General features: G+C 38.3%; 1 protein-coding gene across 4 annotated transcripts; it reads left to right on the top strand.

The window, feature by feature from the left end:
- Window positions 1–205: 205 nt before the first annotated feature.
- SIM1 (SIM bHLH transcription factor 1) lies at window positions 206–90,829 on the top strand. Of its 4 annotated transcripts, none has more exons than XM_081295843.1 (12): window positions 206–329; window positions 20,270–20,881; window positions 30,419–30,501; window positions 33,872–33,965; window positions 34,490–34,594; window positions 34,729–34,814; window positions 35,465–35,664; window positions 35,878–35,984; window positions 36,730–36,877; window positions 62,131–62,299; window positions 84,164–84,563; window positions 86,917–90,829. In XM_081295843.1, exons 2-12 carry the CDS (start codon window positions 20,707–20,709, stop codon window positions 87,645–87,647), a joined length of 2,298 nt encoding a protein of 765 aa, XP_081151969.1. In that variant the 5' UTR covers window positions 206–329; window positions 20,270–20,706; the 3' UTR covers window positions 87,648–90,829. The 4 variants fall into 4 exon arrangements, with proteins under 4 accessions (XP_081151969.1, XP_081151967.1, XP_081151968.1 ...); XM_081295841.1 differs by lacking the exon at window positions 206–329 and adding an exon at window positions 19,253–19,570; XM_081295842.1 differs by lacking the exon at window positions 206–329 and adding an exon at window positions 19,605–19,682.
- Window positions 90,830–121,896: the final 31,067 nt, after the last annotated feature.

The following is a 121,896-nucleotide window of genomic DNA, read 5'->3' as shown; positions in this document are numbered from 1 at the left end:
GTTTGGGAACACACTGGAGTTACCCAGGCTACCGGGGATGCCTGTTGTAGAGTGGTCAGCTGTCATGAGCCCATCTGAAATTGGCATCAGGCTAAAACTGGGTGTGTGTTCCCTTGGGCCATATCACAGAGGAGGAGCCTGAGGCATCTAAGACAACTCTAAGTCAGGAGGCACAAGTGACCTGTCTGCACAGAACCTTTGGGATGGCAGATACTAAGGCTGGGTGGTCTGTCCCCTGACCTAAGCCTAATATTTAGGGCTGAGGGTCAAGATTTTCCACCCTCTGACAAGAAGGAGGATCAAGGGCTCCACACTGGCCTACTGTTGATGTGAGTTTTTACCTTTGTTACTGATGCTTACCTGGGGATTTTTATTTGGTTCCTATAACTTTTCTTTTTAAGGTCATTTATAAGTTGAGCTCAGATGTTTATGTTCTTTTACTTAAATAATCAAAGCTTTGTGTCTCCAAATAAGAAAAAAAAGCTGTCATATTTATCCCTTTTCAGTGGTTATTTGAGATTATTAAATGCCTAGGATGGCTTACCAAAATGGAAAACAAAGTATTCTAAATAGTCTAAAATGGATCACTCACTCAGAAAGTTGAAGAATCTAACATTAGATTCATAATTGAAGCCCTAAGTTCTCAATAATATTACTATGTGACCCATGCTACTGTTAAACTTGCTGCAACTTTGAAACCCAACAGAATCTGCTTTGGAAAATGGATTTTGCCTAGAAGCAACATTTTCCTGTAGGGTCATAAGACCTGCCTCTGGTGGTTGCTGCCTAACAGAGACATTGAAAGGGAAAGTACCAAAGAAAACTAAGGGTAAACTGCAAAGCTTATACCCTATGGTCTTTCCCTCTAATATTCCCTTGTTGCTTTATTATTCTATCCTTACCTGAGAATCTGATGATAACTTCAATATACATTGTTTTTATATATAACTCCAATAATGTGTCACACTAGTGTAAGCATGGAGACAGTTGTACTGAGATGAATCTGCTTGCAAATACCTCTCTTCTTCCAGATATTGATTCAGATATTGAAATATCCTCTGTTTTTTACATGTATAAATGTGTCTTTAATAAGGGATAAAATATAGACTCAGTGTTGCCATACCTTTCCCTTTCCTTTGTTTCCTCGGCCCCTACCTTCTCTCTGTTCACTTTTATTTTATTTTTTCTGTTCACTTTTTATTTTTGAGTTTTCTGATTCATTGGGGAGGTGAAAGGGTGGATAGGTCTTGTGTGGTGATAGTAGGGATGAAAATCTGTAACTCTCAAGAGACACAGGTCAAATTTCTCTGCCTGCTGGCAAAGAAACACACTGTCACTGCCAAAACCACAGAGTAAAGTCTTCTAAAAACCCTCTCAGACGGCAATGTTTTAGAGTTAAGCCTTTTCATTTATATTTGGACAACCACCTGTTGACTTCTCCTGGCACTTGTCAAGGGCAGATAGATGGCAAGAACCTGGAGCAGAATTAGCCCATTCAAAGGGCTTGGTATTCCCCTTTGAAGAGGTTGCCATTGTTTTTAATTGAGCCTAGTCGAGGCTCATAAGATCAAAACATGAAAAACAAAAAGGAAAGAGTTTATTTGGGACAGGGTCTCACTCTCCTTTTGAGATTATCACAGCATTGTCTGACCATCTTTTAATCCAGGAATCGATTAGAGCAGTCTTACAATGCATTTCCTAGTTTTGAAATATAGAGAGTGAAAGCCAGGGAAGAAGACAAGAGAGAAAAATCTGTTGCACGTGGAAAACACAAAGGTAGGCACCACCCAGTCACCCAGTAGCTCCTGCTGTGCCCACATATTTCCCAGGCAGGTTCTGCTTCTGCCAGAAAGGAAGAGGGTGGGTAGGATGGATGCATATAAAGCCAGAAGAAAAAGAACAGAGTGCAAAGTATGCTTCAGCTAGGAAAGTCTCATTTAAATCAAATCTCAAATTTGTTATGGTGAAGGTGACCATGATAGGGTGGCACTCTGATGAGATGCAGACAGTCCTGAGCACTGACCAAGTTACCCACTTCTCCAACCTACCTAGATTAAATTGTTCCACCTACTTCTTGATACATAAGCTCCCTTATCTCTCTAAACTTGACAACAAGCTGGGCTTCCCCCAGGGCTTAGGTAAAGTAAGAATATGGTGGCCTGGGGCCTGGGAGGAGCCTGGGAGGTGAGAGGGAACAATGCCTAACCCAAATGTTTCGTCCCTGCCCTCATAGTCCTCGAAGTCTTAAATTGATGTATCTGTGAAATACTTTGGAAATATGGAGGTTAAGTTTTTGTTTGATCCTGGTGGAAGAGAAACAAAGGCTTTTAGGGTCCTTATTAAATACAGCATCAACTACACCTAGACCTGAGACAGGACTAGAACAGCCAAAACAAGATTAAGTTTTCATTGGAACAATGGGAGCCTATCAGATGTTCCATTTCTTGGATTTATCTTTCAGTCACCTAAAACTGACATTTGGCATTTGAAATATGCAGTGAACAGTTGTGTCCTCTAGACAACGTAGCTGGGAGCAGAAGTAGGCCTGCTGCACAGCAAAGAGTACATTTGCACCTGCCCTTCTTCTCCTCCCTCACTTCACTGCCTGCTGCTTCTAGCCCAGTCCCTCACCAGAGCTCTCTCCAGATAGATTTCATCCCTGTGAGCCATCCTGTGGGCCACCATCAGATGATCCTTTCCAAAAGGACATTTGTACATCATTCTAGCCCAATTCTAACCCAAACTGATGAGCATGTGCACAAAGTTTATCTGATATGAGTTTAATGGAGGAACTATGTGCAGAAATGGGACCGGGTTCTGGGCACCACCAAAGAGTAACTAACACTGTGTACCAGCAACAGTAGGGTCTTGCCCTGGGCCTGATGAGGCAAGAAAAGAGAAGGGATTCCCTAAACTGGTGAGTGCTGCAGCCATAGATAGGGGCTGCTCATCAGAGTTGTTCCAGAAAAGAATGTGACCATTGTCAAGTTCATGGAAAGAAGTGGTCAAACCATGTCAGTAAACAGTCAAAACTTTCCCTCCTCCATTCTTCATTGGATGCCCACTGATTAAACCAAACTAGAAGCTAGAGGAAGTCCAGTTTTCCTTTTGGGACTCTGTATATATTCAGCATCTGAGGCACAGAGCTGCAGAGTAGAAAGGGTACAAAATGGATATGTAGGAGGTCCTTGGAGAAGAGCTCTTAGCTACCATGAGATTGTTCAGAAACCTTCAATCTAATAAACACTCTCTGAGTATTGAAAATGACAATTATCATAATATCACTTCAAGTTTCTGTTACATATAGCTCATTTAATTCTGTGGGTAAGAAAGTAAGGTAGGCATTTTGCTCATTTAATAGATGGTGAAAATGTGGCTTAATCAGATTGGCCAAGGCCTCACAACTAATAATGACATTCAGGATCCAAACTCAAATCTTTTCAACCCCAAAGTCTGTGTGCTTTAACCATGGAAGATGCATCTGTGATACGCTTTGGTGATTGGTGGTGTCTGTGAAAGGAAGAAGGGATGAGGATCTGACAATGTCCTTCAGCAGTTGATCCTGTTGTCCTCCATTATGTTAGGACCATGAACAAATGAGAAACCCACTCAGCACATGCTGAATCTGAGTGTCCTAAAGCAAACAACCAGTAGGCACATGTGTGTGGCATATTAATACAGGTCTGGGTTATGTGAAGGGCTCTATGCTATAAGAAAATGTGAACAGCCATGAAATGGGGTGATGGGGTAGTCCCTTAAGCATCAAGGACATTATCTAAGAGCTCAGTGAGAAAAGATAAGTGAAGATCCAAGCAGGCCACCCAAGACCCCTGCTTAGAGAAGTTTCTCATTCCCAAGGGAATTCTGTACTACCTGGCCTGGTGCACAAGACTTCCATGTTCTTTCTCACTGATTCCAGAGACAAACCCTCCTCTCTGGTTAAACATACCTACTGCACTTCCCCAACTCTTCACTTTTCTCACATGCCACACTCTCTCTGCTGTGCTCCACTCCTCCTTCATGAGCACTTTGCCTGGGAGGTAGCTCCTTTCTTGACCCTCAAGAGTTCCCACAGCTCCCCCACCCAGCACATGCTGTCTTGCAGACCCATGTCTTTTGTCTCTTTCTATATAGATCATTAGGAGCTTGATATATGTGGGATGTAGATAGATCAAAAAACAGTAGTTGGGGCTGAGTTCAATCCCTAGCATAGCTTTAGAAAGAAAGAAAGAGTGAGAGAAAGAGAACATCAGTTGGCTAAGACGCTTGCTTACTTTGGCATCATCCAAACACAAATAAAGCCAACTTTCTTGTTTGATTCAAATTAGCTCACTAGTTTGAACTACTCTATTACTCTAAACAGTACTCCAAGAGTAGCAGTGACAGCATTATTGGAATACATGGGTAGACATCCACAGGATATATGAAAGTGGATAACACTTAGCAGGATACACATTACAGTGACTCAAGGCTCAGTGGGCTCAGTAGTCAGATTGTCTGTTCAAATTCTGGCCCTAGCATGCATTTCCTTGTAAGTTGGGGAAGACTCCATATTTCTCTGTTTTCTTACTTGTGATAGTGGCACCTACTTCAGTTTTGTCAAACAGATCAAATAAGATGGTGCTTAGCTCAGGGCCTGGTAGATATAAAAGGACTAATCAATGTGAGTTATTATGATTTAATTATATTTAGACCATAGAGCCTAGCTTATTATAGCTAGAAAGGACAGCACAGCAGATGAGGAAATGTATATTCAGGAACTAGGCCATGATTAAGCTCAGAGGTAAAACAAGGCCTGGGTTCTTTCCTCCATTGGCTAATATCAGTAGAGCATGTGAATGATATTGATAACTCAAAGGTCCATGCTTCACCACCTGTACTATAAGAAGCAAGGCAGGGTGATAGGCATGTTCTTTTGTTTTTTAAAGAAATAGATCATTTGAACCAGGCACAGTGTCAGGGGAAAGGGGAGGGAAGAAATAGTATTATAAAATCCTAACAGGAAAAGATAAAACATTTAGATGAATTTTCATATAACAAAAGTTGTACGGATTTGTAGTCAGAGAAATCATTGCTAGTGACCCTAATTAATATAAATTCTTATGGGATAATGAAAACAAAATGGGATAATGAAAACAGAAATGTGGAGAGTAAGGTTGATGTTGAGTTCGTGGAGGAGTGTTGAGCATGACCTTTTTTGTTTGTTTGTTCATTTGCAGTTAGTTTTTGTTTGCTTCTTTAGTCCACTATCTGAGCCACAGGGAAACTCTTGTAATGAAAATGTCCACCTATAGGTGGCAAACTTGGACTGCTGGCATTCTGTCCTTGAGTACCCTTGCAAACCAGTGCCACTGGGGATGGAGATGAAAGTGAAGTTCGAAGAAAGAAAAGAAGAAACCTAAATGGATCCAGAAAGACCATTTTCACAAAAACTTACCTTGGGAAAAAAATCCACAAAATACTTAGATTAGCCTGAAAAAATACCTCCTAGAATTGCAGCAAATGCATTTATTTACATATTTATAGAGGTCCTACAACATAGCACCCCCTGGCTGGAGTGAGAAAGACACTCCTACTTTGACAGCCCTAGCAGCCTGAGATCTCAGCCCCCTCCACCAACACCACCACTGCAAAGCCGTTCTAGCACCATCTCTCCTGGGACCATGGCTCTTATCCCTTATTTCACAGATGAGGAAACAGATGATCAGGAGCCTCAGGGGAGAGGTAGTCTGGAGCCTAGTTCTTTGCATTCCAAGTCTTATCTCTATCTGCCACAAAACACAGAAAGTGCCAAAGTGGTCCAGGATTCCAGGGTAGGCTCACAACTTATTTGAGGGTATATCTTCAGTTCCTCCAGAGCCTTTTTGAATAGAATGTCCTTGGCCATCAGAGACCCCAGCCAACCCACATTCAATCCCTAACCAGGGAAGGGATGCTCCTCAGAGTGAGGCCAGGACCTCCTTGGACCTCTAAGGAAGGTAGTGAATAATTTAGTTGATTAACTAGGAAAAAAAAAACTTCCACTTTAAAAAAATGGATATAATAATCTCATTCAATGTGTTTCATTGAAACAGCATTCAATAAAGGTTTAAACATATTAAGAAAATAAAAATAGATGTTTTCTCTCATCATTCCTTGTTCTATGAAGAGTTTCCTCTGTGTCACTCCAGACCTGTGCCTAGGTGTTTACATATATGTGAAGAAGCAACTGTGTATGTAATTTTTTCAACTGGTTCATATATTACTCCACTACTTGCTTTCTTTTCATTTAACAATGTACCTTGGAGAGCATTGTGTAGATATATGTCACTTAGTTTCATGGGACATGGTGGTTTATAGTTTGGTGGTTTATAGTTTATATAATGTAAAAAACTTTCCCCGAATGCTCTATGTTGAGGTTGTTTCTGCTTCTCACTATTACAAACAGCTCTATAGCAAGTCCTTTTACATATAAATGTGCACATGGGCAAGTATCTCTGAAGGACAGATTTCTCTAAACAATAGTTGAACCAAAGTATATTTTAATTTTAAATTTTAAATAATACTGATAAATTGCCCCATACAAAGACTGAGCTGCCTTTTCATTGGCTCCATTTCTCTTTTCCTCCCTCCCTTTCCTTCTCATTAACTTTGAATTTTTTTATTTTGTTTTACCTTTAATCTTGGAGTCTTTCTTCTTCCTCTTTCTTTCATACCAAATCCAGTTCATCAGAAAATACTGGTGTATTTACTTTCAAATATGTGCAAAAATCCAGCCACTTGTCACCACCTCTACCACTATCCCCTTGCTAAAGTTTTGGCTTGGATCCCCATAGCAGTCCCACTGCTTCCCTTCCGACCCCTTTCAAACACAGCCAGAGTTACTCTATTAAAACCAAGTCATATATTTTTAGCCCTCTGCCCAAGACCTTGCCACATGTCCTTATTTTGCTCAAAGTAAAATCCACACGAAGTGTGACCTCTTCTCTCAAATTCCCCCATCTCCACTCTGATCCATCTATCCTATGAACACTCCAAGCCCACCCTAACCTCAGGGTCTGTGCTCCTGCAGTTCCCTGCATCTTGAAAGTCACTTGACCAACTCCTCCTCCTTCAGGTTGGCTTAAATGGCATCTTTTTACTGGAACACTCTTGCTTAATACTGCTAACTTTCTCCACCAACACCATGTACCCCTTACTCTTTCTTTCTACCTGCAGCACTTAGAACCCTCTGACTTGTTATGTAGTTTACTTTTTTATTATGTTTTTACTATGTTCCTTTTGGGTTTAGTTGGCTCTTGAATAGGCTTTGCTGCTTTGCTTACTGAAAAATTCCAAGGGCCCAGAACAGTAGTACTTAGTACATGGTAGACGCTCAATAAATGTCAGTTGAATTGGGATTCCATTCCTTTTCCTATTGCAATTATGGAAACAGCCTCATGGGGCTGTGGTTTTATGCTGGTGTATGACCTTTGTGGGTGATGTTGTCCTAAGACTTTTAAAAAGTCAATTTCAAAAATGAAAAATTGGATATCATGCAACACTTTAAACTTTTGCTGCATGAAAAACAGTGTAAAGGAAATGAAAAGATGAACTATATACAGAGAGAATATATTTGCAAATTACAAATTTCAAAAAGGACTTGTATGTATATATATAAAAATCTCAAAACTCAACAGCAAAATCAAAAAGACAAATGATCCAATTAGAGCATGCACAAAAACATGAGCTGACATTTTACCAAAAGGGACATACATGTGGCAAATAAGTACTTAAGAAGATATTCAATATTACTAGTCATTAGGGAGGTGCAAAGTAATGCCACAATATCAGACACATCAGAATGGCTAAAATAAAACAGCAGTGGCCCAAATTCTGGTGGAGATGTAGAGAAGATGGGTCACTCAAACATGTTGGTAGGGTTGAAAAATGGTGATAGCAATTGTTTGGCCATTTCTTTTAAAATCCAAAACAAGGGACTTCCCATATGATCCAGCAGTTGCTCTCTTGGGCATCTGTCCCAGAAAAATGAGAACTGACATTCATGCAGAAACTTGTACAACAATGCTCCTAGCGGCTTTACGAATTATAAAACTGGAAAACACCCAAATGCCTTCAGTGGGTAAATGATTAAACAAACTGTGGAACATCCATACCTTTGAATATCACTCAGCAACAAAAAGGAAGAAATATGGAAACACATAACAACATGGGTGACTCTCTGGGGGTATGCCTAGTGAAAACTTCAGTCTCAAACAGTGACCTAGGATTCCATTTTTCTATATTCCATTCTTGAAATAATAAAACTAAAGAAATGAAGAAAGATTTATGGTTACCAGAGATTAGAGATGGGGACAGAGGGAAAGGTACAGGTGTGGCTGTAAAGAGGTAGTATAAGGGAGCCTTGTGCTGATGGTACACCAAGCTGCACATGTCACAAAGCCACATAAAACCACACACACACACACACACACACACACACACATACACACACACGAGTGCAAATATAACCAGAGAAAACCAATAAGCCCTGTGTATTATACCAATGTCAGTTTTCTGTTATTTATATGCAATATAGTTATACAAGATGTTAACAATGGAGCAGGCTGGGTTAAAGGTGTACTGGACTTCTCTGTGTATTTATTTGAAACTTTCTGTAAGTCTGTCATTATTTCAAAATAAGAAGTTTAAAAAGCTTCAAGAAATCCATGCCAAACCAGGAGAAGTGGCACACTCCTGAAATCCCAGCAATTCAGGAGGTTGAGACAGGAGGTTTGCAAGTTTGAGGTCAGCCTCAACAACTTAGCAAAACCTTATGTTATATGTTTGGCTGTGAGGGGTCCCCCAAAACTCATATGTAAACAATGTAAAAAGGTTTAAAGGAGAAATTATTGGGTTATGGGACTCTTAATTAAACCAATCAGTGAATTAATAAGATTAGCTGAGATTAACTGAGTGGTAACTGAAGATGGATAGGATGTGGCTGCAGGAGGTGGATCATTGGGGACATGACTGTAGGGTATCTGGAAAGTGGAATATCTCTCTCTCTCTCTCTCTCTCTCTCCTTTCTGATCATCACATGAGCTTCTTCCCTGCACCATACTCTTCTGCCAGGATGTTCAGCCTCACCTCAAAATCTCAAGGAATGGAGCTGGCTGTCTGTGGACTGAGACCTCTGAAACCATGAGCCCTCAAATAAACTCTTCCTCCTCTACCTGTGTTCTGGTTGGGTCTTTCAGTCACAGCAGTGAAAAAGCTGACTAAAATAGAAACAAAAACAAAAAGAAAAAAGAAAAGAAATCAATGCTAACTATTAAGCACCTTTCAGAAAGAGATGTTTCTGCTTCCTTAATTTCTATTGGGATGCTATTCTCTCCCAACCTTGGTTACTCTAATTTCAATATATCTAATTTCTTTTTACTTGGTCTTTTTTACTTTTCAGAGAATCCTTAACTGAGTGAAGATTATTCCATTATGGTTCTAAAAAAGGTTCACAGCTCTCTGTTCTTCAGCCTTCCCTTTTGCCAACTTAGGAAGATGTCATCTGTTCTTTTATTCACAGGAATGTAGTAGATTACAAATTCACAGAAGCTTTAATGAACTCCTTCCATGCAGAAATCACAGGACAACTGGGAACTGGGGTAAGCACTTTCTCCTAATGTGAGCACCTACCACATTCAGGTTACTTCATAGACACTGAAGAACTGGTCTCACTGGTCAGGTTTCAGCTCATTCTAAAAAAAATGGGAAGGTTCTGTATAAACCACAGCATTGCTGACCATTGAAGAATGGATAGCTTATATCATTATTAAATATTATGAGTCTACACTAGGTTCATACATCTCTTTATATTTTCAGTTAGTCAAAGCAGAGTGATTTTTAAAGTTATTTTTTAAATGCACAATCTGATTGTATAATATTTCAAAATAAATATATCCAGCTATTTTAAAGCATTTTCCTCTAAACTTGATCAATTGAGTTTTAAACCATTTTGTACATGTTGATGAGAAGATTTTTGTAAAACTGTTTTCAATGCTTCCCACCTCTACATGTTCATCTCTTTCTCCCTCAAAGAAACATTCCTTTTTAATTCTTCCACTTTCTCTGGAATATGCCCTCACTAAGCAAATTTGCTATATACCTTCTGTTCTTTCAATCCCATGGTGGGGTAAAAATGTTATTTGCTTGTTATCCATCAGCCACTACATAGTTATTTCCAATGTACTATGGTAAATTCTCCTTGGCATTTTTCACACAAACTTAAAAAAAAATCATCAAAGGTAGCATCAGCTGGGCTGGTGCTAGATTGTACAGTGCTTTTGTACAAACAGGAAAATGTCATACTCTGTGCATGGGACACGGGACTGATCCAGGGCTGAATTCCAGTCTTTTTCTTTATAGTTGAGGCCCATGCTCCCTGAGTGGACCCAGAAACTATGGAAAGAGCTCAGGAATGCAAACTCAGCTCAGCCTTACCTTTGTACCATACTCCATCATTGACTTGCAGTGTTTCCAAGAGCAATCACTTGACTCACTAGTGACAATTTATTTCTGGGTCACAGTGAAGAATTATAAAATAGTTAGACGTGAGGTTTTACAAATCTGTCCTGGTACAAATTTCTTTTGACTTCTGACAGTGGTGCCAATATGTCTTGGGAGGCCAGCAGATCATTCTTCTTTAGGACAAAATCAAATAGTTTTGGATGATTTTTGTCCTTATTTAGTTTTCATCTTCCAGTTCAGTGGTCTGTGACTAGAAGCCCAACATTCACAACCTGCCATCAAGGGCCTTATCCATGCATGGTCTGGAGAGGAATGAGAACATTTGACTCTCCCTGTCAATTTGCAGTGGAACACACCTCCCAGATTTCTACACTATGTGGTACCAGCTCTGGACATTTCTCATTCAGTGTTCATCTCTATCAGCTAGTCTGAAAATTGGAACCAGAAATACTTGACAAATCACTAGCTACATCATGCTTACAGGTGGTGACATATCTCTGCTGCTGCTGCTTATTCATGAAACTGGAGGTTAAGACTTCGTTTCTGAGATGTAAACTAGGGAAAACCCCACATAAAGCACCAGCGTTGGACAGAATATCAGACAGACAATTTTCAACTGAAATGCTGGTTATTAGAAGTCATGTGGAGTCAGGAGTTGCCATGGAATCCATTTGTTTCTAAACCAGCTCCTCCTGCTGGAATAGTTTCTCATTATCATGTCTTTCTGATGGGAGGAGGGCGGGAGTTGGGAGAAAGAGAAAGAGAGGGGATGCTATCTGATATCGAACTGTGTTATAATTCCAATGCACTCAGGCTCTTAAATAAATTAGGTATTTAAAAAATTAAGAAGAGTTAATATATAATTATAAGTGATTTGGAGTAAAACACTCATATTGTCATCAAGATTTCTTTTTTGTGACTTTTGATTATTCAGAGAGAATACATGATGGCTTATGGTATGACATTTATCATTGAAAACAGGTTATTGGGTCTCCAGGAGTGAAAATAAATATCAGAGCAGATCTAAACTGCCATAGGCTGCACATTTGCAGTACACTTGTTTTCCTCTGTTTTCTCCTATGCATCATTTTTATTTAGATCCTTAACCAAAACATTATGGCTTTCTCTCCTGTGAAACTGATGCTAAGCTGAATCTATCCCCTTGTTTCCTCCAAGTTATTTGTTCAAATCATGAAAAGTGATTGGCCAGCATATGTCACTACTTGAGCTGTTGTGGTAAAATTCCTGTGTGTTTGTAGGTAAAAATACAGAAAAAGGTTGATCAAATGTCAATTTGGGGTGACTGAATTTCAAAGCAATCAGAATCCAGAAATTAACCACAATTTTAAAATATGTATGCATAATATAATTTATTATAATTAGTGGGGAAGTCTGTTGGATGAAGACACACGCTGGAACTATATTTGCATATTTTTATTCTATGTTTTGCATTAGAGAGTGCTAAATATTTTATATGAAAAAAAATGTTGGTAGATGACTCCTGAACTTTGAACCTGTGTTCCTGATTATCTCCACTTGTCAGGTTGATTAGTGAGCTCTGCTCCCAGGGCTTCAAGAAACCCTCATCTCTTTTTTAAAACCAGATTCTACCTCTTCTTCCTATTCAGGGGACTTTAACCAATTAAGAGCCAGAGAAAGCCCCACCTTCAATGTTTTTGCATTGACAGTTCACAAGTGAGAAATTCAAATGGCTTTTAGGCTGAATCTCCCTAATAAAAGAAAAACAAATTAAAATAAACTGATGACTTTCACCCATCAAAGTAGGGGGTGGGGAGTGATAAGGTGCTTCAGTACTAGGGCAAACAGTTGTCCTTACACATTGCTGGTGGGAATGTCAATTGGCACAATTCTCATGAAGGACAATTTAGCAATGTATATTAGAAGTACAAATCCATGTAAACTTTGACCCAGCAACTCCACTTTTGAGAACTCTTCTGTGGGTACATTCGTACACAGATGAATATCGTGTATACAGTGTTATTCATTGCAGATAACAATTGTGATAACAATAACAGAAAACAAACCTGATGCCTTCAGTTGTAAATTGTATCACTATATCCTTAAAAGGGAATGCTATATGGATGTTTAGGAAAGAAAGGATAAAGAAGATCCCTGCATATTGTCATGAGAAGTAAAAAAATAAAAACAAAAAAAATAGGTTCAGAAGAGGGTATAAAATATTAATCACAGTGTTTGCTTTAAAGAAATTCTAGAAAGATATTAGGAACTTAAGTCATTGTATAGCAGCAGACAAGAATAGTCTAAATATGCATTTGCTTGGTTTATATCAATTGGATTTCACGGAATAATTTGGATTTTCAGGTAAAGAAAATAAGTTAGAAAGGCCAGCTGTTAAGATAAGATGATGCTGGTAACCTAATTGTCTGGATTTTTCTACCCAGTTTTTGGGTGGACAGACTTTTTAGTAGGTGTGCTAAGGGGCCAACCAGTTTCATTCCAGATGTGGAACTTGACTCAGGGATAAATATCCTCATCCCAAACCCCTCTCTAGATTTCCTAGAGAGGCTTAAAAAAAGTCACAGCTGGAAAGAGGCATGACCTGCTTCCTTATCCTTTCAGGAGCAATGCTGACTTACCGGTACATTTTTCACATTAGCCACATTTCTTGATCCCATATAATTTTATGGGTTATGAGAATGTTTTAACTTTAATTTCTTTTATAACCAGAATAAAAATAAACATAATAATAAGTATATGATAACAAATCCAGCCTGAATTGCATCCATCTTTATACCAATAGTTATAAAATATAATTTAAAATGTCTTCTTATGGAGGAAGGAGCGCATAAAAACATGACAGAAATTCCTAATTGCCAACAAAGTTATAATGTTGAGATGTGATCTGAAGAGGAGGGAGCAGGCCTAGACCTCACCAGCCCAATGTCAGGGCCTCTTTCTCTATGGACTATTCCCCTGCACCAATACCACACATACCGTGAACCCTTTATCCATACATATTCTTTTAAAATTAGGAAAACAAACTGGGACCAACAGAAGAACCAGTGCCTAGTTTTGTCCTGAATTCTCTGGACTTCTTCCTTGCAAGAGCTGAAAACCTGGAACCCTGGAACATTCTAATGATGGCAAGCACTTCTCTATTTTTCTGAGGCCAAACTCCCCATAGAAGTGTGGTCTGGCTGGAGTCATGGCCTCCTCTCCCTTATCTTGAGGCCATGCTCTTTCCTTAGAAAACAGGAATGAGCCACTTTCAGAGATCCCATCACTTTTCTAGAGGAGATTTTCACTCCTGGGCCTCAACCTGTCAGCCATATCATCCCATGTCATATGCCCTAGATACTACAATATCTTTTCCCTCCTTATCAAAGACAGACTGAGATCATGTACAACCACAAGAATGGGATCCTAATTAGAATAAGTTATACTCCATGTATATATAATATGTCAAAATACACTCTACTGTTATGTATATCTAAAAAGAACAAATAAAAAAAATAAAATAAGATAAATAGACTGAGAAAAAGCAGACTAAAACAATGGTTCTCTAAGTGTGGTTGCCTTACTTACAGCAGCAGCAGCACCTGAAAAGTCGATCACTGGGTCCCCCTCTAGTTCTACTGATCTTGAACTCTGTAATGGGATCCAGAAATCTGTATTTTAACCAACACTACAGGAGATTTCTGTGCATGCTCAAGTTTCAAATACACCACGCTAAGCACCCAGCATTTCAAGGGCAGATAAAGGGTATCCTTGGCCCAGAGATAAAGATGGACCTAGGGATGTGCTACCTAGACTTAAGGCACTTGATCTCTGGCCCAGGGTCCTGGGGCAACACCGCAAGAGCAACTGCAGGCAGCAGCTACTTTGGGCTCTGGGCCAGGAGATTCAAAGACCTCAGTCCTGCAGTGTGGTAGTCTGGCTAAGCTGCTACCGATCCCTGCCCCCATGCCTCTGGCTCAGTGGACCCTTACTCCCGCTCCCACCCGCGTTGGTGGCTGCCTGGTGATCAGATTCGCCTTGCCTCTCATCTTACAGAATGCCGATTTGGGAGTTCAATAGGAATTTCTGATTCCTAAATCATATAGGCCCCCCACAGCCCATATTTAAAAGCTGCCTTCCTTTCCCATCTCTGTCATAGGTAACCCTGAGGATCAGCCAGGTCTGGAAGTAGATAATCTGTTTATGGATTAAAAGGATTCACCTCACCAGAATCCCTTACTCACTCTGCCTCAAGAGTGCAGGGCTAGGTGTTTGTGACATAATTTGGGGGTGCACTGCCACCTGGGTCCTGAGAAGGGGACTCAGAGGTGGAAATTCTCTAGAAACCTAGTCCAAAAGGTCTCAAAGTCAAAAGGTTATGAAGAGTTCATGTTAGAGACCTGAAGTTACATAGGCACCTGCCCTCTGAATCCAGCCCATTCTCAGGGACCTCAGCCTTTCCCAGGCCAATGACATTACCCAGTCCCTCTTGGCTGTTAGCAGGGTCCCCCCATCGGCAGTTTTACCAAGATGGTAGTTTCCTCTGAAATCCAGAAACAATTTAGGAATCAAAGTATCTTTCAACCTGAAGTTGTTAGTCAATGTTCATCACCAGGTTTGAATATCTCTGTTGTGTTCCTATGTCCACCATTGCTGACTTATGTGCATGCACCATTCTTAGTTGATTTCTGGAAGGGAGGAAAAAAAAAGTGCAAATGGCCCTCTCTGGGAACAGAAGGCATCCCACCTGACTCCCTCTTCAGAATAACAGATTCAGACTTTCCTTTGCAGCTACTGCAACTCCTAATAAATGTTTTAAAGCACTCATTTTTTTTTCAGTAACCAATTAAAGGTTATGTTTTAGAATATGGTTTGAAAATCTGGATGGATAATATTATCCAGAATATTTAGAGAAACTGCAGAATCCTTTCTTGTATTCATCACTCTTATCTTTCAAGTTGCTTTATTTTCTGTGTGTGTGTGTGTGTGTGTGTGTGTGTGTGGTTCCTTTCTTTCTTTGGCAGAAAATATACTTTTCAAAACTTCCTGATCAAAGAAGTAATATTTCCTGTAATTTTAAGGCATTAAGAATGACCCCTCCCCCTTTATTTTGTTTCCTCTTATCCTTTCTTTTCTGGTAGGCTTATCCCAGCGGATAAAGTTGCAGAATCCTTCTTTCTGCTTCAACATCACAACTTCACAGAGTTGTCAACATCTAAATATGGTAATAAAATGGGTCAAGGACAAGATTAACATTAATTTGTTGAGTCCCATCCCCAGTACCACAAAAACCAAACCAAACTCAAAGCAAACCAAAAAACCCACCTTGTATACATGGAAGAAAAATGTGAGTATTTATTTCTTAAGACCTTAACGTTTTCTAGATAAAATTTCCTTTTTCCGTGGTAAAGAGTGAACATTTGGATATAACATACCGAGATGTTTAAGTGGACGCCTTTGGATTTTTCATCTTAATTATAAATATATCCCTCATTCTGACCTTGATCATTGAGTAAAATCCATGTCTGTGTTTTTTTGTGCATCTGTGCACACGTGATATGAGAAGATGTAATTGTGTGTGTCTTTCTGGCAGTTTTAAAAAGAAAAGGGTCTGAAATCACTCTTATTTTGATTAAAATGTTCAGATAGCTGGGAATAGAGAGGAATTACAGGAAGACAGGACGGAGGTCTATACTGGCGCAGGATCGGAACCTCAATGCGCCCAGGTCTGTGCCGCAGCGCTAAAATCCAGTTTGGCAGTTTGTTTTGGGATTCCCTTTGGCGTTGACCTGTTCTTTTATAATACAAGGTACAGCATCTCTAGTCTGGAGTTGGCCTGATGTCGAAAAGTTCAGGCGGTCCTTGGAGGCCCCCTCTTTTTCTTTCTGAGTGCGTGCAGCGCGCGGGACTTCGCATGCACAGGCATGATTCCGAATCCGCCACAGCGAGCTCGCAGTATTCACCCCACTAGAGCCCTGGGCTTATGCATGTACAGGTGTCTGGGCCACAGCTGCTGGCAGGTTCCATGAAGGCAGCATTCCAGGGAGCCCCAAAGGTGGAAGGGGCTCTCAGGAAACAATGTCACGCCTTTAGTCTGTTTGCCCTTCTTGGTTGGGGGAGATGTTTATATAGATCAGGATCAGTTTCCTCACTTAATCGGGTCCCCTCCTGGGGCAATGTAGACCACGCCTCTGAACCACAGGGCTAAGTTTTAATACAAAGGAGGCGATGGCCTAGATTCTGTACAGATCCTTGTTTGGTGTGGGTGGCTCGCTGTGCCCATCTCATTGCTTTCCTCTTATATTGGAAAAGAGGTTGGTAGGATTAGTCTCAAGAAACTTATTTAAAATTTCCCATGCTGGAGGCAAACGCAAACTCACAGAACACGTGGGAGGCACCTGAAGTTCCGGTTCACAGTTCACATCCCAGGCTGGCAAGCCGCGCGTGCGGGGCTGGTGGGCGGGGTCGCCAGGAGGGTGCGAAGTCGGGTCCTTGTGTTGGGTGGGGGAGTGAAAGAGTCCTTGCTCCAACCTGAGTTCAGAGATTAGAAAAACAGGTGTTACGTTGCTGTGCTACTTCACTTTCTCGGTAAACGCGGCTCAGACAGTTGTATGCAAAGGATTTAGTGAGGGGCTGCCACCTCAGGGCCGTATGTTCACTTTGTTTATTAAAGGACATTTACTGGGTTCATTGACAAAAGAGATACCTTGGGACCTTGGAGTAACCCGCCAGGCACCCCACAACATCAGCCTTTGGTGTAAAGACTTCGATACTGATTTTACCCTTTTTGCTTCTGAGGAAAAAATACTACATTTCTTCCGTTTAAAACGCGCCCTGCATGAAAAGGTGGGAACTGCCAGACTCTCCACGCGCCCCCGCCCCAGTACAGGTTTCAGACTCCAGAAAAGAACTTCCACGCCTGCATGCTATTTGCAAAAGAGATAGGGTTTAGAGCAGCTGCAGACTTCACTGAAATCCTGTCTAGAACAATAGAAAACTGCTTCTTAACCCTAAAGTACCATTGCTTAGCCTGGCGGCTCCATCTTATCCTGATATCTGTCCACACTGGCAGAAAGAGGAGAGCTAGGAATGGTTCTTTCACGCCCTCCGAATCCCTCCCACCCCATTCCCCTCGCTACTGTAGTAGCTAACTTGACCTTATCTGATCTTTCTGGAATTTCATGTAAAAGCGACCACATCGCATCTCAATCTTCCTAACCACCTCTTGCTACAGTATACCATTCGGTGATCAGTAGCGCCCAGAGTAGGTCTCTAAGTGGCTACACCCACTGGGGAAATGACTCCTCCTTCTAGATTAGAGCCCATTAGCTGGTTCCAGTTTTGAAACACCCACAAAATCTGTTTAGTTCTTTCCCCCTTTTCTGTCTATCCCAAACTTTGACCTCCTCTTGCCAGGTGTTGCCCAGATGTGTAAATAACCCCAGAAAGCTGCCATCAACTTAGAGCTTATGCCATTGGGCAGCAAGGAGATAGCAGATGTCTGTATTTTTAAACAAACACTCTTAAAGGTGTTCTGAATATCAGTAGAATGGCACACACCCCTCTTTAGAGTATTTATTTTTTTCAGCAGCAATTAGCACCATAAACGGGAGGATAAATGCACCATTATTGGGTTCTGACTTTTATGACAGAACCGCCTCTAAACACATCTCTAGGCGCAGAACCATGATCAGCAGCAGCACCAAAACCAAGCCAGGAATCACATCGGTAGGGAGTGATTTGTGAGCCGCAATATTGTCTTGGGCAACTTAACTTTTTTCTTGTTGCTATCTGTTGTCTTTTCTCAGATGACAGAAAGAAAGGGCAATCCAAATTAGAGGATCTCTAAACCATAATTTGTCAGCAACATACTTGGGAGCGTTCGTTTAAAAAGCTCCTAGTGGGGAATTGTAGACATTTTAAGTTCAATTTTGCAGACTGTATCCTTTCTGTAAAGAATATTCACGTCGGGCTTTTATTTCTTGAAACAAAACCCAACAAAAGAGTCGGCTGATATTAAAGATAATGGATTATTGTGAGATATCTATCAATCACTTCTAACTCTATTTTGACCTGAAATATAACCTCCTTTCTCCTAGTGTCCATTCGCTATTGCCATACGAAAAAACTCCCCCAACAGAGATTTCCACAGTGAGCAAATCAGCCACAAATCCAACGCATTTCGAAAAAGACGCTCTTCTTTGGGAGTAAAGACAGGCATTGTATTTATTTCCTCTGGTGATGAATTCGGTGTCATTCTGGTTTCAGAGAAACGTGAGAGAAAATAAAGCCAAACATCGGCGCACGGTCGGGTCAGCGTTTGGGCAAACTGCTCAGTCTGGGTTACTACGGTCTTGCCTGCCGGCAACCCCAGCCTACCCGCCCGACCTCTGCTGCCTGGGGGTTGCAGCACACAGCCTCCAAGCGCTCCCAGCACCATTACGCGGGGTGCGTCAAGCTGAGTGCTCAGACACCCGACCCCAGGGAACAGGGATAGCACGGGTCGTGCACAACACCCAGCAGGCCCCAGAGGCCCGGAACTACGGTGGCAGCTTGGCAACTCCGACCCCTGCTCCTGGGTCTCATTAGGTTCGCGGTGGCCACGCGGGTGGTAGGACTGGGAGCCCAGACCTGGGGCGCGTGGGGGCGGTGCGGGGCGTCCTCTCGTCACTCAGCTAGATTGGCCAATGAACGCCGCGCCGCGGGGCGCATCCGGCCAATAGGAGGCGGAAAGACTTGTGAGTGGCATTGAGAGAGGGTGGGAGAAAGGGAGCCCGGGAGTGAAGTTGAAGCTAAGCCCCGTAAGCTGTAAAGAAGTTACTGGGGGGGGTGCTTTCGGCTTCCAATTAGGAATAATACTGGCTTTGTAGCAACTACCGAGGAGGAGGATTCTTAAACCACCTCTTCCGTCCCAAAGCCGGCATCCTCCTACTTCTGTCACGTACCCCTCCCCCAATTCATGATCAAGTGAAAGGAGCCAGGGAATGCTCTGCACCTCTCTGCTAGTGGGAAGCGGAGAGGCCGGCAGAGTTGTTTAGTTGGACCGTAGGCATGAGTACAATTAAGAGGTGGGCGTCTTCGCACCCTTTGCAGCCCTCAAGGACTGAAGGTAGGTAAAGCAGAAGACACCCTACGCCCACCCAGCGGCGTCACAGCTCTGCGGCTGGGGAGGCTAGGCTGGGACGCCTCCCTCCCCGCCAGCGCCTGCGAAGGGGCTGTCGGTGAGTGTGCCACCTGTTAACCTGGCGCTCCGGTACCCCGAGTGTTACCGCCCCTGCTGGGCAGGGAGAGTCCTGGGTCTCTTCCCTTCTGGAGCCCCGAGGGGCTTGATGAGTAAGTGCCACTTTTTGAGAAACCCTCAGACTTGAGACCCACGTTAGAGAGGTAACCGAGCTCCAAATTTGCCAAGGTCGGGCCTGAAAGGCGTTCGTCCGTAGAGCTGTGGAGGAATTCTGATTTGCGGAAACCTGCTTTCCTGGGATGTGTGCCTGGCCTGGGCGCCAGTGCAGAGACCCAAGGCTGAAGATCTTCTGAGGGTCTTCAAAAATATGTATTTTGTTTTTTGGGCAGGTTCCCAGTGGGCTGGAGAACGTGGCTGACATGGGTGAGGGAACGCGAGCGTTATTTGCTGGGTGCTCAGTCTCGCTGCTCCTTTCTTTGTATCTTAAAAAACAAACAAAAATTACTGATCCTGGCTAGGAAAGCTGAGGCGCGCCGAGGCCCTTTCACAGCGGTTTTTCGGAATCGGGGCAAGGGTGTGATGGTGGAGCCACAGATCTCTTACGCTCTGATGCTGTTGTCTTCGCAGTGGTCTGAAAGAGTTACCTGGGATTCGTGTTCTGCATAAAGGGACTCAGTGTCGCCTCGGATGCGATAGGACTGAAGAGCAAACGTCGGGATTATTATGCCGATTTTCCAAGGAAAGGGGTTCGCAGCGCTGAATAGAAGAAAAGGCTGGTACCTCGGTTGTCCGGACAGCATTTGAGACCTAGAAACCTCAGGATTGCCCAAATTGCCGTGGATCAGCAACTTTCCTATCGTACACTTTTTCAAAGAAAATATTTTCTGTTCTCTGCGCTGTCCTTTTACTACCAGCACTACACTCCCTGGTGTAGACTTCAGCCTCTTCATTTAAAGTATGTCTTATGTTTTTGCCAAGTATGATATCTAATTGAAAGTTAATTTTTGGTTTTTGGATGAATCTGTGGAGCTCACGTTGTAAGAAGAAAGGGGGAACGAGACACAATGAAAGAGAAGTCCAAAAATGCTGCCCGGACTAGGAGGGAGAAGGAAAACAGTGAGTTTTATGAACTGGCTAAATTACTGCCTTTGCCCTCAGCTATCACCTCGCAGCTGGACAAAGCATCCATAATCAGACTCACGACCAGCTATCTCAAAATGAGAGTGGTGTTCCCAGAAGGTAAGTGACTTTGCTAGAAGGAATTTCAAAGCAAAGTGGGTAGGAACTTGCCAGACAATGAGCCTACCCCAGTGAGGGAGGTACACCCATATTTACTACATTTGTATTCTATGCAAAGGGAATTTTAGCCTAACTACTTGATTCAGCTCCTCAATAAACTCAAGGTTGCTTTTCCTTTTCCTAGTTCCCTCTACTTCCCCATTAATACTTTCTGTTCAGTCCATCAGATGTGTTTGGTTGGGAAGCAGCCCAACAGTGCTTTTGTCAACACTTCAGATACTGGGCTCAATTGAAAGTACTACTAATCCAAACATGACTTTCTTTTTTATTCCACTTGTTTGAATTGTATCCAGTAGAAAGCAGGAACACTGCTAGATTCTGCATATTTGCTAGATATGGATAGATCTACTTACATGTAACTAAATCAGATAATAATTCCTCTATATGTCTATGGTCCTTCAAGTGAGGAGGTATATTCATACAAATACATCCTGAATTTACCCAGTCTCTTGGCTGCCTATAGTAAATTTATTCTGCATTTTCAAGATATTCTCAAATTAGGAAACTAATTCCGGGACTTGGTGATTTGCAACTCTGGCCTTTACATTATCTGTAAGATACTAATCTAGTTTGAAAATATATCAGATTGGACTAAGATGGCTAGCCCACTTAGAAAATATCTTCTGGGTGGCAGGTTGGCAAATGGATCCTGGGAAAATTGTTTTATAAGGCTGGGAAATTAGAATAGTTGAGTTGTTGACATGATTTAAAACTTATATTTAGTTCATCAACATTCACTGTGTGAGGCAGAGCAGCCTTCATATAACACTGTGCTGTAAAAAACTGTTTATACTCACTAGGGAAAGGACACTTCTCTCTTCCATTTACCCATTTACTCAATCAAATTAAAACAGGTTTACAAAATATTTTAAATATGTTTTTACTAGAAGAGGAAGATTTGAAAATGTAAAGGAGAGATTACTAGTCAAGCAAACAAAAATCTAGCAGAAAAAAAACCCTGTTAATTTACAAACAAAACTTCTTATTTGACCTCTGAAAGTTTATGTTGAATCATTATTTTGAATGTTTGGCATTTGTTGTTTTAAAGAAATAGTGGTGGGCAAGGAAATAGTCATTATTGGGTTTAGAGTTTCACTTTGCTTGATCTTGATGCAAAAGCTTGCAAAAATATGTGTCAAATTAGTCAGGGACCCTACAGGAAAACTTCCAAATTATAGTTCAATTCTACCCTCAAACTACATGGTCCGTTCCTCTTAACGTGGTTCCTTGAACAGTTCTCCTCATTTGACCCTGGAAACCACAGGAGGAGGGGAATCAAAGCTTTAAGTAACTGTAAAGTTTTTTAAAAGAAAAAAAATTAAAAAGAGGGAGGAATTTTATGCTAAAAACCACATTTCCCATTCAAACTGTGCTGACAATTGCTGATGGGAAACTTATCCTTATACCATACTGTCTTCTGTTTAAAAAAAGAGATCTTGTTGTCTTTTATACTGTCAGCGCCTACTTTATAAAAATAAAGCTATTGCGAACTCCGCTAGCCGCGCAGTTCCTAACAGGATTATTAGCAGTGATTTGTCAGCCTCTGCGGTCTCAGTGGGTTCCCTTTCTGCGTGATTTCTAGCCGGTCTCGTCAATTATCGATGCCAATGTCGCTCGCTGTTTGATCAGAAGCAGCATATGGTGCTGCTTGTGGGGCTGCGAGTAATCGCAGGAGGAGAAGAATAGCGGGTCGGCGTTCCCGGGCAGGCATCACGCGGGCACTGAGAGCCCAGGGAATCGCCTGGGCCAGGGACGCTAGCCTGCTTGGTACAGACCCTGGGCAGGGGCAAGCTCCGCCAGAAGGAGCTCGGGGCTGTTTTTGGTGACTGTTTTTGTTTTGTAAGAGAGCAAGCTTTCTTGTTTAATTAAGTCCTACCTCCACAAATTATAAATCACGTTATAAGTAAATAGGAGGGACAAAAAGTAAATTCTCATAGGCAACTTCTCGTTATTTATTTTATTTTTATTTTTATTTTTTAAGAGGACACGGGCGACGTCTCCCGCTGGAATACCCTTGGTGGCAAGGCCAGTCCCCTCTGGCTACTTTAAAGGGCAATTGTGCTTTCTGCAGCCAACCCCCCTCACTTCCTCCAGAGTCCCGGGCCGGCCCCTCCCACCTCGCCCTTCTATGGGTGAGTGTGAGTTTATGGGGAGGAGGGGATGGACGATGTGTGAACTCTGGGCACATCATTTATTTCTCCAGCTACTGTTGAGATCATAACTCACCCACAGCCTCCACCCGATGAGTTAAGACAGGGTCATAGGAACAGCTGGCTCCTAGGGATGAGGTTTTAATTCTGAGAGTGCATGAGCCTCAAAAACTCAAATATGGCACTTCAAAATATTAAAAAAGAAAAACAACAATAAATAACAACAACAACATATCAGCTTTCAAGGGAATGAAATAGTGAAAAGCCTTAGAATTTGGCACAACCTGCAGGGGGTGCCCAATTTGGGTTCTCCCTTGCCTCAGAGAATCTGGGAGGACAAGACTGAGGTCCAAGGCAGTGAAGGAAACCTTTTCCTTTTCATCTTTATATGGTTGTAGCCTTTTTTTTTTTTTTTTTTGTACTGGTGACTGAACTTAGTGGTAGGTTTACCACTGACCTATACCCCAGTCCCCATCCTGGAACTTGTGATCCTCCTTCCTCAGCCTCTCAGTCCCTGGGATCACTGACTTGCATCTCCATACCCAGATGGTTGTAGTCTTCTTTAGTGAGACTAAATGGAATTTGAAGATTAAATTCATCCTTCTTATATCAGTCTTGAAGCCATTCTAGCACATAGTAGACCCTCAATAAATTTTGTTTAAGGGATAGTTATTTTATCATGGTAAATATTCCATTACACATGGATTTTTGTAAGACACTCTCAAATAATTATAAATCTGGTGACATAGCTATAGGCATAATGATATTGTAAAATTTGGGTTTTTTGTTCATATCACAATTCATCTATATTACCCTACAATGCAAAAAGCTATAAATTAAATGAACAAATAAAATTCCCCCATACTTATTTTTTAAAGGAGAAAAATAATTAAAATATAGGTAATTTCCTTTCCAATCTTCCCTGCTAAGTGTAGTTTTTCACTCAAGAGTATTAGCTTTTATCTGGTGGCATGTTTCAGCTTTTAAACTTATTTTACCTGAGTAGAGAATAATGAACTAATGAGGGGGAAATGATAGAGAAAAGAGGATGGGATATGGATATTCCAAATAATTAAGAATAAGCATTAGATTCCCATGTTGAATTTGAGGTTTAATAGTAAAAAAAAAAAAAAAAGTAAAGTAGAAAAGAAATTCTGATAACATTATTGTGAAATCATTAAAAGAACATATCTTCTGACTGATAATAATCTTTTCTAAATAGTCTAGAAAAGGAAAGATTGAGGCATGTAGAAATATATAAATCTTAGGTGCTATCGAAGCTGGAAAGATAGGATAAAAAAAGAAATGTCTTGACCTTGTTTGTGTGCTAAATAGGACAAATTCAACTAAAAAGAAATACATATTAATTATCCATCTATAATGCAATTTTACTGGGCATAGTGGTATGTGGAATGAACTTTGAAGGAATCAGATATGTTTTCAAGTCTATAGCTGTTCAGTCTTGGTAATATCGTCCTGCCATTTCGTTGTCAAAACCTCTTTAGAAAATAAAAATAATCACAATTGAAATTAGTGAGTGTTCAGGAAAGAGAGGATGAATAAGCAAACCTCCACAGACCCTTTCTATAATATTCATCTCTAGATTGAAATCTCTAATTGTATTATATTTTTTGAAGCAGAGAACTGAAGAAAAGAAAGAGGCTCCCATTTCCCACGTGCATTGGTGATTTAAGACTGTTTTTCTTGCTGCTCAAGGAAATGATTGAGCATTAAGTTTCCATGTTTATTTTCTTACAGAAGTTTTTCTCATTTAAAAGCCTTTAAGCACAGTTTATGCTCTACACTGATTTTCTCCGTTTGATTCTAGTTTTGATGTTGACTTAAAATGTGGAGTGAAGAACTAAATTTTGCGCAGAGCATTTGCAAGGCAGATTTATTTGCTAGAAATTGTATGTCTAGCCACTGGGGTGGGGGGAACACCTTTTTTCTTAAGGAGACAGATCACTACCAAAAAATAATAACATGAAAAAAATATAAAGAACAGGTATCAAAAGCTATAGTGATGATTTCAAATAAGGTATGATCACGTACTTGAAGCTAAAACAATATTAAACTTACAGAGTAAAAAACCTGATTTCTACAAGAGTTGTTTTTCAGTTCTAGGGAATCCCAGCAGCTTGAAACTTTTCCTGACAAATGGTGACACAGAATACAAAGCCACGGATTCTTGCTGCATTTCTCTATAGGTCCAGGAATTTCTCAAAAAAAAAAAAAAAAAAGAGGTTCAGACTCTTATAATATTAATGATTTTAGTGGGTTATTCATTGCCAGTCTTTGATCCACGAAAATTTAAATTCTATGTGAGGAAGAGGAACCCCAATTATTTAGGAATGGTCCTGCTCTTCTGTGAATACTAAAACAATGTCCACAATGAAACACACTTTCCTCCTTAGGTACCCCCACACAGTGGCGACTTCTGTGTCTTTGTGGCTCAGCTAGGGACAGCTACCATATCAAGGTCTCAAGTTCATTTCGCCTGTGTCAAGGTCTGAAGGCCCAAGGCCAATTAAGTTGGCATAGTGAGTCCCATTCTCTCTGCAGTGGCCCAGCGCTGGGACTCTAAACAGTCGCCCCATTTTCCCTGTGCCGGGTCAGGTGTACGGAAAGCCCGGAACGTCTCCGCCGGGTGTCTGGAGCAGAGGCCCTGCGGAGCTCTCGGAGTGCTCCAGTGTGCCCGCCACCCTTTCTTGCTACCTGGGCACAGCCCCAATGACTGGCGGTTGTCTAGATCTGAAGTAGAAATTATGTCCAATCTGTCTGTTTCTGGGAGGGAAGATTCCGTGCGCTTGTAGAGGATCTCAGCCAAGTAGAACCGAAGCGGAATTCGTCTGTCCTTTGCGGCTCTCCCTTGCTGGAGCGGGCCTCTAGGGAAGTCCGGCCGCTCTCAAAGGCCCAAAGATTTGGGCGACTCCGCTTGACATTTTTCAGCCACCGTGCAGGACACTCCCCAGGTATTTATACCCAGTTTTAGTCTGAATCTTGTCGAACCCTCCCCTCCCTTAGTTTTTTGCAGTTTTTTGTTCATTAGGAGCCGGCTCAGACGGGTGGCTGGCAGGCTCAGTTCCGAAAGGAAAGCCTAAACTCGGAGGCGGAACGAAGCATGACAAGGGCGCAGAAAGGGTCAGCTCTGTGACCATCCGGCTTCATCCCACATTTACAGTAACATTAGTGGCTTCTCAGGCGCAGCCGCAGAGCGTCTCTGGCCCCTGAGCGGCAGACAGAGGAAGGCAGGGCACACGCCTTGCAGACAGAGGGTAGTCGCACATTGTGGGGTCCCCGGGAACTGGTGCAGGACAAGGCCTGGTAGGGCACGGTCATCGACGCCCTAGGGAGCACTGCCACACTGGCCGGGTGGCTTGGAAGACCCCCTGCGCTAGAGGAGGGAGAGGGTGCACGTCCGTTCCCAAATCGACCTTCTGCCCAAGGACTGATCCAGGAGTTTTGTCTGGATTGGAAGTGACCATTCTCCGTCTCTCTTCCCCAGAGAGTCCAGCCGCAGAGGCGCGGGGAACCCCAACACCAAGGTCGCTTGATATCTCTAGCGGAGGAATGCTAGGGTTTGCTTTCAGTAATGGTGCACAGGCTCTGCAGGATACATAGGCTTTGGGATTTCCTCCCTGGTCCAACCTTCTCCCCCTCACCCTCCGCCGTGGTTGACCCAGGTAGCTTGGACAAATGACTTGGGACTAAAAATTAGGAGTTGTGCCTTCCAGGGCCTTTCCAGCCCCAGTCTCTAGGTTGTGGTCAAATGGAGGGACAGCGTCTCTAGTTTATGCATTTATCCCCTCATTGCCTAAAAGGCATATCTTGATCCATGGAGTAGATAGTGGTACCGGGAACAACTACAAGGAGGATGCATTTCTGTGGCAGTATAGTATGTACAGAATAAAAGAAGGAACAAGCTCTTTTCTTCCACCTCTTCCTGTCAGAGTGAAGGCGGCAATGATGCAGGGTCTGTAATCTGTATTTTGTCAAGGGTATGAAATTCATTCGGAAGGAAAACTTCGATCAATTTATTTTTGCTGCTTGCAATAACACAGCTGGATGATGCTTTGGGCTCAGCTAGACTGAGGCTCATCATTCATTCGCCAAGAACGGGCCTAAATGGTGCCTGTGGGATTAGGTCAATTTTAGTGGATCTACTTCGCCTCATTTGGTTACTAATTGGTTTCTTGTTTTATAAATCGAAATCTCATTTTCAGGAAATTACAAAACCCATGCAGTCAGTCCATTGAGGTAATCCTTGGGTCAGGGGGTATTTAAATGGAAATGGCTCAACCGCGCACCAAGGGTAAAGCAACAGTGAAACTTACCGGGGTTTTCACATGAAATGTGAGCTAGCCCTTTAGATCCATAATAGATACATCCCTTCTAATGCTACTTATGTAAATATGATAAACCAGACTTTAAGGAAAGAGGGGGGCCTGGGAGAAGCAAAATTTATCTGCTAAGGTTAATGTGGCATATCTTGGAAATCTTCCAAAATAGATTATGTTTTCCTTTGTCTTCGGCCACTTTAGCTGGGGAAAATCCTTTTGTCTAAAACCCGATTTAGTTATCGCCTCCCTCACAGAGCTCCTTTTCTCCTTTGCAAAACCCTGTTCCCTCGGCCTCACCGAATTACAAGAGAATCTTTAGATCTTGTTCCCACTGTAATCCCGCCGCAAAGGGAGCTGGTTTCCTCCTCATTTTAAACAGACAATCAAAGGATTTGCGAATTTTCTGCGGTAGGTCAAGTGCAGAAACGAAATCTCAGCTTACCCCCTCGCCAACTGAAATTGGGTGCCGGAACGCGTCACTGAAGGCAAGAGGCGAGGGGGTCCAGGGAGAGGGGTCTCCGGCCCACTTCGAGACTTTTGGAAAGGAGGACCCTTGATGCGGGCTTGGGGAAGTGTCCTCTGCACCCCAAAGGGCGAGTTCAGTCCTGGTATTACGTCAGGGAAGACCGACAGGTAGACGAGGGTAGCCAGTTCCTTATAAAACATTAACCCAGACTCAACCGTGTGACGGAGATTTCGACGGGAAACAAAAAGAGAAGGCAATGCTCCGTGAAAGCAAAAGGTTCCTTAAAAAGGTGGTGGGGGTGGATGCAAGAGTGGATAAGGGAGGGGGAGGGAGGCCTCTGTTAACCCGCACCCGGATGGGCTGTTTATTAACCTTTGGGAAGTCTTATTTTTCCTCGTAGGAGCATAATAATAAGGCCGTAACCCGACACAAGAAACAGTCGAGGCTGGCGCCGCGAGTCCTAAACCAGTATTCCCCCACCCCCACCCCCAACAGCCCAGCCCGGGAAATCTTCAGATCTTTTGGGTAGGGTAGGCGCTCCTGGAGACCAACAAAATTTTACATTGAAGACGTTTGTTGGCCCCACGCACAGGTTTCCAACACTTCTGGGGGCTTCGAGTCGGTCTCCCCACACAAGGAAGACTCAGCCCACTCCAAAAGTGCAGGATTGTCCGCCCTCCACTCGCGCAAGGGGTTTCAGGACTTCTCAGGTCCAAAGGCGCTCACGGGCGGCGACACCTGCGTCCCGGGCACTCTCTGCAGGGTCCTTTTCCTTTACCCCGTTAGCCTCCGCAGTTAACTGGATCTGACTCTTCTTCTGGGTAGGAATGTCTGAACAGAGAATGTCGCCAGATATCTAGGAGAATAGATTGGTTGAATCCTGAGGAGCGAAGGGGAAGGAGACAACACGAAGGGGTGTTTACAGGTGACTGTGACAGGGACCTCCTGGAATGGTCCAGAAGAAGGAAGGAAACCAGGGCAGTGGAGTCACTCTGGGGAGGGAAGTTGGGGCGGGCTAAAAAGTCAGGAGGGGTCAATCTGCACGAGGGAGAGAGAGAGGAGTCCAGTCGCAGGCGGGGAACATCAGTGTTTACAGAGCGGTGGGGAAATCGTTAGATTTATTTAGATGTGCAAACACCCAGAAAGACCCTATTTGTGCTTAAGGGGCGTTCAGTGTTACTCGTTGCCAGGATTTTGATCGCTTGCTTAGGAAGCAGCTCCTGGCCAACACCTTAAAAACAAAACAAAACAAAACAAAACAAAAAAAACCTAACTCTTTGTTTTATTGTGAAAGATTCTTCCCAGGGCCACATTTAGAATGTTTTTGTCATTGTGTGTTTTACGTATGTGCCCCTAATGAAGAAGGTCATCTTAAAAAACAACAACAACAACAAAACCATGTCATGTTAAACCTTGTACAATGATGTAAGAATGAAAGGACTTCACTATCTAGTTGATATAATTTCACAAGCACATTTAACATAGCTTTGCCCAAGTTTCTTCTGCCTTTTTATTTCTTTCTGTACACAGGTAATATGATAGACTATTAATTTTTAAAAAATCAACCATGAGAGTCTTCAATGTTTGCTGTTTTAGGCATCACCATAAAAACTGGCAAAGCCTCAAAAGATCTTAACGTGGTAACATAGAGGAGATGAATGGACTGTCTTTGTTAATAGGAGATGGTACCTGACAAGTAGAGAACGAAATTACTTTCTATATCAAGAATGCAACGAAAATATTGCTAAGAAATTGTTAGAGCCTCAAAGTAACCGACTTCAGGAAAGTCCCCCCACCCCCTTTTGGAGGCGGAGCGGGACAGGACTAGGGTGTGTAAAGCTGGGGCTCCGAGGGAAAAGGAAGATGAAGGATTGCAAAGGGATGCTGGTAAGCGTCAACCGCAAGCTAAAGGATTTTTTTCGAAGGGGATTAAAGTCAGATCCAGGGAAGGAGAATGTCTAGAAAATCCCGCAGCCAATCAGAAAGGACGCCAGGGACCAGATGAACCTGGCCAGTTGTTTCGGGCCACTTTGGGGGCAGAGGTTCGCTATGTGGGGGGACATCCTCCGCCTCTTGATAAGGACGATGATGAAAACTTTGGGCGAGAAATGAGTGTCCCTCATCTCCTTAAACAAACTAGTGAACCTACGCAAAAGTTATCGCTAGTGTGTGATGGGCGGGGGGCTTCTCTAGTGCAGAGGCCCCTTGAGGTCCTGCCAGGAGAGCACTCCAGGAGAGCATGTCCTAGCTGAGAAACCCGGTTCCCTCAGGCCAGAGGTGCACTTCTGCTCGGAACCCAGGGAGGAGCCAAAATTTATACTCTGGCATAAACTCTTCCCAACTGTGCAGGTTGGGTGGGGTTGACTGGGAAATAATATCAGGGGGTTCTTCCTCTTGCGCTAATGTGTAACAAACCACACACAGACACACACACACACACACACACACAAATGCGAACTAGTCCCAAACTGACACTTGGGCTGGGATTCTGATATTAAAGTTTGTTTCTATGTCTTCCCAGGGCTCGGTGAGGCGTGGGGCCACTCAAGTCGGACCAGCCCCCTGGACAACGTTGGCCGCGAACTGGGTTCGCATCTACTCCAGGTACGGACACACGTCTCCCAGTGGCTCACATCCTTCGAGATTCCGGTTACCTGGATGGGCCTCTGCTTTCTTAAAAACGAACTAAAAAAATAAAATTTAAAAATCCTTTCTGGACGTGGCTCTCTCAGCCTAACAGCATCTCCAAAGTTAGAACTAAAGCTCTAAACTGGGTGAGGATGGGCGAATGGCCCCTCGCCAGGCTGAGTGGGAGGCAAAGTGGCAACCAAGGCTTTGAGTTTGGAAAATAGCCCGGCAAAGCTCCATCAGGATGCTGAGACCAAGGGAGGGGGCATCTTTTGTCATCTTTCCGTTACTGGTACTGGAAGCCCAGGGCCAAAGCCGCCAAGACAGAGCAGCAGAACCATCTGAAATAAAGGATTTCCGAAGGAAATAAAAGGAAATTTGGTAGAAATGCCCTTCTGTGCTTTAACCTACAGGTTGCGGTTCCAGTTGGGTCTGCAACTAATTTCATCTCTTCCTTGTAGTTCCCAGGCTCCCCCTCGCCCCAGGCCAGCCCAGGCTCTGGGTTACACACATACACACCCCCAGGTAATGAGTTTAACCAATGTGAGGTGCCCATTACATTGTTGTTTGCAGTGCACACTGTTTTAAATTGCCTGTTTCGGGCTTAAGTCGCAGAACAAATATTTTAAATAATAAAACTCCCCGATGGCATTTTTAGGTTTGACACTTGTCCCCTACCCCACACCCTCTTTATTATTATTCAAGTCCACTGGGAGTGGTAGCTTGGAACCTAAGAAGTTTAAGGGAAGCCCGCAATTCTTCCTCCAGGACCCGCATGAACAGGGTCCCACAGCCTTCATGTTCCACTAGTACCCATACTCTTTTTCCTCAGGAAACAAGAGATTTTAGTTGCACTGAACAAAGAAAGGGTATGAGCTTTTCTTCGCTGGCCTGGATTCCATACCTTTGAATTTATCTAGAAAAGGTGCTGTAATTCCCTTTATTTCAACACCTTTCATCAGATGTCTCTCAGTTCCCCCCCCCCATCTTTCCATAATCCCAGCCAATCTCTTCTGGCAATAGAAACAAGATAACGAAACCCCCAAACAATCCCTCACCCCTTCTAGCTCTTGCCCAATCTCTCCTCTTTTCCCCCCCCCCAAACTTTCTGGTAGGATTGACTTCCATTCTATTTCAGTGGCTCACTCCCTTCCCCATTTCCTCCAACATCCCTGCAGTCTGTCAGCTCTTCTACCCTTTAGGCTCTACAAAGGCCCCACCACATTTTGACATTAAGAATTAGATGCCCATTTTTTTTTAATCCTCCCTCAACTTGTTCACCCTACAAAATAGGAGGGTCAGGGCTGGGGCTATAACTCAGAGGCAGAGCGCTTGCCTAGCATGTGTGAGGCACTGGGTTCTATCTTCAGCACCACATAAAAATAGAGAAAATAAAGGCATTCTGTCCATCTACAACTACAAAAAATTAAAAAAAAAATAGGAAGGTCAATTGTATGTCATCAAAAAGCCCTTTCCTCATAGATTTTACATTCTAAGAGGAGCCTTAGAAACCCACACAGGTGTACTGCATATGTACCAGGTGACAGGTACTATGGAGAAAAATGAGAGGAGGGCTCTGTTTTAGGGTCACAGTTTAAAATGGAGATGATTGAAGCGGGACTAAGAAGGTGACATTTGGGCAAAGACCTTTAAGGAGGTGACACTGAAGACGTAATATTCTCCTTTTTTCTACAATGTCTGTAGTAGCTTGATTTCCCAGATTTCTCTTCCTCTCTGACTGCTCCTCCTTGATTTTCCCACCACTGTCTGTTTCACAAATGATGTAGTTTTCAGAAGGTTCTAGCTGTTTCTTCTCTCAATGCTCCACAGCCTCCTGGGTGATTTTAATCAACACCACTGCTTCAACTCTTCTCTCCACATGGCCCTGCCTATTTTATCCAGATCTAGAGCCCCTCCTGAATTCTAGACCTTTATTTCCTACTAACAACTAGACACATTTAAGTGGAAGTTGTAATGTCCCTGAAGCATCTCCAAGACAAAAATGAATATTGCTCTTGCCCCAACTTTTTTTAAAAAAATAATATTTATTTTTTTAGTTATAGTTGGACACAATACCTTTATTCATTTTTTTTTATATGGTGCTGAGGATCGAACTCAGGGCCTCGCACACGTGAGGCAAGTGCTCAACCGCTGGGCCACAATCCCAGCCCTCTGGCCCAAACTTCTGCTTGTATGAAATTCACGGTTTCTCCAAATTTCAGTCTTGGTTAATGGCATCACCCTCTACTTATGTCCTTACTGAAACCTGAAAGTCAACCTGAACTCTCTTTCTGCCATCAATTAGCATGAAGTTCACAGCCAGCATCATCTTTAAATTAGATTCTCATCTTTCTTCATCTCTTTTTTGGTCACTCAGTTTCAGACTTGACCCATCTCTGCTACAGCTATCTGCTCCCATCTCTTCACTCCCATTCCTTCCTTCCTTCTGCAGGTCATTTCCAAGATTAAAATAATACATCTAAGTATGCTATTTTCCTGCTTAGAAACCTCTGTTGGAATCCTATAGGAACAACTTCAGATTCCTCAAATTGACATTCTAAATTTCAAAAATTCATTGTGGGTGTACTTCTTCAGCTCCACCTGTAGTAACCAAACACGTCACTTCAGAATACACCTGATTCATCCTCCCGCAAAGTCCCTGCCTTTGCCACATTATTCCTTCTGCCTAGGATGCTCTTCCTCCCTTCTCTAGCCCAACCTTCCTTTCCAAAGTTCTGCTCAAACATCAACTCCTGTAAGGCATCTTTGACTTAAATCTCCTAAATCCCCCTTTCCTATACACTTTCTAGTGCCATTGGCCAGCTTTATTTTCTATAGATTTCAGACTGTCGGTTCATCCACGTTGACCAGTGCAGTAGGGACTGGATCTTTCTGAAACCCTGCTATTATTCTTTTCATGATATAACAATGTCCCTACAGAGCCCTTCAAGCCTGACACAGAAAACCTCTGGTTCTTTCAGTGACCATCACCCCAAGAACCTAATCTACTTCTGTGATTTACCTCCAGAATTTTTGTGCACGTCTATTACAAACATGTTTTCTTTGTCCACTTTGGTAAATTCTGAGCCTATGGGGCATGAGCATCATCCACAACTTCCTCTGGATCTCTTCTAGTGTGCTACATACTTCAGATGCTTACAAAATTGGAATGAATGAAAAAAAGAGAGGGGGCTCTTGTGACTGGTTCTATGTCCTGTTTCCCAACAGTCTCTCTCTATCTCTCTGCATTTCTGTCTGAATGTTTCTAACTTTTGCCTTCCCCCACCCCTGCATTTCAACAGATGGCCCAGAGGCCTCTCCATTCACTCTATTTCTGCCTCCCCAGACCCTGGATGGCTTCATCTTTGTGGTGGCCCCAGATGGGAAGATCATGTACATATCAGAGACAGCCTCAGTTCACCTGGGTCTTTCTCAGGTAGGTGAGTGGTCTACACTTCCAGCCTGCAGTGTTTACAGCCAGAGTTGGAAGCAGGAGGGGTGGGGCTTCCCCAATCCTTTTATGTCTGCATTTCTGGGCTAGAGACTTCTCAGCTGATGGAGGGATTCATTAAACAGGTCTGGATCTTCTCATTTCTAGACTTCCCTTATCCATTAGCTTCCACCCAAAGCCCAAGCAATTGCCACTTTTTTGAGGCTTTACAATAAGCCAGATACTGTGGGAAGAGATTATATGCTTATCTTTACCAGAGCTGCTACTACTAATACTACAACAACAACAACTACTAGTTATTGTTATTATCTCACAGATAAGGAAGCTGAGGTGTACATAGGATGCAATAGGTAGCAAGGGGCAGAAATGAAATCAGAACTCAGGGCCAATTGCTGGCTCCTGTTTTCATGGCCCAACAGACCCCCGCCCCCCCCCCATCACACCAAGTTTTCAGCTTCTTCATGGGGCATTCTACTACTGCACAGACGATGATACTCTCGTCTTTACAGGTAGAGCTGACCGGAAACAGCATTTATGAATACATCCACCCTGCAGACCACGACGAGATGACTGCAGTGCTCACCGCCCACCAACCCTACCACTCTCACTTTGTACAGGGTAAGGCAGACACGTGTCTGCGATGCTTAAGCCCATGGCGGTCAGCTTGTGGTTTTTCCCAAGTTTGTTGTGGCTGGAACCGCCCAGTCGCATGTCTCATGTCCTGATCTTCCCTGTGCTCCTCTCTCTCTCAGAGTACGAGATCGAGCGCTCCTTCTTCCTGAGGATGAAATGTGTCTTAGCCAAGCGGAATGCTGGCCTCACCTGTGGCGGCTACAAGGTAAGTGGCTGAGGTGAAAGATTGACACCCAGCAGCGGTTGGGTGTCTTTGGGTGGGGCGGGACACAAGGGATCTGCAGCGTCTGAGGGTCATTTCCACATCAGGGACCGCTCCTGTGTGAGTACGTTTGTTTCAAAGAGCAGCGAGTCCAGATGCTCTATTAGTCACAGAAGTGTATGAACTACTGGGAATGAAGCTTAAAGACTAGGTCTGACTGACCTAGTACTCCACAGCCATGGGACCTCTCAGAGGTGGGTCTGAAGAATCCTGAAAACCTCTGAAGTGGTGGGTAACCCTTCGTGGATTCCTAGGAGAGTTTAAGCCTAGCGCCAGATTTTGACCTCCAAAGAGGTTAAGAACCAGAGCTTTAGCTCAAAGCTGTGGTTCTCAGGTTGAATGCGATTGAACGTCCAAGACGCGTTAGGGTTGGTGGAGGTCTAGGTATCTTCATTTTTACAAGCTCCCATGTGAGTTCAGTTTTACCTGCAGTCACTCTCTTGAGACACTTTAGAGTCCTATAACTTTGGACCCCTTACCAGAAGGGCGTGGCCCAGACAATGTTTCTGGCTAAGTAGTTTCAACCCCCTCCTCATCTTTCTGGGGCTCTTCCTGAGTGTGGCTGAGTCTCCCGCCCTCCCACTCTGCCACAGGTCATTCACTGCAGTGGCTACCTGAAGATCCGCCAATACAGCTTGGACATGTCCCCCTTTGACGGCTGTTACCAGAATGTGGGCCTTGTGGCCGTGGGTCACTCGCTGCCTCCTAGCGCTGTCACGGAGATCAAGCTGCACAGTAACATGTTCATGTTTCGAGCCAGCCTGGACATGAAGCTCATCTTTCTGGACTCTAGGTGGGTGGGCAGGGCCAAAAAGGGCTGTTTCTAGTGTAATGGCAACCCTTCTTAGCCAGGGATAGATTCCCCTTGATCTGAATGAGCCCATTTTGCAGATGAGGCAACTAACCAGGTTCTGCGAACTGAGGGCGGGCACCCAGGTCTGAGACTGTTTTTGGTCGGGAGTTGAGGGCACCAGGGCACTCATCCCACCTGAAATCCTCTCCACAGGGTGGCGGAGCTGACAGGGTATGAACCTCAGGACCTGATTGAGAAGACCTTGTACCACCACGTGCACGGCTGCGACACTTTCCACTTGCGCTGCGCTCACCACCTGCGTAAGGAACACTCTGCTCTGCACCCAAACAACCTTGGCGGCTCCCCAGGGTGGTGGGGAGTGGGAACCTAAGCACACGCAAACCAAATCTTCATCCTGGTAATGGCCCTAGTGGTGCGTGAGGCCCCAGAGAGGGCCAGCTGGCACACTAGGCCTCATCTTGTTTCTCTACCTTACACCCGTCCTAGTACTGGTGAAAGGGGCACTTCTAATCGAAATATCTTCTATTGTTATGCTTCACCACCTGCAAACATCACTGAAGTTGTGAACAAAAAACCGAGGCTGTTAACTTTCCTAACCTTCATCGACTCTTACAGAAATTTTCTGGTATTTAGGGTTGAACCCAGGACCTTGAGTTCGCTATGCAAGCAAGTGCTCTATCACTGAGATAAATTCCCAGTTCACTCCTTGGCTTTTCATATAGTTTTGTTTGAGCTTAATTTCCCTGGACTCTTCCTTCCATAGCTGGGCGAATTCAGGGAAACTTCCAACTTTATACGTTCCCGCATTGCTAAAGGTGCAGACATCCGCCCAGAGACTTGCCATGCATTAGCATGCCTATAAAGAGTACCCGGGGTCTTGATTCGATTTAACAGGGCCATCAATTGGGAATTTGCCTGTTGTTTCTCCCTCCTGCCAGGCGCAGTTATTAGGGCCCGCAGGGGGTCCGCACTCTCACCACCTGGCATTTGGGACAAGTCTGGGTCAAGCTGATTCACCACCATTTGCTTCTGTCTCTCCATCAGTGCTGGTGAAGGGGCAGGTGACCACCAAGTACTACAGGTTCCTGGCGAAGCACGGCGGCTGGGTTTGGGTGCAGAGTTACGCGACCATCGTGCACAACAGCCGCTCGTCCAGGCCACACTGCATTGTCAGCGTTAACTACGTCCTCACGTGAGTGCAAGCCTGAGACCCCTTCGACCACTCCGGGGGACTCTGGTCTCTGAGAGAGAGCATGTGGTGGGCACAGCCTGGTTAGGAGAGACTGCGATCATCTGGGCATTCGGGTTTGAACCCTAAGCGCTGGCTTCTCTGGAAGGAGGCAGGTCGAGCACTTTCATCTTCCCGAAGAGGCTTTCTTGTTCTTTTCTAGAAAAAGATTTAGAGGTTCTTCCATCGCACTCCGTATTTGCTTTCTTTTCTTTCTCTTAACCTTTTTAAGCGAACTCTGCATTAAATAAAACTTAATGCAGCAGAAAGAAAAAAGAGAGAAAGAGGACAGGATCCAACGTTTGGAGCCATTTATAGTTAAAAAACAGGACATCTGTTTCACTTTTTCAGATCTAGGGTTTGAAGTTCTTAATTTTAACCAGAGTCTCCAATCAAAGTTAAGAGTTCTGAGAGAGTGTTTCTTTCCCTGAACCACAAAGGGGGCTTAAGTGACCAAGAGGATATGACTTTAACTTCCAGGAAGCCAAGAGAGCCAATCATAAGCTGCGGGTCTTGGTGGGGCACCCCTCCTGGTCCTGACCACTTCACTGGGTGAGGAGCTAAGCTCTGGGTGCCACCTGCAGGTGCGACCCATTGGGCAGCTGCAACAGCCTCTTTTGAATCTATTCTTATTAGAAACCATAATCCTTTCTGGTTGCTGGTGTGGCCCTTCAGTCTGATCACGTGGTGGGGTGTGCACCTCCTGAGGAAAGCATGTTATGTTCTCTATAATGTTTGTGAAAGTGGAATTGCTTAGGGTTGAAGCCTTTATAAAGAACCTTTTTGTGTATGCAGTTGCTGAATATTGTTTTTTTGTTGTTGTTGTTGTTTGGTTTGGTTTTGGTAGACATTGAAATTCTTGTGATTTTTAGGGGACCTCAGAAGTTCTCTACTTGAGAGTGTTGACACCAGATAGTAAAAATGCTGTTTTGTCTTTGTGGTGGGTTAAGGGGTGCTTTTTGGAATCCAATCAATGAGAATTGGATTCATTCCACATTGTTTTAGATTGCCAAATTAAAAATGTAGTAGTTGGAAATATTATGCTTGCATTAAAACTATTTGCTCGGTGCCCGGTTTAATAAGAAAAGTCAATTCAATAGACTTAGAAAATGAATTTGGTGTAGGTGAGGTTTCAGTATTCAAGAATAATAGCTTGTTATTAAGAAGACTCTTTTAATTTCTTTCATTTTAGTAAATAGTGTTAAATATTATTAGATTTTTGCAATAGCAAGAAAACTGTATTTCAATATAGAGCAGAAAATGTACCACTATTTTGGGTATCATGAAACAAAACCATTTATTTTATGAATGTAATTTTTCATATTATTAAAATAAACAAGAGAAAATGGCAATGCATAACTCATAACATAAGCCACTCTGAGCAACAGAAGTATTAGAGGGTGAAAAATTATGTCTGCTTACCATGGAAAGGAAATGGACATTCTTTAAGAAGGTGCTTTGTATGTCTGAGACATCACAAGCATTATACGTACACTCAGTCCTCTGGTGGGTGCCTGTGGTTAGTAATCATTCTTTATCAAACAGCAGGGTATATAGTCACACAGACCCCTATAAATGATCTGAATGCAAGTTAGACCTCCCAATGGGTAAACTTAATTTATGTTTGGAGTCATTTTGAAATATTCTGTTTTGTTTTTCCAGTGGGTAAGTGTTCTTTTTTCTTCTGTTGACTGTGTCATTCTTTACCCATTTCCTCAGAGCTGCAGAATTAGACAATCAACTTTGTGTCAGATTAAAAAATATGTAATGAGGACAAATAAATGATTTATGGAAGGAAAAATAGTATGGCACACATTTATTTTTTGAACATTCTGTATCTTTGAAAGAAAATAGAAATAAACACACAGAAGCATGTATACACAAGCCTACAAGATGATAAGCTGAAATTGATTACTCTTTATGAGTCTCAGCCCCAATGCCTTGTATAAAAATTCTTAGAACAATTTTTTATGGCTGCAAATGCAGAAACTGCTTTGGATGAAATGTCATCAAGTGGCTCTGTGTGTTGACAGGATTTTCATAATGAACAGGTTGCAGTTTGTTGGATGTGTACATCACACATCTGGCTGGAAGTTACTAATTTACATTGTCTTAGCAAATTAAATAGATGGCTATTGATTCTCTATGGTACTAGCAAACTACCACATACATTTGTTTTTAGGAATACTGCTCTATGAAGTTAGAGAATGAAAAGTAAATTCTTTCCAAATATACCACCTCAAACAATGTACTTAAAACTGCCAACTTCTCAATACTTTGACATACAAAATGTTTCCATATTTAAGCATTTTAATAGCACATATTTTGAAAGAATTTTTCATGACATGAAAGTGGAGGGGATTTTAAATAATAATCATTCAAATGAAGAAGATGTGGTGTTTTGGTAGAAACTACATTCATAAGAAGCCCTTTTTAAATAACTTCCTGAGGATAAATTTGTTGTTGAAGTCAATATTATGTGTAAGAAAATTAGTCATTATTATTTAACAAAAGCAGTAATGATTAGAAATATTTAGTAGCCATGTTTTTTAAAAAGCAACTGCATTAGTGCATAGAGGAAAATGATGATTTTAGAGGTAGGTAGTGATTGCCCTAGTGCTTTTTAATTCCTCCTCCTCTCCCCCTTCCTCCTCCTCCTCCTCCTCCTCCTCCTCCTCTTCTTCTTCTTCTTCCTCTTCTTCCTCTTCTTCCTCTTCTTCATCTTCTTCATCTTCTTCACCATAATGTGTATTAAGAATCTGGAGAGGAGAGAGAAGTCACTATGATGAATTTCCTAAAATTCTCTTAGTTTCTATGAAGCTTCTGTAGCTCTTCATTAATGCCTCTCCCACATGCCCCCCTGCAATCTAAGCAAAAGACTGACCAGTTCATGATTTTCAATAAGACTCACATATTCTGGTAGCTTTATCTTCCATATAAAAAATCTTCTTATAAATTAGGAGTGCCCACAAATTTTGAAGTGTTAAATATGATAGGGCCTTCTCTCATTTTTAAGAGGACAGGTGATAGAGACTGATTAGTAGTTGATGGTGGGGAAAGTCCAGAGAGTGTGGAGAGTAGAAGGAAGGTATAACATGTAAAGACCTGAGTAATTTTCTTGAATCCATATTTTCTTGATTTTAATTTGAGTAGTAATTGTTCATAAACAGTTCAGATGGAAAATATTAATACTTAACATGAAGAAAATTTAAAATAAACTATGAAAAATGATTTCTAGGGAAATAAGAGTATTAGTTCTTTATGCTTTTGGAATTTATATATGTATATAATTTACATATATAATCTATCTATCTATCTATCTATCTATCTATCTATCTATCTATCTAATCTATTTTTGTACTGGGGATTGAACTCAGTGTACTTTGCCTCTGAGCTATATCCCTAGTTTTTTTAATTTTGAAGTGGGGTCTCACTTTGAGATTGGCTTCAAACTTGAGATCTTCCTGCCTCAGCCTCCCAAGTGGATGGAGTTACAGGTATGCACAGGAGTTTTATGCCTGCCTGGCTCAGATTTCATACGTTTTAAAAATAAGAAATATTCTTACATTATTTTTTTCAGGATAAACCAAAACTTCTATTTTAAAATATCTTAAAACTTATACATCTTTAAATATAAAAGTTGAAAGTCTAGTACAATGAATATCCATGTACGTAACATCTAGTTTCAACAAATGTTAATGTTGGCTGTATTTGTTTTGTCTCTACCTATATGTATATCTATTTTTATGTTTGTTTTTCCCTGCTAAATAATTCTAAAGTAAGCCACAGACATTATGGTACTTTCTGCTTACATAGTATTCTCCTGTCTAGTCACTGTATCATTTATGATGACATATTTATAGTATTCAAAATTAACTGTGTGTAGAAGCTTGCAAAAAATACAGATGAGAGTTAGTTTACTGATGACATTAAAAACAATCTGCCACTAATATTCATCAAGTACTCATTGGTGTATGACCTCAATTAGTCTGATTGATATATGATATTCTGTGAGGGGACTTCTGTAGAAGGTAGTCCTAAATATGAATATATTTTAAACTAGAATTCTAATGAGAATTATAAGTAAGTACAATTTTGATATTGTACTTGGAAAGTAAGAGAGTAGATTTAGTGAGTAATTTGGTAATTGTGGAATCAGACAGATTTAATATTTTCAACCACTTTTTGTTGGTAAGGAGAGCTTTTCTGCTTATTTAATCAGTTTAGATAAAACACTGCTTTAGTGAAAAATCTCACATGATGTTTTACATTTAAAGTGATTTACAGAGCATGTAGGAGGAAAAATAGTTTTCCATGTTAAAATTTCTATTACTGTGCTACTAAAAGCAGAACAGATATTAGTGTTCTATACCATGCTTGCTTTTTTCTAAAGACCTCCTTTAGATTTGTAGAACAATTAGGGCAAATGCCAGAGAAACAACCTTCCTTCATATCAAAGGGAGAAAGGGCCCACATGATAATGGCCCCATATTTTTTATTCTTGTTTGAATACTATTACATGTTCTCACAGTTAACCATTATGAAAACCATGTGTTTTTCACAATTAGAATTTTTAAATGTTAACATATTCTGTGGTTATAAAACTTTATAAACCTCTTTAAAGAAGCAAACATAAAATATGCTCGTACTGGTTTGTTCTTTCAAATACATAAATGGTGCTGAATTCATTGGGGTGCTCAAATTCAAATTTGTTAGAATTTATTTAAAGGCCAATGATACTGTCATTAGTAGTAAATTTTAGGATATGCTTCTTAAGACTTGGCTAATAATTATATATAATTATCAAAATAGATTTTATTTTGCTGTTAGCAAAACCACTCTTTTATATTATAAGTGATGTCAGATGAAGCACATTTTGACTTACCAAGTTACAGCAAATATAAAATAATTTACTTTCATTCCTCAGATCTATAGAGAACTCATTGCATAAGTTTAATCTTTTTGGCAATTCAAGATAACATTGATTTCTAGAACTGCAAAAATATTGTACCCTAATGTATACCAACAAATTAGATTTGATTCATACTTGTGTTTAATCTTTATTATGATAATATTGAATAGCAACGTTCTAGTTGTCCTTTTCAGATGGTCTTTTATGTACCTTAATGATTACAGAAACAAATTGGAGACACATTGGTATTAATAGTAATTTTTTAAATACCAAAACATTTTATTAAAATGAAGAACTGGGAGATTTAATCCCTTTTGACATCCACAGTACCATTACTCAGTTTAATCTTATTCTTCATATAGTCTTTATTATAATTTATTAACAAAATAATGTATATTTGGTTTTGAATTCATCTTTTATAAGCTTATAAACTTTGAATATTTTAAAAAGCAATTGCTGACTGCGTATTTCTTTCAAAGTACTATCACCTAATTTGTTTCTTGAACATTCTGTGTGATGTTTGGTTCAGAGAGATCACACTTCTTATTTTCTAGGTGAGGAAACTGAGGCTCAGAGATGATGAGTAAGTGATGAAACCAGAACATTTTTGAAATTTTGATAATCAGCATATAATTGTACTGTTGTATTTATGGCTACAGTGTGTTGCTTCAGTACATGTTATGATATGATTGAATCGGGGTGATTAGCATATCCTTTACCTCATTCACGATTTCTTTGTGGTAAGACCACTTGAAATCTTGTATTTTTTGTTTTTAAATTTTTTTTAGTTGTACATGGACACAATATTTTCATTTTATTTATTTTTTATGTGGTGCTGAGGCTCGAATCCAGTGCTTCACACATGCTAGGCAAGCACTCTACCACTAAACCACAACCTCAGCCCTGAAATCCTGTGTTTTGAAATAGGTTACATTATTCTACCCTACTGTGTAATAAAACGTTGAACTCATTTCTTTTACCTAATTATAACTTTATACCCATTGACTCACCTGCCTTCAAACCTCTCATCCTCCTAAAGCCAGAATTAAAGGCTTTTGTGTCAACGGTGGCATCCTGTCCTTCTCTGTGTATGAGAGTGAGAGGTTGTATGGTTTTGGTGAGGAAAAAGTCAGGGAGAGAGGAATGGATTTAAATTGATAAAGCCTATAGTGTTCAGCTTATCCAGCTTCAAGATAAGCTTTGACCTGAATTCAAGATTAAAAAGCTACCTCTGTGTTGCTGCTTAGTGTATACATTTCACTAGCTAAGATGTAGCAGTGATGTCTTCTCGATTATATTCAATTAAGAATATATAATTTTCAGTTGAGTGGCATGGTACAAGCTGATAATTTCAGTGACTCAGGAGGCGAGGCAGGAGGATTACACGTTCAAGGTCAGCCTTAGAAATTTGTTAGACTTTCAGCAACTTACCAAGACCCTGTCTTAAAATTATAAATAAAAAAGAACTAGAGATGTATCTCAGTGGTAAAGCTCCCTTCAGTTAAATCCCCAGAAGCCAAACACACACACACACACACACACACACACACACCACACACGTATGTGGATTAGTAAGAGAAGTCATCCTTTTTTTGTCAGATTTGACATGATTTACCTGTTGTGGCAGTGGGGTATTTCCTAGATGGTGTGTGTGTGTGTGTGTGTGTGTGTGTGTGTGTGTGTGTGTGTGTTGACTCTTTTCTGCCTTTGGGGGAAAATGGGGAAGATTTGATGATAGCTGACATTCTCCTGTAGGGGTTCTATTCAAGAGCTGGAATGGAGAACTCTCCAGCATTCTCTGGGCTGCTGTGCCATCCTCTGGCCCCTTGGCATGGCCGCTTCCTGGCTGCTTCCTTTTCCCCAGGCCATTCTGACCTCCAGTCTTTCCTTTGTTGTTGCCTTGACCTAGTGACTCACAGAACCATCCTGTTAGTTCCTAGGTGTTGGCTGCTTGGTATGTGCTCAATGACTTGCCTGCCCACCCTCTTCTGGTTTTCTTTCAATCTAGCTGTTGGGAGGAAAGTGTTCTCTTCTTTGAGTCACATCATGGGAAGACATGGATCATTGCCTTATTTGAAGGCAGGGACTCATGCATGGTGTTGTGAATAGGTGGAGAAATTCAAGGAAGGCTTTACTTGAACCCCCCAAAAGCATGTCTTTGTTTCCTACTTAGTCTACTCATTTGAGAAATGCTGTTATGTTTGGTTCAAGGTATGTGTAGGTTTAATGGGGGAGGATATGTCTATCTTTATAATTTTAGTAAATTATATTTACTGCTATTGCTTTCCCTTTATCTGGTGCTTACCTCTCTGTTCTCATTGGTTTGTGATGTCTTTCCAGATGATTAGATGGTGATCAAAAATTCTTTGGGTTAAAGTGCTGGTATCTATGCATAAGTGCCATACAAATAAAGATTATCTGGAGTTTAGACAAATTGGAATACCTGAATTCCTATCAATGGAGAAATTTAATGTTGCACCTTGCTTGGAGGAGTGACTGCCCCAACCTCAGTTCCCTTTCTCCTATCTCAGGCCATGGAGAGCGATTGTCCATGGTGATGACAGAGCTGAGAAGGATGTGTGGTGACTTTCTATTTGTAGAGGATTCATGTTTGGGGTTTATCTGAGCCTAGCCCATCTGTTTGCCATCTAAGAATTTTGCTCCAGGAAGTGATATTGCAGTGAGCTTGTGATTTTGTTTGTTGTAAAAACCCTGTATCATTCTAAGCAACCAGACAGGGTAGCCATAGGTCTTGGTATCAGGTGGGTCTGGATGAGAATCAAAACTGTTCCATAATAACTGTGAGATCTTGAGTAGGTCATGCTACCCCTTTAACTCTTGTTTTTCCTTTTGTGAAAGTAGACACTTGTTCCCACCTTTTAGAGATTTACAGAAGACTACATGAGATAATAGAGGAGATAGCTAGAAAAGTATTTGGCTCCAAGAGCTGTTATTAGCTTTTTCCAATTTTGTGATGTCAATTAAAATGCTTTGGAAAAAAAGAGTAGTTCCCTCATGAATATGAATTTTAAATCCTCACATCCACAAATGTAGGTTTTTATTTTCTCTCTTTTCTGCAGTCTCTTGACTACAGCCCTCTGAGCATTGTGCTCTCTGTGTGTGGTGACTTCTGCAGTTGGCTGGGCTCACCCTGTGTTTTGCTGTTGTCATCATGTGCTCTAAAGGGAGCCGAGATTTCTGCTTGGAGGGAGGTAAACCAGAATTTCCCAAGTGCCTTCTTTGTTCCAGGGATGTTGAAACTGCTTTACACGGGCTACTTTCCTAGGGAAAAAGAAGTTTCTAAGAAACAGCTTCTACCAAATCTCTAATTTAGTTGGAACCAGTGTTTTGCCAATCTTGTTAATGTTAGTAAGTATAATGCAAAGTGCATAAAACATGAAACACTGGCCTTTTGTATGGTGTGTGGTGAGGCCTTCTGTGTGTTCCTCATTGTTCTGCATTGCCAGCACATGGCTGTATCACCACTATTTGGCAGAATGTGGCAGGTTGCAATGATTAATTGCCTAGATATGTGAAGCAGAAATCTGGACAACTCAAGAGCGGTTACACTTTAGTTGGCAAAATAGAAGAGACCCATTGAAATATCTAAGAAGACAGGGAAAAGAAACAAGTCAGAAATGATATGGTATGTTTGCACTATTTGCTGAAGGCACAGAATTCAAAGGAGCTAAAAGTGAGAGTGGAGCTGTCAGGAAAAGGATGGGATTTTGAGGATTGGATTTTTTGACATAAGCAAGTTACCTGTGAACATTGGTCACATCTTCTTTTCCCAGTAGGCACTCTTGTAACAGCGTCACTCTGAAAATCACATGCAAACAGCGATTGTCTTGCTATTCTTGTCTAACTGAGGTTTTCTTTCCTTCATTACTTTCTTTACTCTGAACTGTTTTGTTGGAACTGAGCACGTTTCATCATAACTGGAAACTGCTTTCCCCCAAACCTTTGCCTTTCTCAAATTATTACTGATATATCTTCAACATATTGACCTGGCTTTAGTAATAAAATCTTTTTTTAGCTCCTATGCATAAAATACAGTTTTTAAAGATTTTAGGGATACCAGTATTCTAAATTGAATATTAATCACAACGAAAGGAAAGAACAGTAGTTCTACATGTATGATGCTTGTATTTTTAAAATTATCTTCAGAAAGAAAATGTAAGATACATAGTAGGTCATCAAATACCAGATTGGAGGACAGGGAAGTGCAAAGTCCCTATATGACTTGTTTAAGATTTGCAGGGCCAAAGGGCCTCCTTTGGCATTATAATTTTGCTGCTGTTAGAATATGATGCAGTCTAACTTCTAGGTTTCTTTTTCTTTCTTTTTTTGAGGTGGTGGTGGAGATCCTGGGGATTGGACCCAGGGTCTCCTACATGCTAGACAAGCACCCTACCATTGATCTATATCCCCACCTCTTTTTAAAAAGTGTTTTGAGACAGGGTCTCAAAACTTGAGTTCTAGGCTGGCCTTGATCTTGCAGTCCTCCTGCTTCAGCCTTCTGACTAGTGGGGATTACAGGTGTGCTCCATGATGCCCATCTACCCCCTAGGCTTCTTAGTTGGATGTTTCAAGTCCTGAAAAACATAGGGTTGCATTAGAAGATATTTTAAAAATTTGTTATGAAATAAGATATCACTGCATATTTTTATCATGTAACATAGCATATTAGACTCTGCTGACTAATCCCAGTACCACCCCTCACTAGCTCTATGCCTGTGGGTAAATTGCTTAATTTTCCTATTTTGTTTTTTTAATCTGCAAATTCAGGTAGAATAGAGACTACCTCACAGAGTCATCGTGAATATTAAATGAGATAATGGCACTGTGATCCCCACAAAGTAGCATTGAGTAAATGTTGATTGTTAATGTGGTTATTTTAGTGAAATTAAATCAAATAATTTTTAGTCTGCCAATAAGCACCCAATAAATATGTGTTAGTATTGGGCTGAAGGAAGGAAAGCATGAGCCTTAGAAAGAGAGGTATTTATCCAAGAATAAAAAATCATCAGTCATTCTGATGTGTCTGAAAGGGGCTGGTAGATCCTCCTTCACTTTTTAAAAAAATATTTATTTTTTAGTTGTAGTTGGACACAATACCTTTATTTTATTCATTTATTTTTATGTGGTGCTGAGGATTGAACCCAGAGCCTTGCACATGCTAGGTGAGCACTCTACCTTTGAGCCACAACCCCAGCCCCCTCCTTCACTTTTTTAGGATGAGTGTGTCTTCAAGCATTCATAAAAGATTTATCAAGCACTATATATTATAGGTGCTGTGACAAGTTTGAGGACTATCCAAATGAATGACAGTGTCTGCAGAAGAAAGAAACAAGCATAAGTACAAATGGTGTCCTACTTGATTGCCCATAGGCTTGTACATGACTGAGATGCTTTCAATGAGGGAAGTGCTGCCATCCACAGTTAGAAAGGAGAATCCAAAGTGCCTTGGCACAACACAGGTTACCCTGGGGAATGAGCTCATAGGTGTGGAACTCACAGGTATATGAGCTATGAGACTGCTGACTAGATATGGGAGTGGGTAGTGAAAGCTGTAGGAAGAGTTGGGCTCATTGGGTGGGATTTGTGTGTGTGTGTGTGTGTGTGTGTGTGTGTGTGTGTGTTTAGTAAGAGAGTTCATAATTGACAGCAAAGTATCTGGCTGTAAGCTAAGGAGCCCAACTTTAACTCTCACAAGGATGTGGACCAAGGCAGTCTCTGTGATCTCATTACCTCAAGAAGGAAGAGTAGTTATAATTGAGTTGATTTTTGTTCTGTTAGAGTGATGTTGGGCTGATTTTTTGTTTTGCTTTGAAAAGGAATTTTCAATATTTGGGGGACTGAATAGGATTATGACTCTCAGTGAATTTTAATCATTCTAGATTCAAAATAGTCTTTGCCGATATATTACATTTAAAAAAATGTTGCTAATTGTTTTAGGTTTTGCAACATTTTTATTTATTTATTTTTCTTTGTAAGGGGTAATTCCCAGGCATTGCTGCTCTGTCTGGGAGAAACTGGAAGATGATCATTAGCTCTAAACTGAAGGAGGGGTGGCAACTTGCTCTATTTATTATCTTGCTTAGGAAGCTTAAGGAGTAAGGATTCACATCTGAGGTCCTGCTACTTTGTGCAAGAGGCTCAGTCAGTGGGGTTGAGTAACTTAGCTGATATAAAACAGCTAGTGAGTGGTCCAGCAGGCATATGAACCCAGGGCCTGGACTCCAGTGCTCACCAATGTCCTCTTTGACATGCTCTCTTTACAATGGTGATATTGTGTTAGGGTGAACTATGTGAAATTGTCATTTCTGTGTATTAAAACAGTCCAATATTGGCAATTTCATATGATTCCACTTAATATTTATGAAGTAATTTTTAACTTCTTGAAGATGTGTTGCAAAAGTCCATGGAGAGTTTACTCTTTTGTTTATTATGGGGTCTCCACAAAGTGATTCATTTTCTTCACTCTTTGGGTGTACTTGGTACGTTCTCAACTGCATGCAATAATATCCTCACCCCTAGGCCCAATTCCATTTCCTCTTTACCAATTTAATATCAACAGTAATGCTGTTTTCACAAAATAGCAATCAATAAGTGTGTCCCATAGAACATTATTTTATTTAGAACATCTAATATTTTACTAGGATTCAAATAGGAGCTACTGTCTTTACCAGAAGGATATTTTCCCTTTGATTGATTGCTAAATGAATAGAGCCTGTGAAAGGATCTTTTTTTCCCAGGGATTTCTTGTTCAAACAGAATTTGCTGTATCCACATCAGTAAAGCCGTGCTAATATGGGCTGCTGGCCAGATCTTGGAAATAGCCTCATTATATTGAACTGGATGTCATAATGGTACCCATTAAGGTGGGATTCTCTTGTGTTTATACTTTTAAACCCAAGTCCCTTGCCACTTTTTGCATCTCGCTGAGAATAGCAACATTTTCTGGTAATGCAACCTTTGAATGTGCTGTTTTTCATCTGTCTCTTCCTACTGTAACCATCACAAAAGTAGAATCCTGGGTTCTGAGCATTTTTGGGGGTCTGTGTCTTTTTGCTACTCTCCAGTCATTCATTCTATTCTCAGAAGTTGTGATAACTATAGTAAGTTCTGGTGACTGGAGGTAAGAACCCATGAGATTCACTTCTTTCAACACTTGCATTAATTGATATTGCTGTCCAAATAGGTGGCTGGGAAAGAGCTGCTTTTTTTTTTTTTTTTCAGATCTAACAAAATTCAACACAAAGTTCTTCATTTTATTTTTTCAAGTCATTAAGAGACTACTAGGTTGGAACTCACAATATTTATACTTACTGTCAACGCTACCATCCTGGCAAGGTGAAGCATTTGTTGTGCTGTTATTGGGTAGTGGATCCCTTCAGTGTTACAGCTCAGGAATGCTAGAGGAATGCAGCCCACAAAGGGGAGGGCAGGGTGGGTGTCAACTTCATTCCTCCAGTTAGAACAATTAAAGATCATAGCAAAGTGCAGGGTAGCACTTTTTTTTTGTGAAGGCTATTTGAACACCAAGGGGAACTATTTAGAGACATTACATGTTTTACAATATAATTTCTGTCTTCTCTGTCCTCTCAATAGGACTTACTTTATAAACAAATTTTTTATCATTAGAATCAGCTTAATTTCTGTTGCTATAATTAAAGAGATGGTAAGAAATGTTTTAGAGTGCAGTCCTCTCTATGGCAATTGCGGGAAGATTTGTGCATTCATTCAGCAATTATTTCCCCAGTGCCTTCTGTGTGCTGGACTTTGTGATAGGGCTACAGTGTGACCAAGGGAGACACAAGTCCCTGGCCTCATGGAGCATCCACTTTAGTGGGAAGAAATGGTACTTACAAACAAATAAACTGTCATAAAATATCAGGAAGTGATAGAAAAATAAATTAAGTAGGTCAAAGAGATGGGAGTGGTCTGGGAAGGCTTCGTTAGAAACTCATGAATGAAAGATGGGAGCCAGCCATGGTCACACCCACAGGGAGAACATCCCAAAAACACATGTAAAGGTCCTGAGGTGGATGCCATCTGGGCATGTTGAAGAATGGAGAAGGTCACTGTGGCTGCTACAGAGTAAGGGAGGAGGAGAGTGGAAGGAGGTGATGCAACAAGAATGGGCAGGGTCAGATCATGTTGTGTCTGGAAGGCTTTGGGAAGCCAATGGACACTTTGAACAAAGGCATGGCATAATCTAATGTATGATATGAAAGATCCTTCTGGCCAGTGTGGATCATAGGCTTTGTGGAGGGTAGACAGTGGAGGCAGGGAGAACAGTTAGGTAATTATTATAATTAACTAGGTGAGAGAAGATGATGGTTTGCAAGGGAGGTAGGGGAAGGGTCAGATTCAGGGTAAGGATTGGATATGGGTGGTCAGTAAAAGAGAGCAGTCAAGAATAGTACCCAGATTTTAGCCTGAGGGACCTGTATGAATGGTGGGAAAAAGCAGTTTTATAGGTAGTGGCTGCAATCAAGGTTGTGTGGTTGTATCTACCTTAAGATGCTTGTCATCCATCAGCTGGGAAATGTCACATAGTCGGCGGCACTTGGATGTCTGTAGAGTGGGAAGGTCTGGGATAGAGAGTGGGAAGGTCTGGGATAGTGATTGGGAGTCATCAGTGTATGGAATTTAAAGCTAATGGAGTAAATAGAATAATAGAAGAGAAGCAGCCTGAAGACCATGAATAGGAGGTTAAGAGGGAGCAAACATTCCAGGCAGTTGCAGGGTCTAGTGGTCTCTGCAGTCAGTCAGGTTAAGTTCTGAAGAAAGTATGAAGAAAGTGTGAAGGTTGGATTTTGTCTTTGGAGTGTTCCCTCCCTTTTCAGTGTTTTTTTTTTTTTTTTTAATCTACTCTGTGATCCCTTTCACCTGAGACTATTGCAGTCCCCTTCACCTGAGACCATTGGTTTTTCTTATCCCAGATATCAACTGTTCTAATCCTCAAAGTATGGTGTCCTGACTGGCAGCCTCAGCACTACTGGGGACCTTTTTATTGTTTATTTATTTATTTTTTATATTTTATTTTATTTTTTTAGTTTTCGGTGGACACAACATCTTTGTTTGTATGTGGTGCTGAGGATCGAACCCGGGTCCCGCCCATGCTAGGCAATTGCTCTACCAATGAGCCACAATTCCAGCCCCCTGGGGGCCTTTTTAAAAATGCCAATTGATTGGCTCCACCCTAAACCTGCAAATGAGATGCTCTGAGGGGTGGAGGCAACGAGTTGTCTTTTTTTTTTTTTTAGTTGTCAATGGACCTTTTTATTTTTACGTGGTGCTGAGAATTGAACCCAGTGACTTACATATGCCAGGCAAGTGTTCTACCACCGAGCCACAACCCCAGCCCCAGCGAGTTGTCTTTTAACAAACTTATGATGCATGCTGAAGTTTGGGAATCACAGCTTTAAGAGAAGCAGACAAACTGAATCAAGAAAAAATAACAGATGAACATATACTATTATTTCTTTCTGGACCAACTTTCTGAAGCCAAAGAAATGAATACATTTTTAAGTCTCAGCCAGTAGACCACTATTGAGACATCTTCCTGGTGGCCAGGGAAGCCTCTCAAGGCCTACAAATAACAATAGGAAGATATATATCCTGTTTTTTATATGGGTTCTACTGATAACTCTTCTAAATAGTATTTTAAAAGCTCTCTGATCCCAACTATAGACACAATGAAAATTTTGGCATTTTAGTGGGCAATCCAAAATCTCTAGCAACCATACAGAACTTATATTGTGTAATCACAACTTATCTACCAGGCAGTTTTAAATAATGCCTGAGGCTAATAATAATAATAATAATAGAACATTTGTTGAATTGTGAATTTTATTCATGAAATATATCTCAAATTTATTTTAGCTTTTTAAATAATAGAGTTTAATGTATATTTAGTCAGGCATTACAGTAGTAAGGGCTTAAGAAGATTAGAAATAAATGAATCCAATTAAAGAACATGTCTCTGAGATTTGATATGTCATAGGTATGAATGAACTGTTTGCACAGCAACTGTAAAGAAACCATTAATGAATAACTATCTAGAAGAGGTTTAATCAAGAATAAATGTAATAGGACATATTTTAAAATATTTAAACTAAACAAATGAAGATTTATGCATTTGAAAACATTGCATTATGCCATTATTTTTGCTGTGTCTTTTCCTGTGGAGTTCAAAGTCTGAGATTCTACTCTGCTGTGATTTACAGAAATTCCAGTGCGTTGGTATTATGCAGGGCAAGGCAGAGCTTCTAATCATATCCTGCGGGTTTACTTTGTGGGATCTCCCTACCTGAGGCCCCAGGCCCTGTGGGGGAATTCAGGGACACCTTGCCCTTGAATTTGGGGTCCAAATTTCTCAGTCTATGATGATTTCATGTTGATTACAGTTTTTTTTTTTTCTGTTCCTGAGTTTGTGTGGAGTTCCTGGCACAGTGGAAGATATTTTTAGAGTTTAGAAATTAGCTTTGTTCAGGATCAGAATAACTAGGTGAGAAAGCTGTTCCTGTGAGGTTGAGTCTCAAACAAATATAAGGTGTTAGGTTATGAGATCCCCATTGCTTTTCTTTCCTAGGGGTTAGAAGAGTTCTAAAGGGAACTTGAAAAACATGAGGTTAATAAGTGAGAGTGAAGTGCATGTGGGGTGTGGGGAATGCACACAGAGGGTGGGGTAGGTTGGAAGGAGTAGAAGAAAATAGAGAAGAGGGGGCAGAATAAGGTGTGCATTTTGTTTACTTTTTGTTTGAGAATTTTTAAAAAGACAAACCTGATTGACATTAGTATTACTTTTTCTTTTGATTGATATTATTAAGACATTTTGTGTTTACTTTATTTTGATCTGACTATTAAAGATCCAAATCCTCCTTACCTCTCCCAAATATAAGAACTAGAAAAACTGTAAGAGCAACTTAGATCTGAAAGATTTGCAATATGTTGAAAATTTTAGTAGCTAAAGAGTGGTTTTCTGATCATAAAAATTAAGTTCCTTAAACCAAAAGCTATGCCCACCACCCCCAAATTGGGACTTCATTTGAACAATGATAAATATGCCATTTTAATTCACACAAATCTAAGTTGTTTTAGGAAACCACATAAAAAGAGTCTTTTTCCCCTCAGTTGTAGTAATAATTTAAGTTCTATTCTCCAAAGAAGGAGACATAAAAATCATATAGTTCATATGAAAGTCTTCAGAGACAGATAATTCTGTAAACTTTTAAAGATGAAAAATAAATCAGAAAGTAGGGGAAACATACAAGCACTGAGAGAGCATTTGAACATTTGGATATTTAAGTTGTAATTATTATGCCTCAGAAGGTAGCCTGTGGGAAAGAAGATTTGTAGTGTTTTCTCTTTTGTATTTAGTATGTGCAAAGATAAAACCCTAGAAATTAAAAAAAAAAGTTTTGGGGAACCATTTCAATATGAGGTGGGGATGCCTGAAATTTGCCTCAATTAGTGTTTTTCTAAAGAATTATTCTTTCTGATTATACATACATGCCTATTATAAAAAATTAAGATAATAGACACATAAAAAGATGAAACATATTTTCATCTATTTACCAGATATCTGCACATAACATTTTAGTTCATTGCCTGTCACTGTCTATATGTAATACATGCTAATTTAAAGAGAAAAAAAGTCACTTCATTATGTTTTTTTTTTGTATCACTGTAATTGAAATATTTAATAACTATATAACATTTTCTCACATGGATACATTGTAACTTAGTAATTCCTTTATTTTTAGTTCTTATTTCATTATTTCCAATTAAAAATAGAAATTATCTGATAAGTACTGTCATATATATTTTTGATGCTTAATTTTGATTTTCTAGGAATGTTTTAATCCTCCTAGAATTGATATTCCTGGATTTAAAGTATGCATGTTTTTCAGCTGCTTTATAAACACTACTCTCTTACTAGTAGCATATACAAATGCTCATTTATTTCAACTTATTTCATTGGGATTTATTGTCACTCAGAAAACTTTGCCAATTTGAAAAGGAAAATTGCCTGTTAACTGCTTTAATTCCTATAGGTTATCATACATGAGGCTAAAGCTTTAAAAACATTTCTAAGCAATTTGTTAATTGTTCACATTCTTTTAAAATTTTTGTATGTGGAGATATTATTTTCATTATTGATTTCTAGGAGTTATTTCTCTGGGGGTTAAAGCACTATTCCTAGCAGGGCATAGCAGTGCATGCCTGTGATCCCAGCCGTTTGGGGGCTGAGGTAGGAGGATCTCAAGTTCAAAGCTAGCCTCAGCAACTTAGCAAGGCCCTAAGCAATTTATCAAGACTCTGTCCCAAAATTTAAAAAAAAAATTACAAGGGCTGGGGAAATGGTTCAGTGGTAGAGTGCTCCTGGGTTAAATCCCCAGTACCAAACAAACAAGCAAACAAACAAACAACACTATTCCTTCTAATTCTTTCAATATAATTGCAATAGTTCCAAATGGTTCAGGATGAAATTAATTTAGTATTTTATTATGCCCAAGTATTACATATGCTGTGCCTGAATTGCAATTTGCCAAAATAAGTGCATTTAATCAATGTGCATAACACTAAAATAGTAAGAAAGGATTGGCTTCTTTGATTTAGGTTCTTACAGAATTTCAGGATGATTATGAATTATAATCTGAGAATTTGAAAAATCTCACATGAACTTGCTTACCTAGTAGACATCTCTCATTTGTATGGAAAGGTTTGACAGTTTTTTGAGTTTTGGATTTGAGATGAGTCAAAGTTTATTGAAATTAGAATCATTTTGTTAATCACTTGCAAAGTGAGCATCTGTTCTATATGAGATATTGTGTTGGACAGTAAATAAAGGATGTTATACAAGAAGGAATTCAAGAGGTGGTTGTCAGGGTACAACTTTGGCCACACTGTAAGATGGAATGTTGAACCAAATGAGCAGTAGAGGCGGTGAGTGGTGGAGGAACTCAGACGAAGGAGCAGGGAGAAATCACTGGAAGGGTAGGGACACAAATTCAGGGGCAGTGTGGTGGCAAAACTGGATATAGCTGCATCCCAGCTTGTTTCACGAACTAGTAGGAAGGAATAACATGATTCCCATTATGAGCACAGAGAGCTTGGCCACATCTTGTCAACATATTACTGATTTTCCCTTTAATTTTTGGTTGTTATTGTTTGCCTATTAATTACAGTCATGTCTTTCCTTCTCGAAATCACAGTGTGGTACTAAACCTTGTGTCTAAGGCATTCCTTACCTTTTGGTGCCATCCACTGCAGAGTGTGTTGGAGGAAACTTCAAAATGGAGAAAGGCATAGGCACTATTTATGTAAAACCAAAGATTTTGGGGGACCAACCTCAAATCCACTTATTGAGTATGAGACTATTACATTTCCAAGGGTGCCTTAGACTAATTTCCCAGCAGATTGTCTTAGTCTGTGAGCTTCTCACAGTATGCATCCCTCCTTATCATCTCTCTCTGCTGAGCTCCATAGGAACCTAAAAATGAAACATAAAGTAGGTCTCTCTGCTGGTGAGGTTTGTCCAGTGGCTAGGCAGTAGCTCTGCCAGAATATAAAGAAGGTCATGCACTTCATGTAACGGTGACTCTAGAATCCGATTAAAAAGTTTAGTGTAAGGCACAGTCATCCCCACTTAATCCCATCATGGTTTAATGCAATCCTCTGCTTATTTCAATCAGTGCCTTTGGAGCCAAATCAGTTGTATGGCTTAGTTTCCACGTTTTGCTTGGGTAATTTGATCACCTTCAGCTTCTTTTAAAAAATAGCTCAATTGAAAAATCTGGCAACATTTTTTTTTTTTAAGAATTGCCACATAATGTAATATCAACAAAGAAACTCCAGAATGACGTACAGATCCAAAATTGACATGACAGGCAAAAAAATTCAGTTGTCTTGAATGAAAGGGGAATGGAGGGTGGTGTTGAATAGGAAAATTTTTGCAAAGAAACTTAAAGTAATACAAACTGATAAAAATACTGTTGGTTGTTTCTCCATACATGCATTCCAACTCACTTGATGATTATAAATTGGATAGTGTGAATGTTGGCATCACAGAGGTCCCATCTCCCAGTTGAAATGATAGAAATGATACTAATGAATTTTTTCTGAAGCTGATAGTACCTTCTGGTGATGAAAACATTCTTTATTAGCTTTGTAAGGGTATCACACTGAGCTTTTCCTATGACAAGTTGGCATTGACCTCTTGAGCGGTGTGGCCTATTGTTTAAAGGAAGGCTGAGGAAGGCCGGTGATGCAAAAATGGCCCCATTTTTTTCTATTGAAATTTGAGTTATTCCAAATATGTACATGACTATTATAAAGTTTAAAGTAGACTCAGATGGTTAATTCTGCAAATTGAATGATTTCTGACTGTCCACAATGGAATAAGAGGATTACTTTGGTCTGTGCAAATATGGGCGAGATTGACATGCTGCAAGGGCTAGTGTTTGCAAATTACCCATTTCACATTGCTTTCAAAGCTGAGGTACCTGAGGGTGTCTGTAGCTCTTGCACAAACCATTAAAAGGAGAGAAAACCAAGTGTAAATGGTTTCAACAGCCTTTCGAAGAATATGCCCAATGGCATAAGCCATGTTCCCCTTTCAATAGGCCAATTGTGTCAGGAGAAAAGCACGAGCTGCCCTTGCAGAGTTACTTAAGGAGTTCCAATATGGGTTCGTGTGGCTATTTTTGAGAAAGCTTCAGAGGTAGAACAGTGCTGTGTTTACTTAAATCAACTAAGTCAAGATCCTCACTGTATGCATTTTAGAGTCCCAGTTCTGTGCAGCTGAGTATTTTATTTTGTCCCACTTTGTGGGGGAAACATTAAATAAATGGTGTCACTAAACATATATCTAACTCAGAGGACACATGTGATACCAGAATGTGCTTCACCAAAAGCAAGGGAGAGAAGCAGGGCCAGACTCCTCTTTGTGTCTGAATTTGGAGGAGGGAAGTGGAGCTTGTAATGTGATTCCCATCAGAATCTAGCCCTTTAAGCTATACAAATGAAATGCTCAATTTAATAGAATTCTAAAAGTAAAACAAATGCTTTGTTCTTAGCGAATCTGCCATTCAGAGCTGCTCTTGGCAGCACATCAACCATACTTGAAATGTCTTTAAGTGGGTATTTTTTATTGTGCTTTTCATCCTAACACATCTTTTGAGTCATCAGAGTTCTGAACAGAGAAACAGGAAGACCAAATTCCTCTCAGAGTGCATGGGGGGCTCTAAGGTCCACATTTGCAGACTTAGCAATAAAGAACTTACCTTAATAAGAACTTTGACCAGAATGCAATGGAGTTTAGAGGCTAACAGTTAACAGAGCAAATTAAAATGAGTTTGGGGTTAAAAAAAAAAAAAAGAAAAGAAACAGTATAAAAAGTGTTTATAATGAAATGTATTTTACTTGTTACTAAAATGAAACTATTTTCCAGGGGAAATCAGGACAATTTTGTGCTAAAAAGTGACACAGAGTTTGGAAGTTAAGAAATAGTGCTCTTTATTGAACATTTACTATGTTCTAGGTATTGTGTTGTGTTTTTTTTTTCATAAAATTTGTCATGTAAACCTCACTATATCCCTAAGAGTTAAAAAAAAAAAAAGCAGCAATTGAAGCCTGTGTAGGTTGTTAAACAATAAAAGGCAGAAATTGGTTTAAACCTTGATCTATCTGACTCATCATGGTCTGCTAAGTATTGGTTGAAATTTTAATATTTTTGATATATGCATTAATGTTTTCAAATTACTTTATCAAGAGCATTTGTATCACCCTTTTTATATTTGACAGAGTTTTCAAATGAATATGTAGAATTTTAAATTGTTCATTAGGTTAAAAACATTTTTTTAGGCTGATATAATATATAGTATCTCTGTTATTGGAAGCTATGCAAACTTTTTAGAAAGACTTTAGAGTTTTTCTTTTTTCCATTAGCACATACTAATTGCACACATTTATGGGGTACAGTGTGATATTTCAACACATGTATACAATGTACAATAATCAAATCATAGTAATCACAGTTTCCATCTCCTTATCATTCCCTTGTGTTTAGAGCCTTTGAGTTCCTCTTTTCCAGCGCTTCATAATAGGCTGTTGTAAACTGTAGTCACCCTACTGTGCTGTAGAACCCTTGAACTTGTTTCTCCTACTGCATGTATTTTGGTACCTGTCATCCAACCTCCTTCTATCCTCCTCAACACTCTGTTGATAGTTTCCTTTGCTGTGCAGAAGCTTCTTAGTTTTATATAATCCTGTTCATCTATTTTTGCTTTTGCTACCTGTGCTTTTGGGGTTATCCAAAAAAAACCATTGCCTATGCTGATGTGTCTTGATGTGCTTCTCCTGTTTTCTTAAAATCATTTCATAGTTTTAGGTCTTCCAATCACTTTGAGTTGATTTTTGTATATGGTGAGAGGTAGGGGCAGAGTTTCAGTTTTCAGGATATGAGTATCCAGTTTTCCCTGCATCATTCACTGAAGAGAAAGTCCTTTCTCCAGTGCATGTGCTCAGCACTTTGTTGTTTGTCCTCTTTGGAGCACTGAGGATTGAACCCAAGACCTCAAGCATGCTGGGCAGCACTTTACCACTGGGGCACATCCCAGCCCTTTTAATTTCTTGAAACAGGGTCTTGTTGAATTGCCCAGGCTCTCCTTGAACTTGTGATTCTCTTGCCTCAGTCTCTGGAATAGCACAGGTGTGGCCCACTGTGCCCAGCAATTTTTTTTTTTTTTAGCATTTTTGTTGGGGGAAAAAAAAAACTATAGTTAGTTGTAGATTTGTGGATTTACTTCTAGGCTCTTTATTCTGTTCCACTGGTCTCTGTGTTGGTTTTTATGATAATACCATGCTGTCTTAATTTCTATGGCCTTGTAGTATGTCTTGACATCAGGTATTGTGATGCTTCCAGCTTTGCTTGTTTTGATCAAGATTGATTTGGCTGTTTGTTTTTTTTTTTTTTTTTTTTTTTTTTTTTTTTGTGGATGTACATGAATTTTAGGATTGTGTTTTCTATTTTTGTGAAGAATGCCATTGGAATTTTGTTAGAGATTGCTTTAAATCTATAATTCATTTTGGGTAGTACAAACATTTAAACAATATTAATTCTTTCAATCCATGAGTATGGGAGGTCTTTTCAATTTTTTGCATCTTCTTCAATTTTTTTTCATCATTGTTTTGTAATATTTATTGTAGAGACCATTTACTTCCTTGGTTAAATTCATTCCTATGTATTTTATTTTTTTGTAGCTATTGTGAATGGGATTGCTTTTTTATTTATTCCTCAACAAGTTCATTATTTGTGTATAAAAGTGCTACTAATTTTTGCATGTTGATTTTGTATCCTGAAACTTTACTGAATTTCACTTATTGGTTCTATTTTGTATGCTACATTTTTCTGAATTCACTTATCCCTTCTCTCAGTCTTTTGGTGGAGTCTTCAGGTCTTTTACATGCACAATCATGTGGTCTGGAAGCAGGGATAATTTGACTTTCTCCTAAATGAGTCCGCAGATAAGGATGCCAAATGAATTAGATACAAAGCTATTGCAATTTGCTGATATATGTCACTGCACTTTAGTTTGTGGCAGTGACATTATTGGAATCATTTGTCTGGTTTCTGTTCTTATTCCTTGAGGGATAGCTTGCCTGAATTAATTTTTATCACTTTAAAATTGATAAGTAAATCTTGCTTATATTGATGGTGTATGGCATGATGCTTTGAAATATGTATTGTGCAATGGCTGAATCAAGCTACTTAGCATATGCATTACCTCATACCCTTATAATTTTTTTGGATGGTAAGAACACTTAAAATTACTCTCTTAATAATTTTAGAGAACAGAATTATACTTTTACTTTTGTCTAATACTGCTATTGAAAGGGAAAAAGAAGATAAATGACTATTTGCTGACTCATGAAATGTGCCAGTCATTTTTGTACATATCATTTCAGTAATTTATTGTTTTATATATTCATCTTAATCCACAGTATTAGAAATATATGTAAAAGTTTTGAAAAGGTGAACTAATTATAGAATTAGAGGAAAGGAAAAGTAAGATTAGAAAAACAGAGAAATGTGTTGCACAGAATGCCTGCCATGAGGACTCTCTAGAGGTGACTACAAAGTAGACTTGGGGCTTTGGGCCTTTGACTTCTAGTGCAAAGGGGGAAACATGATGAATTAGATAATTCACAGTGTTTGTGAGATAAAAAGAAATCAACTACCCAGAACTGCTTCTGAAAAGAATTTTCTCAAAGAAAAGTCTCCTAGGAGAATTTTAGTAAAGAGGACTCTTTGAAACATTTTATCTTAGGGGCCAGTGTGAAGGGTTGATATACTTTTTAAAAAAAATTTATTTATTTATTTTAATTAGGTATATATGATAGAAGAATGCATTTTGATTCATTGTAGACAATTGCAGCACAATTTTACATTTCTTTTTTTAAAATTGATTTTATTTTTTAAATACATGACAGCGGAATGCATGACAATTCTTATTACACATATAGAGCACAATTTTTCATATCTCTGTTTGTATATAAAGTATGTTCACACCAATTCATGTCTTCATACATGTACTTTGGATAATGATGTCCATCCTTGCTAACCCCCTGTCCCCTCCTTTCCCCTCTCACTCCTCTGCCCTATCTAGGGTTTGTCTTTTCCTTGCTCCCTCTCCCTACCCCACTATGAATCAGCCTCCTTATATCAGAGAAAACATTTGGCATTTGTTTTTTGGGGATTGGCTAACTTCACTTAGCATTATCTTCTCCAACTCCATCCACTTACCTCCAAATGCCATGATTTCATTCTCTTTTAATGCTGTGTAATATTCCATTGTGTATGTATACCACAGTTTCTTTATCCATTCATCTATTGAAGGGCATCTAGGTTGCTTCCATAGTTTAGCTATTATGAATTGAGCTGCTATGAGCATTTGATGTGGCTGCTTTATATACTATGCTGATTTTAAGTCCTTTGGGTATAGACTGAGAAGTGGGATAGCTAGGTCAAATGGTGGTTCCATTCCAAGTTTTCCAGGGAATTTCCATACTGCTTTCCAGAGTGTTTTCACCAATTTGCAGTTCCACCAATGTATGAGTGTGCGTTTTCCCCCACATCCTCTCCAACATTTACTGTTTTCTGTAGTCTTGATAGCTGCCATTTTGATTGGCATGAGATGAAATCTTATAGTAGTTTTGATTTGCATTTCTCTAATTACTAGAAATGTTGAACTTTTTTTTGTATGTTTGTTGATTGGTGTATATCTTCTTCCAAGAAGTGTCTATTCAGCTCCTTAGCCCATTTATTGAATTTTTTTTTTTTTGGTGTTATTTTGAGTTCTTTATGTATCCTGGAGATTAATGCTCTATCAGACATGTGTGTGGCAAAGATATACTCTTTAGAAAACTTGAGTTTCAGATGAGATCCACTGTGGACAGGGATAAGGCTGCCATCTTTGGCCCCTATATACCAAACACTATCTTTGTAATCACCCTCTTAACAAAGTTTCATCCCTTCAAATCACAGTTGCAGTTATGCATGGTTATTTGTTTACTGTTTCTTTTACCAAAAAGGTTATTATCTATGTGGATGGCAGGGATTATAGATATCTTATTTATTCTCACATCTCCACATAGCACAAAGTCTGGAATATATTAGAAGCTCAATAAATATTTATTGAATGAAGGAAGAAATGGAAAGAACTGATGGTAAAATGTACCCTGAGGAAATTGAATTAGCCTGTTGAAAGGAATCTTTAACTACATATAAGCCTGGTTACACTAGTTAGCCAGCCATAAGAATGTTTGTGATGTTTAACAAAATGATAGATCTTGGAACAGCTGATGGAAGACAATCTTGCCAACAACCAGGTAGCATCAGTTGGCTGGTTATCTGCTGAGTTCACCCTACTTAGGAAATCTTCAGAGCATTCTTTTATGATTCATACCTCACCAAGAAGGCACAAAAGATCAGAGAATTGAATTATGGCTTTATTTTCTACTTAACTAATAAAAGTAATGAAAAAAATTTAATTAAGACTTTTTCATGAGCATATATAATTTGGCTGTGGTATCTGTGGCAGTCTCATTCACACACATTTGTTAAATATTAGGCCTTCTAGAATTCTCCAGGTGTTTGTGGAAAACAGTTATGTGGCTAACTTTTTCTTGCTTCTTTTTCACATATGCATCTTTGTCATTCCTGATTAGAGTATTCATGAATCCTTTTCCTGTGGTGACTGATTAAGGGCTTTGTCCTCCCACTCTGCAGAGACACTGAGTACAAAGGGCTGCAACTCTCCTTAGATCAGATCTCAGCCTCCAAGCCAGCCTTCTCCTATGCCAGCAGCTCCACCCCCACCATGAATGACAACAGAAAGGGGGCCAAGTCAAGACTCTCCAGCTCAAAGTCAAAATCCAGGACTTCCCCATATCCTCAGGTAAGTGCATTGCTGTTTTCCAACTTTATTTTCTGGTAATCTGGTTTGATCTTGAAGTTGATGTATTAAAACTGTTTGGAATTAATCATCTGGTTTTGATAAATTTAAAATGTCTATAAATCTAGAACGTTTTCTAAAACTATCTTCTACTTCCTCTTCTTCCTTTAAAATAATGATGCTAATAAAAATTTGAAATGATTTTATGGTTTGCTGCATTTATATGGAGGTCATGAGAGTCTAGTGATCAGAACCATAAGTTCACTGTTATTTCAAGAGTATGGATTCTAAAATTTCTCCCACAATGCTTACTCAGAAAGATGTAGCCAGCCTAACAAAATATGGAAAATTAGAATTGATATATGAAAATTGACACTTAGGACAGGAACTGAAAAAGAAGAAAATTAAGAGGTGGAGGCAAAGGATGAAGGATGCATTTTACCTTGAACAGATTGATTGTTAGGACAAATGAAACAGAAAGGACTTTCCAGATGCCACTAATGGCAGGAAAAGCAATTCCCTTCTCATCTTTGTGAGGTGGTGAGATGATGAGATCTAAAGGAGTTCTTCTAGAAACACTGCAAGGTACAAATAAGAGTACTGGTTCTTGGAAGGAAAAAATATTTTTCTGATCAGTTGCTGAGATATAGAAATTAGCTTGTGTCAAAGTGTATGTACATCTTTCCTGGTCTGAAGGGAGTAGGACAGAACTGGGGATTCCCTCTCTCCCAATGTCCCTTGGCCACCCATCTCCATCCTTTCTTTAAGAGTGCCAAGTGCAACATCCGGAAGTTTCCTGTTTTTTCTGGGCTATTATAGAACCAAAGTGGTTTCCGAGTCCTTTTGATATTAAGGTGGTTTTCATCATTTATGCTTTTAATTTTTAAAGCAAAAATGGCAATCTAGTAGATACATAAACGATGATTTTCTTATTTGTCAGAGCCACGTCAGAACCAGATAGTATACATCTACTGGTGTATACTATTTGAGGAAATGTCATCATTGACCCAATGGTCACTAAAAAAGCTACTGTTTGGTAGATTATTTTAGTGGCTGGGTAGAAGATAATCTCTGTCTTTGAAGAGACTTATATCACATCACTTGAAATTTTCCACAGAAGACTAGATTTCTTTATTCAGACAAAAGGGAGGAGAGTAGATTAGTAACTAGAGTTTTTTAGTTACAACTTCTGTTAGAAGTTGGACACTTTGAAGTATAAAGTATGGTTGTAGGAGCAGCTGCTTCTTTCAATAGACCACCTAATAAGAAGCTCTTCTTATACTATTGTGCACTTTAGGAAGAGAGCTGTACTGTCCCTTTTTACTTTACCTTTGGGTGGTTCTGTCCTTAAATATTTAGGATGGTTGGATGTATAGATGAGAAAAGTACTTAAATTAGGAAATATGAAGAAGGAGTTTGCCTATAGTAATCAAGCCACAAAAACAAAGTCTTCCCATTGAACCTCCAAAACTTCTTTGTGAGATCTGTTTTCTTTTATGCAAAGCTCTTAAACTCTATGATTTTACTCTTAACTACTCATTTTAAATATGTGCTTTAATTGCCTCTAGACTACTCTTTGCATGTGTGTGGATGGGAAGGAGTTAATTTGAAAGTTCCAACATAGATGAGTGGAAAGTGGAGATCCTTCTTTATCCCTTATTGCTCTTTCCAAAATTGTTCTTTCTTCTTCAGTGTTCTATGATGTATAAAAATCTCACATGTGTACCTACATGTATATACATAGGATTTACCTTGATGTTCGTTATGGTTTGGATCTGGAATGTACCCTGAGGATACATGAATTGATGGCGTGGTCCCCAGTGAGCAATGTTTTGAGGTAGGGTTTTGGGAAGTAATTAGATCATGAGAACTTTGACCTCATCTGCGGATTAATCTATTGATGATCTCATTATTTAAATGGAATATTGGAGGTGGTAGAAGCTAGAAGGAGGAATCTAGTTGAAAGGAATGGGTCTTTGGGGCTGTGCCCTTAGGAACTACATCTTGTGTTTGGTCCCTTCTTCTCTCCACCTCCCAGTGGCCATGAACTTTTCTTTGCCATGTTCTTTTGCTATGAAGTTCTGCTTCACCTTAGGCCCAAAGCAATGTATCTAGTGGACTACAAACTGAGATCTCTGAAACTGTGAGCCAAAAGAAAATTTGCTTCCTTTAAGTTGTTCATGTCAAATATTTTGGTCACAGTGACAAAAAGCTGACTAATACATTTGTGTATTAATTTTCATTAATATTTATATAAATGTGTTCTTAAGAATTTTGGCTATATTATTTGTTATTCTAAATTCTGCCCACTTTTCCAAAGTAGATTTTTCTTTTATGACATTTCCATTCTAAATAGCCTAGTCATAAATTCAGTTAACATTTATGTGCCTAATAAAAATTGTTTTCTAATTGTGTTTATCTTGGATAATCATGGTGCTGTATCAATCATTGACTGAGTTCCTACTCTGTGGGCTACTAACACACACAGATCACAAACAGAATGTACATTTTTTTTTGCTTTTGATAGAGATAGACAAGCAAACAGGCATTTAAATGGATTGCCACAGTGTGAGAGTGTCCTGGGGGTGCACTGGAAAAGTATGATATCCACAGCAAATTCAATACTGTTTCTGCAGAAAGAAAAGAACTGGAATTCATCCATAGATGTTACAGTGGTCATTGTGAGAGCTGAGTGGTATGATTCGAGTAAAAGGTGCAAGAATATAAAGAAGTGGTATAAGAAATGTATAAGTTTTGCAACACTGTCAATGTAGTAAATGTAGTAGAAGAAGTACTACAGAGTACTTGTGAATGGTGTCAATAACATGGACTTTGCCCTGACAAAGAAAGGTATGTGGGTGACCTGGCTTTGAGGGTAGGATTCAGACATATGGGAATATAGGAAAGGAGAGGGGACCTCAGGAAGACTAAGATAATGAGGAAATTCAGGAACACATTGTTAGTGTGATTGGGCTTGTGGGTGGAGTAGGGACTGGGAAGAATATGTTTGGAAATACTAAGTTGTGCCAGGTCATAATAAGTTTGTCTTCTGGAGAACGACTAAAGGTTTTTGAACATATGTGAGAATATTAGTATGGTTAAACCAAGGAAAACTATCTAGGATACTAATTTTAATAGTTCTGCTGTGAACTTACAAAAATATAAACTAAAGTTTGCTACTGGAGTAAAAGGTATTGTGGAGGAAGAATGGATAACATTCTTTTTCTCTTTGGATTCTGGTATCTCTTTTTGTTATAGATGTATTTTGGTCATTGTAGATTTATTACCTCTACAATTATACTTCTAAAGCTTATTTTCAGTAATTATAGATAAGCATGCACAATACCTTCCTTCTAAGTGACTAAATGATGAGTATTTTAATTGCATTTATTTTTAAATATTTCTATCTATTTTCCAAAATAGCAATTATGCCATTATGACAGTTGTATATAATATCGCCATAATATTTTCACCTATTTTCATACAGGTAGTCATGGCTACTCTAATATTAGTTGGAAGTTTTCTTGCTATGGCTTATTCATGTCAATCATGAAAAAAATTGCCTCCTAATTCCAGGGTTTGTTTTTAAATACGTTGGCATGTTTATGATTGTATTTAATGCAGACAGTGCATGCCATCCCATTGTACTGAATCATCCTGCCTTCCTCTTGCCTTTTCCCTAATCAGTAGTAACCAATACTGTATCATTCCCTAACAACAGTGCATGTGTAAGACTCTGCATGTTCTTGAAATCTGAAAGCATTTAATCACTTGCTACAGATATACTGAAAAACTTGCATGTTTTATTCCACATCGGTTACCTTAAAGATTCCCACAGAACCCTCTTAATTTTTATTGCCAGCAATCTGACTTTCTTTAGGCAAAGATAGAAACTCTCTTTCTGGTCTCAAAAATACGCGGTTGACTACTGCATTCAGAACTTAACTTTTTAAGTTGCAGAGAAAAGAAAGGATCAATAATTCATAAGCATAGTTGTTCCTTCATACATGGTATTTTTTATCACCACCAGTACAGATATCCTTTCATGTCATATTTTATATAAACATGAAACATGTAATCCTTGACCATTTATAGTAAAAAATTTATTCATTTTAATTTTGAAAAAAAATCATCTACCCAGGAAATCTTATGGCATATAAGCTTGTTTATATTTCCCAGCCATGTATAAATTTGGGATTTGTCTCTCTTTCTTATAGTAGTATCAGGAAATTATTAGAGCAGACACCTTGGGTCTTTTTAGCTTATCCGTATATATGAACCTCTGAGTATTATATTAGAAATCACTTTGCTAAGTAAAGTGAGACTTCTTTGCTTTCAGGTTTATGATTTGCTTTTTACTAATTCTTATGTTTGGTTAAAATACCTACAATATACAATAAAATGCTAAAGATCAATCCTTAAGGAAACATAGCCACAGTGTAGCTGGGAAGGCAAAACCAGCCTTTTAAGGAGAAACTATAGATGTGGTTGGTCACAACTGTTTCCTTCTTATTTTCTTGGTAAGTGGTTGAAGGAGAGGCAGTCAGGGATATTCAGGGGGTGTTGGCTTCTGCTCATCCTTCTCAATAAATTCAACAAGGCTGGAGTCATATCAAGTATCTTTTATGACCACAGTGGTATGAAACTAAAAATGAGTAACAGGAGGAAAATTGAAAAATTCACAAATGTGTGGAAGTTAAACAATGTACTCCCGAACAACCGCAATCGTTCAAAGTAAAAATCAAAAGGGGAAAAAAGTCTTCGAGACAAATGAAAATGACAACATACCAAAACTTATAAGAAACATAAAAAATAGTTCTGAGAGCAAAATTTCTAGATATAAACCCTTTAAGAAAAAAGAATAAGAGATAGTATAAGTGTAGTTCAGTAGCAGAGTGCTTTCCACTGTGTTCCATCCCCAGTGCTCAAAAAAACAAAAGCAGAAGCAAAACAAAAAGAAAGATCTCAAATACTCTAACTTTACACCAAAAGGAATTTTAAGATGAAGAATCAACTAAGCACCAAGTCAGCAGAAGGAAGGAGATAATAAAGAGTACAGCAGAAGCAAATGAACTAGAGAATAGAAAACAGTAGCAAAGATCAAAAAAAGTGAGTGGGTGTTTTCTTTTTTTAAAAGATCAACAGAATTGACAAACCCTTAGCTAGACTCTCCAAGAAGAGGAGATGATACAAATAAAATTATAAATGAAAGGGGAGAAGTTACATCTGACACCACAAAATACAAAGGGTCATATAAGACCACTGCGAACAATTATGCATTAAAATTGGATAATGTAGAAGAAATGGAATAATTTCTAGAACATGCTATTGACTAAGACTGAATCATTAAGAAACAGAAAAGCTGAATAGCACAATAATGAGTAAGGAGATTGAATCAGCAATCAAAAAACCCTCAACAAAGCTTCATTGGTGAATTCCACCAGACACTTAAGGAATAATTAACATCAGTCTTTTCCAAATTCTGCCAAAACATTTCCAAACTCATTATTTAAGGCCAGCACCCTGATGCTACAGTCAGACAAGAGCACTGAAAGAAAAGGAGATTACACATCAATATCCTTGAAGAACATAGATGCAACAATATACTAGCACACTAAGTTAAACAACACATTAAAAGGATCATAGTGAGTTATCCCTGGGATGCCAGGATGACTCAACATATACAAATCAACAAGGCAATATGCCACATCAAAAGAATAAAGGATAAAAATCATATGATCATCTTAAGGGAGTCAGAAAAAAACTTGATAACATCCTTTCATAATAAAAACTCTCAACAGTGGTTATGGAAGGAATGTACCTTAACATAATGAATATTATCAATAACAAAACCTGTAGCTAATACCATATTTAATGTGCAAATCTGAAAGCTTTTACTTTAAGATAAGGAACAAGACAAGACAGAAATAGAAAACAAACAAGAAAAATCCTCAAATTTGTATAGCACCACAAAAGACCTCAAAGAAACCTCGAAAAAGGAGAACAAAGTGGGAGACATCACATATCTTGATTTTAAACTATATTACAAAGCTGTAGCAATCAAAAAATATGGTTTTAGCATAAAAACAGCTGTGGAATAGAATAGAACACCTAGAAATAAACCTGTATATGTATTATGGTCAACTAATATTTGACAAGAGCTAATAATACACAATGCAGAAAGGATAGTCTCTTCAATAAACGTTGTTTGGGAAACTAGATATCCATATGCAAAGGAATGAAATTGGACCCATACATTACCACACACAAAAAGTAACTAGAATTGGATTAAAGACTTAAATGTAAGAGCTAAAATTCACAAATTTCCTAGAAGAAAACAGGAAGATTCCTTGACCTTAGTATTTGCCTTTTTTTTTTTTTTTTGGATATGATGTCAAAAGCACAGGCAACAAAGCACACACACACACACACACACACACACACACACACAAAAGTAGGACTCTATTAACCTATAATGCTTCTACACAGAAGGTTGCTTTTGGAATGGGAGAAATATTTGCAAGACATATAGCTGACAAGGGGTTAATATTAAAAAAAATAAGGAATTCATACAACTCAATTGAAAAAATTCAATTAAAAATGATGAAATAGACATTTTTTCAGAGAAGACATGCAAATGGCCAGTAGGTACATGAAAAGGTGGACAACATCGCTAATTATTGGATAAATGCAAGTAAACATTCACATCTGATAGGATGATTATTGTAATGAAGATAAGGTATAACGAGTGTTGGCAAAGATATGGAGAAAAGGGAATCCTTAGGTACTGTTGGTGGAATTTATGGTGCAGCCATTATGGCAATAGTATGGAAGCTCTTCAAAAATTTGAAAATGGAAATCCAGTAATCCCACTTCTTGGTATATATGAAGGAAATGAAATCAGTATTTTGAAGAGATGTATGTGCTCCCATATTCACTGTAGCATTATTTACAATAAAAATCAAATCACAAATACATGGAAACAACCTACATGTTCATCAATGGATGAATCAATAAAGAAAATGTGGTCTATAATGGAATATCATTTAGCTATAAAAAGGAATCTGGCTCTTTGAAACAAAATGGATGATTGAACTTGGAATTCATTATGTTAAGGAAGTATGCCAGACAATGACAAATGCAAAATGATTCCACTTACATATGAAATCTAAAACATAGTAGAATGGTGATTGCCACTGGCTGGAGGCTGGGGGAAATGGGAGATATTGGTCAAAGGGTACAAAATTTCAGTTATAACATGGATATGTGCTGGAAATCTAATATAAGCATGATGACTATAGTTAATAACACTGGGTACTTGAAATTTGCTGAAAGTAATCTTAAATCTTCATATCACACATAGGTAACTGTGTGAGGCAATAGCTGTTAATTAACTAGATTGTGGTAATAATATTACAATATACATTTATACCAAATCATCATGTTATGCATCTTAAATATATAACAATTTTGTCAATTATACCTCAATAAACCTGGGGGAAATGTTCTGATGTATTTTGTTTAATACATGGTTTATATGGTTTTAGTTTCCCTCATTTTTACTGTGTTTAGCTTAGACAGCTAAGATAGGTAGACCTATCTATTCATGTACAATTACCAGTTTGAAAGGGATTAACTTGGTGCAGGGCCTTCCAATTTCAATATGTTTTCACAAAATGACAAATTCGATAGACTTCATCTTTCCACATGTGGAAGGGCAGTAATGTGTCATATCAGTTCTAAGATACTTCAAGAGCAGCTTGGATGGCCCATCCTTTGTCCAGACCCAGAATAAAGCAGTGAAGACCAAACAAAGCTGCAGTAAGGGGTTGGAGCAGGTGGCGCCACCTGTACCAATCTAATTCAAGCCTAGCTAATCTGCCACTTAGATGTGGAAAATCAGAGAGTGAGTCAAAGCATCAGGGAAAGGATGGAAGTGGTTCTGACTCATGCCTGAAGCCCATCATGGAAGAGGATTACCATTAAAATTAGTGCTACTGGTCTTGGAAACCCAGAGTTTACTCAGTGAGCTAGAGCTACTTCTGTGTTATCCATGCAAGTTGGAATATTCTTCATCATTTAAAGGGGTAGATGCTATGGCATAAAGGATTTAATTAAATGTTTTTTTCCCATGTTTGATATTACCTGTTTAAAATCTTCAGCACAATGAAAATGATTATAAGTCTTTAGGACTTCACCTTTGGATTTACAAAAGGGATAGAATATGGATTTCATGCTTTGGGAACAGCTCTCTCCATATGGAACCCTATAGGAGATTCCTTATAGAATTACATTGGAGGAAACCTGGCCCCTGGTCTGGTGTGCTGATTCCCTTCCAGCTGCACATCACTCTGACAGCTAATGAGATGTCGACTATGGTTACTTTTCTGTGAGAAAAATGAGTGAACTGAATCCCAGGAACATTTTTGTAGCTGTGGGGGGTGGATTAAGAGAAGGCCTATGACATTTCAAACCACATTTGAGGCATATTAAAAAACTCCCCATGTTTCTACTTTGTGAACTATATCAGGGAATTTACAGGTATGAAAGATTTCTTGCCAGAATATATTTTTGAGCTAAAAATAACTAAAATGTGGGTTAAAGTTGAAAACAATTTCACAATAAATAATAGATTATACTATAAAGGGATGAAATAAAAAATATGAGTGAGAATTTTGTGACCATGTATTTTAATATTGATTCTGGGAAGCTGACAGTTTATACTACTCTTTAAAAAGAAGAAAAAATGGCTGAAATATTTAAAATTTCTAACATGAATTTTGATTCAGTATTTCCTAATTATTTATAGTACACATGGGTATATTTTAGCTCTCTTTCTCTTGTGAAATCATCCTTGACCATGGAATGTGACCAAGATTGATATGATTTTTTAAAAAAAAATATTCTCTGATTTTTCTTGTTTTTTTTTTCAGCTTAACTCTTTTGGAATTATATGTAATTAAGCTAAATTTCATAAAAACATCTCAGAAGGCCTTTTTTCAGTGCTTAAATATTTATTTTACTTGTGTAAAAATCATATTTAGCCTTTCTTAATATATATTACATACAGAATTATTCTTAATTTTTATTAATAAGACAATAGAGATGAACGTTTTCTAGGTATTATTAGTTGGAGAAAGGAATTTCTGCTTGATATTATCTTTGCAGCTTCAGTTAATTATGTTTTGCAGGTCCTAAGATTTTTGAAGTTAGAAATGAACTTTGTTATTTGCGTGTTGTTCGGTTACATTATCATAGGCACATGGTTTCAGTCAGCCTCTCAGATTAGCAGAATAACTTGCATTATTGTCACTTTAAAAAGCATTTGATTTTGACATTAGTTTTTCTCTTTACCCTTATGTTTATCCTTGAGAAACCCCCTGGCAATTTCCAATGTGTGTAAGCCAAAGCCATTCCTTATAGTAAACATGACTCCTGTTTGAGGGAAGCATCCCCAGAAGTGGGGGTTATTTTAATGGACATGCTGTATTACTTTAATCTAACTCTTTCACCATCTGTTCTTCCCATAACAGTGATTGGAAAAAAAAAAGAACATATTTTATGTTTCAGGGTTACATTAGTAAAAAGTAAGATAAAAGTGATTTAAAAGCATGCATATGTTCCTAGTGCAATGCAGTCTGCATCTGTGATGTTTTTTTCTCATGGTTCAGACACAAATCAAGAGGAAAGCTGCTCAGGCCTGATAGAGTGAAAGTTTTTCATGGAAAACAGGACTTTACCATAAGAGGGTCTCTTTATATATTTTACAGCTAGAAATGATAAAAACCTCAATGAGCTGCCAGAATAAAAATAGATAATGGTAACATCTATTGTTGGAACATCTGGCATTTTTCCTGAACTGGGTTGTTGCTGCCACATTCAGACAAATGCAGAGCACCTGTCTGGAACATGCCGTTGAAGCAGGAATGAATCTTAGGACCGTTATCAAAAGAAGAATGTCTTTGAGTGTAATAGTGTTAGAAGATTGCTTTAGTGATTAGGGGACATCACCCATGGGTGTGGGGAGATAGCTTACTGAGGGTGGAGGTTGGAAAAAATCCCCATTGTAAAAATATGGATCCTTGCTGCTTGGAAGTTGGAGTCTGTTGCCTTTGTTGTCTAAGAATATTTAAATAAGGGCTAGTGGAAGAGAAAGGGTTCTGGATTTGCATCTCTCCTTTCAAACTTCATAGTTGTGTGACTCTGAGCAAATGTTCTTTGTGTTTAGCCACACTTACTTTGACTGTGCAGACATTAGTAACATTAATAACAGACATTAAAGATGGTAACATTTAATAAAACAGTGTGGAATCTTAGCACAGTGAGTAATGAACAGCAAGTATTTCGTAAGGGTAACTACTGTTGTTGTTATAGGTATTAGTTAGCATATACAAATCATAGAGTAAGTTATCTCTGGACTAATCATAGTTTGTATCTGCTTCTTGAACAATTTAAGTTATTGAAGGAAGGAGTATGTTTCCTTTCACTGAACTTGTGAATTACATTGTTTTTCTCTCTATTCCAGTCCTTGCCATTTTCTAATGTAAGTGTTAAGTTCTGTGCATCATCTATACCCTTTCTAATGTGAACACTTTGAAGGCAGGGCTGTAGTTCTAATATCCTCTGGCACACTGCTTTTTAAATAGTAGGTGCTCAATAAGTATTAGAATGAATCATTGTAAGTAGTTTTTATTGGATGCATATTAAGCCCCAACTGATGGTTTAAGAGGTTATCAGTCTTTTCTAGAAGGACTGATTCTTTCATGAGCTAAATCCCCAAGGGGAGCTGGTGGGTGGCATTTGGTTTCATGTTTTCTGAAAACAAGGGAATTCCTCATTTGACTCATTTTTAAACTTGTAAACATGAATGCTTGTTTTGAAAATTGAATTTGTAAATAAAAAAATTGGGGTTAATTTAGCTGCAGAATATTTAAGATGATACCACATTTTCTAAGAAAGAAAAACATTGTTTTAAGTAAAATTGTTATTATTTGTGGTACTTGGGAATGAACTCATGGGTGCTCTACCACTGAGCTACAGCCCCAGCCCTTTCTATTTCTTATTTCGAGACAGGTTCTCACTAAATTGCTGAGGTTGGCTGAGCTTGCAATCCTCCTGCCCTAGCTTCCTGAATTGCTGGGATTATAGGCACCTGGCTTCAGTAAAACTTCTTTGATCAACATAAACTTATTAAAATAGGGAATTAAGATATTTATTTTCTCAGGTTTAAATACAGAAGAAAGCATTGTTACCCCTTTAAAAGAAGAAGAGCAATACTGTGAAGCTCATAAACTCAAAAACAGTGTAGATACTGAGATGGCTAGGAGAGCTGTTCACCGGCCTTCAAGAGACCTAATCTACCATGATTCTCCCTCCTCTCTACCCTCACAACACATCTTTAGACTTTTAATTGAAGTGTTAGTGATAAGAAACATTGGCATCAAGGTACATTCTGGCAAGGTAAACAGTCTTTTTTTTTTTTTTTTTGGTAAGAAAAGGCCTTTCTTTCCCTCCCATCTCAAGAAAGGGAAATTGCATGGAAATGAAGGTAGACACTCATTGCTAAACAAAATTACATATAAGAGGTTGTGAGGGGAATGGGAAAATAAACAAAGAGAGAAATGAATTACAGTAGATGGGGTAGAGAGAGAAGATGGGAGGGGAGGGGAGGGGGGATAGTAGGGGATAGGAAAGGTAGCAGAATACAACAGTCACTAATATGGCATTATGTAAAATTGTGGATGTGTAACTGACGTGATTCTGCAATCTGCATTTGGGGTAAAATTGGGAGTTCATAACCCATGTCAATCTAATGTATGAAATATAATATGTCAAGAGCTTTGTAATGTTGTGAACAACCAATAAAAAAAATGTAAAAAAAAAAAAAAAAAGAAAAGGCCTTTCTGTTTAGTGGTCTGATTTTGCAGTTGGGAATGTTGACTTCCTTATTCTTTAACTTACATGATGGTAAGATAGGATAAAAATATGGCCTCTCGATAAGACAGTCTAGGGAAAAGTAATTTTTGCAGTATGGTTTTATGGTAACCATTCCTATTTACCTAAGTGAAAGTGATTAGGACATTTACATGATAAGTGTATCTGTAACATGTTTGTATTGTTAAGACAGCTGTGATACATATTGTTTGTTTGGTTCTCACTGCAATCTTTTAAAATAGTCTTTTTTTTTTTTTTTTTCTCTACCAAGGGGAAACCCAAGCTCAGGGAAAGTGTCTTGTACAGGTCACATTGACTGACATCAGATGAGGGTATTCCCATGTCTTGAGTTCAGTAATTGTTTCTACTTGAACCCCTTTGGTAACTTTGAATTACATTTTTATGTGTAAAATATTAATATTCAGTAACAAGAACAAAGATATTTGAACAATTAAGTGATAACTTCATTTGAAAAGTTTCTGTTTCTTCAGAAAAGTGTCAGTTTCACAAAGGCTTTGTCTCAAATCATTCTGTAAAAATAAGACATATTGGGCTGGAGTTGTGGCTCAGAGGTAGAGCACTTGCCTAGCATGCGTGAGGCACTGGGTTCGATTCTCACATATAAATAAATGAATAAAATAAAGGTCCATCAATAACGAAAAAATATTTAAAAAGACATATTTACTCTAAAGTATTTTTAAAGTTTTCAAATATTTATTTTGAAGTGATTGCATATTTATAGAAAATTTGCGAAACTATATCCCCTGTGTAAGTTCACCAGTGCTTAACATTTTGCCATATTTGTTTATCATGTTCTCTTTCTCTTTCCCCATCCTTCTGCCCTTGTTATTATTTATTTGTGAACCATTTGAGAGTAGGTTACATACATATTGACTCTTTACTTAAACCTTGATACTTCATTGTGTCTTTTCTTTTTAAAAAATATTTTATTTTTTAGTTGTAGTTGGACACAGTACCTTTATTTCATTTTTATGTGGTGCTGAGGGTCAAACCCAGGACCTCACATGTGCTAGGCGAGTGCTCTACCGCTGAGCCACAACCCCCAAACCTCATTGTGTATTTTCTAAGGACAAGGACATTCTCTTACATAACCACAGCAATTATCAAAATCAGTAAATTTAATCTTAATAAAATATTTTAAACTAATCTTAGAGTCTAGATGTAAGATTTCTCTAGTAATATCCATTATAGCATTTGTTGTTTCCCTTCCAGAACAAGATCCAGTCCAGGAGTTTGTATTGCATCTAGTTGTCATGTCTTTTTAGTCATTAATCTGAAGCCTTCTTTATCTTTCCTACTTCTTTCTCATGTTCTTGGCATTTTTTTTTTGAAGAACAGAGGAGCCCAGTTATTTTCTGGATTATTTTTGGACTTGAATTTGTGTGCTTCTTCCTCTTGGTTAGATTGTGATTGTACATCATTTGCTGGCATACTTCATAGGTAGGATTGTGTTGTCAGACATCCAGATGGGCATGATGTTCCTCTATTCTGAGTTGGATGGAGAGGTTAATTTTGATTACCTGCTCAAGGTGTCATCTGGTTTCTCTATGGTATAATTGCTATTCTTTTCTTTTCAATTAACAAAGCAATCTGTGGGGGAGCCTTTTTAAGTCCACAAAAATAGCCTATTCTTCATCAAAATTTCCTCCTTAGAATTATCATCTGTGATCATTGTTCCCCACCCCCATCTCCCCGCAAAAAAAAAAAAAAAAAGTTTGTTGGAATGAATACAAAACGATTTTCAAACTCAACTACTCCCTCTACACTTATCAGTTGGCACTCTTCTGTAAGGAAGGTTCCTCTTTCTCCCCTTATTTATTACTATGGACTCCTGGATTCTTATTTTGTTTAGCAGATTAAAATTCACTCATTACTGTCCACTCATTACTGTCTTTATTTACTTTTGCTTAAGTTTTCCATGTTTGATCAGTGGGAATTCCTTCAAGCTGGCTCCCCTGTCTTTTTGACATACCCCCATCATTTAGTTTTTTTGACCACTTTCCTATTTTTTGGTTCCCCAAGATGTTGCAGGTTCACATTGTACCTTCTCTGCCCTAGTTATTTCTCCAAGGAACCTTGGTTCCTTTTAGTGGAGAATGGCATCTATAACCCAAGAGTTGCATATTAATTGTGCTTATATTACTGTCATGCCATTGTTATAGGCCCTTTCAGCAGACAGAGATGAGAAATATATGTCCCTTCTGTATCCTTTTGTCCCTCTACCCCTTTTTGGTAACCAATATGATTGTTATCTGGCTTGTCCTTCTTGTGGTTCTTTTGAAAAAGCTAGAAGATACATGTATATTTACTTTTCTTGTTTTTTCTTGTATGAATGCAGCATATTTTAAACATATGCACATACACTTAATTTCCTCTCATGTGTATGTATTCCTATTTAAAAAAAACCTGCCTACTAACCCATTCAGTATATATATCGTTGCTAAGTTTATTCAACTAATCTCTTGCATTTGAACATTTGAGTGATTTTTAATATTTTGTAATTACAAATGTTGCTATAATGAATATTCTTATATACAATTATTTTCTAATATTGGAGATATATTTTTAACTTCTTAGAAGTGGGAAAGTTCTTGGCCAAATGGTAAAAACTGGTTTTGTTAGTTATTGTAAAATTCCATTAACATATGGGAATACTTGTTTTCTCACACCAAACGACTTGTTGTCGAGCTTTTGAATTTTTGCTAATCTGATGGGTAAGTGTTGTTTTACTTATTAAGTAATTAAATATCTTTTCATATGTTTTGGGGCTAATTTTATATTTCTTGTGAATTTCTTTGAACATTTTTCATGATTTTTTTTTCTTTTCAAGATTTTTGAATTGAGAATTGAATTTATTCTTATTCTTTTAGTTTAATTGATTTAGATGTTTAAAACTATATACGTCCTCAGTCTGAATATCATGTTTTCACTATCTTTACCCAAAAAATTCTGTAATTTAATTTATGTAATTCATATTTGTGTTTGCTTTTTTTTCCTCCAGAGTTATCTAATGGTTATTTTTTAAATTTTCAGGTGGAAGAGAGTTTTAAATTTTTGTTTTTAATTTTCATTTTTAATTCATTGATATTAGAAAGTGTCACTTCTGATATTTCTATTTCATGAAATTCACTAAGGTTTTCTCTGTGACCTAACATTTAGTGTGTGTGTGTGTGTGTGTGTGTGTGTGTGTGTGTATATATGTATATATATATATATATATATATATATATATATATATATATATATATATACCGTTTTCTTTTTTTTTGTTATCAGTATGTAAAGCTTGACACAGAGCCATAAAATTTAACTTAAAATTTTTAAGTCTTCCATAGTCTTTTTTTTATAACTTAAACTCACTTTACTTGGCTTATACTGAGGATGGTGTGTGAGTCTGATGTGATTGTCTCTCTCCATTTCTTCTTCCATCTCCTATGGTTTCTGTTTTATGGAGATGGTATTCCTATGTTATTTGGTGCACTGATAGTTATAACAGACTTTCATAGTGAATTGTGGCTTTTAGCAAAAAATATTATACAGCCTTAGAAATGAAGGAAATTTTGACACATACTGCAACATGGGTGGACCTCAAGGATATTATGCTAAGTGAAATAAGTCAGTCACAAAGATAAGTAGTGTGTGTTTGCACCTACATGAGATACCAAGAATAGTCAAATTTGTAGAGATAGAAAGTAGAATGTGGTTGACAGAGACTGAAGAGAGGGGAATTAGGAGTTACTGTTTAATGGGTATGGAGTTCAGTTTTTTAAAATACGAATGGTGTAATGGTTGCACAGAATTGTGAGTGTATTTAATGCCATTGAACTGTACACTGAAAAGTGGGTAATATGGTAAATTTTATTCATTTAAAAATATATTTTTTAAATAAAAAACAAAGACCTGGAATTGACAGGGTGGGGAGCTATCATTGATATTCATATCAGGTTTTGGTATGAATACAGTTTTCATTTCTTTGGGATAAATGCTCAGGGTTGCGTATGGTAATTGTACATTTAGGTTTTAAGAGGCTGAACAACTGTCCACAGTGGTCATGCCATTTAAATGTTCCTACCAGCATTGTATGAATTATCTAGTTTCCCTGCATCTTGGCCAGCATTTGGTATTGTCACTACTTTTTATATATTAGCCAACCTTGTAGGTGTGTTGTGATCTTTTATTGTGGCTTTAATTTGCATCTGCCTAGTCACAAGGTTCTTGAACATCTTTTCATGTGATTATTACCATCTGTATATTCTCTCTGGTAAATGCTGCTTCATATATCTTACCTTTTAAAAAATTTTTGAGTTTAGGGAGCTATTTATATATTCTAGATATTTAGTTCTTTGTTGAATATGTGATTTGTGTTTTCTTCCTGTCTGTAGCTTATTTTTTCATCCTCTGAACCAGGTCTTTTGCAAAGCAAAAAATGTTTAATTTCAATCAAGTTCAATTTGTCTATACTTTTCCTATTATGGATTATGTTTTTGTTGTCAAGTCTCACAACTATTTACCTAGCCTTAAATCTTGAAAATTTCCCTGTTATTTTCTAAAAATATTTATATTATGCTTTATATTTAGGTCTGTGATCCTTTTGAGTTATTTTAAAATAAACACTAGTGTTGAAAAGCCTAAATTTTCTTCATTGAATTGTCAAAAATAGGTGAGGAATATTTGTGTGGGCCTCTATTCCAGCTTCTGTATTCTGTTCTGTTGATCTGTTATGTTTCTCCATGAATAGCACATGGTCTTCATTATAGTAGCTATATAGTAAGTTTTGAAGTTGAGTGGACAGATTCTCTTTCTTCATTCTTCTTTTATAAATAGTATTAACAATTCTAATTCCTTTGCCTTCTATGTAAATGTTGTGCTTATATCAAAATATTTTCAAATCTCCTCTTAACCTCTTTCTCATCCTTTTAATTTCTATAATTTTTATTCTCTTAGAAGTTTTCCAGTCTTTCTTCAATTTTTCTTATTTAAAAACTTTCATTTATATCTGTTCTCTTTTTCATGACTTGTAATTTACTCTTCACTTATTTTCTTTGTTTGAGCTTGGTCAGTTTTGTTGCATGTGCTTTTCTGTTTTTTTTTTTTTTTTTTTTTTTTTGAGGTGGTAGGGTTTTGTATGCTTTGGTTTGTTTTTCAGTGTAAAGAATCAAACCAGAGCAAGTGCCCTGTGGTGGGTTTTTTGGGTCCACTGTTTAGTTTTTAAAATTTCTGATTCCAGATTCCAGGCATGTGTATATATGTGTTTATGTGCATGTGTATATCTCCAAATGCTTGTTGAGGGCATTTAATTCAATTTCAAGTGTTGTCTTACAGTTTTCTTTTTCACAGTTAGCTATTTTATGAGGACTTTTATTAGCTGAGGTGGTTTTTTAAAAATATTTTTTAGTTGTAGATGGACACAATACCTTTATTTTATTTATTTATTTTTATGTGGTGGTGAGAATCGAAGCACATGGCCTCACATGTGCTAGGCAAGCACTCTGCCACTGAGCTACAGCCCCAGCCCTAGTTGAGGTGATTGCATTTCTATTGTCTTGTTTTCCTATTTTAGGGGTTTTATATTTAGTTTTTAAAATTTTTTATTTGTTCTTCTTAGATATACATGACAGTATATTTTGACACACTATACATATATGTAGTGTAACTCCCATTCTGTGGTTGTACATGGTGTGGAGTTACACTGCTCATGTATTCATACATGAACAGAGGCATTTGATTCATTCTACTGTCTCGTACAGGGTTTTATGTGAAGTTTAATTTCTCCCCTATTCTTTGGCATTTCATGGACTGTGATGCTATTTCAAGAACACTCTTGGGGCTGGGATTGTAGCTCCGTGGTAAAGCGCTTGCCTAGCACGAGTGAGGCTCTGGATTTGATCCTCAGCACAACATAAAAAGAAATAAATAAAGGCATTGTGTCCATCTACATCGAAAAAAAAATTAAAAAAAGAACATTTTTTTCCTGTCAGTTTGTCACATACATAATTTTTTTTGAATGGATGATGGTGTGGTGGGAGGGGGAAGGTAAAAGACTAGGATTAACCTGTCCTGTACTTTACTTTTTTCATGTCTATTGAATCTTTACCTCTCCCTCTTCCTTCTTTCCTTTCACTTCTGTCCCTGAAGAACAAATTTATTAGACTCACATGGAGATGACATTTTTTAATGGCTAACACTTTGGATTTTGTTTTGAGACCCTTTTGAGACCCTTTCCTGTGGCCAGTGCTGTGAACCACCAAATACTGACATATTCATATTCTGGCATTCAATGTACTTTTTTTTCTTAGAGTGATTTGTCTACTTTTGTGTATGTCCTAAGCTCTTTTTTTTTCCTCTTCTAGAGTCTGTTAAACCTTCCCTCACTCTACATCCAAAGGTTCATAGTAATTAATTTTGGACTTTTAATTTTTTAATTTATAAGAAATTTGAAGTTTGTTATATTTTCTGACTTCTAGTCATGCTGATAGTTTGGGTCCTGTGGCTTAGTCTGTGCTTCTTAATCATCTTAATGATGACCTTAAAGATTTTGAAAGAAGCCAGGTGTGGTGGCTCATGCCGGTACTACCAGAGGCTCAGGAGGCTGAGGCAGGAGGATGGCAAATTCAAGCCAGCCTCAGCAACTTAGCAAGCACTTATCCCAAGATAAAAAATAAAAAGGGCTGTGAGTGTTTTTCAGTGGTTAAGCACCCTTGGGTTCAATCCCAAGTGTCCCCCCCCTCCACAAAAATATTATTTTTAAAGGAAAATGTATGAACAAATTCAGATTCAAATGACTGTTATCATCCTTCATACTCAGAATTATGAGTATCCTTCATACTCTTGAAAGTAATACTTTATTGACCAAACATATCATGTAACTCCTAATAAACTGTGTCATAATAGGATACTTGGGGGTAAATTGTCAATATAATAAAATTATCACTTACATCATAGATTTCTTATAACCAAGACTATAAAAATTCTCTGACTTAAGTTATAGTTCTCAATAATGATCTTTAAATAAGTGAAATAGAGGGACAGACATAGAAATCATGATTCAACACTGGAAAAAATAATTATTGTGTCAAATAGAACATTAGAGCTAAAAAAAAGTTAGAGAAAGTCTAATTTAACCTAATATATCATTTTATAGACAAGGTTAAGAAGGATGAAGCGATTTGCCCAAGGCTACTCTGGAAGTTATGCTAGGGGCAGACCTGGAAACAAATTCTCATGGCTACCTGTCTAGTACCTCTTCCCTTAAATGGCCCTAACTTTGGTTCAGTTCTTCATGGGTTAGTATCATCATAATCTTTTTCCTGTTCAAAGAAACTAAATCACTTACCTAAGAGCTTGAATGTAGTAAATGGCATCAGTAGACTTGAGGCTGACTGGGACTGTTCTTACGTGGCATTCATTCTTTACTCTGCACTCTCTGTATATATATTGGCTGTCTTCCTCTCTTTTCTCCAACATTTAATGAACACCTGAAATGTTTCAGTCCAAATAATGGGGTTAAAGAGTTTTCAACAAGTTTACACCTAATACAGTTCATTTTAAAGGGATAAATGTGGATCAGAATTTTGATGGTGTGTCCTGGTGCAAATTCACAATTTTCCTAAAAAAAAGAATTGACTGCTAGGCTTTTCCCCTGTAGCTTCAAAGCAATGTGAGGTCTTATCTAACGGAACCACCCAACTTCTGCCTGCTTGAATATCTCAGGGCAGTGTACTTCCCGTAGTTTCTGGGCTATTGACAAGAGGCTTATCCTTCAAATTCTCCTTTGGGTACTCTTGAAATGTGTACCTCATGTATGCCAAGGTTGCCTTATGTTGAATTTTCTTTGTGAGTGAAGGACAGAATGTTCTCCTTTGCTGCGCCAATAGCACTTTCCCATATACACTCAGGGAAAGCTTTTTCCCCTCTCAAAAGGGCTCAAAAGTCTTGACTAGAGTGCTTCAGAAATAGGCCTGGTTTATACTTTTATAAAAACAAGCAGAGCCTGGACAACTCCTTGCTTGGAATAGCTCTGAAGGTTGAGTTTCTCTGAGGTAAGCAGATGAGTGGAGTTACCAAAGGACATATGTATAGCATTTGGATCCCCACTTAGTGAGGCCAGAGGTGCCATCTTTTGCTTCTGTGAAAGTGAAGGTGGCATCTTGCAGAAAGAGGCTGGTTTTCACTGGGAAAAAAGGCTGATAGTATGTGGAAGGTATGATACAGGGAACTAAAACTCAAGAAGCTTCAGTTAAAAATGGTAATGAGGAAATATTTAACCTGGAATTTGTATAGCATTCTGTCCTGAGCATGCTATATTCATTAGTATGCTTTGGAATATTCCAAGAAGAACCTGTGTATCTCATGTTTCTAGCCCTAAGAGCTCTCAGCTGAGTTGCCTATTCCCGTTGAGGTGGGAAGAGTCAGAGTTCTTCCTCTGCTCACTTTCTATTAGTAGGAAGTGAAGAGTTTGCCTTATACTTCCTCAGCATACTGAAACTTGTTCAATTAGCATGTAATGAGGGCAGAACCGTGTAGCGTATGGCTTTTCCCTCTCCCCACACAATGCCACATACATCCATACCTCTTTCTTCTAGGTTAAGAAAATGTATAATGGACTTATATTTTGGTTCCAGGGACTATAAAGCTTCCAGCCCCATAACTATATGTCTCTTTAATATTGGATCCTGTTTTCCTCTCCTTTTTCTTCAACAGTGCTTTATCTCAAGTGTAAAATTGAGGTTTGGAGTGTAGGCTTTGAGACCAGCTAGACCAGGGGGTGGCTGTGGCATCTTATTAAAATTCTCAGAGATGTAGTTTCCTCATATACTAAATAGAGATAATTAATAGCTCTATTAGAGTGGTTAGGAGGATTAAATGGTGTGATGCACATGGAATGATCAGCATATTACCAGGCACAGTAAGCTCTCAATAAATGGCATCTATTATTATCACAGCTGGAGAGCTCTAAGTCGTGCCTAGAATCGTGTTTGGCATTAGAAAACCAAACATTGGAAGGAATTATATTACCAATTTTATTGGTTCACGAAGGCCTTCAAATGGAGCATACTTCCTAGGGAGATCTGGAGGGCATTTTACCTTTTCTTTGAACACCTCCAGATAATTTAGTAGTAGGTGGGCTGTGTATTTTCAATAAGGACAATGGAACCCATAGCTTGTTTTCTTATTTTGATGATCCTTAGGTATTGGAGTTTCACTTTAGAAAGAAACATATCCTAGTGAATAAACCCAGTTTATATGGGACAAGACTTTTCAAAAGTTATATTGTAATTAAATTAGGTAAGCATTAACTCCTCTACCATGTACCCTGCAAAGTATTCAGAGTGAACAGTCTAGTATGAAGACTAAGATTCAGCACGTTGGTGCTTTGAACTTTAATTTTGTTTTTTTCCTGATTAAGAAATGTAGAAAAGTGAAGAGTAACAATATATGGAGGCTTCTTGGGATTTTTTTTTTCTTTTTTGGTGGCAGTGCTATTTGGATAGTGATGAAGAACTTGGGTTTGTATTTTGATTCTGTTACCTGCTAACCCGGGGGCTTTGGGCAAATCATTTTCCCTCTTTGAATCTTAGCTCCTCTATGTATATATAGCGAGGTGCTGATACTGCCATTAAAGTGTTACCAGAACTACCTGAGATTATTCACTTGAAGCACTTCGGGCAGTACCTAGGAAGGACTTCAGTCGCTGTTTGCTATTATTTTTATGTCCTTTCAGCAGGCAGAAGGATTTTCTATGAAGGCATCACTTCACTAATCAAGAGATGCCAAGTTAGTGGTGCCCAGCAGCGGTGCTAGTGACTCAGGCCAATAAGATCTTAGGGGTGTTTGCAGAAACAAAGACTGTTTTTGTTTGTTTGTTAAACGACTTTATTTTTGAAATGGCTCTTCTCCACTTCTCGGTTTCAGTATTCGGGATTTCACACCGAAAGATCGGAATCCGACCACGACAGCCAATGGGGCGGCAGTCCCCTGACCGACACAGCCTCCCCGCAGCTCCTGGACCCGGACCGGCCCGGCTCGCAGCACGACGCGTCCTGCGCCTACAGGCAGTTCTCGGACCGCAGCGCTCTCTGCTACGGCTTCGCGCTCGACCACTCCAGGCTGGTAGAGGAGAGGCATTTCCATACCCAGGCCTGCGAGGGAGGCCGGTGTGAGGCAGGCAGGTACTTCCTGGGAACGCCGCAGGCTGGGAGGGAGCCCTGGTGGGGCTCTCGCGCAGCCCTGCCCCTGACCAAGGCCTCCCCGGAGAGCAGAGAAGCCTATGAGAACAGCATGCCTCACATCGCTTCGGTCCACAGGATCCACGGTAAGAGCAGTGGGAAGGACTTCCCAGTCTAGCATGAGGCTCCAGGGCAGATTTATAGATGTTAGGTGTGACACTGGAGTGACCCACCCAAATATTTTCTCTTTTGATTGCCATGTCAGAAACTCACATGAGTGAGGTTTAAAACCAATTTCGCTCAGTTAAGTGTATTAATTTTGGTAATGTTTGAAGCCTATATTTATGACTCGTGGGAAAAAATGATTTCCATTTTAAAAACCATACAGTATAGAATTCAAGTTAAAGGGAGTTATTGAGCATATTGAATTTGTAGTATGTATACATGTCAATTTCTCAAGTATTATTTTCCTCTGATTCCCTATGTTTCAAAAGTGGACTTCAGTAGTCCATAGGCTCATTCAGTTTGAGCAATGTTTTTCAATGAGGGCACTATTGATAGCTGGAGAGACCAATCTTTGTTTTATGAACTATCATTCATATAGCTGTTCATCTTTGTTGGACATTAAGTGCCAGTAACTGCCCAAACTTCTCCCTTCATTATGACAACCACAGTGCCGCTTTTGATTAAGGATGGAGTGCCAGATAGAAACTACTGAGATTTTCATCTTTGGATTATTATATAGCTTTATGAACACACGGAGTTGGGCATTTTAGTTAAAGCTTTGATTGTTGGTAATGCTTTTCTGTGTTAATTGCAAAGTTTATTAGTTAAGCATAGCTTACTCTGTCCATTCCAAGTTTGGTTCCAGGAAGATCTTTGAAGAGGTTGGCCAGGAATGGTGGAACATACCTATAATCCCAGATACTCAGGAGACTGATACAGGAGAATCACAAGTTTGAGGCCAGCCTCATTAATTTAAGAGACCCTAAGAAGCTTAGGGAGACCTGTCTCAAAAAATAAAAAGGGCTGGGGATGTGGCTTTGGTGGTTCAGTGATAAAGTGCCCCTGGGTTCAATCCCCAGTACAAACAAAATAAAAAACACCCAACAAAGCCCTATTTAATTAAGTCATTGACATTAGGATTGATCTGAAGGCTCTGATATTACTCTTTTTGTCCTTAGGATGAGAAATGTACTAGACAATGTTGTCCCCATCCATAAAGTCTGTCAGATACCACAAGGCACTGAAGGCCCTCTATGAGTTATTTTGATTTGTTTCTATTCTTGCTTTTTTATTTTTCTGCTTTTACTTTGAGTAAACAACTTGTACTGAACCAAGGAACGTTTTGGTAGTCTGGTAATGGAAACCCAGGACAAAGAGCAATTGCTTGTTAAAGAAAGGAGTGAAGTGAAAATCCTGGTTTAACCTACGTAGTCTGGAAGGAAATATTAGAAATAAAATAAGGAGAAAAGAGGGAAGGAAAGCAGTGAATAGTGTAATCTAGGGCTTCTTTGCTGTGTTTAGCAGCTTGCAGTTCTCAGATGTCCCTACCTGATTTTCTTCTTGCTTTTTATATTGTCTTTAGACATTTTTGAAAATAATTTGGTTTATGGAATTTATTTTGGAAGCACTATTCCTCCATCTTAGATCTCTGTCTTGGATTTAAAATAGGCTTTTATTAAAATTGCTAATATTTACTTATTCTTTACCTTATTCCAGAAGCAATCTAAAATTCTTGACTTTCTATATGATGACCTCTGACGCTGAGATGTTTATCCCTATGTTTGTTAAAATAGTACCTTCATGTATGATCTAGACAAGATATAGCTACATCTATGTCTACCTATGCATATATATTCATATACATATACATATGAATATACATTTTAACCTTCGGTTGTCTAAAAATGATCAGTAGGTCTTTACTGTAACTCTCCTGCAGATACATTGAGCAATATTAATTTTAATTTATTAATTAAATTAATTAAATCTTAATTTTCAATTTTCAGTGATTCATTTAGAGAATAGTTCAGCTTATGTTACTGTCCTCCTCAATCTCAATTCAAAGCATTTTTTAAGCATCAATCTAACATTGCCATTGCTCTAGAAAACAGCATAAACCAAATTCTATGTATCTTCTTTTTATTATTTGCAATTGGGAAGGTCCAATAACTTGTATAAATGAATATGAACACCACTTTACTATTTCACTAATTGTCCTTCACAATCCATGAACAAGGTTTATCTTATAAGAAAATTGTTATAAGCTTCACCTGCGCTTAAAATCTGGTGATTTTTATATGAATCCAATATACATATGAATTCCAGTACTATAAGTTGATGCTCTGGCATGTAGGCCTGTGTCTGTTTCAAATATTGTTACATATATTAAAAATGAAAGATACAAGTTTGCTTTTAATAGGAAAAGATATACACTTAATTAAAAAAATGGTGAGTTTTGAGACCACTTACTGTTTTACTTTTTCTGATTTCTAGGGCGAGGTCATTGGGATGAAGATAGTGTGGTCAGTTCTCCAGATCCTGGGTCAGCCAGTGAATCAGGTGATCGATATCGTACTGAACAGTATCAAAGCAGCCCCCACGAACCTAGCAAAATCGAAACTCTGATAAGAGCCACCCAGCAAATGATTAAAGAAGAAGAGAACAGATTGCAGCTACGGAAAGCACCCCCTGACCAATTGGCTTCCATTAATGGAGCTGGGAAAAAACACTCTCTCTGTTTTGCAAACTATCAACAGCCCCCACCGACAGGCGAAGTTTGTCATGGCTCTGCTCTTTCTAATACTTCACCATGTGACCACCTCCAACAGAGAGAGGGAAAGATGCTGAGCCCCCATGAAAATGACTATGACAACAGTCCCACTGCACTGTCTCGGATAAGTAGTCCCAATTCTGATCGCATTTCGAAATCCAGTTTGATCCTAGCTAAAGACTATCTACATTCGGATATGTCTCCTCATCAGACAGCAGGAGACCATCCTGCTGTCTCTCCAAACTGCTTTGGCTCTCACCGCCAGTATTTTGATAAGCATGCATACACATTAACTGGATATGCCCTGGAGCACTTATATGACAGTGAAACCATTAGAAACTATTCCTTGGGCTGTAATGGCTCACACTTTGATGTAACTTCCCATCTAAGGATGCAGCCCGATCCAGCACAAGGACACAAGGGAACATCTGTTATAATAACCAATGGAAGCTGATGTTTTTCTAAAATATTTTTTCTTCAAGGGTCTCTGAAGCATATTTATAGTTTAATGCCCCATTATCAGCATTTACTATGCCACAGATTGTTAGAGGATAATTTAAGTTACTGGGTATTTGACATGTGTTTCTGCAAAATCAAAGAAAACATAGCATTCAGGGTTATACACAGATAATGGAGCTGAAGTCAATACAAAAATTGCCCCTCTAGTTATTTGGGAACCAGAATTTTGAATAGAAAAATACTCATGTAAATCAAGTAAGCATATAGACCACATCAAAGGGCTGATGAATTGACAATACTGTATTGTGATGATCCAGTGAAACTCATAGCCACAGACCAACATTCACAAACTGTTGTGTCTACTTTACATGTAGAACTGGAGAATATATACCACAAATATACCAAAATGTGTACATTCCCTTAACTCTACCACATCAAGCTTCTGAAAGAAATTTTCAATGCCAAAATAACCAGAAAGAAAGAGATACATCTTGTAAACTGATTTCTTTGTGGTTTCAAACCAGTCAGCTCATTTAGTTCAGGCATAAGTTAGAGAAGTGGTTCTGTCTGTAGTGCAAGAATGAGTTTTCACCTGGTATCCATTATAAGCAATCAGGAAGTGGTGATTTTTCACCTTGCTTTTGAGTTAGACAAGGACCAGGATTGCGCTGACATAGCAGTACAGGTTTTTTCTGAGTAACGGCATTGAGATGTAGGAAGGCACATCAAAAATGTGGTGTGCTCAATTGGAAGTAGTTTAGTGAAGATGGAAAGGCCAGAGGCAGAGCAGAATGAAATTATATCTCAAAACAAACAACTTAAGGCTCAGAATAGTTAAACCACATATTTGGGGCTTGCTTATGAAACCTTGGTTGGTTTCATAAAAAATTCAAACCAATTCACCAAGAAAAAAGGCTGATAAGTGCAAAAATAACTGAGCAAGTGGTACATGACAGTGGTCTAAGTGTTTGAAAGCATTTCAAAGCACAGATGTGCCAATGTGTCAGCATGTGGAAAACCTCAGGAGAGAATCTAAGATGAAAGCTTAGGCAGATAGACAAGTGGTTAAAAGGGCCAGAAAAGTACTCTGACTAAAGGCATAGGCACAAATACTCATTTTCCTTATTATTTGTAAACAGCAAAAACAATAAACTTGCCTTCACCTCTGTGTGATGTAGAAGAAAGACCAGTGGACTAGATGCAGAGATCTCTGGGTTTGGGTTCTGAGCCCGCCTGTAACTTAATTTTGTGACCACAATTGCATTTCTCACCATGCCTGAGGCCTTGTGTCCTGGTCTGTAAGGCAGTTTCAGTGTCACATGATCCTGTGGTTCATTGAGGCAGCAGAATGGAACTTATGAAGTAGTTAATTCTCTGCTGAGAGTTTTCAGGACTGATCATTCTGGCTTTTCTGCACACATGCAGAGGCCTAGAAGCTTTGTGACTTAAGCAGGTATGTGGGCTCTCTGGTGCAGGTATAGTTACAGTTGTTTTTTTCTTAGATTCAGTCAAAATGTAGATGGTAGAAATTTATTAAAGGGAAGAAATATAGTAAGATTTTAAAAAATGCACTATTCTCTAGTATTCAAAGCAAAGTGACAGAAGTGATTAGAAAAGTTTCCTAGGTAATATTTCATAGAAGTCTCATGCATTTAACTCTTGCCAAATTCGAGGAGGGGAATATACTGAAAGAACTCATAAGTTTGAAAACAGAACATGACATTGGACACTCAGGGATTAGAACTATATTTTCATCATTTAATACAGTTATTTGGCTGTCCATTGGTTGGTGACAATCTGTATAATAATTTGAGAGACAAATACTGAGTTGTTTGTACATGAGAGAAGAGGCTACATGAAATTAGATAACTATTTCTTGGATATGACAGCAACATTGGCCAATGTAAATGAAAAAAAAAGTGTGAGAAAAGTAGTGGTTGTCATATATACTTTAAAAATGTTCAAAGTACAATAAAAGTTAAATTCATAGCTATATAAGAAAAAAATATTCAGTAATTTCGAGAAAGTTATTTTGAGAAGCCCCTGGAATAGTTAAAATGGATTATGATTAATTTGCATGTGAAATAAGGATTTAGGAATGCTAAAGGTTTTGCAGAATTCTGTAGGATACATGTTTCAAAGAAACAAATATCTGGAAAATGTGGTAGGTTTTGGAAAGGAAAATCTATACAGATGGGTTCTACTGATGGATAGATATATGGTTTATCAGATGAGTCAAGGACAGATACTGTCAGAGAAATGGCTACTTAAGAACCAAGGAAAATGAACAGATGCTAATGAAAAGATTGTCATCACAGGAATTGCAGTTGAATTTTTATATGGAGGATAATTGATTAGTGGAAGGAATAAATTATGAACTGAACAGATAGGGGGTAATCATGAGGAATTATGCTCCTTAAAATTATATGACCAATTTTTTAAAAGGAAGACAGAATTAACTAAATTACATTTTGATTGAATTTTGGGGTAGATTAGCCCAGTTTTAAATACATAACCATCTATTTAATTTCTTGAAAGATAATTTTATAGTAGCAGTTTTTTTACATTGCATATAACAACTTATAGGCTCATAGTATTATATGACTTTCATTTGTTGCAATATGGCATGATTATTATAAAATGATCCAAAGTAAGCTGACATTTTCTGACAAGGCAACTTTTTACTATTGACATGCATATGTACAAATGTGTTTGTAATCTACATTATTTTGTTCTATGTAGGAACATATTTCCCTATAAGGAAGATGTCATCTGTGTCACTTAAAAACATGGGGTGTAAAATGAATATGTTCCCCATAATGAATCAGTTAAAATTGAAATTAAATTGGCTTTAGTTTTAATCCTTGATTTCTATAACTTTGCTACAATGCTGAAAACCATGAAATTTGATTGAAATAGAGAAGGATTTTTAAAATATCATTTTGGGGAATTTATAAACATGTTCTATTCTAATTATATAGCTACAGTATGAAACAATTCATTAGGTGATGCAAAGCTTATGCTTTATAGTGACAGCAAGAATATCTTTATTGCCCATTTTACCTGTTTTTGAGCAATTAAAAAATCTCAGTAACCAAAGAGATAAATGAGTATTTCCCCAATCTTTCTTGGGGGAAAATTCTGTTAAAATTATCGTTGAGAATATATGATGTGTTATTTTTGTTTTTTTTTTCCTTTTTTTAAATTGATTATTTAAAGCATTACATAGCTCATGATATATCATCTTTCATACATTTGACTCAAATTGTGTTTTGAACTCCCATTTTCACCCCAATGATGTGTTATTTTTGGATGCATAAGATTAAGGTCACAGCCTCTATAGGTCAGACATTAGATATGCTTCAGCTCCAAGAGTCTTTTTGATGTAATGTGTTGAATCTAATGTTCTAGATTTTCTAATTGCCTGATACAAGATGATGTAATAGTGCTGATGTGACATTCAAAATGAGACAGGATGCAATAAATGATTTGCCTTCAGCATTTATACAGAAAAACCACTTACTATTTCCTGATTGTATTTCACAGAGCTAAAATATTTCCACTGGTACTGTTCTTAATTCTCTCTACACCCTGCTGCCACATGCTGCCTTTGGGCAGAGAATCCCACTTAAAATGAGCTTTAATGGGATCTTCTAGAAAAGGATGACAAGCTCCATTTTTCTTGCTTTCTTTCTTTTTATGTAAGGCGAGGATTGATTATAACACAAGATTATTTGGAAAATATGCATAGATATTTTAAAATACAATGAAAGACTTCGGCCCCCAAGATCTAGACAAAATAAGTGTGATAGAAGGTCGTATAGCTAAAGAGACACTCTGAATACAGATTTGATATTGTAAGGCTCTCTCCTCTCTTTTTCTTTGAAGAGCATGACATTACTAAGCTATTCAGTGCAATCTATTAGCACTAGTTATAATTGGGAGTGACAGAGTGAATGCTGATATTTGGAAAACTGAGTATCTGACCATTTGGGGTCACTAACCTTGTCTAGTGAAATAACTTACACTTTAATACAGTCCTTCTGATGTAAAAAGTTAAAATACCCAGATTTGGCCCCCTAGTTCACTCAAACCATAGATGTAGACATATATCCTATTTTCTGAATGACTTAATGAAGAATGTAAATCCTGCAGTTCTCCAAATAAGTGACTAAACTTTCATGTAAATGTCAAGGTTTTGTGAATAGGGGTTTAAGTTTAAGCAAAATCTATTGGGTAGTTCTTACTGTGAAACATATTGTGGATAAAACATCATTCCAAATTTTAAATGAGGATAAAACATCTGTGGACATATGCAGAAGTTATCATACATAGAAAATGTTTTTTGGGGAAAAGTTTTGTGTGGTGCTCATTTTTTTGTGCACAAAGGTTGTACGGGTAGTGCTTAATCTCAAAAGGTGAGATTGTTCTCATTTCCAAATAGATGTTTGCTCAGAATTCTATTTCTAAGTCTGTAAGCAGAAAGAACACACACACACACACACACACACACACACACCCCACAACACACACAGGGTTCTATTGCTTAAGACTGTATGCAGAAATGATACACACCAGAGAGAAAAGTATGATTTGTCATCACCTTGGGTGTTCAAAATGTGCCATATCCAATTATGTGTGTGTATATGTGTGTGTATATATATCCATATATATACATGTATGTTTACATATACATGTATATATATGATGGTTCACACAAGAAATCCTGATTGATAATTTTAAACCAAATGTTTGTAGTTTTATTTATTGCAATTTTGATTTTGCTGCATGAGAGACTTGGCTTTCATAAACCTATATGGGAGGAGTTTATCCCAATTTGCTGATTTGGTAGGCATTTAATCACAGTTAAATTTATACCCAATAATCCTGATGTGTTTACATTTTGAAAGAAATGAAATTGGCATGGAAAAATTTTAGAAGTACTGTAATTTGTTTTGTGTTTTTTTCCCCTGAAGGAAACTATTTCAAAAAAATGAAACATATGAGTAGGCACTTCAAAAAAGATGAAATATTTTGTTTGTTTTTGACTGACATGCTATAAAAAAGGATTATATTTGTGAGAAGATACCGATTGCCACTATTCCAAATACCATCTTGCAATGTATAGTTTTTAGTGATATTGTAGTATAAAGCTGTAATTTGAACTTTTACTTTGGAATGTAAAGTAGAAAATATTAGCTATGTCAATGATATCTTGCAAAGTGTTCCCATTTAAAATTATTTATATTGTAAATAGCTTTCTGAAGTAAATTTGAAGTTAATGTGTATAAAATGTATTTATTATGTGAGGAATTTTTTTTTGTTTTAAAATATAGTTACCAATATGCAGTTTGAGTCTGAATTATTCATTGAAAGAAAAAATCTCTATAACAAAGTGTCATTTGTAAGCAAGAAGACTGTAAAGAAACAAGGATCACTTCAGCTCTAGATTCTGTTGGAATAGGTACTCCACCCCCATAGACACACAAATGTACACATATGCACATTGTGCACACATGAGAAACTGAAGAATAGAAGCTCACATGTATGCCCAGTAAATATTAAGTAATAGGTGAGATTTTAATTAGACACTGGAGGATGGTTTTTCAGTGTTCCATCAGGACATTTTCAGCGATCTTCTTTCTCCACTTTGCTAAATAAAGTAAAAAATTTGAAGGTACATGTTAATATTTTTAATGCCTATGGGAAATGAAAACCTATAATATTGAGATGATTTAGTTTGCTTTCATTCAAAAGCACATTTAATCTCTCTATCTCCCCTGCTGTTGTTCAATTCTCTCCCTTTTTTTTCCCTCCCCCTTGCCCCTCATAGCCTCTTGTAATTTTATGTATCCTTGAAGGTCTCCTACCATTTCCATATGCTTTCCCTTCTCTCTCCATTTCTCTCCCCCCATTCTCTTTATATCAAAGCAGACATTTGGCATTTGTTTTTTAGGGCTTGGCTAGCTTCACTTAGCATAATCTGCTCTAATGCCATCCATTTCCCTGCAAATTCTATGATTTTGTCATTTCTTAGTGCTGCATAATATTCCATTGTGTATAGATGCCACATTTTCTTTATCCATTCATCTATTGAAGGGCATCTAGGTTGGTTCCACAGTCTAGCTATTGTGAATTGTGCCGCTATAATCATTGATGCAGCCGTATCCCTATAGTGCGCTCTTTTAAGGTCCTCAGACGTCACTAAAGAAAAAAGCCTGGCGTCCCAAGAGAAGCACACACATCAGGAGGAGCAATCTGCCCTCCAAGACAGAGAAATACCAGTGACTGAAGTGGCTTCACACACTAAGCCCTCTGAAGTGGAAACATCTCTGCTATTACCCATGATCCAATCCAGGCATCACCCAATTCTGGAGCCAGTGACATGTAGCTGCTATTTGTGGCATTGACAAGTGTGAATAGCAAGTGTGAAGACCAGCCACTCCATCAACTCATCGAGGGGATGACGTTAGCACAGCGAGAGAGGCTTAGCCTCACCCAACGGCACTCCTCTACTTCTTGTGTTATTCTCCTGACATTAAAGGACAGGGTAGTTGACCCAACAGGAAAAAAAAAAAAAAAAAAAAAGCACATTTAAAATATCTCCAGAATAACTTTTGATCTGAAGTTCAAGATATGTTTAAAATTCAAAATTAGGGATTAAAGTCAGACAAAAATATATTTCTAGGAAGTTCTTTTTTAAACATTTTCATAGTGCCCCTTAGGTATTTCATTTTTTTTCTTCCAGAAATTTGTGATTTATCCTGGTGTGTTCTAGATATTTCCATTGGCTGATCAACACACTTATACAGTATCTTTTAATTCAATATAAATGTCATTTGTATTTCATAAAGCTTTTTTATTAAGCTGAACAAAATTTCAGAAATATAATTACTATTATAGTATTTATCAGATGCTTTCCAGCATATTTCTTTAAGATACTTGTTTTGGTACTTTTGTTTCTGAAAATAAAATTGTTTTCATCTACTTTATTTTTCCAAATAATTGCAATTCTGATTTAATCCAAATTATTTATTGAATATTGTGCTGTCAGCCTTTCTTTTTATATTTTTATTATTATTTTTTACATAATGGTAGAGTATATTTTGAGATATTATACATACAAAATAAATATAACTTGTTCCAATTGGGACCCCATTATTGTGGTTGTACAAGATATGGAGTTACATTGATCATGTATTTATATATGATAGAAAAAATATGTCTGATTCATTCTATTCTCTTTCCTATTGCCATCTTCCCTCCTTTCCCTTCATTCCCCTTTGTCTAGTCTAATGAACTTCTAATCTTTCCCTCTCTTGTTGTGGGTTAACATCCACATATCAGAGAACATTCTGCCTTTGGTGTTTTGGGACTGGCTTATTTCACTTACTATGATATTCTCCATTTACCCGAAAATGCCATAATTGCATTCTTCCTTATGGCTGAATAGTATTCTATTATGTATATATACTACATTTTATTTACCCATTCATCTGTTGTAGGGTACCTAGATTGGTTCCATAGCTTGGCTATTGTGAATTGAGCTGCAATAAACATTGAAGTGGATGCATCACTGTAGAATGCTTATTTTAAGTCCTTAGGGTATATAAACTGAGGAGTGGGATAACTGGGTCAAATGGTGGTTTCTTTCCAAGTTTTCTAAGGAATATCCATAGTGCTTTCCAGAGGGGTTGCACCAATTAGCAATGTATAAGTGAACCTCTTTCTCCACATCCTTGCCAACATTTATTGCTGCTTGTAGTCTTGATTATTTCCATTTGACTGGAGTGAGATGGAATCTCAACATAGTTTTGATTTGCATTTCTCTAATTGCTAGAGATGTTGAATATTTTTTCATATATTTTTTGACTATTTGTGTTTCTTCTTCTGTGAAGTGCCTATTCAGTTCCTTTGCCCATTTATTGATTGGATTATTTGTTTGTTTGTTTGTTTTTTGGTGTTAAGTTTTTTTTTGAGTTCTTTGTATACCCTGGAGATTAATGCTCTGTCTGAGGTGCTGGTAGTAAAGATTTTCTCCAATTCTATAGGCTATATGTTCACATTCTTGATTGTTTCCTTTGCTGTGAAGAAACTTAGTTTGACACCATCTCATTTATTGATTCTTGATTTTATTTGTTGCACGTTGGTAGTCTTGTTGAGGAAGTCAGTTCCTAAGCTGACATGGTAGAGTGTTGGGTCTATTTTTCTTCTAATAGGCACAGAGTCTCTGGTCTAGTATCTAAGTCCTTGATCCACTTTGGGTGGAGTTTTGTGCAGGGTGAGAGACAGAGATTCAATTTTATTCTGCTACATACCGATTTCCAGTTTTCCCAGTACCATTTGTTGAAGAGGCTATCTTTTCTCCAATGTTTGTTTACTGTGCCTTTGTCTAGTATGAGATAACTATATTTATGTGGGTTTGACTCTGTCTTCTAAACTGTTCCATTTGTCTTCATGTTTGTTTATGTGTCAATACAAAGCCACTTTTGTTATTATAGCTCTGTAGTATAATTTAAGGTCTGGTATTGTGATGCCTCCTGCTTCACTTTTCTCACTAAGTATTGCTTTGACTATTTTGGGCCTTTTATTTGTTTGAATGAATTTCAGTACTGCTTTTTCTATTTCTATGAAGAAAGTCATTGGAAATTTAATAGGAAATGCATTAAATCTGTATGGCCATTTGGTAGTATGGCCATTTTGACAATATAAATTCTTCCTATCCAAAAACATGAGAGATCTTTCCATCTTCTTAGGTCTTCTTCAATTTATTTCTTTAGCATTTTGTATTCTTCATTGTAGAGGTGTTTCACCTCTTTTGTTAGACTGCTTCCCAAATATTTTATTTTTTTAAAGGTTATTGTGAATGGGATTGCTATACTGATTTATCTTTCAGCTGATTCATCATTGGTGTATAGAAATGCAACTGATTTGTGGGTGTTAATTTTATATCCTGCTACTTTGCTGAATTCATCTATGAGTTCTAGAAGCTTTACTAGTCAGCCTTTCATCACTATAAAATATACCCAAGATATTCAACTTGTAAAGAGAAAAGGTTTATATTGGCTCAATTTTGGAGGTTTTAGTCCATGATTGGTTGGCCCCATTGCTTTGGGCCTGTGGTGAGGAGTATACAGTGGAGCAAAGCTGCTCACCTCATGACCAGGAAGTGAAAAAGTTAAAGAGGAAGGGGATGGAATTCCACTGTTCCTTTCATGGCATTTCCCCAATGACCAGAAGACATTCCACTAGGCCCCATCTCTTAAGGGTTCTGCTGCTTCCTGATAGCACTGAGCTGGGGGCTAAGCTTTTAATACATAAGTCTTCCAGGGATAATCAAGATCCAAACCATAGCAAATATTTAATATGTGTTCCAAATGGGATAGGGACCTAAATTTTTTCTCATTGCAGAGTTTTTTTAAAAATACACATACAATAAGCCTTTGATTTTTCTTGTGTGCTTTGAAAATGTAAATTCCTTAGACAATTATAAAAATGATAAGCATTTATTAAACCATCATGGGTCAAACACTGAACCAAGATCCAGCATAGAAATCAGAGCAGGGAGACTCACCTTCCACCAAAGAGAGAGATTCCAAAATTTCTATTTTATTATTGAGGAAACTGAGGATCAGAGTGGTTAAGTAACAGTCACAGAGCTGATAAGTGGTAAAGGTGAAATTTGAACTCGGACAGGTTTGTATTAGCTTTTTTGGGGGTGGCTATTACCAAAAGATTTACAGAAGGAAAAGTTTATTTGGAGCTCATGGTTTCAGAGATCTCAGTCCATTAAAGGCTGGCTCCATTCCTTGGGGCTTGAGGTGAGGCAGAACATCATAGCAGAAGAGAAAAGTGTGGTGGAGGAAAGTGGCTTTGTACATTGCACCAAGAAAGAGAGGGGGGGGGGGAGAGAGAGAGAGAGAGAACTTCACTCAAAAACAAGAACAAAATATATACCCCAAAGGCATGTCCTCAGTGACCCTTTTCTCCCACCGTAACCTATATGCCTATAGTTACTACCTAGTTATTTTATTTTATTTTTTATTTTTTTAAAGAGTTTGTTGATCCTTTTATTTATATTTATTTTACCCTACTTTATTTTATTTATTTTTTTTGAGAGAGAGAGAGAGAGAGAATTTTTTAATATTTATTTTTTAGTTCTCAGCGGACACAACATCTTTGTTTGTATGTGGTGCTGAGGATTGAACCTGGGCAGCACGCATGCCAGGGAGCGCACTACCGCTTGAGCCACATCCCCAGCCCACTACCTAGTTATTTTAAATCAGGAAATTAATGCACTGAATAGGTTAAGAGTCTCATAACCCAAAGATATCATCTCTAAGCTTTCTTGCATTGTCTCACACATGAGATTTTGAGGGACACCTCACATCTAAACCATAATGTAGGTTTACCCTAAAATTTTACCTGCTTCATTCTGGTTTCTTTACATAGTAACAACAATCTTAATAATAATAGGAATAATAACAATAATGAGGAGGAGGAGGAAGAAAACATTGTCCAAATGGTGGTTGCATTAAACAGATCACTAAATCCAAATGGGGGTTCCATTAGCCCCACATATAGTCTTAGGGCTGTGGTTGCTATTTTTCCATACTTAAGCTGATGATCATTCTCAAGAGAGCCAGGCCAAGGCTGCTGCCCTCTAACCCACATGTTGTCTTCTTGCTGAATGAGTATTCTGATGTTTCTTTTATACAAGCATGATAACAAGACAAAATATTCTAACAGGTTACCTATTTCATGTTTTTTTGGAAGTATTTTCAATTAACAAAATGTAAAGGGCTTACATAGTAATTGAAACCATATACCCAACATTTTCAGTTTATAAGCAATCCAGAAGTATTACTTTTTCATGATAGTCATTAAATGATTCTGTTTTGTTTCATGGAAAACTTTCTTTCCTCTTTGGATAAAAGCCAACCAAAACTCAACCAAGAATCAAGACCTATAAGCAGCCACTACATTAAGGACTTGGTTTTGAGGGTATTCTGCAGACAGATCACAGGAGGCTGTTGCAACTACCATATCATGTGCTTTTTTTACTTGAATGGAAACTTCCTGCAAGTTATCTGAATGGAAGGCTGACCTTCAGAATACAGATGATTCCTACAAGCAATGGCATGTGCCTGCTGGGATCAGTCTGTCTTTGGCTGCCTTGGGGATCCTGGCAACTTATGGATGTCAGGAATTAAGGCAGCCTTCCAGGCTTGTGTACCCGTCCATAGCCGCTGGTCTCTGCCTTCATGTCAGGTGGGTTGACCCTCTATTGTACCTCTTGGTCTTTTCATATTCATGCTTTGTAATTTAGTATGTGTTGTGTTTACCAATGGAATTAGATTGGAGGAGGGGGAAAAATGTAAAACATCCTCTGCTTTGGGAGTTTGTAAATAATCTCTGCTTTTTTCACCTTCCCCCAAGGTTATGCACCTGTGTGGGGAAGAATTCCATATGGGAATCTTACTTGGGTGCCATCTAAGTAAACCTGAAAGGGAAACTTGGCAGTATTTCTAAAGCCATAAGGAGATCATTGTCAGTTTCTGGTGAGGATTTTCTCATAGCTTTGTTTGGTGTGTGTGTGTGTGTGTGTGTGTGTGTGTGTGTGTATGTGTGTGAACATACATAAAACCCCCAAAGAGTTTTTTATGGATAACGTTTCCCAGGGTCCATTTGGAAATGTGTAATTGAAATCTAATATGAAAAGAAATCACCTATATAGTAATTGAACATAATTATTTAGCGTATTTCTGCATTTCCAGTTTGCAGTTCCAGTCCTGTGTTAGTCATATGCCCCATTAGTTATGCCAGACAGTGCTTGTCCACGGTGCCATGGTAGGTCTATTTTTTAATTTAAAAGATCAGAGGCATATTTTAATGTACATTTATAATTATGTTTCATAATTAAAGATTTCTGATTGCTAAGAAATTTGTTCAGGTTGGGGATAAAAAAGAGATTTAAGCTAGCTACTTACATGCATCGATCAGTCATACCTATCCCTTATTTAAATACCAGAATCTGCTATATAGTTGACCTTGACACAATACGAAAATATGTAGGAGGTGTCTTTTTTCAATGCTTATTTATTTATTTTTTTAAGAAAGTACCTTTTCATTCAAGACACAGCATGTCTAGGTTTTGAAATCTGTTTTCCTACCATGGTCACTTCTATACCACTCATTGTCTCCAAAAGATAATAAGATAGCTCATAATTCTGCTCCTCTTTCACGCCTCCTTTGGATACTTTATGGCCAGCTTCCTCCTGTGGAGGTTTTATGTCATGTTCCATTGACCCCAATTTTTACCTTTTCCCTTAGATCCCCCAGATTGCAGACATTATGTTATTTTACTTCAGGGATCATCCCTAAATGATAAGAAATATAACATGTTAACATGATGGCAACTCTCACAGCTACCAAAATTAGCCACTTGTCATCTAATATGTGGCAATTTTTAAGAGGATTGAGATCAGGCATGATACTTTCTCCTTATGGATTAATCTTCGTGCCTCCCTTGGACAGTCCCAGACTTTAGCTCTTCCATAGTTCTTTTCACACCTCCTTTCCTTTTTGACTCCTTTCAGTTTCTTCCCAGATTTTTAGATACACACAGTTATGCTGACACCGACTTTTGCACATGCACACACAATCAGAGAAGCTGAGTCATTGGGCCTCACTGCTGAGCTACTCTTGGTCCAAATCATTTCAGCAGTTGCTTTGAATCTTGAGAGCACCCTGCCTCCTAGCTGAGAACTGTGTGTTTTATAGTCCTTGCCTTCCTGAAATAATTTGTTATCTCTTCCTAACATTAAAAATATGCCTTTATTCTTCTCTCGTCTTTTCTATCTACTTGTCTCTTGGAGGGTGACTTTACATTCCAAGAGTAATTTCTCTTCCTGTGACACTGATCCACTGACATCATTAATTGTCCTTTCTTTTCTCTCCTCACTGGTTCCTTGGTTTCTATTTCTGGATGTGTGTCAGTATTTTAAATAACATCAATGTTTATAGCAGCATAATTCACAATAGTCAAGCTAAGGAGCCAACCTAGGTGCCCTTCAGCAGATGATCAGATAAAGAAAATGGACTATTACTCAGCCATAAAGAAGAATGACTTTTTGGGCTGGGGATGTGCGCTCGCCTGGCATCAGCGGGGCGCTGGGTTTGATCCTCAGCATTACATAAAAATAGAATAAAGATTTGTGTCCACCGAAAACTAAAAAATAAATATTAAAAAAATTCTCTCTCTCTTAAAAAAAATGACTTTATGACATTTACCAGTAAATGGATGCATCTGGATACTATCATGCTAAGTGAAATAAGCCAGTCCCCAAAAGCCAAAGGTCAAATGTTTTCTCTGATATGCAAAAGCTAATCCTAAATAAGGGTGTGGGGGGGGAGATAAAAAAAGAATAGAAGAAAGATGGAGTAGAGAAAGGGAAATAAAGGGAGGTGGGACGGGATAGGGAAAGAGTGGAATGACTCTAACCTAATATTTCTATGTACACTGTGAATATAGCACACTGAATCTCACCATCATGTACACCGACAAGACACTAATGGAAAAAAAAAACTATAAATAAAAAGCAGAAAGACCAGTAGAGTAGAGGGGAGGAAACAGGGAGAGGGAGGAAGGGAGCAGAAGGAGAAGTGCTGGGGACTGAACTAGAACAAGTTATATCTCAAGCTTTTATAATTATGTCAAATAAATCCTATTGTCAAGTATAACTAAAAAGAACCAGTAAAGAAAAGCAAAACACAACAAAACAAAAGAAGTGGTACAAAAATCCAAGTAGGTCACAAACTGCCATCCTTTCTCTCTGCCTAGTATTACTGAGATTTTTGTGTTTTTGCTATGAGACAGTTAACTATTTCCTCTTTTACACATGTTGCCAATCTTCTAAGCTACAATTTTTCTAAAATATTCCTTTTATGATAATGTCCTCTCTTGCACAAACAATTGGAAACTCCTTATTATCTTTGAAATAGCATCTTGACTCATTTGGTATTCAAGTGGTTCTGCAATCTGGCATCTACCCACTCCTCTGAAATGCTTTCACTGTTGCCTTATTGCATTATTGTCTTGGAGAGGTGGTTTGTGTATGTGCTTAGATGCCCTCAGCCCTAGATTTGAAACCAGTTCTGCTACTTGCTGGAGATATGACCTCAGGAATTCTGGTTTGGTTTTTCCTTGTGTGAAATGGGGATGCCAAGAACTCAGATGCTGCTTCAATCCTCCAACGAGGGAGAACCTGTGGAGCCTCAGCATACAGCAAGTGATCAGTGGATGTTAATTCTTAGTGTTATGGGCTTCTAAGAACATGGACATGCAGTTTTCTACTTCCCCTTTACTCGTTCAGTCAGCATTTAAACACCTATCAAGAGTGTCCGGGTACCAGCACTCAGCCAGCCACTGACACTGCAGACAAAAAGCACAGGACTGATTGCCTCTGCCTGAGAAGCTCAGGGTTGAAGAGGTGGTAAGGGAGAATCTGGATGCCATTGACTCTTCCTTCACTCTCTTAGTTGCTGCTCCTGGTTTGAAGCCCTCCTCTTGTGGCCTCTCCTTGATTGACCCCTACTCTCTGCCTCAGAACTCACTTTTTTTCCTGAACTCCAAATGTTCTTGCTAATATGACAACTGCTCCTTCATGATCTCTAGGGTGTTCGAGCTCTTTCATTAGCAGCTAAGGTCCTCAATGCAGGGACTATTCCCTCCCTCAACTCATACCTGCAGCTTCTGCTCCAAGAACAGTGTCTGGCGCATGACAGGAACATGATAAATTTGTGTCAGATGAGTGATTAAATTCTCCCTTACAAATGGTGGTGTATTTCAGGTTATTTTGTCTTGGTCTGTGGTTAACATTGTAGAATTTCCTGTGGCTTGTGCTACCCAAATAATACTGTGGATCCTATATGCATTAGTATAGCTTCTTCATGTTTTTTTTTTTTTTTGGGGGGGTGGTGAAGAAGGAGGGTTGCAAGTTCTTTTCGACATTCTGATTTTAAGACATGGATGGTAGTGACTGAGTACCATCTATGTTCATGATTTTGCCTACTGTTTGTTTAGTAAAGGAGGTGAGGGTGATGTATTGACACAGTGCCTGGATTTTGATCAATATGAACATCTTTGTGTTCTACCTTCCCTCCCCTCTCAAACCACCTTTTCCCTAATTTCCCCCCTAAATCTTCAGCATTTCTGATGCACAGTCTTTATTTCACAAAGTTGAATTACATGATCACTAGATCCATTTAAAATACATTTTCCTTAATTGTACCACCATTTCATCAGAGAACACCACAATTTCAACTTCCTGTCTTTCTCCAAATTTTTCCTTGAAATTTCCTTTCCCTATTCTATACATCTCCCAAACTGTTGAGTTTCTTTTTCCTGAAGAATTTATGTCATTCTTCTGCTTAAAAAGTGTTTCTGCTTCAGCACTGAAACAAACAAAAAACATCCTTATATATCCCAATTGCAGCTGACTAAAATTGAAATCCCTTAGCTTCACCGCTCAGCCTTGAACTAGCTCCCCGATCTTACTTACCTCCATCTCTCTGCCTGGACACTTTAGGTTTCTGCTGTTCTGAGGCCATGGCCTTTCACTGTCCTGGGCCTTGTCCTTGTCCTCTGTTCCGAATGTTCCACAGTCATTCTTCCCCCCTCTCCCCACGTTATTTTATTGATGAATCATAGTTGTACTTATTGGTGGGATTTGTTGTTACATATTCGTACGTGCAATACGATTTGGCCAATATCACTCCCCAGCATTTACCCTGCTCTTTCCCCTCCTCCTATCCTTTGGTATCTTTCCTTTACTGATCTTCCTTTGATTTTCATGAATCCCTCCCCCATCCTTTCTTTCCCTTTTCCTCTCTAGCTTCCACATAAGAGAGAAAACATATGACCCTTGACCTTCCCCACAGCCATTCTTTACGGGGAAAATTCCTCTTGGCTCTTCAAAGCACAGTTCTCATGTGATGCCTGAAGCTCAGTCTGATTCCCTTTGGGAAAGTGTTGCCCTTCCTTCCTGGGTTCTCACAGTATCTGGTTCATATTTCTGTCATAATATCTATCAAGCATACTGCGAGTTGAAGGATTTTTTAAAAAATTATAAACACAGGAGGCTAGTTTAAAACTGATACAATCCACATATGAATGCTGAAATAAAGAATATATACAAATTTGCAACGTCTGCTTTTTTCACTCAACAATATATCATGGGCATGCTTTTATATCATATATATATATATATATATATATATATATATATATATATATGTATGTCTCTCCTTCATTCCCTCTACAGTATTTCATAGATGGTTGTGCCATAATTTACTTATCTATTACTGTTTTTGATAGACTTCTACTTTTTTCCAATTTTTATATATTATTGTACATTATATGTACAATAAACATGTTTGCAAACAGAATCTTTTGCATTTGTGATTGAATTTTAGTAGAATAGATTCTTTGAAGTAAAATCATTGGGTCAAAGAGTATATTTAATTTTGGTATTTCCAAATTGCTCTCCAAAAACATTTAAAAAAATAGACATTCCTACCAACTACATATGAGACTGTACTTAAAAAATAGTTTCATATATTACTCAGTATTAAAAGAGAATAAAATTATGGCATTTACAGGTAAATGGATGGAGTTGGAGAATATCGTGCTAACCAAGTAAGCCAGTCCTCAAAAACCAAAGGCTGAATGTTCTCTTTGATAAGTGGATGCTGATTCATAATGCAGGGAGGGGGCATGGGAAGAATGGAAGAACTCTGGATTGGGCAAAGGGGAGGAGGGGAGAAGGCATGGGGGTAGGTAAGGTGGTGGAATGAGATGAACATCATTACCCTAGGTATAGGTATGATTGCACAAATGGTGTGACTCTGCGTCGTGTATAACCAGAGAAATAAAAAATTGAGCTCCATTTGTGTACAATGAAACAAAATGCGTTCTGCTGTTATGTATAACTAATTAGAAAAATAATAGTTTCATAGTTGGTTCACATTGGCTTTGTCTATTTCTTAACTTTATTCTTAAGTATTTAATAATTATGTGAATTATTAACACATTGGTCTTTTTCCATAGCTGTTTTTTTCTAATCTTGAATTAACAATATATATACAGGAAGGTGCTTGATTTTTGCATATTTATCTCATGCTAATTGTCTTTTTAAATTCTTGTCATTTCTAATTCTTTCCTTTACTGATCTTCCTTTGTATTTTCTAAATAGACAAAAATAATCATTTTCCAATATTTAAACTTATTTAAAAAATTTTTTTCCATTAGTAAATCTTTTAAAAAACATTGGATGCATAATTATATCAAATGCCCTCTTGACATTTCAAATGATAATATTTCTCTCCTAATTTTTCAATTTGAAACAGTTTTTTTCTTAATGTTGAAATGTCCTTGCTTTCTGACCAAAACCTCCTTGGTGAATTTTTATATATACTTCTGTATTCAGTAATCTAATTTAATTAGAATTAATTAAAATTTAATAATTAATTAAAATTTAATATGCACTTCTGTAGAAACTCAGCTAATGCTTAACTTCAGATATTTTTCTCTATTTTTTTTCAGTTTAATTCATTTTCTTGTTTTCATCTCTGCTTGAGAATGAGCCCTTTGAGGGCAAGAACCACATGGTCTTCAGCTGAATGTGTCCTACCCCACATGTGATGCCAACACACAGTAGGTGCTAACTCTGTGCCCGTGTTTGTGCTTTAAAGGCCTGGATCCAAACCATAATTCTGACTCTTATTAAAAATGTGGATAAGTCACTAAATATCATGTCAGTTTCTTCATTTGTCAGATGTGGTATCACCTCTTCTAAGGGTCTCTGTAAGATAGAATGGAGGATCATATAAAGCATCTATTACAGTGTTTAGAACATAAGAAGTATTTAAGGTTGGCTCCTTTCTTTTTCCCTTTGAAACAGAAAATAACCTGAATTTTCTGTCAGGGTAGAGGGTTGAGAGCAACCCAAGAATTTTTTAAACAGATAGGGATAACCCTATACCTCCATAGTCTCCTTTCTTTGGATTGCTGTTATCAAACAAATCATATTGGGGCAGTTTATAATTATAATGTCACGAAACTTAAAGTTTACATGTCAGGGTCAGTCAGAAAAATATTGCTATTAAAATTATAGGTCATTGTTTTATGTTTTCCACTTTACCACATGTTTGCACACATGGACAGAAACATAAATAATCTATTTTTTAAAGATCATAATTATATGTCCTGAAAGGTAGAATTGATACTGATTTGTTATTACCAGTTCAGCAGTAAGGTTGAGAATTTTATGAGTGATATATTTTGGACTTTTTACTTTTATAAGAAGAGAAAAAAAATAATTGGATGGTTTAGACCTCAAACCTCCCTCCACCAAACTTAATATTTTTTCTCATATACATATACATATTTAATATATTTTCTCATATACAGGAGAATAAATTCTATTACCTATGTATGGAGCTGAATCAATGCCTCAGTAAAACCCTGTGGTGTCATCTCGCTGAATGGTTTCAAATAGGAATACAAAGCCCAGATGAAACTAAGATGAGATAGTAGAAATTGTGACAGGGCTATTTTTGAAATGATGCTCTTAGGAAAAGCTGCTGATTGAAATCAATACCTCAAGACCCGGAATTTGAAAAGACCATTTCTGAGACCTGAGAGGGTCACTGAATAGAAGTGTCAGTTGATGGTATTCAGACCATGCAATTGCTTTCACCAAGGTGCCTCTGTGTTTACTTAAGTGACTTGCGATAGCTGGTGGCTGAGCATACATTGAGAGAGTCTCTCTGGACTCCGACTCAGGGGAGGAGGAGACTAGAGGGGACATCGTCTGTGGTTTAAATGAGTCAGTCCACATGTGCTATATTGGAGGAAATGAATTGAACTGGATTTTCTTTTTCATTTCTCCTCTGGAAAAAAAGTCTGTGAAGGGTATGAAGAATCCAAACCTTTTACATATTAAGAAAAATTAGTGTACCCCAAACCTTGTAATATTAATTTCAGACCAAATCCTATTTAATAACTTATAATTGATCTGGAAAAAATTCATTTGCACAGATCCTGCTAATGTTTCTAATTTCCTCCAAGCACATGGAGTCATTTTCTTTTTGTTAAGTGTGAGATTTTGTTTGCAATAATGTCCTGGGGTGTGGGGTAACACAGAGACTATTCATGTAATTTCAGGTTGCTTTATATAGAAGTTGCCAGGTCACTTAATTATACTGAGTAAAATTTGAGACTGTTTTGTGGGGAGAAATGTCCTTTTTAATGAAGCTATTAGCTTTTCAATTTTTTACAGCATTAGATTTTAAAATTTAAATTATAAGGAAATTTGATCTATCTTTTTTGGGGGTATATCAAAATGAGTAAATTACATTTCAAAATCCTATCGTATGTGGAATATCTTAATTAGTAATTTTGTCCTCTATGTTTAGGGTTGTTCATTTTAATAAAATTCAATTACTTATTCCAAGTGCTCCGAGTCCAACACTTTATTTTCCCATCAACCCATGGGACTATTCCAGACTATGCAGGGCACAGGTACAGGTGAACATACACACAGAGAAGTCACAATCCTGTCCCCTACTGTTAGACTCGGTCACATGCTGCAGGTTTTGACTGTTAATCTAAACCTAAAGTTGGCCAAACGAGGTGTGAATGAAGGTTTGGAGACTGAATTAATGTTTTTATTTATTTATTTTAAAAGTTTATATCAACTTTATAATCTACCAAAACGAAAAAGAAAGTTGTGCTTCATTGTTTGAATGAACATATGGTATCATATCCATCCATACAATCAACAGCTTCTATTCAGCAATGGGGAGAAATAAACTATTGATTCACATAACACCTTGGATGAATACTAAATGAATTTTGTAAAATGAAAGAACCCAGAGCCAAAAGATTGCACATTGTATGATTTCACTTATGCAAAATTCTAGAAATGACAAAAACATAGTTGGAAAACATATCAATGTCAGTGTTTGCCAGGTATTGAGAAAGGAGTGTGGTTGACTACAGAAACTCCACACAAGAATGAATTAAGGGTTGTTTTTGCGGGGTGGGTGGTGAGGGTACCGGGGATTGAACTCAGGAGCACTTGACTACTGAGCCACATCCCCAGCTCTGTATTTTTGTATTTTATTTAGAGACAGGATCTTGCTGAGTTGCTTAGTGCCTCACTTTTGTTGAGGCTGCATTTGAACTCATGATTCTCTTGCCTCAGCCTCCTGAGCCCCTGGGATTATAGGCATGTGCCATTGCTCCCCACTTGAATTAAGGTTTTAAAACATCAGAAGAACAAGCTGGAAAGCCAAGCCACCATCAGTTGCCATAGTCATGTGAGACCATGATTAAAAGGATGGACATTTGTATTATTGCCACCATTCTGAGAAACTCTTCCAGGAGAGAATCTGTAAACACAGTGACAGGCTACAAGGTAAGGCAGGGTTGGGTGGTCAGGAATGTTAGAGGAAAGCAATCATCAAGGGGTCTTACAGGTCATCCAATTATGTCGGTACCAACATACTGACCTTGTATCACAGCCTGGTTCTTGAACATTTGTATTAAGAGGTTACTGTAGCTATGGTGGAACTCTGCTTATGAGACCCACCAAGGTCTCATAAAACCCATGAGGTCTTTCTAGCTTATACACATGCATGAAAAAAAGACAAGTTGATGGGACAAAGTGGAAGTCTAAGTGGGGAAATTTTCTGCCATTTCTGCTTTTTGGAGTTTTTGGAATGTGAGAACTCATTAAATGATATATCTTAAATATAACCCCAAGGCCAATGTCTTCTAATATCACTCTATCATACAAGCAATGTGACCTTAAGCAGAATACTTAAACTCTGTCAGCATCTTCAACCACAACATGAGGAAAAGAATTCCTACTTGTTTGTTCTTCTAATTAGTTATACATGACAGCAAAATGCATTTTGACACATCACTCATAAATGGAGTATAACTTCTCATTTTTCTGGTTGTACATGATGTAGGATCACATGGTTGTATAGTCATCTATGCATATAAGGCATTAATGTCCAGTCCATTTTACTATCCTTCCTACTCCCACACCCCCTCTCCTCCCTTTACTCTCTTCTGCCTAATCCAAAGAATTCCTTTTTTAAAGAGTTAATATAGGATCATAAAAGTAATGTCTTCAAAGCACAGAAGCACAGTACCTATGAAAAAATTAGCTTATCATTCAATAAATATTATTTATCATAATTAGTATTAGTATTATAATTATGCTTATTTGACATTGCTCTTTGATCTAAATTTTATACTTGTTTCTAGTGTTTCCCTGAAGTCAGAATTCATCTTTATGGATGTTTTTAGTTCAGGGGTTTTAAAGGGCGTTGCATCTCATCAAAAGCATTCTTTGTAAAAAGAAAAAAAAACATTGGAATGTATGTGGTGGTTCTATTTTTATTGCAGTTCTTTAGTGGAATTCCAATATTATTCAGCATGTTTTATGTTTACAGAATTATTTAGGGTATAATCAAGAATACCATAATACTGTCTTCATAAATGGGCACTGTTTTAAAAACCAGGCATAATTAGCAGGAAGATATTCATAGTGTAGGGCTGACATTATTATGACTGCAATATAAATTCCACGAGGTGGAGAAGACTCAGAGAAAGAAGGCTACAGATTTATCATGGCATGATGCATTTGCAATATGGATTGTACTTATCTTTTTATTTGCCACAGACAATGTAAATTAGGAACATCTGAAGAAGGATTCAAATAATTTAGCATCTGCAGTTCTCTATAAAATATGCTGTTCTGATGCCCAGAGAGGAAACAGAAATTTACTGTTTTCTAACTCAATGTTATGATTTGGCTTGGAGTCCCAGAGGTAGCCTCCTACAAATATTGGATAAGGAGTCATCCAGAAAGAAAAATGGGGAAATGGCAGGGAATCACATCATTACTTCCTCCTCTTCTCAATACAGGAGTACTCTAAAGGACACAGTGTTCTTTAGTTAAGATATCACCAATGAATAAAATCCTTCAGAGTGAGTGAAGTTTAAGATAGTGATGTCTGCAACCCATTTTTGCACTCTATTTTATTTCTTCCTCTCTTGCAGAAATAATAACTTTAAAGAAATGCAGTTGAGTAATTAGCCTAATTGTTCATATAAATATCTGAATTTTGGCGGGGTGTCTTTTTTTATTGATTTAAAAAAAATGACAGCAGAATGCATTACAATTCTTACTACACATATATACCACAATTTTCATATCTCTGTATATAAAGTATGTTGACACCCAATTCGTGTCTTCATACATGTACTTTGGATAATGATGTCTATCACATTCCACCATCCTTGCTAATCCTCTGCCCCCTCCCTTTCCCTCCCATCCCTCTTCCCTATCTAGAATTCATCTATTCCTCCCATGCTCCCCCTCCCTACCCCACTATGAGTCAGCCTCCTTATATCAGAGAAAACATTCAGCATTTGTTTTTTGGGGGGTTGGATAACTTCACTTAGCATTATCTTCTCCAACACCATCCATTTACCTGCAAATGCCATGATTTTATTCTCTTTTATTGCTGAGTAAAATTCCATTGTGTATATATGCCACATTTTTTAATCCATTCAGCCACTGAAGGGCATCTAGGTTGGCTCCACAGTTTAGCTATTGTGGCGGGATGTCTTTAAGTATTCTGGTTGGAAAAATATTCCAAGCTTGGATGAAGAATTCCATTGTGCTCAGAGCACTGTTAATCACCCAGGCCATGGGCAAGAGGAAGTGGGCCTGCAATGTGTCAGAAAACGTACCACACATTACCATGTTTGCTTTCCCCCCAGATCTTATTTATCCTCATTGAACAGATGAGGAAACTAAGGCTTGCAGATTTTTAAACTACTTACCCTAGGTCTCCTGGCTCCCAGTCAGACTTTTCATTTTATAGTAAAGCTGACATGTCTTAATGATGAGAGGTAAAGTTGGGGGCATATATCAGGATAGTGGATATTTTATTTAGCTTTTTTGCTGCTGTGACTAAAGGATCTGACCTGAACAACTATAGAGGAGGAAAAATGTATTTGAGAACTCTTGGTTTCAGAGGTCTTAGTCCATAGAGGGCCAGTTCTATTTCTCAGGACTCTTTGAGATGAGGCTGAACATCACGGTGGAGTGTGTGGCAGAGGGAAGCAGCTCACATCATAGTGATCAAGAAGCAAAGAGAGACTCCACTCACCAGATACATATATATACCCAAAGCCATGCCTCAATTCCCACTTCCTCCAGCCACACCCTACCACTCAGTTAATCCCTATTGGGATTAATTCACTGATTGGATTAAGACTCTCACAACACAATCATTTTTTTTTCTCTGAACCTTGTATTGTCTCATATATGAGGTTTTGGGGGACACTTCACCTCCAAACCATAACAGTGGGCCTCCACTTCTTGAATGGGCTGAGAAAACCTAGACCACACAGCAACCCTGAGCCTGGGAGCAAATGTTAGCCACTAAACTGTCCTGGTGAATCCGGTGAATAGTATCAGCACTGGGGATGTGGGGTGGATGTCAGAAAGCTTTCAGGGAGAGAACAGGATTGGGCAAATTGATGTATACCTTTCCTGGCATCTTGCCCACTTGCTGCAGTGAGAGAAAGCACTTAGTTTTCATGCATGGTGTTGAAGAAGACCAACAGGAGATGTCCCTTTCTTCCTTCACTGAGTGGCAGGGTTCATTTATGAAGTGGTCATCACTATTTTCTCATTCAATAATTGGGAATTTTGAGTCAAAGTTGCAAACTCTCTAAGCTGAGAGAGAGATCACCTCCCAGTTTGTCTAATCTGAAGTCCAATTGAGGCATTTCCTCCACTCTCTGATAGTCCCACTGAGGACAAAAGGGCCTCTTTTTGCTGCACCCATTTAGCAACAAACAACAGCTGGGTAGTGTTGATCCAATTATAGCCACTAATTTGCAAGTGGCTCTAAGCAGAGCTGAGGAATCCCACGACTTTTCTTATAGCTGTGTGTGTTGAGTTCAGAAAGTGGAAACACGATGTCCCTCTTGCCTCCCAGGCTACCATGAGAGCCTCAGCTTAATGTGGAACTGATTTCTTTCTTTGAGCAATAATAGCAAAGCAAGCACTTCAAAAAGACCAATCCATCTCCTCTCCATAAAACATTAATACCCTTCAGGGTACAAAAAAAAAAAAAAAAAAAAAAAAAAAAAAAAAGAGAGAACAAGCTTCTCACCCTTTGCATGGCAAACACCAACTTAGAAAAGTAAAAAGAACCGAGAACATTTGAATATCCTCTTTTGCAACCCATCCGTTATCCATTTATCCCATACTGCAAGAACGTACATCCTCTCTATGGCTTCCTATAAGCTTGAGCATCACTTATATTTGGGGATGGGGGAAGGGATAGACACCTTCCTGGCCTTGGCCAAACTCCTTCAAATCAAAGCCAGCTCCCACAAGCTGCATCAGGACCAGGCATTCGGGAGTAGAGGTACTGTTTTCAAGATGCATGTGAGCACAAACTCCTGAAGTGCCTGTGCCATTGGCATCCTGTCGGCCCTGGCTCCCTCTTGGCTTCCCTTTGCCTTCACTAACTTTTTCTACAGTTCAGGGAACTGGAGCACATGGTCACTTTCAAAAGGAGGGGTTTTCTGTGAGGAGAGAAGAGAGACCAGAAGAGAATAGAGAATGCTGTCCTTAGTTTCATCACACTATTTTCCTTTTAGCTTTTATGTGATCTGAAATCAGGGACAAGTTCTTCTGTCTTGCTTAGTGTCTTAGCAAGGGTAGCAAATTGTTTCACTCAGAAGGCACTTGTAGGTCCTCAGAGTGTTGGGAGAGGGAACTCACATAGAATATTCTGGATTAAAATATTTGAAATAAATTAGAAATTTTTGGCATGTCAAGCTGCTATTCTCCATAGAATTTTAATGAGGGTAGGAACTTGGTTGGGTTTTTGGGCCTAACGCTCTACTTGTATGATAATAATGGATAACATTTATAAATGCTTGTAACATGGCAAACTCTGCTTAGGACTTTCTAAGTAGTATCCTCTTTGATTTTCACTATACTCTTGTGAATTAAGTCCCATTTTTATTTCCATTGTGCACACCAGAGGTTTTAAGAGGTTAAATATTTTCAAGTTCTAATGCTATTTAGTGATAGTGTTGAGATTAAAATATGGACTCTCACTCCAAAACTGATGGCCTGAACCAAAATTTTACAGAAACCATGGCCTGTGGGTTCCTAGAACCACTTCTAAGCTGTGCAAAACTACCACACTAAATTGCCCCTGTACCTCAGGTATGTGGGGTCACCAGGAGATTTTGTTGATGATATCAAATACTCTTGGTCACACATTCTGCCAAAGAAAAAATTAATTTCAGTTATAAAGCTCTTATTTTTAAAATGCACCTAATCTATCTGTCACCTAAACATTGCAGTTTGTTTGGAAATTCATAACGAAGATTATCCACACTGACTCGTATATGTGTGCACGTGCGTGTGTGTGTGTGTGTGTGTGTGTGTGTACGTGCGCGCACGCACGTGCATGAGATAATGGGGAGAAGAGAGGGAAAGAAGCAATAGGGGATAATTTTATGTTAGAACTCTGAGGATATTGATGGAGGTCAGAAGTAAGCATGGAGCCAATACAAGGAGATTTCATTCAAAGCTCTGGCCAGGCCTCGGGCTCTTCTCCTTGTCTGTGGAGCCTGAAGCTCTGATTACCTATTCACTCTGGTCAGTCTGCTACTGCTCATTTGGCATTTGTCCCTTAGAAGTAGTTCGTATTTTCCTTTCCATTGACAAACCTTATGTGTTCTAGATAGCACCAGTCATTACCAGTCATTATGGTAGCAACACAGTAAGTGAAAAAAAATGTGAGGGAAATATTCAGAAAGGTGAATATTTGTATAAGTTTGCTTGTGAAGGGCAGGTTCTAAGGGCAAACATGTATTGCTCTGAAAGGCCTGGGTCTAATAGATTAAGCTTCTTCACAGAATCTGAGCCAAGCTTGGGTTATTTTTGCGAAAACAGAAAAATATATAGCTCTAATCTCATCTAACTCATTGGACAGCAAGGGCATACACTTAATATTTGAGCCCATTACTTTTCATTATGTACAATCTATATAAGAAAGAAATAAGCAAGTTTTCGAGATTTCTGAATGGTAGAAAAATATTTTATGGTATTAATGACTGAGATGAGGAAAATTGCCACCCACTGGGTCATTTTGGAAAGAGAGTATGAACAATAATAAAAACAAAAACAGTGTCATGTAACATGTACACAATAATGTGTATTTTATCAACCCCTTTTATGCAGATCTCATTGAGCCTCTCATGAACCCCTGTGAGGGAGACTAGACAGATGTCACCATTTTTATTTTATAAATGAGATAATGAGAGACAAATGAGGTGATTTTTCCAAAGGCTTCACATCTAAGTGACAAATTCAGGACTTGAATGTGAATCTTCTAGTTCAATTTTTTTTCTGATTTAGAAATGCATTTTTATTGTAGAAGTTTAGAAATAAAGGAGGAATTATGAAATTTCCACCCTATTACCTAAAATTCAGAAACATCCAGTTAAAAATTTTGGGTATATTTACTTCGTAATCTATGTATGTATGTATGAACATATCTCTTTTTCTATGAATCTATCCATACAATATCCTGTTCTTTGTAAGCATTTTTTTTGTGTGATAAAGAGGCAACTCTAGCTAAGAGTCAATAAATGCTATAAATAACTCTTTTGAAGGGACAGGTGAAATGTGCATGTAACCTGTAACCTGGAAGAAGTAGTAGGAATGGATGAAGATTCTATTGAATCAAGCCAATTTCTGCTCATGTGATTAATAAAGAAACAGGAAGATTTTCTTTTTCTAGTCCAATATTGAGATGTGTGACACTTGACTTAGAGCCCTGTAACATACAGCAGGGGCCTGTAAATCCTTAGTGTGCTCTGATGAGTTTCTTTTCTCTACAGGCTGAAGTTCAGAGCATTTAGTTTTCCTTTTTAACTTGAAAGAATTTGTCACTGAGGGCCGGAAGTTGCTCAGTGAAGGCCTCTGTTCAAATCTATCCTGGTTTATGAGAGAATACTACAGTTTGGGTGGCCTATAAACAACAGAGATTTATTTTTTACAGTTCTGGAGGCTGGGAAGTCCAAGATCAAGGTGCTGGTGGATTGCATGTTTGGTGAAGCTTCATGGTTTCCATTTTATCACTGCAACCTCAACAGCAGAATGGACAAGTAGCTCTCTGAGGTCTCTTTTATGAGGGAACTAATCCCATTCTTGAGTGCCTTGCCCTCAAGTTGTAATCACCTCCCAAAAACCTACTTCCAAATACCCTCCTATTTGGGTTTAGGTTTCAATAAATGAATCTGAGGTGGGGATGTGGGCAAAAACATTCAGTCTATAACAGCTCCTTTCTCTCTCTCTCTCTCTCTCTCTCTCTCTCTGGCACCAGGGATTTAACCCAAGTGCACTTAACCACTAAGTCACAACCCCAGCCCTTTCTATTTTTTATTCTGTCACCATTCAGGAAAAACCTTCTGGTTTTAAAGGTCTCATCTGATTGTGTCAGGCCCACAAAAATCTCTTGTCTTATAAGGTCAATAGACTTTGGAATTTAATTACATCTACAAAAACAGTAATATGTAGCCTAGTGTTTTATTTTATCTTGCTAAGTTGCTAAGGGCCTTGCTAAATTACTGAGGCTGACTTTGAACTTTCTATCCTCTTGCTTTGGTCTCTCGAGCTGCTGGAATTACACCCATGCTCCATGGCGCCCAGCTATAGCAGCATCTTTAATGTACCAAAAGTCTCAAATAATAATGTATTATTCATTCTTTGGCATTCAGTTCTTTCCATCTTCAAACCAGCAACAGGATATAAAACTGTCCTTGTGTTTCAAATGTCTGACTTCCTCTTCTGCCACCAGTCAGGAAAAATCCTCTGCTTTTAAAGGGCTCATCTGTTTGTGTCAGGCCCACAAAAATCTCTTTCTCATAAGGTCAATGGACTTTGGAATTTAATCACATCTACAAAAACAGAAGTATGTAGCCTAGTGTTTGGACAACCTATGGGTAGGGATCTGGATGTTAGGGGGACATCTTTAATTCTGCCTACTGAAAAAACACCACCATGTTTGCAATGCACTGAATCAGAATTTGAAACTTTTTCACTTCTACTTAAAGGGGTTGAGAAATGTTGTTGGCTTAGAAAACTTGAAAAGGATAGGTACTTTTATTACCATGTTAAATTAACTAGACACAATAGGTGTGAGGCCCCCACTAAGGCCATGCTATTAGGCTCCTGGAATCCTGTCTTGGTATTCTTTTATGGAAAACTTTGTTGAAAGGCAAGGCTTCTGAATACTGTGTAGGGACGGTGGGGGAAAGGTCATCTGCAATGTTTTTGTGTTATATCATTTGACCCATATTTTAGTAATCATGTATTGAGTCATCTAGTGAGAGTTAACAGCCTTAGGATGGTACATGTAAAAGCCTAGAGGCCAACTATTGGCTTGTAGTCCCCATGGGTAATTTTTTTACACATCTGTGGCATAAGAAATATTTAATGCATTACATTGGTAGTTTGTCACTCTCTAGTTAAAGGACCTGGAGTACTTAAGAACTAGAACTATGGAGCCAGGTTTCCATATTCAGTTTCTAGCTTTGCCCCAAATTAGCACTTTGGCCTTAAGCAAATTATTTAACTTTCCTGGATCTCCATTTCCTCATCTGTAAAAAGGGGGAATAATAAAATCTACTTCATAGAATTTAGAAGTATGCCCTTGATCCCTACCTCTGGCACATAAAATTACTCAGAATATATTAGCTGAGATTTTCTTATAAAGTTTAGGAAGCATGATTCAGTTTTATTTTGTGTCCATTTTCGTCAACATTCTAGGTAGCTTTCTATTTCTGCTGAAGAGTGATTAACATCTCCTAAATGGAAAAAAAAAGTAAAAATTCCTAGAAAAATCAATTTGTACTCTTTTGTTGGAGGCAGTGTATTCCAAACATTAATAATGAAAGCTTAGACAGATGAAACACAATTTCTGAGTTAAATTTTACAGGCTAACATCATGAAAGAAATAATTTGCTAATATATTTCAATAACTTAAAAGACAAAAGTTGCCTTTAGATTTGAATCATAATTATATTTTTCTCCTATTATAATAGGTCTACCTTTTATGACAGTGAGTTGATATTAAGTTTATTATTCTTTAGAATGATCCTCCCAATTTAATTTGTTGTCAGGATCATCTTCGAAATGTGAGAAATCCTAGCATCATTTTTTCCAGTGAGAGTGATGAAAAATTTCTATGGAGAAATTGTGAAGAAGAGGATGTTCTTTTTTTTTATTATTTTATTGTTGGTTGTTCAAAACATTACATAGTTCTTAATATACCATATTTCAAAGAATGATTCAAGTGGGTTATGAACTCCCACCTTTACCCCGTATACAGATTGCTGTGTCACATCAGTTACATTTCCATTGATTTACAAATTGCCTTTCTAGTGACTGATGTATTCTGCTGTCTATCCCATTCTCCACTATCCCCCCTCCCCTCCCCTCCCCTTCTCTCTCTCCACCCCCTCTACTGTAAATCGTTTCTTACACTTATATAATTTCTCTCCTACTCCTCCTTTCCTCTTATATGTAATTGTGTATAACCCTGAGGCTCACCTTCCAATTCCATGCAATTTCCCTTAACTCTCCCTTTCCCTCCCGCCTATCATCCCTGTTAAATGTTAATCTTCTTCTCCAGCTCTTCGTCTCTACCCTGTCCTTGGTTACTCCCCTTATATCAAAGAAGACATTTGGCATTTGTTTTTTAAGGATTGGCTAGCTTCACTTAGCATAATCTGCTCTAATGCCATCCATTTCCCTCCAAATTCTATGATTTTGTCATTTCTTAATGCAGAGTAATACTCCATTGTGTATAAATGCCACATTTTTTAAATCCATTCATCTATTGAAGGGCTTCTAGGTTGGTTCCACAATCTTGCTATCGTGAATTGTGCTGCTATGAACATCGATGTAGCAGTGTCCCTGTAGCATGCTCTTGTTAGGTCTTTAGGGAATAGACCGAGAAGGGGAATAGCTGGGTCAAATGGTGGTTCCATTCCCAGCTTTCCAAGAAATCTCCATACTGCTTTCCAAATTGGCTGCACCATTTTGCAGTCCCACCAACAATGAACAAGTGTACCCATTTCCCCGCATCCTCGCCAGCACTTGTTGTTGTTGGACTTCTTAATGGCTGCCAGTCTTACTGGAGTGAGATGGTATCTTAGGGTGGTTTTGATTTGCATTTCTCTGACTGCTAGCGATGTTGAGCATTTTTTCATGTACTTGTTGATTGATTGTATGTCCTCCTCTGAGAAGTGTCTGTTCAAGTCCTTGGCCCATTTGTTGATTGGGTTATTTGTTATCTTATTATCTAATTTTTTGAGTTCTTTGTATACTCTGGATATTAGGGCTCTATCTGAAGTGTGTGGGGTAAAGATTTGTTCCCAGGATGTAGGCTCCCTGTTTATCTCTCTTATTGTTTCTTTTGTTGAGAGAAAACTTTTTAGTTTGAGTAAGTCCCATTTGTTGATTCTGGTTGTTAACTCTTGCGCTATGGGTGTCCTATTGAGGAATTTGGAGCCTGACCCCACAGTATGTAGATCATAGCCGACTTTTTCTTCTATCAGACGCCGTAAGAGGATGTTCTTGATTGGCAACACGGTGTTATTCAGTCCGGTAAAACACCTTCACACCATTACTATTGCCATTCTCAGGAGTCTCAGAAACATAACAAAGAGAAGCTGAGATCTAGAAAAGGTAAGTAGCAAGATTATTAAAAAATATAGAACTCTGTGCTTTTGGGGGCTTCAGTTTTATTTTCTTGTTGTTAAGAATAATCTGTTTTTAGAATAATCTGTTTTTAGTACAAAAAAAAAGGAGACTAAAAATACATATACAAGTTTGTTTGTTTTGGAGAACTGGGGATTTACTCCAAAGGCAATGTATCACTGAGCTACAACCCCAGTCCTTTTTATTTTGATATAGGGTCTCATAGAGTTGCTTAGGGCCTATCTAAGTTGCTGAGGCTGGCCTCAAACTTGAGATTTGCCTATCTCAGCTTCTCAAGCCACTGGGTTAATGGCATGCACCATCACACTGGGCTTATACACAAGTTTTGGAAGATTGTGGAAAGGATTTTTTATAATCAAAAAATCTATTTGGTATATGATGTATCTAATATTTATATAAGTTCATATGTAATAATTCATAAAATAACTGAAAACCACAGAATACCTACTGCTTGCCAGGTGCTTTCCATATACTCTCTGATTTAATGCTCACAAATGTTAGATGACATACATACCATTGCTTTGATGGACTATAATGACATAGCTTTCTCTTATTTTCTTTAAGTTCAAAGTAACACACCCATTAATGCCCTTTGTATCAAGGATGACTAGTAAGAATAAGAATGCTCATTTCTGCAGAACTTGGAGTGCTCTCCAGGATACATGTTCTCCTCTACTTTCTGGAATGTGGCAAGTTGACATTTTCTAGTCCTTCCATCTACGTGGATCCTAGCCAACAAAATGTGGTGGAAGTGAAGTAGGCCACTGATAGGTTTATAATTCAGATAGGTCCCTGAGTCTCTTATGTTTCCCTGAGCCCTCATCCTGCAGGTTAGATAAAGAGGATTCAGTGATGGACTCAAAGTCATAGAATATGGAGAAGCTACTAGATAGGTGGAGTCCACATCCTGTACTGTTGAGTAGAACTTCCCTGGCACTCTTGCCCTGGAACATGACTGAGAAACAATTTTGTTGTTTTTAGAAACAACATTATTTATCTCCTAAGTAAAATATACACACTAAAACACCAATTTTGTTGTGTTTAGTGAAATTTTGGAGTGGTTTGTTATGCTAACATTATTTGCCTTCACTGAAATAGTGTAAGTGCTTATTTGCTAATACAGAAATGATTCCTTAATGTTTTTCCTTATGGAAAAAATAGGGAATTTACTTGACTAAGTCTACCAGCTAATAAGTGATAGAACCAGGACTGAAAGTAGAGCAGAATGACTTTAGAGATCATACACTTAATCATTTTTCTCTGATAGCTGTTTACGAAATATAGCATGCTATTATTTTTACTTTATATAAGCAACTCATGGAATGAAGTGAGCTTCAGCTAAGTTTTTGGCCTAAACATTTAAAAAATTTTGAAATATATGGGTGTCATGTCATTTGCTCCAAAAGTTTCAGATTTGGGGGCATTTCAGGTTTTTCATTTTAGGGATGCTCGAAGTGTATCTCACAGGACTACCATGAATATTCAATAAGAAAATGTGTGTGACTCATCTGGCCTAAGGAGATTTTCAATAAAATATTATTTCTTCTTTTAAAAAACAAGGTATTTCTTCTTTTAAAAAATCTTGTGGTAAACAGCTACAAGAAACTATGACTTCCACAGCTAAAAATAGTCTTTAGATCATTGGACAATGATCTTTGCACTTAAAACAGTGTAAACAGACATTCATCAGACCTACATATGTAGGCCTGGACACCTTATCTGAGATTGTACTTCAGGCCTACCTACATTTTTGTTTTCAATTTGTCAGGATTACTTTTATTCCTGTTAGCCCACATCCACATTTCTACCTGTACTCCTGTTGTCTGAGGAGAATGGTCTTTTGGAATGCCAAGATCCTAGTCATGGTGGTAGAAGTGGCCTGTGTGAATTTGGGTGGGTGGGAGCTCACAGAAATGCCAGATATGGGGTAGCCATCCTACAGACAAAAATGTAGCCCTCTACATTTTTATTCCACAGGAATTCATTTTTTTTGTGTTTCTTGCTTGTTAAGCCTCCAGAAGATCATTATTTATCTCCTAAGTAAAATATACACACTAAAACACCATTGACCTTAAGGAATTTTAAGTATGACTGTATGTGGTCTTCATAGGAAAACTGTCTTTAAAGTGCAGAAAAAAAGCAAGTTTCTGAAGAAGGCTAAATTAGAAACAAAAAAGATATGAAAACTCTGGAACCTATACATATAGAAATAGTTTTTGGGGGGCCATATGTTCTTCTTTGTAATACAAATGTGTTGAAAGAGCAAATATGTGCAAAAATCAACTACAAAGAATACCATGCAAGTTAATGCATATTGAGCATTCAATCATGAGAAAAATTTGGAGTAACCAGCAGTGGGTCCATCCAGATCCATTCTCTGCAATGGTGATAAAATCCCAGATGCTGTGCCAGCCGCATGTGTGGAGGCTCCAGGATGGAGGCACCCCTGGGATGTGTGTACAGAGAGGAGGGGAAAGACCAGCCCAGCTTCACTATTTGAAAGCTTTGCACAGCCTGTTTGGAATGCTAATGGGTTATGCTTTCTGCTTATAGAGAAGGCTGATTTTTTTCTGCAAAGCATTAAATCCTTTCCTCTCCCTCCCTATGCCCGGTCTTTCCAGTAGTGATTCTTTATCAAATTCTATTGCTTGACTCCTTGTATACTGATTTTTATTCTTTAATTTAGAGAATATACACTACAAACCATGGGGACATAAGAAAGCAGGCCAAGATGAAAAGGAGTAAGATAAAAAGTCCTCAAAGGGTTGCTCAAGAACCTTTTGGAAAAGAGGAAGAGAGCTACATGGAAAAAAATGTGGAGCTAGTTAATCTCGAAGTTATCTGTGCAAGGCTACACCATGGGGTCCCTGAATACATAATGGACCATTACCTAATAATATGGTGATGTCAATATTCGCTGTGGTTTTGACATCAGTTACAATATACTAATTTATATAGAGACCACATATTGCAAACAGTAGAAGCTGGATTTTAATCTGACAGACCATCAAAGGGAATTGTGTTAACTAGCAATTTCACACATCTTCAGTCAAATGATAAATGGTGCTAAATTATGTGATGCCTGCAGAGAATGAGATCCTTAGGGGCCTTCCACACCATTAAGGGAAAGAAAAGTTTATTCCATTTGGTGCATTGAGTTTAACTTTTTTTTTTCAATCATAATTTTAAAAAATGGTAACCCAATATATCTGGTAAGATAAGCAGTGTGCTTTATTAACCAGGGCTAATTTTTTAAATTAATTTTATTTCTTATAAGACTGTGGATAGTTTATAGTCAACAGACTGTTTCTCTAGCTTATATTCCTTCTC

The sequence above is a fragment of the Spermophilus citellus genome (assembly GCF_964194105.1).
Source record: "Spermophilus citellus genome assembly, chromosome: 5".
Taxonomy (NCBI): Eukaryota; Metazoa; Chordata; class Mammalia; order Rodentia; family Sciuridae; genus Spermophilus; species Spermophilus citellus.
The sequence above is the reverse complement of the archived record's forward strand: the minus strand, read 5'-3'. Positions and strand labels throughout refer to the sequence as shown.

Excerpts from the sequence above, each read along its gene's own strand:
- SIM1 (XM_081295843.1), top strand. The coding sequence starts at position 20,707 with ATGAAAGAGAAGTCCAAAAATGCTGCCCGGACTAGGAGGGAGAAGGAA. Across the intron at positions 34,815-35,464 it reads TCACCTGTGGCGGCTACAAG|GTCATTCACTGCAGTGGCTA; the intron begins GTAAGTGGCTGA and ends ACTCTGCCACAG. Across the intron at positions 62,300-84,163 it reads GGACTTCCCCATATCCTCAG|TATTCGGGATTTCACACCGA; the intron begins GTAAGTGCATTG and ends TCTCGGTTTCAG.